The 144,179-nt window shown below is 39.9% G+C and overlaps 1 protein-coding gene across 1 annotated transcript; it reads right to left on the reverse strand.

Moving 5' to 3' along the window:
• Window positions 1-42,165: 42,165 nt before the first annotated feature.
• SLC38A4 (solute carrier family 38 member 4) lies at window positions 42,166-97,447 on the reverse strand. Its single transcript, XM_058191443.1, has 16 exons — window positions 97,276-97,447; window positions 60,870-61,139; window positions 58,937-59,027; window positions 58,729-58,844; window positions 55,825-55,898; window positions 55,058-55,150; window positions 53,852-53,933; window positions 53,678-53,760; window positions 53,514-53,572; window positions 51,146-51,427; window positions 48,754-48,833; window positions 46,713-46,813; window positions 46,136-46,260; window positions 44,789-44,933; window positions 42,626-42,723; window positions 42,166-42,537 (listed from the first exon to the last, which is right to left on the reverse strand). Exons 2-16 carry the CDS (start codon window positions 60,986-60,988, stop codon window positions 42,436-42,438), a joined length of 1,650 nt encoding a protein of 549 aa, XP_058047426.1. The 5' UTR covers window positions 60,989-61,139; window positions 97,276-97,447; the 3' UTR covers window positions 42,166-42,435.
• Between the last annotated feature and the right edge of the window lie 46,732 nt (window positions 97,448-144,179).

Raw genomic sequence — 144,179 nt, forward strand, 5'->3', positions numbered from 1 at the left:
GACACTAACCATTGTGCCACCTCGGCTCGGAAGAGAACAACATGCATCAAATATACTTTTTCAATGTTCAAAGAGCAATGACCTATTTACCTGAAGAATTCCTTGTCTTGTGATTATTATCTCACAGACAGAATTAAGAATATAACCTGTTATTACAAGTTCACAGGAATTTCTCCCTTTGATTCAAAGATGTAAAACTCACAACAGAGGAAAGAAGCCTAACAAATACATTCATGATTATGAATAAATTGGAAAAAATGTGTCAGCATTTAGCAGTTTCTGACAGTCTCTGGCAAATTAGAAAGGATTATCTATTCAAGTAATTCATAGGTGTTCTAGATGTGTGGTCCTCCTGTCACACTCATAGGATTATGTTGGAAGTTTAGATATTAATTTTCAGGTGCAACATTTTTGTGTTTTCCATCACTTGCCCGTTCCTTTTTTTCTTACTTATAACAATAATTAATGAGAAAATAGCTGCATGATGTCTTCTGTCCAGTAATCTGATGTGCTCTCTGACTAGAACCATACCATATTACATATGCTGCAAATACACAAAACTTGTCTAATTTTTCTGTACCTAAAACTACAATCATGATGTTATGTACCATATAAGGAGGCAGAAAAGTACTTGAATCTCATTGGTTAAGCTGTCTGGCAGCCCTCTATATAAGAGGACACTGCCAGACTAGCACTCTGTTGGCTTGTACTGGTCTACTAATAAAGAGCTGTTGTTACTGAAAGAGCTGTGTCTGTCTCTTCCATCATTGGATCTAACACTGGTGACGAAGGTGGGTGCTTGGCTTGGACTGGGTTCGAGGCCCTGGGCATGGGTGTGACCGGCATCAACAGCATCGCAGACAACTGCGCTGAGACCTCATGAAGGAGTTTGAGGACATATTCAGCAGCAGCCTAGGCAAGTATAAAGAAATGCCTATTTCCCTCAGCCTAGATCCCCAAGTAGCATCCATTAGGATTAAGACAAGAAACAAGAGGAACAAGAATACAATGCTGAAAAGGAAATAATTGAAGATAAAAACATAGATGATTACACTGGGATTGACAGTGATGGAATAGAAATGGAGAGGGGGAAGGATATTTCAAAAAAGAAAAGAAGGAAATGGGAAAAGATCAAGGGGAAAATTTAAATTAAATTAAATTAAAAGAGTAAAAAAAATAGATGATTACACTGGGATTGGCAGTGACAGACTAAAGAGAAGAGGAGGAAATGGGAAAAGATTGAGGGGGGGAATCAAAAGAGTGAAAATTAGAGAAAGGAGGTGGAAAGGAAGAAATAAGAAAGAGAAAAAGAAGAAGATAAGAGAATGGGAGAAAGGGAGAAGAATATTAAGAAATGGAATTTTGGAGAGATTGAAAGAAAATGGTTAAAAGGAGTAGAAAAATGAATAGCAGAAAAGAAATTAAAATAGTTGTATAAATTTTAGGCAAGATGTAATTCAGAAGAACTATATAGATTATTGTAAAAGGGAAGTAAGAAAGGTTGAAATGAAGTGAATGTAAGAAGTAAAAAAGAAGAAATATGCTGTTTAATGCAAAATGGAGAAGTAGATGAAATGTGAAAGATATAATGGGATATATGTTTTACTATCTGAGAACGCATGGAATGTGAGAGAATTATAGTGGGTGGTAAAGAAATATATTTTAAATATAGAAAAGAATAAAGAAATTGATTGAAATTAAGATATAAAACTGAGAAGAAGTAAAAAAAGAAGTATATTGTTTAAGAAAAATAGTTGAGTAGATGAAATGTGAAAGACAATATGGTGCATAAGTGAAAATAATTGAAACTGAGACGTAAAATGGAATAAAACTGAAATGTTAGTAAATGATGTATCCTATTGGAAGAGAAAAATAATTATTGAATTGTGAATAAAAATTTAAGAATAAGAGATGGAAGGTTGTACTAATTAAAAGGTTGTAAGATAAAAATGGAATAAGATGAAGACAATGTTAATAATTAAAACATATGAGGGGAATGCTGAGAAATATATTTGATAAATGGGAAAATCGGGGTTGTCTGGACACCATAGTTAAAAATATTGAAATGAAAATGAATACAGCAATAGAGAGAGAGATAAGAAGAAGGAGAGAGATGTAAAGAGGGAAAGAGGGAGAGAGAAAGAAGAAAGGGAAGAGGAGAGGAAGAAAAGGAGGGGAAATAAGAGTAGGAGAGAAGGTTAGATAGGGAGGAAGAAGGGGGAAGGGGAGAAAGGAAGGGGAAGTAGAGAAGGAGTAGGAGAGGAGAGAAGAAAGTAGAAAGGATAAAAGAAGGGAGGGAGAGGAAGGAGAAGGAGAAGAAAGATTGGTGTAAAATGGAAAATATGAAATGGAAGAAAGACAATCCCGAATATGTTTGAATATATCAGAACAAAAAATTGAAATAGCTAAAAAATAACAAAAGAGAATAAATATTAGTAAAAATGGAGAAATTAGAACTGGAGGGCGAAGGAAGATGTAATTTATATAAATGAGCATGGAAATATTAAGACATGATTAAAATATGGAAAAAGAATACTTTGGCAGAAATTGAAAGAAAGTAAAATGTATTTGGATATATTAAATTGTATAAGATATGATATGGCCAATACTCTGTTCATAAACTATGTATGTGTGTGGGGGGGACATTAAAAAATCAATAAAAACCTGTTTTAAAAAAGTATCTTCCAGGTTATCTGATTCCATTTTTTAATCTCTTAAAGTACTTTCCCCTTGATTTATTTCATCAGTCGTCATTATTTTTATCATCTTCTCCTTCTCATCTTCTTGCTTTGTTTGCTGGTTTGACTGTTCTATCTTTTCCTCCATTCCTTCTGCTTTCTCCTCTCTTTCCTGGACTCTTTAATCTTCATTCATTATCAGTTGTAGGATATTTTCTATTTTCCCATTTATGCCTTGCAATAGGTTCTTTATCTCTCTGTGATTCTTTGTCGTAGTATCACTAATGCTTTGAAACATCAACACTCATGCTTTTGAAGTCTCACTCATTTCCTTTAGATGGAACATTTTGTCTTATTTTAATAAGTCCCGCTCTTACTCAATAGTCCAAAAACAATATATTCAAGTCCAATGTTGCTCCTCAGAAAGTTCAATAAGCATAATTCTTTACATCTCAGGATTATTAATCAGTTCCATTTAAGTAGTCCAGGCAACTTCTACAAATCAAAAGTCACTTTACTTTACTTAAGAGTCTTATTCTCACAATAGAATTTCCAGTAATCATAAAGTAGATAGTTAGAGAACAGTATCACCACAGTACTCCAGATGAATGTTGTTTATTTATCTTATCAGGAATTTTCCCAGGCTTGGACTTCTGGTTGACATCACTGCATTTTCAGACACAGGGAATGGGTCTCCACATTCCCTATGCTGAGTTTTCCCTGTTTGTGGACTCTGAGAGGAGCCAAAGCCACCCTGTAGGGGTGGTGAAGCAAAGAGGCATGCCCTGTGAGGTCGAGGAGAGTTGCAGCTCTCTTGTCAGACCCAAGGTTTTTCTTTCCCTCTCAGCCATGGCAAGAAGATGGCTGCTACAAAGCTGGGACAACTGAAGAACAACAACTAAGATTGGTGCTGGAGTGAAGTAAGTGAACAGTGACTGGAACTGGGGGAAGAAGATTTCTTTTTGCCTTAAACTTACCCCAAGGAATAATTTGGAACTATTTGCTCAGAACTATTTGTTTAAGCAGTGTCTAAGCATTCTGAGAAAAACCAGACCAGAAGAGGAGGGCACAAGAGAGAAAAATAATAAAATCTGAAATGTATAGAAAATTGGACTCTTGAATTGGGAAGATGCGGTACTGGGAAGGCACTTTAAAATGCTTGAATTATTTACCTATAAAACTTATTCTGCTTTTATAATTAATTTACAACTAAAATGATAATTGCCGAGTGGTAATATTGAAATCTAAGCTGAGAATGCCATCTGCTGACAAAATGGAAAACTAAAAGCCTGGAAATACTTATGGAAACAACTGTGAAAATATCAGTTGGATCATCCCCAGCTACCCCAGGACTACTGGATTTAAATACTAAAATAAGTAAGCTACTTAATTAAAAGGACCCCTGAAAGACTTCTGATAACTACTGGGACTATTCAAATGGAACTGGCTTTGGGATATAAAGAACTGTGATTAGTTCACCCCTTGAACTTAAGGATTGAATAAATAACTCTTGGACTGTTGAATAAAAGTGGATTTTTTTCCTTAAAAACAAAATAAGTTGCTTTATAAGGAAGAAACAAATGAAACATTGAAGGAGATCATGTTATTTTTTCAAAACACAAAGGACATTATGGAGAAAGGATTTAAGGAGATTATGGAAAACATGGAAAATGCTATACAAGGGATGATGACCAAAGATCAAGACGGCCAGGAAAGGGAGGAGCTAACAATATAAATGGTGGAAAAGACTGAGACAAAGAATCAGAAAATAAAAGAAGAAGACAAAGAGGAGACAACAAAGAAAATTAGTGATTTTTTTAAATAAATTTTTTTATTTTTCCATAACAACAACAACAAAAACCACCCTCTCATCAAACAATTACAATGTGCTGAAGGGGTGTTTACATATCTTCTTGTGCAATCTCCACTTAAACATCTCTTTCATATAGATATCTTATATTGTCTTTTCTAACATATCTTTCCTTCTAACCACTGGTAAAATAAATTCCATATTTCATAATATTGCTTATCTTCTTGATCTTACAGTGATTGATGAATCAAACCAGGGGGAAAATATATTAAGGGAGTTGAAAAGAGAATTGGAGATACAGGAAAATCCCTTTGGAAGGGAGATAGAGACATGGGCAGAAATCTTGGAAACTAGGCAGTGGAGGAAGAGGGTAGAGGTGGGAAAAATACTCAGATTGAACAGCCGAGTAGCAGATGTAGAAAGAGATAAAGATCTTAGTGTCAGCGTTCCAGGAAAAAAAAACACCCCAACTCCAAGTAAAAACTCTGAAGCAAGCATCTTTCAAAGTTCTATTTACTAGGATAAGTAAACTGGCACATCTGGGAAAACCCGAATCTGAGAGGTCTGGGTTTTTCATCAGTAAATCAAGCCCCCCCAAACCATCCTCTCACTCCTCAGTTGATCACATGCTCCAATCGCCAACTGTCCCATCTCGAGACAGCACTCCAACCACTCCTTCTCCAGATGCAGGATCGGCCTGACCTTGACCGACAAAAAGAATGCTATTATATCTAAAGACAACCCCTCTACTAAATCCCCCCTCCTACTTTCCCACACATGAGAAAGTGGCAGGATGGAAGCTTCTGGCCTAATATGGCTTCCAAAGCTGACACTTAGAGGGGAATATGGAAGACAAGTCAAAAAGAAAAAAAGCATAGTGTCAGTCTCCGCTTCTTATTGATTGTTTGCTTTGCTTTGCTTGCTACAGCTGCCATTGTAATGGGGAGAGGGGGGAGTTGCCTTGGTTATGGAGAGGGGAGGAAGTGAGCTGGTGGAGATGTCTTAAAGTTGGAGGAACTTTTCTTCAGCATTTTCTCTGCAGCTAGGAGGTGTGCTGATAACCAGTCAAGGTCGACTGTCTGGGCATACCAGAAGGATGGGGCCATCTGAAGCTGCACCCCACATGACCCCATGAAGGAACGTGGATTGGATAATCCTGACTGGACCCTTGGGGGGAGGGCTTTGGGGACGTTTCATGTATGTGATTTTCCCACCTATTGCCTCAGACCTTGCTTTTCTTTGGTTGCATTCAGTTCATACTCAGTAAAAGTACCTTTCTCTATGAAAATGGAATTGGGGTTTTTCTTTCTTGTCCTTATCATCATGGGTGTTTGGAATGCTAAAGTAGGAAGCCAAAAGATAACCAGAATAATAGACAAGTTTGGCCTTGGAGTACAAAATGAACCAGGGCACATGCTGATAGAATTTTGTCAAGAGAATACGATGGTCATAGCAAGCACCCTTTTCCAACAACCCAAGAGACGACTCTACACATGGACATCACCAAACGGTCAACACAGAAATCAGATTGACTATGTGCTCTGCAGCCAAAAATGGAGAAACTCTATACAGTCAGTAAAAACAAGACCAGGAGCTGACTGGCTCAGATCATGAGCTTCTCATTGCAAAATTTAGGCTTAAATTGAAGACAGTAGGAAAAACACCCCAACTCCAAGTAAAAACTCTGAAGCAAGCATCTTTCAAAGTTCTATTTACTAGGATAAGTAAACTGGCACATCTGGGAAAACCCGAATCTGAGAGGTCTGGGTTTTTCATCAGTAAATCAAGCCCCCCCAAACCATCCTCTCACTCCTCAGTTGATCACATGCTCCAATCGCCAACTGTCCCATCTCGAGACAGCACTCCAACCACTCCTTCTCCAGATGCAGGATCGGCCTGACCTTGACCGACAAAAAGAATGCTATTATATCTAAAGACAACCCCTCTACTAAATCCCCCCTCCTACTTTCCCACACATGAGAAAGTGGCAGGATGGAAGCTTCTGGCCTAATATGGCTTCCAAAGCTGACACTTAGAGGGGAATATGGAAGACAAGTCAAAAAGAAAAAAAGCATAGTGTCAGTCTCCGCTTCTTATTGATTGTTTGCTTTGCTTTGCTTGCTACAGCTGCCATTGTAATGGGGAGAGGGGGGAGTTGCCTTGGTTATGGAGAGGGGAGGAAGTGAGCTGGTGGAGATGTCTTAAAGTTGGAGGAACTTTTCTTCAGCATTTTCTCTGCAGCTAGGAGGTGTGCTGATAACCAGTCAAGGTCGACTGTCTGGGCATACCAGAAGGATGGGGCCATCTGAAGCTGCACCCCACATGACCCCATGAAGGAACGTGGATTGGATAATCCTGACTGGACCCTTGGGGGGAGGGCTTTGGGGACGTTTCATGTATGTGATTTTCCCACCTATTGCCTCAGACCTTGCTTTTCTTTGGTTGCATTCAGTTCATACTCAGTAAAAGTACCTTTCTCTATGAAAATGGAATTGGGGTTTTTCTTTCTTGTCCTTATCATCATGGGTGTTTGGAATGCTAAAGTAGGAAGCCAAAAGATAACCAGAATAATAGACAAGTTTGGCCTTGGAGTACAAAATGAACCAGGGCACATGCTGATAGAATTTTGTCAAGAGAATACGATGGTCATAGCAAGCACCCTTTTCCAACAACCCAAGAGACGACTCTACACATGGACATCACCAAACGGTCAACACAGAAATCAGATTGACTATGTGCTCTGCAGCCAAAAATGGAGAAACTCTATACAGTCAGTAAAAACAAGACCAGGAGCTGACTGGCTCAGATCATGAGCTTCTCATTGCAAAATTTAGGCTTAAATTGAAGACAGTAGGGAAAAACACTAGGCCACTCAGGTATGAACTAAATCATATCCCTGATGAACATACAGTAGAGGTGACAAATAGATTTAAGGAATTAGATATAATAGACAGAGTGCCTGAAGAACTATGGACAGAGGTTCACAACATTGTACAAGAGGTAGCAACTAAAACCATCGCAAAGAAAAAGAAAGGCAAGAAAGCAAAATGGCTGTCTGAGGTAGCTTTGCAAATAGCTGAGGAAATAAGAGATGAGAAAGGTAAAGCAGAAAGAGAAAGATACACCCAGCTGAAATCAGAACTTCAGAGAATAGCTAGAAGAGATAAGAATACATTCTTAAATGAACAGTGCAAAAAAACAGAAGAAAACAATAGAATAGGGAGGACCAGAGATCTCTTCAAGAAAATTGATATGAAGGGAATTTTTCATGAAAAGATAGGCATGATAAAGGACCAAAATGGTAGGGACCTAACAGAGGCAGAAGAGATTGAGAAGAGGTGGCAAAATTAAACAGAAGAACTATACAAGAATGAACTTAATGTCCCTGATAACCATGATGGGATGGTCACTGACCTCGAGCCAGACATCCTAGAATGGGAAGTCAAATGGGCCTTAGAAAATCTGAGCAGCAACAAAGCTAGTGGAGGTGACAGTATTCCAGCTAAGCTATTCAAAATCTTAAAAGATGATGCAGTAAAAGTGCTACACTCAATTTGCCAGCAAATTTGGAAAACTCAACAGTGGTCACAGGATTGGAAAAGGTCAGTTTACATTCCAATTCCAAGGAAAGGCAATGCCAAAGAATGTTCAAACTATCGCACCATTGCACTCATTTCACATGCTAGTAAGGTTATGCTTAAAATCCTACAAACTATGCTCCAGCAGTATGTGGATCGAGAACTACCAGAAGTACAGGCAGGATTTCGAAGAGGCAGAGGAACTAGAGATCAAATTGCCAACATATGCTGGATCATGGAGAAAGCTAGGGAGTTCCAGAAAAACATGTACTTCTTCTTCATTGACTATGCTAAAGCCTTTGATTGTGTGGATCACAACAAATTGTGGTAAGTTCTTAAAGAGATGGGAGTACCAGACCATCTTATTTGTCTCTTAAGAAACCTATATGCGGGTCAAGAAATAACAGTGAGAACTGGACATGGAACCACTGATTAGTTCAAAATTGGGAAAGGAGTCCAGCAAGGCTGTATACTGTCCCTTGCCTATTTAACTTATATGCAGAGCACATCATGAGAAAGGCGGGGCTAGATGAATCAAAAGTTGTAATTAAGATTGCTGGGAGAAATATCAACAACCTCAGATATGCAGATGATACCACTCTAATGGCAGAAAGTGAAGAGGAACTAAAGAGCCTCTTGATGTGGGTGAAGAAGGAGAGTGCAAAAGTTGGTATGAAACTCAATATTAAGAAAACTAAGATCATGGCATCTGGCCCTCTTAATTCCTAGCAAATAGATGGGGAAGAAATGGAGGTAGTGACTGATTTTATTTTCCTGGGCTCCAAGATCACCGCAGATGGGGATTGCAGCCAAGAAATTAAAAGACACTTGCTCCTGGGAAGGAAAGCTATGGCAAATCTAGATAGCTTACTAAGAAAACAGAGACATCACCCTGCCAACAAAAGGGCATATAGTCAAGGCTATGGTTTTCCAAGTTGCAATGTATGGCTGTGAAAGTTGGACCATAAGAAAGGCTGAGCGCCAAAGAATTGAGGCCTTTGAACTCTGGTGCTGGAGAAGACTCCTGTGAGTCCCTTGCACTGCAAGGAGAACAAACAAGTCAGTCCTAGAGGAGATCAACCCTGACTGTTCTTTAGAAGGCCAGATCCTGATGATGAAACTCAAATATTTTGGCCACCTAATGAAAAGGAACGACTCACTGGAGAAGAGCCTAATGCTGGGAACGATTGAGGGCAAAAGAAGAACGGGATGACAGAGAATGAGGTGGCTGGATGGAGTCACTGAAGCAGTCACCGTGAGCTTAAATGGACTCCATAAGATGGTAGAGGACAGGAAGACCTGGAGGAATGTTGTTCATGGGGTTGCAATGGGTTAGACATGACTTTGCAACTAACAACAAAAGAATAGATATAAATAATGAACATGGTTGTAAACTTCAATTGTTATTAGACAAAATATTTGTACCCAGATTTGTATACACTGTTTAATGAAACATGAAATGTTTGTACTAAAAGAAAATTGAAAAAAAAATTGAAAAAAAAACTTTTCTTTCCTTAGTTCCTTTCTTTTGGGCTTAGGATTTTTCTCTCTATGGTTGTTCGCCGCTTTAAGAAATAGTTCTAAGAGTCTCTTTTCCTGGATTTTCTCTTTGTTTTCCTTTTAAAGTTAGAGTCTAAATAAAAAAAAGAATCTTGTCACCCAGCTCCAGTCACTGTTCATTTACACTGCTCTTGCATATTTCTTTGTGGCAGTCATGATGGCTGCCTCTTCCCCTCATGTGGAACAGAGGGAAGAAGCCCTGGATCAAGTAGGAGAGTTGCTGCTCTCTGCGCCCCTCTTTTCTTTACCACCTCTACAGGGTGGCTTTAGCTCCTTTTGGAGCCCTTCAATGGGGAGAACTCAGCAGAGGAACACGGAGACCCACTCCTCACATCCAATCTTGCCATGTCATCAGTCAGAAGTCAGAGAGCTAGCATTTTGTGTTATCGATGCATCCTGGAAAGCAGTTGATCCTGAAGAAGTAATGGCAGATAAAATGTAATGGGTGAAAACTTATTAAGGAGCAATCCAACCTAGATGTAAGAAGAAATTTTCTGATAGTGGGAACAATTAATCAGTGGAATGGCTTGCCTTCAAAAATTTTGAGTGCTCTATCATTAAGGTTTTTAAGAAAAGATTGGACAGCCACTTACCTGGAATGATATAGGGTTTTTTGCTTGAATAGGAGGTTGGACCAGAATTGCCTCCATGCTAAATGTAAAATCTTTAGGAACCTGAGGTGGCCTGCCAGTTTGACGTCATGGATCCTCTGGAAGATTAAGGTGTTTAGGGATTCTGGAACATAGAGTTTCATTCCCTTCCATGCTAGGTCATCTCTTTTTGTTAAGATGTGTTGGTTGTCTCAGAACCAGGGGTCTGCTAGAAGTTCGGTTTTGAGTTTCATGGTTAGGTCACTTGTGGGTTGGTCTTGCCAGTCACAGTGTTGTCGTCTGGTGGTCACTTGGGTGGTTGTTTGGGTAGGGGGGATGATGGCATCTACTACCTCCTCCCATTCGAATTTGTTCTGGGGCACGTGGGAGAGGGCATCAGTTAGAAAGTTCCTCCCCCTGGGATGTACTTTAGCATGAAGTCGAACCAATTGAAGTATTGAGCCCTGCGGACTTGTTGGGTGATAGTTTCTGCGGGGTCCTAAGGGCCTCCAGATTTTTGTGGTCAGTCCAGCCTTTGAATGGTCTCTGCCCCCCCTTCCAGCAGGTGGCGCAGGTTAGCTGTGCCCATCTCACCACGAAAGCTTCTTTTTCCCAAGTGGCCCATCACCTCTCTGTATCCACGAACTTGCAGGAGGTGTAGGCGCAGGGCTATATAGCCTTGGCTATATCTTTGCCATAGCACTGCTCCCACTGCCACGTCACTGGTGTCACTTGGATAATGAAGGGTTGTTTGGGGTCAGAATGTTTCAGCACTGGTTCCTTTTAGTGTTTCAAATGCCTTTTGGCAGATTAGTTCCCACTGTAGGGGTTGTCCTGGGTGGGGTTTCATCCCTGGGCCCCTTGTCTTTAGGAGGTCCATCATGGGTTTGGCAATTTTCATGAAGGAGGAATGAATTGCCTGTAGAAATTTGCAAACCTAGGAAGCTTTGCATCTGTCTGCAGGTGTGAGGGGGCTGCCAGCCTAGGACGGCTTGTATTTTGGCTGGGTCCATTTCTACGCCCTCATCTGAGATAGAATGAGATAGCCCAGGTAGTCTGGCCATGCATGGTGAAATTCACATTTTGATAGCTTGACATACAGGTTAGCTGCCAGAAGGTTTTCCAGTACCTTGCGGACTAGGGATATGTGGTCGTTCATGGTCTCAGTGTAGATGAGGATGTTGTTCAGGTAGATGAGGACCCCCTTAGGTGCTCATGCAGTACCTCGTTCATTAACTGTATGAACACTGCTGGGGCCCCCTGCAGTCCAAAAGGCATCACTTTGAATTGGAAGCTCCCTAGGGGGCAGTTAAATGCTGTTTTCCATTATCTCCCTCCCTGATGCAGACTTGTTAGTATGCTCCTTTGAGATCTAATTTGGTAAATACTTTTCCCTTAGCTAGGTGAGACAGCATGTCCTTCATGAGAGGGAGAGGGTATAGGTTGTGTACACACATGCAGTTTATTACTCTAAAATCCATGCACAATTTCATAGGTCCATCTTTTTTTTCTTTGAATAGGATTGGGGCTGTGACCCGGGGCTTGGCTGGCTCAATGAACCCACTTGCTAGGTTTTTGTCTATATATTTGCACATTTCTTGCATTTTCCCGAGGCATCATGGTGTACAGTTTAGGTTTGGGTAGTTTTGCCCCGGGGATGATTTTGATGGTGCTGTCTGTCTCATGGTGGGGTGGTAGGATGTTGCACTTAGTCTCACTGAATACTTCTGCAAGGTCCTGATATTCTCTCAGGATCTGTTCAGCCTCAGGAGTTTTGTCGGAGGTGGCTGCCAGTTGTTCTGGTGGGCCTTTTGGGAGGGTTCCCTGTATGGGTGGTGCTTCTATTTGCTGGTGTGGAGAGGGTTGGGGTCCCCTTGCTATCCCCCACGTTTAGCTTCCCCCTTGCCACCAGATGGTGGGGCCCCATTTGTCTATCTAGGAGAGTCCCAGTATGACTGCATCTGTCATTTTAGGGGCTATTACGAGTCTAATTGCTTCCCAGTGATTCTCTAGCTCTAGCTTCACTGATTCAGTCAGGTGGGTGGCATAGGCTCCCCCGACCTGGTCGAACCTGATTGGGTGGGCCAGCCTTTTTGCTCTAATCCCCAGTTTCAGGATCATGGTTAGGTTGATCAAGCATCTAGTGCAGCCTGACTTTACTAGGGTTTGAAAAGTCTCCTGGGTTCCTGTTTTTGGGGCTGTGAGGTATATTGGGAAGATGAAAAAATGGGCTGGTTCACTCACCATTGGGTTATTTTCATTCTTGTCCTCGCTGTTGTAGGGATCTGGCAACTGATCATTGTTTGCTGGAGTTCCCCCATTCAGCTGGGTGGGGAGGGGCCTCTGCAGCCTGAAGGGCTTTTGGGGATGTGTTGGTGGCATGCCTGGGGCCTCATTCTGGTTGTGCCCAGGTGGTGACTCTGGCTTTGGTTTCAGGGCTGGAGTCATGTATGCTGATGCCTTGTGAGATATCCCCTCACATCTGCAGCATTTCAACTGACTTCATGGAATAATTGGTTTTGGGGCTGGCTGTGGTGCTGTAGCTTCCAATCAGCTGGATGGTCTCTGGTCTGGTTGACCTCTTTCTTTGGTGTCCAGTTGCTTTCTCATGTTGTTGGTATGCAATCCACTGTTGAGTTTTATGGCTACTCAGAACCACTCAGAGAGTCAGTTCAGGATGTCCCGATAGGCGGTTACCTGGGCAATTTGCTTGTCCAGGCTTGTTTTGAAAAAATGAACTAAAAGCCACTCTGGCAAAGGGAGTAGCTTTCCCATGACTCTCCTGAACTCACAGATGTGTTCCTTAATGGATCGCCCCCTCTGCTTTAGGTTCCTGAGCTCATCTTCCACCTATGGATCCTCTTCTGCCTCCTCAAATCTGGCCTCTACTGTCATAGGAAGTCATCTACGTCTTGCAGTTGGGGGACTCTCATCTTGTGGAGGGCTGGTAGCCATTCCCTTGCTTCTCCCTCTAGCCCCTTGGCAATGGTACCCTGTTTCCCCGAAAATAAGACCCAATTGGAAAATAAGTCCTAGCATGATTTTTCAGGATGCTTGTAATAGAAGCCCTACCCCCAAAATAAGCCCCAGTTAAGATTGTCAGTGAGATGGATGCATTTAGTACCATATTTTCCCCAAAATAAAACCTAACCAGAAAATAAGCCCTAATGTGTCTTTTGGAGCAAAAATTAATATAAGACTCAGTCTTATTTTCGGGGAAAAACAATGTTCACCATGGCTCTGTGGGATGGGTATAGGTGTCCATAGCACTCTAGGTGGATCTCAGCTGAGTCAAGGAATAGAGCCAGCTGATCTGAGTCCCCATAAAATTTCCCCCTGAATCAGGCAGTTCATTCAATGCTGATCCTCCCTCCTCATGTCGACCCCTGTAAACCTGAGCTTGATATGGCTGGCCGTCTTCCTCGGTTCTAGTTCGTAGAGGGGGGGGCTATCTGCCCTGGGCAGCCTGCCTGTTGTGTGGAGGAGGCACTGGCTGCAGCCTTGGGCCTCTTCTCCTTCTGTTGGGTGGACAAGGGGGGCTGCATTCCCATCTGCATCTCCTCACTTCAAAGGGCTCAGCCTTAACTTCCCTCTCTTTTGGGTGGTATGAAGGGTGGCTGAGTCAAATTCCTCCCTCAGCTGCTCTATAGATCTCCCCAGGGGTTCCATCAGGGCCTTTGGGAGCCTGGCCTGTGCCCAGTCCCACATCCAATCCATTCTTCCCAGCTTGCTCAGAGGCCTTCCTCCCTTCTGGGCACTAGGCTGGGGGAACTCGACCTCAGCTGCTTTAGGGATTCTTTTCCACCAAGACTCATCCTTTTTTGCTTCGGTTGCTGGGGTGGGTGTCTTCGCTTTGTTGGTCAGGGAGGGCTGTACTCTGATTGCAATTAGGCTGTTGGATCCTGGAAGTCCCTGGTTGGAGGCAAGTTCTGCCTCTCTCTGTGTCACCTGGAGCAGGCTCTCTTTGGATAGTCCACCCTCTGCCATGGTAGCCTGAGTTTCTCTCCACGCATCCCAGGGGTCGAAGAGTGACTGGAGAGCCCAGGGCTCAAGAGTCACAGTAATTTTGATTAGTTTTGAAAGAGTTGGCTTGCTGTCAGGGTTCCAACAGATGTCCTAATTAAATCATGAACCTCGAGCCAAACTTCAAAAGAAATCCAGTTATTTATTAAGAGCTTCATGTTGGCACATTCTAAGTGAAGTCAGCTCTGACCCCACGTAATTTAGGGCCCAGACCTGACCCTGTTTCCCCCTTCCCCCTAAGGTGTATCATCATTCACATTCATCATCGGAGCAATTTCGCAGGTTGTAGAGATCACTCCCCTCTGGCCGCTGGGAGTAATCCTGGGAGACAGCCTTGAGAGAGATATGCCTGGAATATGTTTTGTTTTTGGCTGCCATGCTGCTTTGCCATTTTCCCACCCACTTGCCTATGGCAACTCAAGAGCAGGCCAGGGATGCAGGCAGCAAGACCTAGCAAGAGATGAGACATCAGAGAATCAGACCCAGCTTCTTCTCTCCACCAGAGTGCTTCCTGGATGCAACTTACAGCTCCGAGCCCAAAGTGGCAGGAGGCAACAGCTGCCTTGAGCACAAATGTACTGTGATGAAAGCAGAATGTTGTTGCTGTGCAAAGGCAAGTACAGAGGTGCTTTGCTCCCACATTAAGGTTCCGGCCATCACCACCGCCACTTTGGCCTGCCTGCACCGCCCCACCTTGCTGTGAGTGACATCGAGATGGCCATGCCCATTCATTCACAGGACCCCTCCAGTCACACTTACCCAGCTGGTCATTAGGGAGAACCGGTTGTTAAATTACTTGAATTGCATCACTGGCTTTACCTGACCAGTCCCATTGAATTATGTTTACAATGACTTCAATCTATTAAACTACTAGGACAAAGATGGTTTGAATAGGCAAACTGGAGAATATGGGCTTTAGAAGTCAATTTAACATTCTCAGGAAATAAAAAGCTATGGGCTGAACCGTCAGACAAAATTTGTTCTCTTTTCTGTCTACAGTATATAAACAAAGAGAGAAGGGCTAAACCTGCATTTTTCTCAGCACAGAAAGAGCACCAGTTCAGCCATTTGATAACATTTATCCCTCTTTGCCTGCTTAGACGCTTAAACTCACTCCTACTTTTCCAGTTATAGCACAGGGAGAGTGAGTTCAGACAAACGACTAAGTCTGTGCTCCCCTTTTATGAATCTATACAGCCATACTTTCCAGCATGTTTATGTTTCTTTGGTAAACCAGCTATGATGTCCAAAACCAGGATAGGTCTTGACAAGCCAATTTACACATAATCATAATGAATTCTGATATATTTTGCACAAATTGTAATTAGATGCATTTTTTACATTATATCTTGGTGCCTCTGACACAGTCAGTTTGAGATGTATTTCCTGTCTCAAGCTGGCAATTAATCTTGCTTTTAATACTACTACTTTCCCCTTCTGCTCTTAATTACAGGAAAGAAAGAAACCCTGCCATCTCTCTTGCCTGAATTCTCTTAGGTTATGTAGCTGATAAACTTAGTTAGAAATGGCAGAAATTGGGAAATTCCTATGCTCCAGTTTCTTCTAGTACTCTATTTAATGACAGAATTCTGAAAACATGGGAATCTTCATTTATGAATTTCAATTGCTTTGACTTAGAGAATAGAATAGAATAGAATAGAATTTTTATTGGCCAAGTGTGATTGTACACACAAGGAATTTGTCTTGGTGCATATGCTCTCAGTGTACATAAAAGAAAAGATACGTTCATCAAGGTACAACATTTACAACACAATTGATGGTCAATATATCAATATAAATCATAAGGATTGCCAGCAACAAGTTATAGTCATACAGTCATAAATGGAAAGAGCAATTTAGCAATCTACAGATCATCTTCATATTGCTCAATTTTCTTTTTTCCGTTTCAAAATTGCAATTTGAGGTATGTCAATTGTCCTGCAATTTCAATAAATCTTAGTTGATGACAATATCGCTTCTTCAGTTGAATTAAACTTCCTTAAAAAAGAGTCATATAATAATATCTCTTATCCTAGATTATTGTGTAAGTGTTCTCCGCAAAACTGGGCTCCTGCTTGGTGTTGAAGCCGATAAGTCACCAGACACAAGGTGTGATACAAAATTATACTTTTATTTTGGTACAAAGATATAAGGACCCTGGTTCGAAAAGCTAACCAAGGGCCTTGAACAAGGTCATACAATAATTCTTATAGTCGAAGGGTGGTCCCATAATCCCCTTTGCCCTTCCCCTAATAATGCATGCATAACATATAATATTGATTGGTTAATTGTTTTACAACCCCCTAAAAGTCCTACGCTTCGTATGCTAATAGGTAAATGTCAAGTCACCTGTATTTCACCCCAGGTCATGGGTATTTTGCAAAGTGTGCCAGCTGTGTGGTTTTGGGGTTTTTTCTTATAAATGAGCTATTCTTGTTTCTAATATCCTGGCTAGTGGTTTTCTAATAGGTGCTAACTTCTATGTGCAGCCCCCCCCATCCTATTGTGGAGCAGAATAAAAGAACAAACAGTATTTTCTGAGGCAGCACCCCCCCCATCTCCTTCTGCAGTTGAGAGAAGACAGGAAAAAGCAAGGCTCTTATCAGCTTGTTGTAAGGCAAAGAAATGAAGATCAGAGCAACTGTTTTATCAGAATTCATATTCCTCACTCTCATGTTCATTCCAATCCATACCTGGGTCCTATCTCCACATGTGACCCTTCCTCTGATCCCCAGGGCCTCATCTGTACACATATTTCATCATCTGATCCTTCATAAGAAACAAATGGATTGCAACTTCATTGTCTCAATGATTTCTATTTACTTGTACCAGCAGAATAGAGGTAATAAGGCAGGCCTCCTTTGAGCCTTGTAATCAGCTCTTCAAAGCAGTCTCATTGGCTCCAAACAGGTACATCTGAGTTGCACAAAAGACCTTTTGATAATGCTGCTATTACCAAGTAGACAAGGGGTCCTGCAGATATTTTATTTAGATTTTTCTTTTATCCCACTTTGGTTATTTTATAAGATTATTAATATTTATGGGTAATTTCAAGGCAGCAAACATATCTAATATTCTTTCCTCCTATTTTCCCCACAACAATCACCCTGTGAGGTGAATTTGGATGAGAGAGGGTGATTGGCCCAAGGTCACCCTGCTGACTTTCATGCCTAAGGAGGCCTAGAACTCAGTCTCCTGCTTTCTAGGCCATATTAACCATTACTGGCTCTCATTATATGATTAGATATGCTAAACAATCATCACAGTTTTGAATTCCATGTAGAAACTGATTAGAAACTAGTTAGGTTGTTTTGCAAAGGAAGCCAATATTTTCAATTGGCTGGTAATATTTTAAAAGCTTCACGACAAAACCATTACTGCCTGCATTTCTCAAGACCTTATGAACTGAACATTAAAGATATCAATGGTGATTAATACACTTTATATTTGTAGGTTTCATTAAATTTAGTTACTACAGTTGACAAAGTAATGAAGTTTGGAATTTCTGGTATCAATAATTAAATAATACAGAAAGACAATTTTATTATAGTCACCCACCTGAGGGCAGTATTGCTACAGCCAAACTGATAGTTTAAGGCTCAGAAAAGGGATATCCTGAAAGCTCTTAAGACTAAGGCTGTACATTTTGCTATGTTGATAGTCATTTACAAAGCTTTTCTCAGCTGTGTCTTCCAGAACAGGCATACCATAAATCAATAGAAATGTTGGACTTACGTGTGCCCAAGACCATGTTCAAAAGAAATTGTTTTCTGTATAATGATAATATGTACATGTTAATAGAGTGGATTTGGTGGGTCTTGCGTGATATTGATGCTGTTCCAAGATTTTACTTATATATATTTGGACACTGTATTTTTCTTATAATTTGCTTGTGAAAAATATTTAATACACTAATGATGAGCTTTTGAGCTTTGTGTTTAAGTTGCTGCAAAGACAATATATAATATAATTACATTACATTGGACTTGGAAGATGGCGGCCAGCAAGGTAGCCTCGGAGGAATGCTCTCTGTAAAAGAGCGAAAGCTCTTTAGGAGGGCAATCCCCGAAGCTCCAATTTAGCCCAAAATCAAATTTAAACAAAATTAAATTTAACCGCTGGAGCTGTTGCTGCTACCGCCGCCGGGATTCAAAAGACAGCCGCCGCTACGATCCGGGTGGCCGCGGCTTGAAAAGACCGCTGCCGCCGCGATCCGCAATCCAGAAGGCTACGGCGAGGACCCAGGAGGCTGCCGGCGATCCAAGAGGCTACCCAGGAGGACCCAGGAGGAGATTCCAGGAGACAGCCGCCGCTATGATCCGGGCGGCTGTGGAGGCTATCCGCAGAGGCTATCCGCGCTACGATCCGAGCGGCTGCAGAGACTTCGAGATCCCAGGCTTCGAGATCCCAGGATTCAAGCCGATTCCCAGGATTCAAGCCGATTCTCCACCACCACTGAATTCACGCCGCAGCCACGATCCACACCGCTCTCCAACACCACCGGGAATCAACTCCCACGTTGCCAGGATTTAAAGCCAAGCAACAACCAGGAATTAAAGCCGCCAAGCGACCGTTGGTGAGTCCCGAGGAGACTCCAGTCTCCCAGCTTCTACTGACTTTTTTGAAACTCCCGCCATTGTGTCCACCCTTAAAGAGGCTTCAATCACCCATTCTCACCATTTTAAATTTCCCGCCGAATTTCACCGTTACCATAGTGATTCCCTATTACCATAGCAATTGCCAAAGGAATTGCCATTAAAGTTAGAAAGAGAGAGATAAAACTAAGAAATATTTGATTAAGTGAGAGATACTTCTTCATTACTAAAATTGGGAAGAGTGTGAAATAAAACAAAGAAATAAGAAAGATACTACTTCAATACCAATTACATAAAAACTCAAAATATCACTATGCCAGCCAGAAAATCCAACGCTGACAAAATCTTAGAAACAAGATTAATAACTATTGAACAAAACTTAGAAAAAAGATTACTAGCTATTGAACAAAACCTAGAAAAAAAATACAAGATATTGAACAAAACTTAGAAAAAAAAATCCTTACAATTATTGAACAAATTTCACTAACTTGATAAAACAAATTTCAACACTAAAAAATGAAAACTCAAATGAACTAAATCTCTTCCCAACTCATCTATCATTACACAATTCACAACCTAATACACAACCTACAATTCAACCTAGACAACAAATAAATACAACACAACCTAAACAACAAAAAACTACTAACCAACTAATCAGAGATGCTATGGAGAGAGGACAAAAAATAAACAATGCAATATTATTTGGACTAGAAAACACTAACGAACCTGATATCAATAAGATTCAAAACACCATTGGATATAACTCATCAACCATCTTCCCAAATGAAATAATTGCTGGACCAGAATATAAAAACAGTGATGGGTCAACAGCACCAAGATTTTGTAGAGTCACATGTATAAATGAGGACAGCAAACGTAAATTCATTTATACCATAAACTCAATTGCTAAAACCAACTCCGCCTACAGTAAACTTAGATCACATCCTGATCTATCTTTTCTACAACGGATACGTTCTCGTGAACTTCGCACAGAACTTAAACGAAGACAAGACAATGGCGAATCCAACCTATACATCGACTACCGTGCAGATTGCATAAAAAATAAAACCTTCAATCAAAAAATCACCTCCAAACCCCCCATCACCCATAACAATCAACCAGTCATCCAATTATTCAACCAAGTACCCATCACCCTACCATCCATTCAACCAACCATCCAACCAGCCATCCAAACAGCCATTCAACCAGCCATCCAAACAGCCATCCAAACAGCCATCCAACAATCCACCCAACCAGCCATCCAAACAGCCATCCATCCAACCAGCCAAACTACCATCCAACCAGCCACCCAACCAACCATTCAACCAAACATTTCAATACAAAACATCCAACCACCCATCCAACCATCTATTCAACCACCTATTGTGCACAACCCCCAACCTACAAACATCCAAAACTAGGTATGCACGCCCCTTACCTCTACAACACCAATTACTACAGATCTCAAATGCAAATTGATAAATGCAAGAAGCATTGTTAACAAATTACCTGAATTTATCCTCTTGTTAAACAGTGGTACATTAGATATTATTTTTGTTTGTGAAACATGGCTGAACTCATCCCTTCCTGACTCCATTATCTCAAACAAAGAATACCAAGTTTATCGATCAGATCGTGAAAACCGAAGAGGTGGTGGAGTGGCTATCTTTTACAAAAAGTCACTGATTCTAAAAAATATCCAAGTTGCACAAAAACTTTCTCTTCCTGAAACTATTGTATGCGACCTATCCCTCAACACTACTCTTCGATTCTTACTATGCTACAGAGCCCCTGACTATGACATTACCCATGCAAACATGCTAACCTCAATGCTAACATGGGCTACCTCTTGCCCATATCCTCTCATCTTCCTGGGTGACCTAAATCTACCTCTCATAAACTGGATAACTAATGAATGTACAACCGATCCAATCCATACTACACTATACAACGCTGTTACAAACCTAGGTCTTGAACAACTTGTAACTAACAACACAAGACTCAACAACTGCCTTGATCTCATCTTCTGCAACAACTCCAACTCAATTTATGGACTACAAATTAAAGAACCTTTTTCCAACAGTGACCACTGCATGATTGATTTTCGTCTCAATATACATCCATACTTAAATCGTAATAACAATAGTATTCCCAGCTACAACTTCAAAAAAGCCAACTACGATCTTATAAACAATGATCTTTCATTTCTGGACTGGCAAAATCTGTTTGCAACCTGCACAACCGCTGAAGACCACTATAGAGTTTTCCTACTTGAAATCAATAAAGTCATTAAACTATATGTACCACAAATGACCACCATGACCAGGAAAAGCAAACTACCCATATCAATAAAAAAGCTTCAATCAAAAAAAAAAATCCCTCTGGAAAAGAAACAAAAAAGGCTGTGTAGCAAATTTCAAAAACCGCTACAAAAATATATGCAACCAAATAAAAACTGAATGCACAAATTATCACACCAAGCAAGAAGAGAACCTTTTGCGCACAAATTCCAATCGTGCCTTTTATAATTTTGTGAACAATAAACTTAAAGACTCAAGATCCATCCCACCACTAAAAGATTCTAACAACAAAGAATACAATGACAAAACAGTTAAAGCTAACCTCTTCAACAGTTTCTTTGGCTCAGTTTTTGCTAACAGCAATAACACATATCCGACATTCCATAAACGCACTAGCACTGAATATGATGACTTAACCCATATAGATTTCACAGAAGAAAACATTGAAAAAGCTCTTCATAACTTGAAACCATCGCTATCTATTGGATCTGATGGACTATGCGCATACTTCTTAAAAAAACTTTCCACTAATATAGCAGAACCCCTAAGCATAATCTTTGACAAAGCTTTCACAACCAGTTCCCTTCCCAAACTTTGGTCACTAGCCACAGTCATCCCTATCTTCAAAAAAGGAGACCCCAGCTTAGTTGAAAATTACAGACCGATCTCTCTGTGCTGCGTCAACTGCAAAGTCATGGAATCAATCATCAACCAATCCATTACCTCACACTTAGAAACTAACAACCTACTCTCCAATAAACAATTTGGTTTCAGGAAAAAATTATCATGCAACTTACTGTAAAAACTGTAAAAACATATGGACTACAAATCTCGATCAAGGCAAAACAATAGATGCAATCTACAGAGACTTCTGCAAAGCGTTTGACTCAGTAGTACACGATAAACTTCTCCTAAAACTAAAATCCTATGGCATTTCAGGACCCCTTCACAATTGGATATCTGCATTTCTGTCCAACAGACAACAAGTGGTCAAAATTGGCAATGCTCTATCAAATCCTGTTCCTGTCAAGAGTGGCATTCCTCAAGGCAGCGTCCTTGGACCAACACTCTTCATACTATACATTAATGATCTTTGTGACCATATCGCAAGTAATTGTGTTCTCTTTGCTGACGATGTCAAACTATTTAACACCACAGACAATGCATCTATCATCCAAAAAGACCTTGATCATCTAACCACTTGGTCTAAAACTTGGCAACTCCAGATCTCAACCAGCAAATGCTCAGTCTTACATATTGGAAAAAAGAACCCAAACACTAAGTACATACTTGATGGACATTACCTTACAGATGACCCCCACCCCGTTAAAGACCTTGGAGTTTTCATGTCAAATGATCTAAGTGTCAAAGCCCACTGTAACTACATAGCAAAAAAGGCTCTAAGAGTTGTAAACCTAATCCTGCGTAGCTTCTTTTCCAAAAACACTACACTACTAACCAGAGCATATAAAACATTTGCTAGACCAATTCTAGAATACAGCTCGCCTGTTTGGAACCCTCACCACATCTCTGACATCAATACAATTGAGCGAGTCCAGAAATATTTTACAAGAAGAGTTCTCCATTCCTCTGGAAACAACAAAATACCTCATCCCACCAGACTTGAAATCCTAGGCTTAGAAAACTTGGAACTCCGTTGCCTTCGACAAGACCTATGTTTAACTCATAGAATCATCTAGTGTAATGTCCTTCCTGTTAAAGACTACTTCAGCTTTAATTGGAACAATACAAGAGCAACCAACAGATTTAAACTTAATGTTAACCGCTTTAATCTAGATTGCAGAAAATATGACTTCTGTAACAGAATCATCAGTGCTTGGAATACTTTACCTGACTCTGTGGTCTCTTCCCATAATCCTAAAAGCTTCAACCAAAAACTTTCTACTATTGACCTCACCCCATTCCTAAGAGGACCATAAGGGGCATGCATAAGCGCACAAACGTGCCTACCGTTCCTGTCCTATTGTTCTTTTTTCTTTTCTTTTCTTCTTCCTATATATATATTGGTGCTTATACCTCCTAATATTTACTCATATATATGTTTATATACTATATAATCCTTTTATATGATGTTGTGACAAAAATAAATAAATAAATAAATAAATAAATAAATAATATATATAATATATATAATATATTATATATTAATATAATATATATAAGGACTGGCTTAATAGGGTTTTAAATATGGATTTTATTGGGGTTTATTTTATATTTTGTATTGTATTTTCAATTTAGGCTATTGGAATAAGTTTTTTATAATATTGTTTTTATTGAATATATTGTCTTTATTTTATCTGCCTGTTCACCGCCCTGAGTCCTCCGGGAGAAGGGCGGTATACAAATTAAATTATTATTATTATTATTATTATTATTATTATTATTATTATTATTATTATTATTATTATTATTATTAAGGGGCGTGCATAAGAGCACAAAAGTGCCTACCGTTCCTGTCCTATTGTTATCTTCATTATAGTATTATATGCATACTTTTACTTATACTTTTACTTATATATACTTTTTCTCTCACGATGAATTATTGTTTATGTTAATGATTGTATATACTGTTGTGACAAAATAAATTAAAAAAAAATTATCTGTGATATGTTATACATTTTTGTTAGAAAAAAAAATCTGGCTGATTTCAGATGTGATCTGCTCCCAATTAAGAATCATGACCTTAGCTATGTAATCTTTTACAATGGTAGATATTCCTGAGGTTGGAATAGGTTGCAGTTTAAAATCCAACATTTTAAAAATCTCAATTGCTGCTTAAAAGAACAGATCTGCCCCAACCTGAGGCAACTGGCATCTAACATGTTTTCCTATGATCTATCCTACAAGCTGAAAAACCCAAACTGTTTGTGGATAATGGGAGTTTTAATATTTAACTAATATAGAAGCTTCCTAAAAGGGTATCTATCCTTAAGATAGTTATCTTAAAGAAACAACAGGATGATTCAAAATTATAAATACAGAAGTGCCCAGATGAAATGGTTAAAAAAAGGAAATATGGCAGTTGTAATTGTGCAATTAAAGCTGCACTTGTTTATGTACAATGCCCATAAAAACAGGTAGAACTTTCAATACCATTGAAGCAATATTTCTTTTGAATCATACTCTATGGACTCCTAAAAATATCAGCATATATTCCAAAACTTTACCAGGCAAAACATGCTTCCACAATATTTCATTGTTCTGCATTTGTTTGTTCTTGTTGGGCTAATTTTATTGATGATCAAGACTTCAAACCATCTGAACAATTTAAAAAGTAGTAGCTTCTTAGCTCATCCTATGGTAGGAAGTTACAATATGAGCAGTCCCCTGCAGGAAAAGAACTGCAATTGTGGAAAAAAAAATAGAAACAAGGCATTAAACTTTTTTTAAAAGGAGGGAGGGGGGAGCTAGTTGGTAAACATCATGCCAAAATTTTGAAAAAATCAGATGTTCCAGGCCCAGCCTCCTTATGATACTTTGGAATCTCAAGGGCAACTCCAGGTCTAGAAAGTTTTGTACAGTGCTGCATTCACACATAACACTAACTAGAATATTTATCTATGCGCCAAATATTTATCTATGCGCCAAACATGCCATTAATGACCTTGTGATATTTTTTAGTGTTGTCCATATGCTGAGTGTTGATGGGCAGTTTCATGGTCTCTCCTCTGTCATCTTATATTTACCTTAAGTCATATTTGAGCAAAATTAGATGACTTTCAATAAAGGACAATATGACATCCTGCTACTGATATCTCTGGAGCAGGAACAATCCATTATTTGAGAGGTGGCCATCTATTGACTGTTTAAACACCTCCATCAGAGATTCCATCACTTTCAGAGATAGTCTGTTCCATTGTTCAACAGCTCTTATGCAGCTTTCTTGATGTCCAACTGATTTTTATTCATTGTGTTCATTCGTATCCAACTCTCAGAGGCTGCCTGGACAAGTCCCTGAAGCTTTTTTGGCAAGGTTTTTCAGAAGTGGTTTACCATTGCCACTTTCCTAGGCCTGAAATAAAGTGACTGTTCCAAGGTCACCCAGATAGCTTTGGGCCCAAGGCAGGGCTACAACTCATAGTCTCCCAGTTTCTAGCCTGAGACGTTACCCACTGCACCAAACTGGCTCACAACTGAATCTAATTTTTCATAATTTAAATCTGTTCTTTCTTCTACCAGAACAATTTTAAAGAATTTTTGCCTATTTCCCTTACATAATCTGCTCTAGTCAAAATGAATCAAAATACACTTACATGCACCTGACATAGAAAATTTGAAGAGGTGGGTGGCCACTCTTAGAAAGGGTCTTTCTGGCATTCCTACATAATGGTTAGGATTAGATGATCTTTATGAACCTTTGCAACTCTACAATTCTGTGAATTTATTACTTTTCCCACAAGAGAGGGACCCTCTCTGGTGAAAGTTAATTCTTATGTTGAAGAACAGATTCAGTCCTTTCTGATTAGTTCTGAACATGCAAAAGATAGGTTGGTAAAGCATCAGGTCAATCAAAGAGGGAGGGGTACCATCTCTCATATGCCCAGATTATGCTGCATTCCATTAACATCTGGAGGGAAGCATATGAAGCTCTCTCATCAAGATGTGTTATTCAGCCCTGCAGCTTACAAAAAATAATGATGACATCACTGACAAAGGGTGCCATTTTAATTAGTCAATAAATAGATGTTTGGGTAATGAAGTTTATGTGATGGAAATAGTATTTAGATTTTAAATAACTGGGTAATGCAGTGCTTTTAAAAGTGTTACTATGGTCACTGGAAGGCAAAAATCATAAAACTGCTTCTTATTTATTTTGGCCATGTCAGTGTGTTTCCAAATGTGTTTCCTATGTAGGACTGGCTGAAAACGTTTCAATTCTTTTAAAAGATCAGAAAAATGAATCAAATCAAACATTTATTATAGTCATAGACCAGCATAATAAAAATTATGCTTTTAATAAAATAGGCAAGCAAAGCAGAAACTTTGAACACCAAACCAAGGATCTAATCTGTAACTTTAGCATGAATGCAAAAATTTAGTACATTTGATAATCTACAACATATTGTAATATTGGCACAACTGAACATTATTACAAAATGCCTTATTTACTAGTATTTATTATAGTAAATGCCTTTTAAAATTATCATTTTCTATTAATCTGTAAAAATACAAAGAAAATATTGAAAATAATGAAGTATAATTTTTAATGTAATGGGGGGAAGAGGACATGGATGGCTGAATTATCCTCCAAAATTACCTTTGAAAGAAGCTTGTTTGCTTAAGACAAAATCATTTTTTTGGCCTTCTTCACTTTTAGAAATAATTCCTAAATCAGAACATCTTGGTTTCATTCACTTATTTATTACTGAATTTATATTCTGCCTTCCAAGGCAGCTTGCAATAATAAAAAATATGAAGAATAAACCAAAGCAAACTTAACAGTTAAAACCAAAATTAAACTCAGTTATTGAAATAATTACTTATTAAGAGAGAAGTTTTCCATCTTCCTAAACAGTGGAGATAACTCCTGAGAAGCACATTCCATGGCCTGGGAACCAACTTTGGGAAGGCAGTCTCCTGAGTATTCAAAAGTTAGTGATTAAACCTTCTTCAGAAGGGCTCCTCCTGCTGATTTAATAACTGGCAGGCTTTTTTGTGGCAGATCAACCATAAATCATTTAGGTCTTGAATGGTCAACATCAGTGAAATAAATTGGATTTGGTAAGCAATTTATAGCCCATGCTCCATTTTCTCTTGCTTGGTTTGGTCACAACTGACATTAAAGAGAAGTCATACTGTAAGAAATTAAATCCATAAACTTTTCTACAAATTCTCATCCCATGAAGCCAATAAACTGGACTGTTGACTACTCCTTTGATGAAATAATAATAATAATAATTTGAAAAATGTGCTATACTATCCATGCAGCAAGGAAAAATGGAAAAAATAGAAGGAATAGAACTGGGAAATGGAAGCATCATAAAAGCATTAGCAAAGGATGATGGCTACAAATATCTAGGCATATTGGAAGCAGATAGTATTTTGAATGGAAAAGTCAAAAAGTCAACGTGAAAGGAATACATCAGGAGGATCTGCAAAATATTAAAATCAAAACTGAATGCTGGAAACATAATTAAAGCCATTAATACATGGGCAGTTCCAGTGATATGCTACCCAGCTGGAATCATTAACTGGACTGTGGCTGAATTGGAAAACCTGGACCAGAAAATGCGTAAACTTTTGAAAATGTACCACGCTTTACATCCACGAAGTGACACCGACAGGTTGTACCTGCCAAGAAAAATAGGGCTACCGCAAATCCATCAAAAGATGGATAGAAGAAGAAAAACGAAGTTTGAATGATTATGTGAACCAAAGTATAGAAAGATTTCTGCAGGCTGTGAAAATGGAGAACATTATAAAAACAACAGAAACAAAGGCAGAATATAAGGAAAAATAGTTGGATGACAGATTAAATGGATGGAAAACCAAAGCTCTGCGTGGGCAGCACTTGAAAAACATTCAACGAAAGTGCGTTAACAACTTGGCTTAAGAGAGGAACCATCAAGAAAGAAATGGAAGGTTTAATACTTGCTGCTCAAGAACAAGCACTACAAACTAATGCCATGAAAGTGAAGATACAAAAATCCACTGACAATCCAACTGCCGACTTTGCAATGACAAAGTTGAAACTGTTTCACACTTAATATGTGAGTGCAGCAAAATCGCGCGAACTGATTACGAAGCTAGACATGACCGAATTGCTAAATTAGTCCACTGGTCATTATGTAAAAAATACGACATATGTGTATCCGAAAAGTCATGAGAGCACAAAGTGGAAAAAGTTATCCAAAATGAGACAGTGAAGATCTTGTGGGATTTTTGAATACAGATGGATCGTCATTTGGAACATAACAGACAGATATCACGGTTGTTGAGGGCTGAAGCATGCACTTTATTGATATCGCTGTAGCAGGAGACACCAGAGATGAAGAAAAAGAACTGGAAAAAAATCAGGAAATATTGCGACCTGACTATTGAAATTACATGGCTATGGATGAAACATGTAACAGTGATACCCATTGTCATTGGGGCACTTGGTACCATGTCCAAGAATTTTACAAAACACATCAAGAAATTGCAGCTTCCTGCAATAACACCAGCGGAATTGCAAAAAACTGTGCTACTCGGAACATCATATATATTTTACCTAGGATGCTGGCAGCAACCCATATCAACCATTAGCACAAATCAATCATATTTGTGACACATTTTTAAATGTTCAGTTGACTGAATTTTATATTTAATGAATAAAAGAGATCATCATCACCATCATCCAGTTAATTTGCATCTTTCATTTTAATAATGTTGGGAAAATGCTAATGTGGCCTATTATTGTGCTCTATTATGAAACTGCTCTACACTATTCAAGCTACATGTAGCAAACAGAAATACATCTTGTACATCCTGACCCTGCATGTTAATAAATCTCATATAGTTGTATGTAGAAGAAACTTCTAAGAAGCTTTGTGAAAGGAACCTTATCAGAAAAGGAATGTCCTGTAGTTAATTACAAAAGTGTTGATACATTTCACACCATCGTACTGCAGCCTTGATGTCAAACAAGTTTCTGCTTATTTCTTTTTTTTTTCTTTTTTTTTTGCATTTATATCCCGCCCTTCTCCGAAGACTCAGGGCGGCTTACACTATGTCAGGCAATAGTCTTCATCCAATTGTATACTATATACAAAGTCAACTTATCGCCCCCCAACAATCTGGGTCCTCATTTTACCTACCTTATAAAGGATGGAAGGCTGAGTCAACCTTGGGCCTGGTGGGACTTGAACCTGCAATATTGCAGGCAGTTGCTGTTAATAACAGGCTGCATTAGCCTGATGAGCCACCAGAGGCCCTTCTTTTGTACGTGATAAAATTTGCCAAAGTTACTTATGTTGATCTTTGCATATAAGCAATCTCTCAAAGGTTACTTATCTTTGCTGATCTTTGCACATAAGCAATCTCTCAAAGGAATCCATATGGCTTAATATTGCAACATCTCCTCTGTTTTTATTTTTTAGGACCAGACAATCAGTTGGTTTCATCATTGGTGTAAACACGGATATTAGCCATACTATCCTTGTCTATTTCTTATTCGTCAGCCAGGCAGAAATTGTTAGGTGCAGTTTGGGTGTAATCATCTTCGAGTTCCTCAATAGCCAGTAAAGATAAACTTTTAGAAATTGTTCTAACAAAAATAGGTAGAATACAAGGTAATGCAGTCATACCAATTACAACTCTAATAGCTTGTAAACCAGGTAATTTAGGCAACCATCTTGAAAAGGCATCTTCAAAGTTAAGTCCCTTAGTTTATTCATTGAGTCCTGTACAATGCCAGAATGATCGGCATAGAAGCAGCATTCTTCCTTTAAAGCCACACACAATCCACCTTCTTGGAGGAAGAGAAGGTCAAAGGAGCGGTAGATGTCTCTTGTAGGAAGAGAGTCAATTGCCGGTATGACTCAGTAGGGAAGTGTCAATCTTTTGATGGTAGGGACGGATATGTCGACCAGGGACCCACAAGGTCTCACCGTTGGTTTGGATGGTGCTGCTGACAGAAATCTCAAATACAATCCTTACATGAATACATAAAACAAGAAAGAACCAACTGTCTTAAAAAGTCTTTTGATCGTCACATGTTTAAAAGACATGAGAAGGGGTCCTCTCCTCCCTTTCTGAGTGAGAAAAGGCATAGTTGGAGGATTGGGGAGGGGGCCAAGGGGGAATAGATAGCTTGCAGGGAGAACTTGAAAAGAAACAACAACACATCAGCATTAAACAGATAAACTGGTACAATATATTCCCATATGAGAAAAGGTAGCTGGATTCACATGCTTCAGGAAGGAGATGAACAGGTAAAATCATTTAAACAAAAGTACAGAGAAGAAAGAAAGTTGAACTCTGTTCTTCACCCTGTCTAGGTAGCCGGTCCATCCTGGAGGAAAAGTCATTTTTCTTCTTTCCAGCATTTTTAAAATTCATACCCACACAAAAGCAGGGACAAAGAAGAGATGACACAACTTGGGGAGGTGGTTTACACACAAATCTCAGTTTTGTTTTTTAACAAAGGTACTATGTGGAAGACAGAGAAGAAGACAAACAATCAACAAAAACCCATCTCCCACCCTTTTTATTCAGGTGTGGAAGTTGTTCACTAACAAATCCATACTTATCAAAAACTTCCAAAAACAAATCACATTATATCTTAGCAAAATCACCATTTGTCTTACTTGCTCATACTTTTCTAACTCCTTACTCCTAACTTGCAAAATCACCATTTGTCTTACTTGCTCATACTTTTCTAACTCCTTACTCCTAACTTTAAGCCATTATTTCAGCTCCATTACTGCCTCAAGCTTAAAATTCACAGCTTGACTTAACAATTTAAAACCTTCTCAGCACCAGTATCTGAACATCCTCCTAAATCCCTCTTCACATCCTATAACTTTCTAACTTATCACATCCTGTAACTTTCTAACTTATCTCTGAAATAGTTCCTAAAACAGGGCACATATTGTGCTACTAAAAAATAAAAATAAACAATACAAACAGCAAATAAGGGTGCCTGCAGGGGGTTGGACTAGAAGACCTCCAAGGGTCCCTTCCAATTCTTATTATGTATGTTAACAGCTTCAAAAATACAAAGCTAAATGACACATTTTGAGTCAACTCTGTGCTTTGAAAACATTTATAAAGGTATAGGTTTAATCAGGCAGTTTAAACCTCAAAAAGTTCCAGAAAAAAGAAAAATTAAAATCAAAATCAAAATTGTATGCAGGGTTAAAAATTAAAATCAAAATTGTTTTCAGGGTGGAAAAGAAAATATATCTGCATAACTTTTATATAGCTTTTTACAAAAGCAATGCTTCCAGAGAGCCTAATTGTCCCTCCCTTCTCAGACAGGCTCAGCAAAGAAGAAAGAAGAGAGAGAAAAAAATGGAGTGGGGGTGAATGGTTCCCCCCCATCACCTACCCCCTTCCCTGGTTCAACAAGGAGTGAGGGGGGGGAGTAGTTAAGATAAGCCAGCGAGGACAGAGAATTTTTTTTTTCAAAAGTCCACCCTGAGGAGGTGTATGGCTGTATTCCAGCCCCTCCTTTCTCTCACCCCTCCCGACCTGGCTCAAACAGAGAGCGAGGGGAGGTGGAGGTTAGAATGAGTCAGTGAGGGTTAGGGGAAAAAAAATTTCAAAAGTAACTCACTGCTTGCAAAAACACTCTCATGCATATGAAGGAAAAAAAAATTTCAAAAGTAACTCACTGCTTGCAAAAACACTCTCATGCATATGAAGGAAAAAAAAATTTCAAAAGTAACTCACTGCTTGCAAAAACACTCTCATGCATATGAAGGGAAAAAAAATTTCAAAAGTAACTCACTGCTTGCAAAAAACACTCTCATGCATACAGGTACACACACACACACACACACACACACACACACACACACACACACACACACACATGCAGAGACAATTTCTCACACATGCACACATTTCTTGCAAATCCAAAAGACAACACAGAAATCTCACACCTTCTCAATGAGTTTTGCACATACACACATTCCATGCAAATCAAGCATCACAATTATCTGTACAATTCTTATGCAGGTCTGAAAATGATTACATACATACATACACACCATCAAACAACATTTACAGACCTGGGGAAGTTGTCTGAGAAAACTCAGCAGTTTAAATCACAAATGTGATTGTGGATCCTTTTGAGTCATTTTTTGATAAGGGGGAGGTCGTGACAAACTCTCTAAGTGACGTCTGCAAGTCTTTTTTCGTGTAAAATGAGGCATTCAAGGACCATGCGTGTTGTGTCTTGTCCGCTCTCACCACAGCCGGGGTCTGCTTATCTGCTCCCGAACACGGAGGAATGTATGCCTCCCGGCCCCAGTTCTGGCTCCATGCCCAGACAAGCTGCAGAGGAGGGGGCACCTCCCGGTCCCAGCCCTGGCTCCATGCCCAAGCAGGCTGCAGAGGAGGGAGCATCCCCCGGCCCCAGCCCTGGCTCCATGCCCAGGCAAACGGAGCAGCTAGACCCCTCCCCCTCCTCCACAGCATGTGAGCCTGAGGAAAGTTTACTTCCAACAACAGCTGATTGGAGTGACCCTCGCATCAGAAGATTGGATAGGCGGAGGCAACAGAAGGAAGGGAGGGGCAGGCCTTAATGAGTGCTGAGTCATGGAGCCACACCCCATGGCCTATATAAAGGATCTGCTTTCTGGCAGTCTCTGAGTCAGGCAAAGTCGAACTTATCTTGCTGAAGTCACTTACTGGTCTCCTGCCTGCTCTGAGGACTTTGCTAGGACTTTGGGCAGAGCTGCAGAGGCAAGCCTGATTCGGATTTCCCTGACCCGGCCGTCAGCGGAGGAGTGGGACACGACATCGCACCACGTGGACAGAATTTTTGCAGGGGCTCTTGGACTTTCATGGAAATAGGTTCCCAATTTTTTCCATGTAGTCACTTTGAGCAAGTCCTTTTCCAGATTGTTTCCAAATATAGGGAAGTAATTGAACCAAATCAGTTGCTGGTTAGTCTGAGCGATCGCACCCATGGGGGAAAGGGAGGGGCGCTCTGGGGGGAGGGAGGCAGGCAGGGGAAGGGAGGCAGCTTTCAAAGCAGGGATGGAAGAAGCAGGTATAGGTTTAACTTCTGTCTCAGTATGCTTTGAAAGTTCAAGGCAAGGGGCTGAAGGGACAGCAGGCACAGAGTTAATTTCTAGCTCAGTATGCTTTGAAAGTTCAGAGGGGGGGGAAAGGGAGGAGGAGGGAAAGGAAGGAGCAGGCATAGGAACTGAAGGAACAGAGAGGGGGAGTAAGTCAGTTTTTTTTCTTTCATTACCCTCCGTGAAGGTTTAATCTGCATGCAGATATGGAGGGGTGGGGGGTGACTGAGAATTTTGAGCAGAATTTATAGGTGACGTATCCGGCAGAACCTTTTCACGGATTAAAAGACATTCCATGATAAGTTGCCATGTGGACAGAATTTTGTGGGGAGGCTCTGGGAGACCCATGGAGGCATGCACCCAATCGTCTCCAAGTGCTCACTTTTAACGAGCCTCCTTCGGATAAGCCGGATATTGTTTCCAAATATATGTAACGGAGCAATTTAACAATATCTTTCCAAATATAACGGAGCAATTTAGCAATATCTTTTTTGGACAGTAATGGAAGTGTTTTTCCATTATTTTTTAAAATAAAAATATTAGTCTTGGTCAACTCCCTAAGTTCCTGCAGATGCACGGCCTGCTTCTTAGAGAGCCCTCCTCCCATACTCACAAAAGGAAAGCGTCTTCACCAACGATTCCTGAAATGCGTGCAGACCACGACCTGGTGATGAGCACAGGAGGTCCAAGAGACGTATCGCCTTAGCAGATCACATGAAGGATGTATTCTTTGCAGAATCATGTGAGGACGTATTCTTTGCAGAATCACGTGGGGACGTATTCTTTTGGCAGAATCACGTCGGGGTCACCATTTGTTGAATCATCTGGTGGGCTTCTCATGAAGGCTGCTGATGAACGATAGACTCATGGACTTCTCGGGATGAGAGCTTAGAGAATGTCTGGGATGAAAAAAGCCCAGAGCAAATTCCAGAGCCCTCTTTTATTGTGTTTAAGTAAAAATGGGTGGTTACAAAAGGTAAGCAGGGGAGGTTACATATTAGCATATAATCAACATGTGAATATGTGGCTGCACGCACATCTACAAGCGTATGATTTTGGGAGAAAGCTTGTGATTTTTGGGAGGAGTTTTGCCATGAGGTGGCTCTTTGTTCTCCACCATGAGGTGGTTGCTCTTTGTTCTCTGCTTATTGCCCACGCAGTACAGCTGCATGGCAACCTACACAGGCTTACAAGGACATCACTCCCACACATGTCTAAGGCGTTCTACAGTTACACTATTCAAGCTACACGTAGCAAACAGAAATACATCTTGTACATCCTGATCCTGCATGTTAATAAATCTCATATAGTTGTATGTAGAAGAAACGTCTAAGAAGCTTTGTGAAAGGAACCTTATCAGAAAAGGAATGTCCTGTGCTTAATCACAAAAGTGTTGATACATTTCACACCATCGTACTGCAGCCTTGATGTCAAACAAGTTTCTGCTTATTTCTTTTGTACGTGATAAAATTTGCCAAAGTTACTTATGTTGATCTTTGTACATAAGCAATCTCTCAAAGGTTACTTATGCTGATCTTTGCACATAAGCAATCTCTCAAAGGAATCCATATGGCTTAATATTGCAACACATCTTGTTTTAGTTCTCTTTCATGGACACTTTTTATCAAGTGGGATCCATTCTATGACTGCCTTGGTCCACCTGCCATCAGTTCCTCTTGCTATGTGACCATCCCATTTCCATTTCAATTCTTTTATTCTCTTGATGATATAATATACTTTCATTTGTTCTTTAACCCATGTGCAGGACTTTCTATCTTGTCTTGTAATGCAGACCATGTATCTTTCCATGGCTCTTTGCACCACTCGTAGCTTTTGTATCGGCTGTGAGATTAGTGTCCATGTTTTACTGGCATATGTTAGAGCAGATAGCACATACTGATCAAAATTTTTTCTCTTTAGGCATAGGGGGAGATTGTTCTTGATAATTACGCTTAGCTTGACAAATGCCTGCCAACCACATCTAACACACTGTTCAATTTCCTTTATTTCAGAGCACATAATCCCCTAAAGTCAAAAAAATAAAGGAAATTGAATTTAGGGAATCATTTGCTTTGAAATGTAACAAACCTTTGCCAAGAGATCAGTTTGGTCCTGAATAAGACAGTACAACATACTGGGAATGATGGAAAATAAACAATCCTAACAATATAAAAGCTCAGTAACTTATTTATTTTTTTACTACCGGTTCTGTGGGCGTGGCTTATTTGGTGGGTGTGGCTTGGTGGTCATGTGACTGAGCAGGCGTGGCCAACTTGAAGTCACTCACGGCAAGGTAGGGCAGCATCAAGTTGGCCATGCGCACTCAGCCACATGACTGATGCTGCAAAGACAGGGTGATTTCCTACGTACCTCCCCCACAATTGGGCTGACAAAATAAAAGCTTGCCTGCCAAGCAGCCCAAACTGGAAAATGGGGGTAACCCTTCACTGTTTAGAAAAACAGTCTTTCTTTTAATCACCTCATCAAACCACAAACTCCTCTGATCAGGGCTTCGGTCTCGGAATAATAGCGGGCTCCCTGCATCTGAAGGGATGCCATCCCTTGTATCTCTCGCAAGGTGGATGAAACCTCACCTTGCCCAGATGTTGCCATCTATAATTTGGGGGGCGAAGATGGCCTGAGCTTTCCCCATCACTCCCTGCAGGGGGGAAATAGAAGATCTGTGTATTGGGGGATTCTGGGGGTTAAGGGGCCTCAGCGCAGCTGTTGACAAAGGCAGAAAGGGGGTTTTCAGTCCTGGGGAGAGGCAGTGCCCCTTGGCTGCCCTTCCATGGGCTTTTTGAGAAGCAGCTGCCAGGAAAGAGGACCACCGCAGAAGGAGTGCCGAGTTGGATGAAGAGCGGGGAAGCGACTAAGAGGGGAGAGAGGGACAAAGCCCCCTTTACTTGGATGCATGTAAAAAAGGGGTGGGATTTTGACAAACTCCCCCCCCCAGGACCAAGAAGAGATTTGCTTCCCTCTCACCCTTCCACTTCCAAGAGCTTCCAATTTGCATCTGCTGCTGCTGCTGCTTCTCACCTCTCCTGTCCCGGAAGTGGAACTAGGTGCCATATCCTCCCCACCTGACAACTGCAACCTCAGAGGGAAAGAGGTGATGGCGAAGCCCTGCCACCTGGGAAAGGACTGCAGAGGGACACATCATACGTCCGTCGCCCTCGCTGCCGCTTCTTTTGCTGTCAGCTTCTCGCCATTCTTAAACTCGATCATGAAGAGCTGGAAGATGTTTCCTTAGATCTCTGATGCTCCAACGACTTGGGGAGATCTAAGGAAACGTTTTCTAGCTCTTCACAATCAACTTTAAGAGTGACGAGAAGTGGCAGCAGAGGCAACAGGAGCGTGTGTGTGTGTGTCCCTCTGCTGTCCTCTCCCAGGGGAGAGCCAGGGCTTCACCGCCTCTTTTCCTCAGAGGAGCTGCCTCCAAGTCCTTGTGACGGGACACACACACACACACACATACACAAAATGCCCTGCCCTGTCGCCTCCACTGCTGCTTCTTTTGCTGTCAGCTTCTCGCCATTCTTAAACTTGATCGTGAAGAGTTGGAAGATGTTTTCTTAGATCTCTGATGCTCCAGCAACAACTTGGGGGAGATCTAAGGAAACGTCTTCCAGCTCTTCACGATTAAGAGTGGCGAGAAGCGGCAGTGGAGGCAACAGGGGCTTGTGTGTGTGTGTGTGTGTAAGTGTGTGTGTGTGTGTGTGAGAGAGAGAGAGAGAGAGACATCTGGCCACCCTTCCCCAACACCCCTGCTGCCACTGCCCCTAACCTTTCACCTCCAGCACAGCGGCTCTGTCTCCCCAAAGGGCCGCCTGCCCACCCACTGGCCAAGCCGGAAGGCAGGCAAGCATGGCAGGGCCATGGGGAAGGGAGCTAGCTAGCCGGGCAGCCCCAACATGCTTGCCTGCCTTCCTGGTGGTCCCTGTGGTGAGGCCTGCTTGCCTGCCTTCCTCCCTCACCACCTTTTTTCCCCAGCTGCTTACCTTCCACAGCGACTGGTCCAGAGTCAGGAAGGCAAGCTGACCTGGAAAGCAGCTGGCCGGGAAGCCTCCAAAAAGCCTTTTTTGCCAGCCACTTTCTCCACAGGCTGCTGAAAATACCGGCAGAAAAAGCATCTTCTATTGTCGCCATGTTCTTTGCGCATACACATCCCATTGGACTTGCAAGGCAATGTGATGCTCATGCATAAAGAACATGGCGGTGATGAACATGGTGGCCATGGGACCGGTTCAGGGACGTGGCCAGCCAGCCATTACTACCAGTTCTCCGAATGACAGATTTTTATTACCGGTTCTTCAGAACCGGTGTGAACCAGGAGCAACCCACCACTGTTTATGTAATTCAAAATAATACAGCACTTTGTACAATAATTCAATAAAGATAAATCTTTCATCCTTTAATTTTCTTATTATTCATTGTAGTAACATTTGATGTTTCATTTTATTTAGGTATTATCCTGGGCTTTTTAGAAATTTCTAACAATGTATTGGAGAAATGAAGCTTTTAGAGCTTACTGAAACAGTGCTGCATCTAAGTAGTATCACACTTGGGAATATTAAAGCAACAACTACCCAAACTTATTGTATGTATAAAAATCAAAGCATTAAACCATACAGGAACTTTTGATAAAGAATAACATTATGTACATACATATTTACAGTATATAGAACGAATACATCAATGGTTATAATGTGCTATACTGTCTATATCATCAAATGCAACAATACTAGCTGGTGTGCTTTCACATTCTTCGTGATTGTGTTAAATCAGTTTGAACTACTGTGGAAGACAAATTACAAATCAAGTTCCAGTTTGTTAAATAATTAAGATCAAAACAAAATTACATGTGCAAGATCAGTTTGATACATGTTATATATACTTGTCATAGAAATCTCACTACAACCAGCCTCTTTCTGCATTTGAGCCCATTCCAGTTGTAATGATTAGACATCCTTATTATGCAATTATTGATATCATATTGAAGCTTAATCTATTAGTCACAAGAAACAGAGAACCTCCCTGTAAAAACTTTTAAATTTATTGGTGGGACAGAGAGTGCTCATTTTAGACAACATAATAAAAGTCATAAAAAGTATACTTTGAAAGCAGTAAACAGTTTTGGCTGGCTAAGATTTAATTTATCTTTTGAGTACAGTTCCATAAATTGGAGAATTCTGATAGTTTATTTATTTATTTATTAATCACATTTATATACCGCCCTATCTCCCGAAGGACTCAGGGCGGTTCACAGGCAAGTAAAAACATATAAATACAAATTAAAATAACAATTAAAAAACTTATTCTAAAAGGCCGAATTATTAAAAAGCAGTATAAATAATAAAACCCATTAAAAACCAATATAAATTTAAAATCTAATCCAGTCCTGCGCGGATGAATAAATGTGTTTTAAGCTCGCGACGGAAGGTTCGGAGGTCCGGAAGTTGACGGAGTCCTGGGGGGAGTTCGTTCCAGAGGGTGGGAGCCCCCACAGAGAAGGCCCTTCCCCTGGGTGTCGCCAGACGACACTGCCTAGCTGACGGCACCCTGAGGAGTCCCTCTCTGTGAGAGCGCACGGGTCGGTGAGAGGTATTCGGTAGCAGTAGGCGGTCCCGTAAGTAACCCGGCCCTATGCCATGGGGCGCTTTAAAGGTGGTTACCAAAACCTTGAAGCGCACCCGGAAGGCCACAGGTAGCCAGTGCAGTCTGCGCAGGATAGGTGTCACACGGGAGCCACGAGGGGCTCCCTCTATCACCCGCGCAGCCGCATTCTGGACTAACTGCAGCCTCCGGATGCCCTTCAAGGGGAGCCCCATGTAGAGAGCATTGCAGTAATCCAGACGAGGCGTCACGAGGGCGTGAGTGACCGTGCATAGGGCATCCCGGTCTAGAAAGGGGCGCAACTGGCGCACCAGGCGAACCTGGTAGAAAGCTCTCCTGGAGACGGCCGTCAAATGATCTTCAAAAGACAGCCGTTCATCCAGGAGGACGCCCAAGTTGCGCACCCTCTCCATCGGGGCCAATGACTCGCCCCCAACAGTCAGCCGTGGACTCAGCTGACTGTACCGGGATGCCAGCATCCACAGCCACTCTGTCTTGGAGGGATTGAGCTTGAGCCTGTTCCTCCCCATCCAGACCCGTACGGCTTCCAAACACCGGGACACCACTTCGATAGCTTCGTTGGGGTGGCCTGGTGTGGAAAAGTACAGCTGGGTGTCATCTGGGTACAGCTGGTACCTCACACCGAAGCCACTGATGATCTCACCCAGCGGCTTCATATAGATGTTGAACAGAAGGGGCGAGAGAATCGACTCCTGCGGCACCCCACAAGTGAGGCGCCTCGGAGCCGACCTCTGCCCCCCTGTCAACACCGTCTGCGACCGATCGGAGAGATAGGAGGAGAACCACCGATAAATGGTGCCTCCCACTCCCAATCCCCCCAACCGGCGCAGCAGGATACCATGGTCGATGGTATCGAAAGCCGCTGAGAGGTCTAATAGGACCAGGGCAGAGGAACAACCCCTATCCCTGGCCCTCCAGAGATCATCCACCAACGCGACCAAAGCCGTCTCAGTGCTGTAACCGGGCCGGAAGCCGGACTGGAACGGGTCTAGATAGACAGTTTCATCCAGGTGTAAGGGAAACTGATATGCCACCATACTCTCTACAACCTTCGCCGCGAAGCGAAGGTTGGAGACCGGACGATAATTACCTAAAACAGCCAGGTCCAGGGAAGGCTTCTTGAGGAGGGGTCTCACCACCGCCTCTTTCAAGGCGGCCGGGAAGACTCCCTCCACCAAAGAAGCGCTCTTAATTGCCTGGAGCCAGCCTCGTGTCACCTCCTGAGTGGCCAGCACCAACCAGGGGGGGCACGGGTCCAGTAAACACGTGGTGGCATTCAACCTACCCAACAACCTGTCCATGTCCTCGGGAGCCACAGGGTCAAACTCATCCCAAACAATGTCACCAAGACCACCCTCAGACGTCTCACCTGAGTCACCGCACTTTTGGTCCAAACTGTCCAGAAGCTGAACGATTTTATCGTATAGATAACCGTTAAACTCCTCAGCACGTCCCTGTAACGGGTCATCCCGCTCCTCCTGGTGAAGGAGGGAACGAGTCACCCGAAACAGGGCGGCTGGGCGGTTATCTGCCGACGCAATGAGGGAGGAGGCATAGCAACGCCTCGCTTCCCTCAATGCCACTAGGTAAGTCCTATTATAGGACTTCACTAGTATCCGATCAGCCTCTGAACGGCTAGACCTCCAGGAACTCTCTAGGCGTCTTCTCCAGCGCTTCATCCCCCTCAGCTCCTCGGAGAACCAAGGAGCCGGTTGGGACCTGCGCCGGGTCAGAGGCCGCAAAGGCACGACACGGTCTAAGGCCCCCGCCGCGGCCCGTTCCCAGGCCGCAACAAGTTCCTCAACCGTGCCGTGAGCCAGACCCTCAGGAAGTGGCCCAAGCTCCGTCCGGAACTTCTCCGGGTCCATCAGGCGCCTGGGACGGAACCAACGTATTGGCTCCGTCTCCCTGCGGTGTTGAATGGCGGTCAGAAAGTCCAGGTGAAGGAGAGAGTGATCTGACCATGACAAAGGTTCAATGACTATTTCCTTCAAGTCCAGATCTCTCAACCACTGACCAGAGATAAAAATCAAGTCCAGTGTGCCACCCCCAGTGTGAGTAGGGCCATCAACTACTTGAGTCAGGTCCAAGGCCGTCATGGAAGCCGTGAACTCCCGAGCTGCTGTCAATGACGAGCCGGAAGATGGCAAGTTAAAGTCCCCCATGACTAAAAGTCTGGGGGTCTCAACTGCCACCCCAGCAAGCACCTCCAGGAGCTCGGGCAGGGCAGCTGTCACGCAGCAAGGAGCCAGGTACACGACCAGCAAGCCCATCTGACACCTATGACCCCATCTCACAAAGAGGGATTCACACCCGGCAATCTGAGGTACAGTGGTCTCCCTCGGCTCCAGGCTCTCTCTAATCACAACCGCCACCCCCCCACCCCTACCCTGAGCCCTCGGCTGATGGAATGCACGGAAACCCGGCGGGCACATTTCAACAAGGGGCACGCCCCCTTCAGTGCCCAACTAGGTTTCCATAATGCCTCTAAGATCCGCGGCGCCCCCCTGAATAAGATCGTGTATTAGGGGGGCCTTATTGACCACGGACCGTGCGTTGCATAACATGAGCCGAAGGCCCAGGCTCTGAGGGTCTTGACCATCCGGGGAACGGGACAAGTCAGAGGGATCGGGGCGCGCAGTCGCCTGTAAACATTGAGCGCGCCCCCCCACAGAACGATATGATCCCCCACTTCCGCCGTATCTGCCCCTCCCACTTACTGTGCAAATAGGACCACCCTCACTAGAAGGAACACCTTCCCCCCCCCCATAACCTCCAAACCTAATAAATAACCGCCGCGAGCACACGCAGGAACTGGCTCCCCTCCCGACGGGCTACCCCCAACACCCGCCCTAACCCTCCCACCCCTTAAAAATGCCCTATCTAAAAAACCCCAAAGGCTCTTTTTCTTCTCATGCCACCTCTGTGGATCCCAAGACCCGTCATTGAGGCCGGCCCTTGATAGAGAAGCGGGCCATTCCTGCGAGGCGGGGGCACCTCGCAGGCGCAAGAGTTCCAATGCAGAATATCGCATATATAATAACTAAAGGCATAAATAGGAGATAGAGGCCGACGAGAGGTAATATTGTCTAGGATGGCAGAATGTAATGCCAACCACATTTGTAACTATCCATTGGCCTGAATATTCTCAATTCTGAATATCCACAGCTGCAGAGAAAAGGGGCGTTTTTCATCCCACAGCAGCAGTTATTTTTTGTAATAAACAATATTATTAAAAGTTAGCATAATAAAGAATTTATCACATTTGCTCACTTTCTGTAGTGGGCACTCCTATAATTAATGTAATTTATTGATGAGTAAGTGGAATACTTTCAGAAATTGATGCTGTTTTTATATCTTTTTTGAGTGTACTTATAAAAGTTATAGTTAGCCATTTAAAATAATAATAGTTTCATTTTTCTTTATGTACATACATTATATGTACTCTGTGTGTGTGTGTGTGTGTGTGTGTGTGTGTGTGTGTGTGTGTGTATATATATATATATATATATATATATATATATATATATATATATATATATAAAATCTCTACTTCTGGCCAACTTTTTTTCTAGTTTCTAGAAATAGTAGTTATCAAAACCAAAGTAACAATCTTTGTGGGTACTATATACATAATTAGATCCAGGCATCTTCACAATTCACATTTTATTATGTCCTGGTCCAAAAAAATGGGCACAGATGATAATGCATAAATAACCATCCTTCACCAAAGCTGGGATTTAATCCACCTTAGGTCCATCTAGTGATATTAACAAGTCTTTGGAATCTTGCCATTGACTAGAAGTAATGTCCGCTTCTCTAGTCAAAAGTCTTCTGTTTGTTTGCTTGCACATGGCTAATGAAATTCAACCACTTTGATGGCAAAGAAAAACAAACAATTTCCTTCCAAATTAATGCTGATTGGAATGTGAAGAGTTGTAAATCCAATCCAAGAGAATTAGAGTCATGCTCCCAAACATAAAGATTATGCCAACAATGAGGAAAATCAGGGCCTGTAATTGGGAAAATATAGCAAAAACAATTAATTAGTAGGAAGAGCGACAACCTAGCTCAATAATTGAAAAAATCTGGATGACTCACTCCAATCTTTTGAGGTGACCTCAAAGGCTCTTTCTTGACAAGCCGAAGATAAAAAGCAGCAGGCAAAATAAAAATCAGCATTGTTGCAGCAGAGGCACCTACAATAGGAAACATAGTCTTACTATTTGGGAAATGAAAGCAAGCTAAGGGGCTTAAAAGAAAAAGAGGCTTATTACTTAATTTCTCTCAAAAGCACAGTAACATTGCAATATATACACTTTCATCGAAGTTATATGTCACTGTTTTCTCTCTGCAAAGATAAGGGCTGAATCTAGCTAGGTGGCAACCAGCATTTACAAGTTAAAGTTGATTAATATATAAACATGTTTGTCATCCAACACTACCAAGCAAACCATCAATCCTTCGGGAGAGTCCTTCGGGAGATAGGGCGGTATATAAATTTGATTAAATAAATAAATCAATCAATCAATTCTCCATTGAGTCAAATATCCAAGACTTTAAAGTTTGCAGCAATGTTTTTCAATCTCAGCAACTTTAGTGCTGGCTGAAGAATTCCGGGAGTGAAATCCACATATCTTAAAGTTGCTGAAACATTGCTGTAAAGCATAGTAGTATTTAAATACTTTGTCTTATTTACATATCAGAAGATAAATTATTGTGTGCATGTCTCTTAATTCATATCTATAATAAAAGTCTAATTTATTTGATCTATCTGAATGTTTCCTGCCTATTCTCAATTAGATGGTTCATTGTTTGGAGAGGTGAGATTTATAGCTTGCCAACTTCTGGGCTGTAGCCTGATAAGATGACTACTCCAATTTTGGAGGTTCTAACATTCCCAGCTCTGTAACAAACACTTGCATCCAACCTTCCTCTATTTCACTTAAACATTTAAAATTAAAATGATACATTGAATATTTCTTCTCAAATGCTGGGTAAGAAACAATTGCTCTCTTGTAGCCCAGGAGACCTAATACTAAATTTGAATTTTCAATGTTATAGTTGTTGTTCCAGTCTGACTGAACCAAGCTAAAATTACTGTTTTCTGAACATACATATTTAATATTATAATTTAATATTACACTATATTGCCTGAAGTTAAAAATATACAATGAAAATCTTCTATTACAATACCTGACATTTCTGTGAATGTATCTATGAGTCTATTTTTCTATTAGAAATATTTCTTACAATGGAGAAAATTCTAGAATTAGACATTTTGTTATGAATTGGTATCTATTTGTTCAAAATTGTAGTCTGCTTTTCAAAAAATATTTTGAAAAATATTTGATAGGAATATGTGATAGGAAAATAACAATGCCTATAAATACCAACACCAAAACAAAATGAGGAATTAAAATACAAGAATGATATGCTAGAAAAGAATAAAGGCTCTGATAATATATTTTAAAAAGTCTTCCGGTCTTATAATCTAGAACACACTAGGAGTCTACACATTCCTCCCTCCTCCAAAATTATTCTATTATTATCCAAAAACCTGATCACTTGTGGAAATAATTGAAAGTTTTCATCCTGAAATCTAAAAATCTAGACCCAATCTTATATGAAATTTTGTGTGGAGTCTTCTCTGGATTGGCAACTGAACAAGAGGAGGATGTTTCACTTCCTCCATGCAATAATAATTATGTGAAAGGCTCATAACTGTTATAAGGAATAGAAGCATGGGTTACCATAAGGGTGGTTGGGAAAAAAATCAAGATGGCTACCTTTACTTTACAATTGAAGAACTGTTTCTTTCTAGGTGTTGCACTGTTGCACTGTGATGCATGAACAAATGGGTGGAGCTTTGGTCAAATAGTTGTGGCTGTCATTTTAACATTTTTGATTCCCATCTTACAAGTACACCAAGATAAAAAGATGGAATCTCCTCTACCTTTCTGCATTAAAAACAGCTTCCTGAGCTTGGTTGTTTTGCACTGATGATGTTATCTAATTTGGTAATGAAATGTCTGCAAGAAAACAACCAAGCTCCAACAGCACTAACAACCCCTCAGTTCAACCCCAAGCTACCAGTATTCCCTTCTATTGAAAAAAAACAACTTCTCAGAGTCCACAATAATTTGGCAGGGATTCTAGATCCAGCATATCCAGGTTAGAGAAAGGAGTTTTGCCAAAAATGAACATGTTGCTATGTTAATATTCTTTATTTAAAACAATGAGAGCAAGAGGAAGCATTCATACCTATGAATCCAAAGATGTCCTTAATAGTAGGGACAAAAATGACTAAAAGGTTATTAAATATAAGAATAACAATAGCAATGAGGAAGTGTCTTATCCAACTGAAAGGTCTTCTGGGGAACAAGAGTGTGGTAAGAGATGTACGAATCTATAAAAAAAATGGTATATTTTAGTTTTATTATGCCCTTTAAACATTTTGTAGCAAGAAATGTTTTACCTTTGCCCCTTTTTACATCTTTATAAATACGCCCTTTTTATCCTGAGGTTTTATAAATACAAAAATGTACTTTGATACAGAATATCTAATGTTAAAAATAATATAAAGATAACAAAAATAAGTTCTACTTATTACTACTACGTATCTTTATATTCACTTTATAGTTGCAGCAGTCAAATTTATAGAATTTCTTTTACTAAAACAAGGACTTTTGCTTCTTCTATATGTCTATTAAATATAATTTCACTCCATCATTCCATCTGCAAGAGACATCTTGAAAAATAAATGTGGATATATGATTCTGTTTGGCCTGCTCTGCAAATATCTCAAGCCTGGACAGCATTTCTATAGCTGCTGTGTAGATGCAGGGATACGTACTAGGTAAAAAGTTAATAGTAGCTCTAGTAGTCAACATTACGGTGAAGTCACTTGACTTGTTAAAAGGGGAAAAAAAGTCTTAAGTGCAGATGCCAAACATGAAAAAATAGCATCAGCCTGGAGTTTATAAAAACAATCAGTAGCTATTTTTTCACTGATTTTAGTACCATGGAGACTGTTCCTTTAGGTTATAAATTTTTCCACAAGCATTTCTTCTATAAGCAGCATTTAAGACTCAAGGCTGATCTTAAGTTTAGTCAAAATAGTAGCACCCATAGATAATAACAAAATATATTTCCCTAAACAGGATTTTAGAGGAAAAACACAACAATGGAAGAATTTCCCTATTTAAGAGAAGATAATATACTTATGGTCACATAATGCTTAGTATATGTTCATTTTTCAGAATGGAGTATCTTAGAAGAGGCCATAGCTGGCTATCACATTAAACTGGAACTATGAGCCTTGAGTTCTCTGGTGATTGGAGCAATTTCTTTAATAGATCAAGATCATTTATTCAATTCCTGAAGTATTTTTTTAAATCTGAAATAGCCCCCTTAAGTGCTTAAATTTACTTTTCTAGATTTTTGTCTGTAATATTCTGTAAGATTTTTAATGTCATGTCACATTGTCATTACATTTTAAAAAAAAAAACAGACCTATTTTACACTTGAATTTCTTGAAGTGGATTACAAGAGGGGGGGAAAGAGCACAATTATGGATGCACTGTTTAAAGTTTGCTTAAAATAACTTACTGGGAATAGGACTATTGGTACAGTGAGAGTCACAGCCACAAGAACTGCAAGACGAACCATCAAGAGCAGAGTGTCAAAGGTGTAAACCTTCCTATATGTATGAAGCAACTCATCTTCTACTTTACCTGATAAAAAAGAACATTCTCTATTAGTTTTCTCAAGCAACTTCATCATTATGTGTTGTACCTTCATATTGAACAGTTTGGAATTAACAAAGAGCAAAAATCCTGACATGAAGACTAATTTGCAATATGTTCATCATTAGGGCAATTGGGCAGAATTCAGTTATCTGTTCCGTGTTTTAGGGATTAACTATGGTAGAAGACAATCAAACAATACCTTGATGTTAGCATATGAAGTTGAAACCTTAAATTGCTCAGGTAAAATAACATTCCTTACTGTGCACAATGATTTTATAGATAGCAAACTAAAGCTGATTTTTTTAAAACAACAACAACCCACTGAAGGGAAATAGCTATTACAAGGATTATTCAGAATCTGTTTCCTTGCAAACAGATTCTGAATAATATGAAACCTGAACAGATATGTTGAGCATTTCAGATCAGCTTAAACTCACCATAGAAAGTAAGATAGCCAAAAAGGGCAGCGAGCAGGTACATGATGAGCATTCCCATGATGGAGACATTGGCAACATTTTGCATCCGTTTTCGAGATCGACTAAGAAGAATACAGCAATGGACAGTTAATTACTAGTAGGTTTATTTATTCATGTAGCTTTATGTGTATATGAGAAAGACTGAGAGGGAGAGGGAGAGACTGATGATTACCTTGTGGCTCTTTCACCTCTATTAAAGAAGAATATTTGTAGCTCAGGATTGAAATGAGGAGTCCTTGGTGCTCTCTGAACTTGGATGTTTTAATGCAGACATTTATTACCCAAACTAGGTAACATCATAAGTGCTACACCTAGTAGTAGCATTGATGAAGTTACCTAGTTTGGATAATGAAACATCTACAAGAAAACAACCAAGCTCAGAGAATATCAAGAACCCCTCTTTCAGCTTTCATGTATTCAGTATAGCAAATGGCTTCATTTGCTTATTAAATCTATACCAGACTTATATCATGCCTAAAGGAACTTTAGAAACTATAATGTAAAGTGGGAATGAATTCTTAAGTTTTCGCAACTTTAAATTTCCCTACATCACCATGTTTTGCTTTCTTCCTGAATCATTTAATGTATATCACTTCATTTATTCATTTTATTTAAAAATAAATACCTGGAGATTATATTTGTTCTTTTTAAGGAGGCTTGAGAAAACTCTGGTTAATGGATGATTAGAAATATTAATACTGTAATAGTATAATAAAAGGGATGCGGTGGCTCAGAGGCTAGGATGTTGAGCTTGTCAATCGAAAGGTCGGCAGCTCAGTGATTCGAATCCCTAGTGCTGCCGTGTAACGGGGTGAACTCCCGTTACTTTTCCAGCTTCTGCCAACCTAGCAGTTTCGGAAGCACATAAAAATGCAAGTAGAAAAAATAGGGACCACCTTTGGTGGGAAGGTAACAGCGTTCCGTGCGCCTTTGGCGTTGAGTCATGCCAGCCACATGAGCACGGAGACGTCTTCGGACAGCGCTGGCTCTTCGGCTTTGAAACAGAGATGAGCACTGCCCCCTAAAGTCGGCAACGACTAGCACGTATGTGCGAGGGGAACTTTACCTTTACCTTTAATAGTATAATAATTGAAATTTATTTTTCTGTTGAGATTAAGAATAAAATGGTACAATTCTTCAAGTTATTTTATACACAGAAAGCATAAGGACTATCTGTTAACTCTTACTTCATTGCTGGCAAAGGAATAATATCCTATGCCACAACTGAGAAAATAGTTTACTTAGGAAACCCAGTTGAAAAAGGAGATAAAGGTAGGTTTGTCCTCCAGTAGGAAGAAATAACTGACAAATTTGGCTGAAATGGTTGAAGGTGGGATTATGTTATTGTCATTCAAGATCTGTTGCTTCATGGTCACAATAGCTTTGAGTACATCCAAAAACAGAAGTGTTACCAGTGTCCCAAAGAAAGCTTATCGTCCCCTAATGTTATAGAGGCAATCAAAAAATGCAATATTTTCATAAATCACTGAAAATAGGATGTATATAAAAATGTGCAGCTTCTGCGGTTTATGAAAACATTGCACAGCTTCAGTGGTTTGTCAACATGAAAAAGAAGGCTGTCTGCCATTTTTAGTAATATGCAGCCTGTTCATCAATACAAATTGTCTGCAAGTTTGATCTTAACCCGCAGACTGCCTGTACACTAATCAAACAATAAATTACTATTACAGTACAAAATTTATTGAGGAAAATCTAAAATATATTGGATACTGCATTAAGAATGTGAACAGGGGTATTCTTGGTGAGGGTCAAAATGACAGTTGTGACCACAGAATTAATTTCCTGTCCATTTTGTATATTGCATTCTCAGATGTCCCTGTGTAAAATGAAAACATATAAAGAAATGAGAAATTAACAATAAACTAAAGAAAAGTGAAACAAACTTTCACTATATACCATAATAAATAGTAATATTTTGCTATACAAACATTTCAGTCTTTATGAAATAAAAAAGTCAAAGGAAATCTGTGAGTAGTCTTACTTTTTAAGTTCACTGTATATAGGTAATACTTCCGGATGGCATACAAATGCAAATGCCAGAATTGGTATTGTATAGGCAGTCTGAAACAAACAAACAAACAAACAAACAAACAAACAAACAATGATTTCAGCTCTGGTTAATGCTGGGCTTGTTTTTTCCTGGGCAACCTGAATTCAATTCGCAATTGAATTCAGGTTGCATTTGAATTCAGGTTTGAATTTTGAATTCAAAATTCAAAATTCATTTGAATTCAAATTCAAAATTCAAATTCAAAATTCATTTGAATTCAGGTTGCAATTGAATTCGCAACCTAAAACCATCATTATCTATCGGACCAGATGGACTATGTGCATACTTTTAAAAAAAACTTTCAATTAATATAGCTGAACCCCTAAGCATAATTTTTAATAAAGCCTTCAAAACGTGTTCCCTTCCAAAACTCTGGTCTCTAGCCACAGTCATCCCTATCTTCAAAAAAGGAGACCCAAGCCAAGTTGAAAATTACAGACCTATCTCTCTATGTTGTGTCTCATGCAAAGTAATGGAATCCATCATTAACCAATCCATTACACTCCATCTTGAAACAAACAACCTTCTATCTAATAAACAATTTGGTTTCAGAAAAAAATTGTCTTGTAACCTACAACTACTCCACTGCAAAAATATATGGACTACCAACCTTGATCAAGGAAAAGCAATAGATGCAATCTACATAGACTTCTGCAAAGCTTTTGATTCAGTAGTACATGATAAATTACTCCTTAAACTAAAATCCTACGGTATTTCGGGACCTCTTCACAATTGGATAAATGCCTTTCTGTCAAACAGACAACAAGAGGTCAAAATTGGCAACACTATATCAAATCCTGTTCCTGTCAAAAGTGGCGTTCCCCAAGGTAGTGTTCTTGGACCAACACTCTTCATACTATACATAAATGATCTCTGTGACTTAATCTCAAGTTATTGTGTTCTCTTTGCTGACAATGTCAAACTATTTAATACCACTAATAATACTTCTACCCTTCAAGAAAACCTCGACTTAATTTCTGATTGGTCTAAAACTTGACAACTCTAAATCTCAACCAGCAAATGCTCAGTCTTACATATTGGAAAAAAGAACCCCAACATCAAGTACAAACTTGATGGACATTACCTAACTGACGACCCCCACTCTGTCAAAGATCTTGGAGTTCTCATATCAAATGACCTTAATGCCAAAGCCCACTGCAACTACATAGCAAAAAAGGCCCTAAGAGTTGTAAACCTAATTTTACGCAGCTTCTTTTCAAAAAACTCTACACTACTAACTAGAGCATACAAAACATTTGCCAGACCTATTCTTGAATACAGCTCATCCGTCTGGAACCCATACCACATCTCTGACATAAACACAATAGAACGAGTCCAGAAATATTTTACTAGAAGAGTTCTTCACTCCTCCGAAAACAACAAAATACCTTATACCGACAGACTTGAAATCCTGGGATTAGAAAACTTACAACTCCGTCGACTTCGACATGACCTGTGTTTAACACACAAAATCATCTATTGCAATATCCTTCCTATAAAAGACTACTTCAGCTTCAATCGCAATATTACAAGAGCCAAAAATAGATTCAAGCTAAATGTCAATCACTTCAAACTTGATTGCAGAAAATATGACTTCTGTAACAGAGTTGTTAATGCTTGGAACTCATTACCTGACTCCATAGTCTCTACTCAAAATCCCAAAACCTTCAACCAAAAGCTGTCTACTATTGACCTCACCCCATTCCTGAGAGGACTATAAGGGGCGTGCATAAGAGCACAAAACCTACCGTTCCTGTCCTATTGTTCCCTTCATTCTGTCCAATTAATATAGTCGATGCTTAATTTTAATTATATATATATATATATATATATATATATATATATATATATATATATATATATATATATATATATTCTTCAAGATATGCTGTTTTATCTATGACATTTGTTTGTGTATACTGTTGTGACAAAAATAAATAAATAAATAAAAATTTCCTGAAGTTCCTAAGAGGTTTCTATGATGCAATTAGTACTGTTAAAGCTCTAAGCAAAGCAGAAGCCTCGATGAACAGAGTTAGACCAAGAAGGTGCTATCCAGAGATCTATTTTGGAAGCAAGTGACTCAAACATATCTTATGTTAAATTTGGAAAGTAGGCGAATGAGGACAATATTGGTTATGGGACTATTGCTTCTACTGTATATACTTCTAAGCATGATGCAACAAGATATTGCCACTATTCAGGTTGCAGCAGTGACCAATACAGTTTACATATTTAAAATTTCCAGAATGCACTCTTTAATGGAGAAGATCAACGTTTATAGAGGTTATTTTCTGTTGGATATATGATAACAGGCTCTTACCCGTGAGTTAAACACAAAATACTTGGCTTGGCATTTGTCATTGTCTTCTCCATGGGCTTCATATTCTACTCCACTTTGATGTAGCTTAGCTTTGGTTTCTTCAAAAACTGAAGAATATTGTTTGTTAGTGCTGTCCATCATCAAATTTAATTCCAAATCAGCAGAATCATTTGGTAACACCACTACATGTAGTGGAACGGCAGTATCATTGTAGGACCAGTTGCCAACTTTATTGTCCAAGACTGGGAGAGGACAGGCTATTTGGGATTTCTTGTAGATTACCTAAATTATTATAAATATAAACAAGAAAATACATGTACTCATTTATCACAGAAAGCACTGGATCTCATTATAAAGCATTGCAACTACTATTTTCTCAGAAGTTACATTTCAATGTTGCATTGCTAGAAAAGTAAAACAACAAGTACATTTGCATATAACATGGTGCCAGAATTTGATTTGGGCTATTATGTGGCTAGAATATCATACCACTAATATCCAATGAACAGGTTTTGAATAATACAGCCATTGGATATTTGGCAGAAATGATCTCTATTTTTAAAGTTTATGTAGTATATCTTTTAATATTTAATTTAATTTAATTTAATTTAATTTAATTTAATTTAATTTAATGCAATTTATAATTGCAGAGATACTTCAATTTTGAAAAACAATGCAATAAAGAAAAACCAGCCTGGATATCAGTAACTAAGACAAAAATAATATTTTGCATATACAAATTTCCCTGAACTTATTTGGTTTATTGTTGATAAAAACAGAAATATGTATAACATATTAAAATTTGCAACCTAGTCAATGCTCTGTTACTTCTCAAGCTATTAATAATACTGCTGCTACATAATATTCTAGGATTAGATGGTAATTGAGAGATCATGACCCCATCTTCACCTCCCAATATTCTCAGAAGATTATAAAAGATCATTTTGGCATTAGAGGAGGAGACAGGGCTAAATTTGGGGTGCTTTAATATTTGAGGACAGAAAAGATATAAATTGGATTGGGAAGATCAATGCTTCAATTATCACACTGCTGATTTTCAGTACCAAATAGCCACATTTCAGTGTGATATTGGATCATGTTTTGTGTTTGGAGAGGTTAAGAATGGTAATGAAAAGATTTGCTTCCAAAAGGATTTCCCATCCTTAATTTTGCAAAAGAAAAAACAAAAGAAAAAGAACTGCACAAGTGAAAGTTCCTCAAAGAATTCTAGCTAATTTTGCTGAATGTAGAATTGGAAAAGGTTTAACCTGTATAATATAGCTTACACCACTACTTAGTCTCTATTTATACTGCTATGGTTCATGTCATAATAGCTCTAGTTTATCTGGTGACAAATGGAGAAAATTTCACAAAAAAGATGGAGCCACTGATGTGCCCATCAACTCCTTTTTGCCATTTTAATGCATGCACCAATAATTTACAACAGAACATTCAAAGTTAGAATAGAATAGAATAGAATAGAATTTTATTGGCCAAGTGTGATTGGACACACAAGGAATTTGTCTTGGTGCATATGCTCTCAGTGTACATAAAAGAAAAGATACGTTCATCAAGGTACAACATTTACAACACAATTGATGGTCAATATATCAATATAAATCATAAGGATTGCCAGCAACAAGTTATAGTCATACAGTCATAAGTGGAAAGAGATTGGTGATGGGATTATGTCAATAGAATAGAATAGAATAGAATAGAATAGAATAGAATAGAATAGAATAGAATAGAATAGAATAGAATAGTTCTTTATTGGCCAAGTGTGATTGGACACACAAGAGATTTGTCTTCAGTGTATAAACTCCCAATGTACATAAAAGCTATAAGTGATAAATTATGATCATAGTCATCATAAAAATACATTCATCATAAATCATAAGATACAATACTTAGTGAGAGTCATAGGATACTAAATAAGCAAGCAACATAAATCATACTAGTAAACTAAATGGGATGACAGAGAACGAGGTGGCTGGATGGAGTCACTGAAGCAGTAGGCATGAGTTTAAATGGACTCCAGAGGATGGTAGAGGACAGGAAGGCCTGGAGGAATGTTGTACATGGGGTCGCGATGGGTCGGACACGACTTCGCAACTAACAACAAAGTAAACTAAATAAAAATATAAGTCGTAAAGATACAAGCAACAAAGTTATAGTTATAAGTAGAAAAGGAGACAGCTAATAGGAAAGATTAGAAGAATAATAGTAATGCAGCCTTACTAAATAGTTTGACAGTGTTGTGGGAATTAGATGTCTGGAACTTCTTGTTCCAACACCTTCTGGAGTTCAATTAGAGAATGCTGATGTAAAGATTGTGCACATTTTCTCTATATTTGGTATAAACACTTACCACACTGACAAAGAATACCATACAAGTAAGCGAAAATCCACTTGTATAACCAAGATAACCTTTAAAAATAATAAGTAAATGTATAGTTATTTGAAAAATGAAATGATAGTACAATTTACTATTAGTTAAAGATAAACTATATATTTGAATAAGTAATTGCTTACCTAAATTTTTTAGTAGCGAAAGGGGGAGAATAATTCCAATGCTCACAAATATTACAAGATAGTTGCCATTCAGATACCATTCTCTAATTTAAGGAAATAAAATATGAATTAATGAATCTCATAAATAGATGGTTTTTAATAAATATATAAAAGTAAGCATAAGCAAAAACATACCCACAATTATCTTCGAGTCCTAAAAATGCTCGGATTACTTCTGGCAGTTCATACTTAATAATAAAGAGGTAGCTTGACATTGCTGTGAATAACAAACATGTTATCTTAGTTGAATAGGATGCTTGAAAAGGGACATACAAAAGATTCAGCTGATTAAAATTTCAGTCAAATAGAAATGTTATTCATGCTAAATTTACAGTTGGGGAGGACGAACAATGCTATGAGATGTGTAACAATGTTGGGTGTTAACATACTTGTAAAGACATTGGGAAACAAGTGTGCTGTATATTGTGACATTTGTGTGATGTTGTTGCCGCCACTGAAAAGTATAGGACAGGAATCCTAAACAAGTAGGATCAAAATGGTCATATTTTTTTAAAAATGATCTCCAAAGCAGTGATGGGTTTCAAATTTTTTTACTACAGGTTCTGTGGGGTGGCTTGGTGGGCATGGTATGGCTTGGTGGGCATGGCTTGGTGGCATGGCAGGGAAAGGATACTGTAAAATCTCCATTCCTACCCCACTCCAGGGAAGGATACTGTAAAATCTCCATTCCCTCCCCAATCCAGGGGACGGTTACTGCAAAATCCCCATTTCCTCCTGATCAGCTGGGACTTGGGAGGCAGAGAATAGATGGGGGTGGGGCCAGTCAGAATTTTTACTACTGGTTCTCCGAACTACTCAAAATTTCTGCTACCAGTTCTCCAGAACTGGTCAGAACCTGCTGAAACCCACCTCTGCTCCAAAGGCATTTAAAAGCACATGCAAACGTTAGCAATTGCTTGTCATAGATTAACACTGTTCTGTAATCACACAATCCATATGACATGCTATAATTTTCTGAAAATCCAGAATTTCTTATAGCAAATGCAGACAACATACAAATATAATAAATAGTCCAAATTACAAAACAGTAATTTCAGTTAGAAAAATGCTACTTGGACAATGTAAATTATGCACCATTTTTACATTTCTAAATGTCATTTTTCAATTGTTCCATATCAAGTGTTAAGCTACTCTAAAATTAGTTTTCAGCAGCTATTCAAATTATATATATTACTTGTATACCATGTTTGGCAATACAGTTAAAAAAATAAATCTAATTCAAGATTACGATGGTATCAGTGGTAGACAACTGTTTCCAATTTTTATCATTAGACAAAACATTCTTATTTTAAACCTTCTCAACTGTCATTTCCAACTTACCTCCAATGTTCTGCATTGTGAGAGAAACAAAAGCACCAATTTTTCCAGTCCATCCGAATGCCTTTTCACCTAGTTTTTCATATATTAGCGAGCCTAGGACCAACAGGAAATGGAGCATTTTAGGTTTTGATTTGACTCTTTATGACAGCTCACTGGTTAATTTAAGATAAATACAAACATAACATTTTCCGACTAAAATTAGGAAAGGGAAAAATTTGACTAAAACGTGACTGTGCTACCATTCAATGCTGGCTCTGATTTAAGATTTAGGAAGACTTTAGGTAAAGTATCCTAAGGATGCAGTTCCATTTTGAAATGAAAGGACATAAAACCTGAACATTCTTTTGGCTGCATCTGATTCCCAAGATAAATGGTTATCAACCTATGGTCTGTGGAAACTGCGGGGACTACAATGTCATCATAGGAAGTCCATGAAGGCTTGAAGAAATGTTATGACTTAGATCTTGAGTTATGTTTTGGGGGTCTGTGGCACAAAAGACATTTAAAGGGGGTCAATGGGGAAGGAAAGGTTGAGAATCACTGCCATAATACATTTAAGAAGTTTCTGGTAAATGCTCAATGTTAATTTCTGAAGCTAGCAACACTACATATCATTTTGAGGATCTTCTTGGTAGAATGATAGCACTGATGATAATGTATAGTAAAAATAGTTGTGGTTATTGAGTGTTAGAGTAAGGAGCCTGATATTGAGTTTGAATATGCTTACTTAAAATATTTCCCCCCTCCCCACATTAAGTAAATCATACCTCCTTCTTTGGCTGTCTTCAGTAGTAGGTGTACTGAATAGAGTGACATTAGTGCTACACTGAAGAGTAAGATTCTGAAAGACATATGGAAATTGGAAATATAAATATAAATGAAAAAAACAATTATGGATAAAGGCTTTCCAGTTCTAATAAGTGAGTGAGTGAATATTTGGCCTGCCAAGTGGCCTCTTTATTCCCCCTCGCTCCCAAGGCAGCTGGGTAGCATCTGTCTCCTTGTGTGAGAAGCAACTGAAGGGCCTTCTCGCCAGGAGCGCTACCCTTGTTCAGATTCCCCACCTCCCTCTGGTGGCCCTCGGCCAAGTGTGGCTGCCCCACCAACTGACACCAGCTTTGGCGACACCACCACTACTTGTGCCCAAAATCTTTCATCTTGAAATGTTTCTTGAAAGTCACCCCAAAGGGGTGAGCAAGGTAAGGCTCCTTATCCTATGTTCTCACTAGGGGTAGTCCTCGATTTATGGCCACAAAAGAGCCAAAAGCAAGTTTGCTGAGCAAGATTTAAGTGAGTTTTGCTCCGTTTTGTGATTTTCCTTGCCATCATTAAGTGATGTTCAGTAGTAGTAAATAAATAGAGACTGTATCTTGTTGAGACCTTTGAGGTGAGCAGCTGGGAGGCGGGGCCAAGCATGGTGGGTGATGTCGAGTTGGCCATGCCCACCCAGTCACATGCCCACCCAGCCATTCCTAGTCAGCAGAGAACCGATTGTTAAATTATTTGAATTCCACCACTGAATATATAGTACTTTAGAGTTAAATTTTAACATTTTTTAAATCAAATTTGTGGATTTATTTTTTTTAAATAAAAATCTCTCTACTTTTATCATTTTTAGAAAACACTATAAGAAAAACCATCAGATTTGCTGATATGGACAGAGCGGCTCAATATGAATATTTGTTCACACTCCTGCTTAAACTTCCTGATTGTTAACTGATATTAAGTTGTAGTTGACTAGTGGAGGCATAATTGGGAATTCTTGTTTGATTTAAGTCAAAATTTTTGTGCTAAATTTTTCACAGGTTGCTGATGGTGTGAGGGAGGAAGAGTTTGATGGGAAAATGTTCATTCCAAAACTTATCTATGCTCTTCTGATTATGATACTGAATTATCATCCAAAGTAAGAACACTAACATAAATATCTTTAAGGCACATTTTTTCCTGGATAAAATTATCCTTTACTGTTACAAAACCATTGACAAACTACATCTATTTCCTTTTTTTCCTCTCATGTCTAAACCTTGTCTCAATCTAGAATCCAGTCTAGATTGAGCAACAATTTTTAATTGAGCAACAATTTTTAAATTTTTAATAAAGGATTAAACAAATATTCTATTTTTAAAAACTTCACTATCCTGTTGCTGAATATTTGTTTCATCAATTTTTTAGTCTTAAATACTGAGAGTATTGAGAGAATATTTGTTGGTAGACCAGTCATCAAATTAAACATCATGATTGAAACAATTGTAATCATTTGCTGAATGGAACAGCTTTAAAAGTTGTCTCCTGCTTTGATAGATCTAACTATAGTTAAAACTTGCTCGGAAACATCTGCTGTTGTACGTCAAAGGATACACTGTATAGATAGTGTAGGTCAGCTGTATGTCACTACTGTCAGCATTGCTAGAACATTTGGCATAGTAAGATATTAGATGACAGAAGTCTATATCTACATATTACAGTTTCAGATTGAGGGTTATACAGTTCAAGCAAAATCTCCTGCAGCCCCATCATTGGGCAAGCTATCTAATTAGTAGGATATCAATATCTGTTCTAAATCATTTACTTTTGGCTCCCTTTTTTCCATTTGAGAAAAACAGATATAGATTGTTAAGTATATAAGGTATTGTTTGGATTTGCCCCAAAGACTGAAATGATACTGGATTTTACTATTACCGTATATACTCGAATATAAGCCGATCCGAGTATAAGCCGAGGTCCCCAATTTTACCCCAAAAAACTGGGGTAAACTGGGGACTCGAGTATAAGCCGAGGGTGGGAAATGAGGCAGCTACCAGTCGGGGAAACCCTCCCTCCCTCAGCCGAGAAGGCTGGCGGCTCCCCCGCCCCGCCCTCTCACTGCACCGGCAGGGCTTCCCCGCGCTAATGCAAAAGCCCGCCAAGTTTGCGCCATCCGGTATAATGTGAAAAAAAGAAGAAGAAAAAAACTCGAGTATAAGCCGTATATACTCGAGTATAAGCCGAGGGGACGTTTTTCAGCACAAAAAACGTGCTGAAAAACTCGGCTTATACTCGAGTATATACGGTATATGTGCTGTTTGCCACAGTACCAAGTAAGTGAATTCTGCCATGTCCAGGTTTGTATACAGGAAATTACTATCTTATTGTTTCTCATATGTTAAGAATATGAGATAATTCGTAACAAGGTTATATTAGGATATATTTGGATTGCTTCTCCTGTTAGCTTTTTTTGTACTCTGTATTTGTCCTGAGCACAAAAAAGTTCTCATCAAATAAGAATGCTTCATGTTTGTATTCTCTCCCAATTCCTTTAAAAGTGGATTAGTAATACTTTAGTATTAACCAATTGCATAAGGGGTGAGTCCTAAAGGTGCTTTTTCAAGAGGCAACTGGACATTCTGCTTTTTCTTTGAACACATTTTGTTTCTCATCCTAGAAGCTACTGCAGCTCTGAAACGAAACGCCTTCAAACAAAAAGCAGAAAGTCCAGTTGCCTCTTGAAAAAGCACCTTTGGGACAACCATGACCTGGATGACTGAGAATCTCCATAGACATAAGGGGTGAGTCTTTTATCCTATGACTAGATCAGCAATAGAACGTATTGATTAAAGAACCTTATGGCACAAAATAAGATACTCCTAATTTTCCTCACCATTTTTTAAAAAAAAACATGGCTTACTACTTACATAAAAAGGACAATTCCAGTGTTGGCCATGGCATAGGATAACCCTAAGATACCACTGCCCATGATGGCGTTGCTTAAATTAAATGCCGAAATACCAAATGAAATATTTCCTGGATGCTGTGGAGGGAAAAAAAAAACAATGAAGATTTATTAATTGTACCACTGCTCCAGAAACAGGCCTACAACATAACTGTTGCCAATAAACTTACATATTCATCTGTATAACTTTCCATTTTCTTTTTACCCAGGAAGCCATTAGCAAGAAACCTTTGGCTTTCTGCATCATCACCAACAAAGTGGCTGAAAGGTGAGAAAAAGCAAATGAAGCATAAGTCTTTATAATTAAAATAAAATGAAATAACTTTACATTGTTCTGACCAACTTTAAATAACATAAAATAACATGGAAACATGACATAAATAAAACAAATGGCCAGCACAGATGTAATTTTCTTAGTGCCAGATAAACCATTTTGACTACTGAGGCTGTTAGTCTTAAGACTTAGTAAAGTGGACAATATAAATTATAACAGGAAACAGATTAGCTGTTGGGAAAGGGAAGCAATACATGTAGTTCTCAACCTATGATCACAATTGGGAACAATTTTTTATTGCTAAACCTAAACTAAACTAAAGTTTAGGTTTAAACCTAAGCAAGGTGATTGTTAAGTAAATCATGCCTGTAATTAAGTAAAGTAAAAGTAAAAATTTTACAACCTTTTTGCCACCGTTGTTAAGTGAATCTCACAGCTATTAAGCAGATTTGGCTTTGAAGGAGAAGAGCAAGTAGAGATGAGGACGTGGAGTTGAATGTGTCATCAGCTTATATTATTATTATTATTATTATTAATCACATTTATATACCGCCCTATCTCCCGAGGGACTCAGGGTGGTTCACAGGCAAGTAAAAGACATATAAATACAGACTAAAACCACAGTTAAAAAACTTATTCTACAAAGCCGAATTAAAAAGCAATATAAATAATAAAAACCATTTAAAACCAATATAAATTTAAAAACTAATCCAGTCCTGCGCAAATGAATAAGTGTGTTTTAAGCTCGCGACGGAAGGTTCGGAGGTCCGGAAGTTGACGGAGTCCTGGGGGAAGTTCGTTCCAGAGGGTGGGAGCCCCCACAGAGAAGGCCCTTCCCCTGGGTATCGCCAGACGGCACTGCCTAGCTGACGGCACCCTGAGGAGTCCCTCTCTGTGAGAGCGCACGGGTCGGTGAGAGGTATTCGGTAGCAGTAGGCGGTCCCGTAAGTAGCCCGGCCCTATGCCAGTCTATAGTCTTTAGATTGCCACCAATGATGCAAGTCCAGCTCCCCTTGAATTCCTTTAACCTTATTTAGTGCCAATTTAGTGTTGACCATTAATTGACCAGATTCTTGTGTGAAAGCTTGACTAAACATTCTGTGCTGCAACTTGATGTATAACCCTGGTCCTTTTTGCCTGACATGTTTACCCATTGACTGTTTTTTGGAAGTTGGCTGGGAAGGTTGAAATTGGTGATTATATGATTTTGGGATGCTAAGCCATTCTAAATACATGCCAGTTGCCAAATGCCCAAATTCTGATGACCAGAACATGAGGATGCTGCAACAGTCATAAGTGTGAGGATTGATCATAAGTCCCTTTTTTCAGTGCGGATTAACTTTAAACAGTTGCTAAATGATCAAGGACTACCTGTATTACACAGTTCCAGCAGCAGAGTGTTTAATAGTTTAAAATCAAATGTACTGTCCAAATCATTAAACAGGTTTCAAGGAAAGAGAGTCATCTGAAAATGAGCATTGGTTCTGGTAACTTCAAATATTAACTTATACAGTATGTGTGATCAGTTTGAGAGTAATAATGAGAATCCTCAGAGAAAACATTAATAATAAATGAAACGAAGTGTTGGGCAAAACACTAAGAATAAGTGTTAAACTGTGCAGGCAAATTTGCAGATTTCTTTTTATATATAGGTAGGAAAAATCCCATCCCAGAAATACAGGTGTTGCCTTTTACAGGAAAAGTAGAAACAGGCATTTTCATTTTCAACAATATCAATTATTTAATCATCTGACTTCCTCCAATGAAATTCTATTACTTTTCTATCATGTTTTGGTCTTGTACTTTCTGGCAACTACATTGCTTCCTACCTGCTAATAGTAGCCTTCTCTGGATCAACCATATCTGCATCATTATCTTCAGTGCTGTCTCCGCTGTTGCTCTCCTCATCAAGTTCTGTGTTGACTTTCTGCAATTCCAGGCGATCCATCTGAGCAGTCAATGATTTCCAGTAACACACACACACACACACACACACACACACACACACACACACAGAAGCAACTTCAGTGTCAACAGAACTGGGCCTTCAGTTTAAAGGTTCTGCATCCACAAGATGTTGATTCTTGGAATAATAAGTTCTATAACAGAATTAAAAAAAACCACCAATCTCAAATCAGAGAAATGGAAAGGGATGTAATCATATTTTAATATAGAAAAATGTGTATGAATTAAAATGTTATCCATAGTTTCTTTTCAAAATGAGATGTACAACCTACATATGTCTAATCTGGATCCAAGCCCACTTGAATTAAAAATTGACAATTGTATTTATGACATTAAATACAGCGTAGAGTAGTATTACTGCCCATGACATCAATCTTGTGAAAATAAAATAGAAGATCAAGGGGAGTTTAAGAAATGCCACATACAACATTAATTCACATCCTTTATTTTACAGTCTCCCTTTCTCCAACATTTATATTTGAATTCCTATCAAACTTCCAGAAGAAGCCTTGCTAATATTCCAATTCTCTCTCTATATTATTATTCTGGAAGTTATTTTAAAAAATCCAAGGGAAACATTATTTTAGTAGGTGTTATGAATAAGGGCCGTAATAGCTCGGGCTGTTAGAGCCTGTTATTAGAACACAATAGCCTGCAATTACTGCAGGTTCAAGCCCGGCCCAAGGTTGACTCAGCCTTCCATCCTTTATAAGGTAGGTAAAATGAGGACCCAGATTGTTGGGGGGGCAATAAGTTGACTTTGTAAAAAATATACAAATAGAATGAGACTATTGCCTTATACACTGTAAGCCGCCCTGAGTCTTTGGAGAAGGGCGGGATATAAATGTAAACCAAAAAAAAATTAAAAAAAATGGGTGGGAACAAATTGAAGGAATGTAGAAAAAATGATTTAGTCATTTAGAGATCCAATAATGAGTATAATGAAAGTTTGATGAGTGTAAGCATAATAAATCATGTGCACAAATGTGCACCCATATTGAAAGATTGTATTAAGATCAAAAAGTATTATTAATTTGACCTTTTATGATACAAGACTGCAAATTAGTGAAGGACTGAAGGAAGATTAAAAGTTCTAAATGTAAGATGGATCTTTTTTTTCTCTACATACATGAAAGAAAATCAAATGACTACAGGCATAAAAACTACACATCCTATATGAAAAGTTATAATCATCTCTCAATAGAATAAAAATTGGATGAAGAGAAAAGCAGTTATTGTCATAGAAATAAAATCTGTTTTAAAAATGGCTACATAGGACTAAACAAGGATATCCAATGGAACCAGTTGAATTAAAAATAAAAGCAGAGAAATGATTTGGTATAAAACAAATGAAATTATTGTTTGAAGGAATATTTTATCAATCTGTATGATAGCAATATTGACATGTCAAAAAATAAATTTGAAACAAATGTGATGTTATAGAGTTAATGAAGAACTCCCTTGCAGTAAGATGAGCAGCATATAAATTTAATCAATAAATAAAATACATAAATAAAGATGATATAAAAGATATAAGTATTATGAGAATGTTGAAGAATGGCTACTTGTATAGAAGATGTAACTGAAGAAATCTTAAGACATGAACATGACTATTATGACTGTGTGATGTCTTTAATAAATATGTAAAGATTATATCAGTGCTCACCAAGTGAAACAATGCTATTATGATTTGCTTATGCTATTAAAAGGGAAAATCGGAGAAGTGAATGTAAAGGGAGATTAAGGTTGCCTAGGAAATCACCTGACAGAATTGTTATTGAAAGGGTACAAATGGTGACAATGAGAAAAATCGTGGAGCTCAGGAAGATGTGTAGTTCAGATTTATGCTCTCCAGCAAATCATTGAATAAAGTATGAATGTGAGAAAGAAAATGTGTGGAACATTCATTGATTTTGAGACAGTGTATGATAAAACAATTGTGGAATGTTCTCTGTGAATATGGATATTGAACACAAGTACAGCATGCATGAGTGTAAGCATAGAATGCTTAATTAATGATTCAGCAGTGAAAAAAGAGTAAGACAAAAATGTGTGTTTCTTTAATGTATAAGGAATCCTTGGGGTGATGTTAGAAGTATGAAATTATTGTCTGAGCAAATGTGTTGCAGAAAAAATAGATTCCATGATGAAACAAAGATATTGAAAATTAATGTATTAAAACATGGTGACTTGTATTTGATAGGAAAAATGGAATGAACAGTTGCAAATTATACTGTCAACTTTGAACTGAATCTGGCCGCACCCATTTTTCTGTTCTTCAGTTGCCACACAGAAGGGGAAGGAGGTTGGAATGCATTACTAGACACAACAAAGAACTTTCTCCTGAGATGCAAGGTCTCTCTATTGGCAACCGGTAAGGTTGGGGAAGGAGTGCATGAAGAGCCCGCCAATTAACCCAATTAGCCAACGTGACCTGTGACACTTGGGTTATTTCCTAGTTTAATTATACTGAAACCGTGGGAAAGATTTAGATTTGGTTTTCCATTGAAGCTGTGCCAATATGTTCTCATTAAAGAAGACCTTTCAGAAAGAGCCAAGTCTCAGAGTTCTGATCTGCTTGGGTTCATTAGTTGGAGCCTTGACATTAAACCAAATTTCATAAACCTGAAATTAAGCCCCGACCAGGTCAACACCGAAGGGGTGCAATCAGGGGTGAAATGCTACCGGATCGGACTGCATCGGGCGAGTAGGTAGAGGAGATTGGTTCTGGTTCGCCAATCCGGTAGCAATCTCTGGCTGGCCACGCCCCTGAACCAGTCCACGGCCTGCATTCCAGCCTTTGCAAGCTGGACACCGGAACACCGGGAAGGCAGCTCGCCACCTGCTTGCCCTGAGGTCAGGGGCTGGGGCCCATTCCCCAAGGCCCCGGAGCCGCCGCCTGCCCCAACCAGGTCTGGGAATACACCATTCCCCGACTCTGGCCTTTTCCCGGAGCCGCTGCCTGCTCTTCCTTCGCCCACTTGCTGCCCGCTCGCCACCTGTTCGCCCTTCACCGTTCACCCAGGGCCCAGAGATACCTCATTCCCCTGAGACCCCGGAGCCACCCCCTGCTCGCCGCCTGCCTCAACCAGGTCAGGGAATGCACCATTCCCCAACACCAGCCTTGTCCTGGAGCCACTGCCCACTCTTCCTTCGCCACACGACGTATACTTACTTTCTTCCAGTGGCTGGCTGCCAGGAAAGGCAAGCGTCCAAAAATTACTGGAGTCCCCCTCCTTGAATATGCCGCCACCATTGCTGCTTGTTCCATGCACCAGCTGCGCAAGCGCACACCGTTTATTTCATTTCTTTATCAGCGGCAGGTTGGGTGTGCGCTTGTGCAGCCGGCGCATAGAACAAGGCGGCATATTCAAGGAGAACAACTCTGATAACTTTTGGACATTTGCCTTTCCTGGCAGCCAGCCGCTGGAGGAAAGTAAGTATATGCCACGTGATGAAGGAAGAGCGGGCAGCGGCTCTGGGACAAGGCTGGTGTCGGGGAATGGTGCATTTCCTGACCTGGTTGAGGAGGTGGCGAGCAGGGGGCAACTCCGGGGCCTCAGGGAATGGGGTGTTCCTGGGCCCCGGCCCCTGACCAAAGGCAAAGGGCGAGCAGGCGGCGAGTGGGCGGTGAGTGGGCGGCAGCTCCAGAGAAAGGCCGGAGTTGGGGAATGGTGCATTCCCCGACCCTGTTGAGGCAGGTGGCAGCTCCGGGGCCTAGGGGAATGGTGCATCCCGACCTAAGGAGAAGGGAAAACAGGTGGCGAGCGGGTGGCAAGCGGGCAGAGAGGCTGTAGCTGCAGGCATCTCGCCTACCCTGTTCAACATCTATATGAAGCCGCTGGGTGAGATCATCAGTGGTTTCAGGGTGAGTTATCATCTGTACGCTGATGATACTCAGCTGTACTTTTCCACCCCGGACCACCCCAATGAAGCGGTCGAAGTGCTGTCCCGGTGCCTGGAAGCTGTACGGGTCTGGATGGGGAGAAACAGACTCAAGCTCAATCCCTCCAAGACGGAGTGGCTGTGGATGCCGGCACACCGGTACAGTCAGCTGCATCCGCAGATGACTGTTGGGGGCGAGTTAGTGGCCCCAAAGGAGGTGGTTCGCAACTTGGGCGTCCTCCTGGATGGACGGCTGTCCTTTGATGAACATCTGGCGGCTGTCTCCAGGAGGGCTTTTTACCAAGTTCGCTTGGTCCGCCAGTTGCGTCCCTTCCTTGACCGGGATGCCTTATGCACGGTCACTCACGCTCTGGTTACATCTGGGTTGGATTACTGCAATGCTCTCTACATGGGGCTGCCCTTGAGGTGCACCCGGAGGCTACAGTTAGTCCAGAATGCGGCTGCGCGAGTAGTAATGGGAGCCGCTTGTGGCTCCCACGTAACACCACTACTCCGTAGCCTGCACTGGCTTCCTGTGGTTTTTCAGGTGCGCTTCAAGATTTTGGTTACCACCTTCAAAGCGCTCCATGGCTTAGGACCCGGGTACTTACGAGACCGCCTGCTGTTACCCTATGCCTCCCACTGACCCGTACGCTCTCACAGAGAGGGTCTCCTCAGGGTGCCGTCCGCCAAACAGTGTCGGCTGGCGGCCCCCAGGAGTAGGGCCTTCTCTGTGGGGGCATCGACGCTCTGGAACGAACTTCCCCCTGGCTTACGTCAAGTGCCTGATCTTCGGACCTTCCGTCGTGAGCTAAAAACACACTTATTCATTCAAGCGGGACTGGCATAATAGTGTTAAATTTTAATTCGGGGTTTTATTATATTTCTAAAATTTTAAAACTAAATTTTTTAATTTATCAGCCTTTTTGTAATTTGCTATGTTTTAAATGTTTTAATTGTATATATTTCGTGTTTTATCTTTGGCTGTACCCTGAGTCCTTTGGGAGAAGGGCGGTATAAAAATTTAATAAAATAAATAAATAAATAAATAAAATAAAAAGGGAAAAGGCAGAATAGAAATTATTTTTTTTCCCTACTGGGTTCTGTGGCCGTGGCTTGGTGGGGGGGGGTTGTGACTGAGTGGGCATGGCTGTGAATGACATTGAGTTGGCCACGCCCACTCAGTCACAGGACACACCCATCCACCAAGCCACACCCACAGAATAGGTAGCAAAAAAATTTAGATTTCACCCCGGGTGCAATAGACTCAGGAAAGCATGGAGATGGAGAAAATGGGAGAAGCAACCACTAACCCTAGTGCTGCCCCAGCTGGGATCACACTATAGGCAAGTCACTTCGGTGAGGCAGCCCTCCCACTGATGGCCAGGCCAAAGATTCATGTGGAAAGGACTGAGAAGCCAGTGACACGGGAGAAAGCCCTAGCCACCAAGGACTTTTACCAAGCGGAGGTGGGTGCTGGGTGCAAGTAGATACCAAAGACCGCTGAAGTGGAATTTCCTGAGGTCCCTTTGGTTGCCGGCTGCTCTAGTCCTGAGATGGAAAGTGAAAAGAACCACTGAGTGGGACGAGCACAGGGAATGAAAGTAACGTGGTGACAGCAGCTTGGCCAGCTGAGCCATTGCTGACTTGCCAGGGCCAGAGCTCAACCCTGATGGTATGAGCAGCCAGCCCACCTCCCCAACCATCCAGGGGCAGTGAGTCCAAGCTGAGCACTCCAAGGCAGCAGCTGGCAGCAGTTTTGATGGGGCAGCGTCAACCTCCTCCTGGATGGCACGGGTACCCACCGTTGCCTTACTATCCATGACCTGGTTGGTTCCCTGGTCTGTGGACACCCCCTCCTCCCCCACCACTGGCAGACCTGCAACCTACAAAGGCCACATTTGACAGAGACCCAGAGAAATTGGCCTTCTTCCTCAACCAGGTGTGGACCTGGACTGCTATGGCCCAGTCTACCCATCAGACGTGGCAATGGTGAATGCTGTGACCATCAACCTAGAGGGGGAAGCTGTAAAGTGGGTGATGAAAGTCTATGATGAAGACGTGCCAGAATTGGGGAGTGTTTAAGCCTTCATGGGGGAATTGATAGCCAAATTCAAGGACAAGTCTCAAGCCTTGCAAGTGGAAGCCAAAATCCAAGACCTAAAGCAGAGGGGCATACTCCGGTGAAGGAGTATGCATGGGAGTTCCACAGAGTGGTCAGCAAACTGTGAGACTGGCCAGACCAACTGTTGGTCTACTATTTTAAGGAGGGCCTGGACTGAGAACTACTATAGGTCTGTGTTTACTGAGGGATCCCCAAACAAATGGTACCGGATGGCCATAGTGATGGAATTCGAACTCAAGCAGTGCAAGAAGTGCAGTGCACCTGAATTGAAGCCCAAATGGAAGCAAAAGGGTCACTGATTTGGACACTGATCTGTCACCATCCTGCCTGCTGACCCCCTTCCTGTTCCAGCCTGAGTCCCCATCAAGTGCTTCAGATGTGGCCAGGAAGGTCATTAAACCACTGAATGTCTGGCACTAACACCCCAGCTGAATGCAACCCCAGCTGCATTGTCTAAGCCAAAAAAACCACCGCAGAAGGGTTGGAGACATCAAGCTTTGTGCAACAGGCAATCGAGGTCTCCCCCCTTCAAGTCAAGGAGAGGGAACTCCGGCCCAGAGGGACTATCAGCCTGCCCCTGTGACAGCGATGATGAGGGCAAAAATGACCCGATGGTAAGTGAAGCTATCCACCCCTTTGCCATCCCCTCAAAAATCATGGTGCCAAAGTCAGGAATCCAGAGAAAAATGGATGCAACTCAGATTGCACCAGGTGCCTAATTAGCCTACTGATGGTGCTGAAACTAGGGACCAGAGTGAGGAGACTGCCCCAATCCATGAGGTTTGAGCAAGTCGATGGATCACTGATAGGAGGGTCCTCTGCAATGCACCTCACTGAAACAGTGCCGCTAGAGATGGGCCAACATTGGAAGATCATCCAATTTGTAACTGTCCCAAAGATGACAGAGGACTGGGACTGTCCTGGATAGACAAGTGAGGCCCGATGAGCTGGTGGGAAGGGGGCGAGAGAGAAATGAAGCTAGGAAGAGGCCCTGTCCCTCCTCAAGGCAGCCAGAAGGGAGGAACTGTCCAGCACTGGGTGGCAACTGAAGGAAACAAGCTCCCTAAAGCTGTTTCAGAGCAACCACCAGGAGCCCAGCTAATCCTTAAAGAATATCGAGACCTAGTGGGGGTGATCAGCGAGAAAAAATGTGACGTGCTAACCCCCCACTGCTGCACCAGCTGTGCCATTGAGATCCTACCAGACACGAAGCTCCCTAAACCAAAAATGTACTCCATGACCCCAAAGGAAATGAAGGAGCTAAGGGAGTACTTAGACAAAAACCTAGCCAAAAGTTTCATCCAACTGGCAAAATCCCAGGTGGCCGCTCTCATGCTGTTTAAGGAGAAAAAAGATGGGACAATGAGACTGTGAGTGGACTTTAGGGGGAATAAGTGATGTGTGTGTGGAAAACATGTGCCCCTCCCCCAATGACAGACATGCTGTCCCATCTAGCAAAAGGGAAGATCTTCACCAAGCTAGACCTATAGGAGGCATACTACAGAGTGGGGATCAAAGAAGGGGATGAGTGTAAGACTGCTTTTAACTGCCCACTAGGCAGCTTCCAATTCAAATTAATGCCATTTGGGGTCCAAGGGATGCCTGCAGTCTCCATGCAACTCATAAATTAAGTGATGCATGAGCACAAAGGGGTTCTAGTGTATTTAGATGACATTCTCATCTTATTTATTTATTTATTTATTATTTAAATTTGTATACCGCCCTTCTCCCGAAGGACTCAGGGCGGTTCACAGCCAGATAAAATAGACAATAATATTACAATATAAATACTATTAAAATACAATTTAAAAACTTATTCAATTGGCCGAAATTAAAATTTAGAATAAATGATAAAAAAACCATTAAAAAACCCACAAATTAAAAAAACTAATCCAGTCCTGCACAGATAAATAAGTGTGTTTTAAGCTCGCGACGGAAGGTTCGGAGGTCCGGGAGTTGACGAAGTCCTGGGGGGAGCTCGTTCCAGAGGGTGGGAGCCCCCACAGAGAAGGCCCTTCCCCTGGGCGTCGCCAGATGACACTGTCTTGCTGACGGCACCCTGAGGAGTCCCTCTCTGTGAGAGCGCACGGGTCGGTGAGAGGTATTCGGTAGCAGTAGGCGGTCCCGTAAATAGCCCGGGACAGTTTTGGAAGCCATTTTTGTCTTTTAGCTTCCTAATTGCCACATATATTAACCTGGGAAATTGGGAGGGTTTTTTGTTGGACCGGTGGAAGAATAGACATAACAACTCTGGGAGTCAAGGACATTTGCTTGCACCTGGATGGGAGTGACTGGGGATTGTTTCCAGTTGAGCCTGAAGGATGGATTGGACCATGTGATGAACTTGTCGGTGTGGAGCAGGGTTGTGAACTTTCAACTGGGTGGGGAAAACCTGGAAGCTTTCAGATTCAGATTTTCCCAGATGTGCCAACATGACATCTCTAATAAAGTGGGACTTTGAGGAATCTATTGCCATGAAGTTTTATTTCGTTGGGGGATATTTTTTGGAACCCTGACAGTGGGTTGAATAAAAAATGAGTAACTACTAAGAATAACATTGAAGAGATTCAGTGAGGATCAAATTACAAAACACATATGAGAAGAATGAGAAATTATGGCTGGGTGATGTTGATGAGTCCCTGAAAAAGGTAAGCAAGTATAGTAAAATAACTATATGTGAAAGATAGTTTGGGAGCAGAAAAAGATATCAAGAGCTGAGGTGAATGTGTGTTGGGATAAAATAGTTGTAGTTGTTTTCTTTCTTTTTATTTCTTTTGCCTGATGCCTATAATTTCTGGCTTAATATTTCTTATTCCTTTTCTGCACTCTGCATAATATTGTCTACCGTAAACAGATATCATGATGGCTAATTAGATGAAAGTGTATTTAAGCAGAACTACAAAAATGTACCCATATTGTGACACTTCCTCATGTACATATTTATTATCCAAAACAGCTGAATAAAGCTGTTATTTTATGTTCTGTATATAAATACAATAAATATAACCATGATTTCATTTTTTCATTTTTCACCTTTTCATTTTTTGTCAATAATAGCAGCTGTTATTTGTGGTCCAAATCTAATTATTAACAGTGACTGTTATTATTAAATGAACCAGCTTTCACTGACAGGGAAGTTGGAATCTCCTAATTGTTATCTGATCAAAAGAAGAAAATTAGTTCTGTATCTAATAGAATGCACATTAAATGGACACAGAATGCCAGGCAAGTAAGCACCCCATATATATTAACATTACAGCCTTTATATGGAGTAAATTCAACTAAATCAAATTAATTTATTTACGTATAAGTACTTATTGAGTGTATAATTAATATTAAATTAGATTAAGATTAAAACATTGCAAAATTGAAAGTTAATAAGAAAAAAGGGAAGTAGCATGAATACTTCTAATTCCTGTTTTTTGTCACGTTTATTTGATGTGCCATTTGATTTATTTCCCAAGATTTTAACCTGGAATATTAGCAACTGGGAGAATTTTCAAGCCTACCTTTACTAGATTTAGATACAGTATGTTGCTCTTAAAAAATAGCTACTAAGAAGCTTAGCGTGCTGAGAAGTGAATGCACTTAAAACATTTAAATGTTTTTCAGTACCAGCAGACTGATAACAAATTAAAATAGATTCTGTATAGAAAAGTAGACATTAAATCTAGTTCCTTAAAATCGTTAATTTAATTTGTTTCAAAAGAATGTAAAGTTTCTAATTTGGTTTCCTATCTATAATAGCAGATCTGTATATTCCTTTCTATGATCAGTCTGGTAACTGACAATGATAATTTAATCAGGCATCCAGGCAGAGATATCTAGTTAGGCTTGTATTGCAGGCTTATTTTGATTCCTAAGATACATGACCTCTACACTGTCTTCCTTGCATTAGTTATATAAATAATTATTCACACTTTGCTTTCTGGCAACCAGAATGACAACATCTGTCTGTCTGTCTGACTGACTCTCTCTTTCTCTCTCTCTCTCTATCACCTCAGTATCATTCTATCATAAAAAATAAAGCTACAAATCTATTCCTACTTCCTTGATAGTAACCATAGAATTAAATAGAACTTCTAAGAAAAAATTTGAAAACAAAACAAATTCTACTTCATATTCCTTTTTCACAGATAAATAGTTTATTTATTTCATTTATGCAACTGAACTGAAATTCTAACTTAGAATTCTAGACTACACTTTCATAATACCTGTCACATATAAGCACCTGTTTTGATGCATGCCCATGTCAACTGTCTATAAACATTTATATTTCCATCTGTGTTCCAATATTTATTTCAATCACTCTTGTTTCAACATGGATAAAGATGTGCATCCTGCCTTGGGTTGTTGATTGTAACTAGTTTATTTTGCAGACTCTAGTTAATCAAGTACTTATCCCAACATGAAAAAGAATGTTAACTTGTTTTAATCTTTGTAAAATCAAATGCTTTTAAAATGCATTTTAAATGTGAATTTAAATCAGACTCTGAGGGCCTTTCTGTTATGGCTGTTTATTTATCATCTGCTTCTCACAGGTGAAATAATCCAGAAAACCATTCTCTTGACTATGGAAGAATCAAAATCCATAGAAGGTACCTGATGAACTGGTTGAACCGAATTAATGATATGAATACAGATGGAATCATGTATTTCTTCAATCTCTATTTAATCTTACTCAACTCAACAGCTTTTCTTCCAGGGAGCATTTTAAGAGATTAAATTACCACCATGGCCTATTTACCTAAAAGTCAACCTTTCTGAAATTAATTGGGACTGCTTTGTACAACATGTACACTGGGATTTCTGGTAAATCAACTCAGAATGCACAATATGTGAAATAATACTCTTGATATTGCCTATCCTGATGAAATATGTAACCCTTACTTCAAATACATCTGTATATTATCTACATCTGCACAGGGCTTTTTTTTTTTGCCATTGGTAGTATTATTGCAAAAAAACAAGCAGGCAAATGATGTAAATATGTATTATAAGCTAGTGTTATGGGGTTCTCTCAGTCTGGCAATCTCCAAGTACATTTACTTGCCAAAATCACCTTTAGACCATAACTATGCATTCTGGCTCTGAAGAGTAACAGATTGGGCATAGACTGGCATAGCTGAAGGGCAACAGGCTGGCACAGAGACATCATATTTCAATATTGATACAATATAAGGAGAGTTTTGCTTTTGGGAAGAAATCTGCTTTGAGCATCCCCATGAATTCATGGATGGTCAGTGATCTAAACTTAGGTGCTTTCAAAGAATGCAGAAAATATCAGGGTTCCAAGTAACATCCCCAATGAAAGAAGACTCCGAGGCTAGAAATTCTGGTTATATGAGCTCTCAGGCTATGAATCTACAACAGTATGATATATCTTCAGAAACCTCAAGGAAGTGGATTATATTTAGTGAAAAATGTACTTTCTACAGACACACAAATATAACAGCATGTTCATTTGCAAGTTGTAAAAACATGTGTGCCCACCTGAATGTAGATTACATTTGTATTAAATTCCATAGGTTGCAGACATAATTGAAGGCATATAATACATTTTTGTTGATATACATAAATAATGCATGGAAAGAAGACTACTTTAGAGATCTAGGCAAATTTCTTAAAGAAAACACCATTTTAATAAATTGGAATAAATCCTATTTAATTTCATTTCAGAAGAAGTTAAACCAGGCATCTATTTGCCAATTGTAGTACACATAAAATTTCAAAACATAATTATGAAGCAGTATATTTTCAAAATTAGCATGATGATACATATAATGTAATACTGCATGATAAATATCTCTTTTAGATAAATATCTCTTTTAGATAAATATCTCTTTTAGAGAAAGATAAATTGACTTACCAAATTTAGAATCAAATTTACAATGAATTCCAAGAAAAATCTAATCCTGCTGCTGAATCATATTTAGCAATGGAATAATCTTAGTAAACCTAAACATTTACTGAATATTTTCAATTTTGAAATATTAATTAGAAATTCATAATAGGTTTGAAGCTTTAATTGAAATACTGAATAATTACCTTTCTTTCTTTCTTTCTTTCTTTCTTTCTTTCTTTCTTTCTTTCTTTCTTTCTTCCTTCCTTCCTTCCTTCCTTCCTTCCTTCCTTCCTTTCTTTTCTTTCTTTTTTTTAAATGGCACCTATCTTTCAGATATTCCCTATTTAAAACCTTCCACAGTTGCACTGTGATTTAAAGGAAGATGGGAGTATATTAGATAAGCCAATCAACAAAGAAGTTAACTCAACACCTCCCTTTGTCAGATTTGCGTCACTTTAAAAAAAATGGAATAGAAAAAGTTTTAGTGCATGTTCAGGGCAAACATCACTTTCACCAGAAATATTTACTTTTCAAACTTGGCTATAGTACAAAATGCACATCTGTAGAAAGCCTGGTGTAGACTTTTATCAAGTTACCTGGACACTATTGACAACCCATTTTGTTAAATATTACTTTAAAAGAAAAGTAAATTTTCTAAATATTAAATTTTTGAGGATATTGACTAAAAACTAGATGATTTTAAGGAAGCATTCACTTAATTTTGATCTTTTAGTTTCTAGATATAAAGATAGTGCCTCTGTCTGCAAATATCTTCAAAGAACTTTTAATACAATTCAGAATGTATTAAGAAATAGTACTAAAATGTAGATTCTAATAAAATAAAATAGAAAAGAGATTAGAATAAGAAAGTTAGATCATAATAAAAAGCAACTGAATTTCTTTCTGTAAAGGCAATGAACATGGGCCTTTAGTAAGAGAGTATTAGTGAGATGTGAGTGAGAATGATTACTGTCTTCTTTTCTATTATGTGTAAATCTTCCTATTTCATTTAGGTGCTTACATGGAGAGGGCAGCTTGGTGGATTAGACCAGTCATTTATCTCTCCAAATGCAGCAATTCTTAATATCTTAATTTAAAAACAATGAAATGATTACTTGATAATATAGATGAGTTATAAAGCAATTGACTCAAGGTCAGCCAGATTGTTTTGTGCCAAAGGCAAGCCTAGAATTCTCCCTGTTTCTAGCCTGGTACCTTAACTATTACTCTTGTCCTACTGTATAAAAGATAAAGGTAAAGGTTCCCCTGCACATACATGCTAGTCGTTTCTGGCTCTAGGGGCGGTGCTCATCTCCGTTTCTAAACTGAAAAGCCAGCGCTGTCCAAACACATTTCCGTGGTCATGTGGCTACTTTCCCACCAAAGTGGTCCTTATTTTTCTACTTGCATTTTTTACTTGCTTTCAAACTGCTAGTTTGGCAGAAGCTGAGACAAGTAACAGGAGCTCACTCCATTACATGGCACTAGGGATTCGAACTGCTGACCTGCTAACTGATGAGCTCAGGGTCTTAGCCACTGAGCCACCATGTCCCTATAGCAGTGATGAAATCTGAACCGGTTTGCTACTGGTTCGGTGGCCACACATGCACACTGCACACCAAATGTGCCCTGTGTGTGCGTGTGCACCAAATGCGCGCTCTGCACGTGAATGTGCATGCGCAGTACTTGCCAAAAGGAAGCTTGGGAAGGTAAGTAGAAGTGAGGAGGGGATCAGCTGTTGCACATGATTTAGCTTCGCTAGAAAGCAGGATTTTCTGCTTTCTAGCAAAGCTAAACTGCACTGCACAGCTGATGGTCGGAAATACCGGTTCGGAGGAACCAGTAGTTTTTATCACTATCGGTTTGCCTGAACCAGAGCGGACCCATAGCATTTCACCCCTGCCCTATAGTATATCAACTACCAAATATAGTTGCCTGTTGTTAATTCTAATTTCTGTAACTTACTCACAAAGTTGTACCAATTTCAGGAAAAGTATTATAACACATTTAAGGAGAGCCAAGTAACTGAACATACCCTGAATTAAAAAAACTAAATAGGAAGGTGGTGTAAACAAAGAAGATCACTTTAAGGAAAGACATGAAAGCTACCTGCAAATATCTCCAAATTTGTAAATTTGAACCTTCTTTAATTCCTTTGGACTTGTGTTATCTCCACATATGAAAAGGAGAGGAGTGGGATCACTGTGATATATTTAATTGTGTCTTTCTTGGTTTTCTTTCATGAGCAGAAGACAATCTTGAGAGAGTCTTCTCTATCTATTGAAAATACTGATATACTTTTGATCAACTCAATCAAATGGATCTAACCATACTAACACATTCCACAGACAGAGGAAGCTGTCATACTGTACAATCAGTTTCAAAATGTAGAAGACAAAGATAAGGGTAATGGCTATATGAACACAACATGCAAAATCAAATTAATTGTTTACCATGATCTATGAAACCAATCAGTAAGTACAAATTATTGGCCTAGTTAAAAGATTAGGGGAAATTTATATAGTTAAAAAAAATCTTCAAAGTAGGTTTAAACTAGAGCCACTTTCCCTCTCTTTTAAAGGCAAAGGTAAATGATGAAGGATTCTAGACACTTCAGCATGAACTGACATGTTATATTAATGTAAAGTCTGAGAGAAAAAAGTTAATGCTTAATTTATGTCCTGACTAATGTGATCCAGGGAGTAAAATACCGTTCCTGTCCTAATGTTCCCTTTGATTGTATCCAATTTCATATAGTTATTACATACTTGTGGTTATATATATGCTTATATATCGTATAGTTATTTCATGCTTATGCTTATATATAACGTTGTGACAAATAAAATAACTAACTAACTAACTAACTAACTAACTATCTAGCCAGTTTGCATGTTGCCAAGAGACTGTGTTGATAACAAAGTTTTGATTTTCCCATCCAAAGGGTTCATGGCTAAGCAGCTGGGGATCCCATGTTCCTGAAGTCTGTGCCCAGCCCTTAAACAATATTCAGGACACAAATAATGTTCTCTCTACAGTAAATGAAGCGGGGGGGGGGGAACTAACCCATAGTGACCCAAAGTCTGGGCCAGCCTTTTAAGAAATGACATCCCAGAACAAAAAAGCATGACATGGAATGTAGGTTTTCACAGCCATAATTCATAATGAATGACCTTTGGTTTTGCCCATGAGATGGAGAAAACAATCAGTTCAAAAATCGATGTAAATTTTGTGAAGCAATACAGTGCATTTGTTAGGCAATCAACTGTAGTTTAGAGAAGCTCTAATTTGATGAGGTTCATTCTTTCTAGACAGTAGGTCAGCAATAAACTGCCTTCAGTCTAATAAATTTTAAAATGTCTAGTGAAAACTTTTGTACTGGCATACCCACATTGGAACATACTTGACATAATGACTCATTTGCAATTTCACATTTAAATATGAAATTTAAAATACCAACACTTCTGCCTCTTTCAACAACAAAATCAATTCAAAGATGCCACTAAGTGAAGCTAGAAAGAAACAGTGATGAAAAACAGAAGCCACATTCACAATGGATGAAAAGTTTTGCGGAGAAAAAGACAAATTTTAGCACAGCATGAGTTGGGGCACCATTGATTCTCCATTGTTAAACCATTTGAGACAGGCAAACTTAGGAAATAAAAATTGCTTAGAGTTCTGGAAAAAATTGACTACTTGAATGGTAATGTAACAGAATAACTGAAAGTCTACTGAAGCAGTTCTCCAGCTCAATTTATATCTTGTGCAATTAAGCTGGAGTTTCTCTATTTCTCATATTTCTATGCTAAGAATCTTTTCTGCAATTTGCCTGTTTGTTTTGGAAAGGCATTCCTATAATGGAGTAAGTGTGGAGCTTGTGTTCATGCTGCTGCCTCCGCCACCCTGATTAGCAAGCAATGACCTCTTTTGGAACAAGGCAGTAATGCCTGTTTTCCAAATCACACAGGTGCCTTCCTTTCTGCCAGCAGGTCACTCCCTTTTTGTTCTTTTGCTAAGGAAGGAAAGTGCCACCAACTTGCTGCCTCCTGCTCAGATATGCAGCTTGTGCAGTGCATAACCTGAACAACTGTTTGCGGCAGCCTGACTTCTGTGTTCCAATAATTGCAGAAAATTCTGAAATAAGTTTATGGGGAGGTGCTAATCAGACCTGCTGGATTCCATTGTTCTGCACAATCTGCTAAATTCCACAGAAGCATTATCAAGATTAAAAAGTGGAAATCTATCAAGAAGATTTGCTTGGTTACCTGAAAAAGGCAGAAGTCTGCTGATAAAGTTCATCTGTTCTTAAATATGAAATGCTAAAATGGAATATTGTGATATTACATCCCAACACAAATGTTGCCTTTTGTAAGGGATGTTTTGTTGTGGCATGAACCTACTTTTTGCAAGTTACCTTCTTGCCCTCTCCACCAATGCCTGAGATAAACACAAAGCTGCTGGAATAATGAAAAAAGGACCCTCATATGTCCACCAGGCACCTCATTAAAGAGACCCATGAGAAGATAAATTAAATCTTCTTTTGACAAATGCTTCATTAAGGGCAGAACAATTTCTGTCATACAGGGCAAAAGAAAATGCAGGGATAGGGACTGGTGATTAATCTAGTCACACAAGAAGCTTTTGCAGCATTTCAATTTCTCTGGACGTTCTGTTATTTGTTTCCAGACTGTATCGTATAGATGCAAAAAGAAAACATTGAAAAGCTCCATTACTGAAAAGTGGGAAGAACAGGTAAAAGTTCACTCAGGAATTCTGAAATGCAACTCATCAGAACATACAATATACCCAACATATTTCGAAGATAGACTTTTGAAGTCAGAATAGCATTCAATTTGTAGCTGTTATTATCAGGCTGAAACAAAAAAAGCTTTTTTTAAAAAGAGGCTATTTTTAAAATTGGCACCACATTTCCATATATCAAAATAAAGTTGCATTGATGAGCTCCCATCTTATCCATTTATTTATTTATTTATTTATTTATTTATTTATTTATTTATTTATTTATTTATTTATTTATATACCGCTCTTCTCCCGAAGGACTCAGGGCGTTTTACAGCCGAATAAAAAACAAAAATACAAAAATTAAAACATTAAAAAACTAATTCAATTTGGCTAGAAATGATTAAAACTCTAATAAAACTCTAATAAAAGCCCCCATTAAAACTATTAGGCCAGCCCTGTGCGATGAAACAGAAATGTCTTGAGCTCGCGACGAAAGGTCCGGAGGTCAGGGAGTCAACATATCCCTGGAGGTAGCTCGTTCCAGAGGGCAGGAGCCCCCACAGAGAAGGCCCTCCCCCTGGGGGTCGTCAGTCGAGATTGTCTGACCGCCGACACCCTGAGGAGACCCTCCCTATGGGAGCGCACTGGTCGATGGGAGGCAATCGGTGGCAACAGGCGGTCCTGTAAATAACCCGGTCCTATGCCATGGAGTGCTTTAAAGGTAGTAACCAGCACCTTGAATTGCACCCAGAAGACCACCGGCAACCAGTGCAGCTTGCGCAGGAGAGGTGTTACATGGGAGCCTCGAGTTGCTCCCTCTACTACCCGCGCAGCTGCATTCTGGACCAGTTGGAGCCTCCAGATGCTCCGGGTGCTCTTCACTTTGTAGAGAGCATTGCAGTAGTCCAGGCAGGAGGTGACGAGGGCATGAGTGACCGTGCATAAGGAATCCCGGTCTAGGAAAGGACGCAACTGGCGTATCAAGTGAACCTGATAAAAAGCTCCCCTGGTGATGGCCGTATGCTCTTCTAAAGACAGACGTACATCCAGGAGGACGCCTAGATTGCGGACCCTTTCCATGGGGGTCAATGACTCGCCCCCTACAGTCAGCGATGGAGTCAGCTGACTGTACCGGGACGCCGGCATCCACAGCCACTCAGTCTTGGAAGGGTTGAGTCGAAGCCTGTTTTTCCCCATCCAAACCTGCACGGCCTCCAGACACCGGGACATCACTTCAACGGCTTCGTTGGGGTGGTTAGGGGTGGAAATGTACAGCTGTGTATCATCAGCGTACAGATGACATCACACCCCAAAACCATGGATGATCTCACCTAGCGGCTTCATATAGATGTTGAACAGGAGAGGCGAGAGAACCGACCTCTGTGGCACCCCACACATGAGGCGCCTCGCGGTTGAACTCTGCCCCCCTGCCAACACCGTCTGCGAACGGTCAGAGAGGTAGGAGGAGAACCACCAAAAGACGGTGCCCCCCACTCCCAACCCCTCCAGCCGTCGCAGCAGGATACCATGGTTGATGGTATCAAAAGCCGCAGAGAGATCTAACAGGACCAGGGCAGAGGAACAACCCCTGTCCCGGGCCCTCCAGAGATCATCTACCAATGCGACCAATGCTGTCTCCATGCTGTACCAGGCCAGGGTCCAGATAGACAGTTTCATCCAGGTACTAGGGGAGCTAGTACCACCACACTCTCAACAACCTTCGCCACAAAGTGAAGGTTGGAGACAGGACGATAATTCTCTAAAGCAGCTGGATCCAGGGAGGGCTTCTTGAGGAGGGGCCTCACCACTGCCTCTTTTAAGGTGGTGGGGAAGATACCCTCCAACAAAGACATGTTGACAATTCCCTGAAGCCAGCCTCATGTAACCTCCCGGGCAGCAGTACTAACCAGGAGGGACACGGGTCCAATAAACATGCAGTCGCGTTAAGCCTCCCCAATATCCTGTCCATGTCCTCGGGAGCCACCATGTCGAACTCTTCCCAGGTAACATCATCAAGACCTACCTCCGTCGTCCCGCCTGAATCTACCCAATCCGCATCCAGACCGTCCCGGATTTGAGCGATTTTATCATGCAGATATTGTCCAAAATCCTCAGCACGTCCTTGCAAGGGGTCCTCCCGTGCTCCCTGCAGAAGGAGGGAGCGGGTCACCCTAAACAGGGCGGCTGGGCAATTATCTGCCGATGCAATAAGAGCGGAAAAATACTCCCATTTTGCCATTCTTATCGCCACTAGGTAAGTCTGAATATGAGCCCTTACTAGTGTTCGGTCCAATTCAGAACGGCTGGCCCTCCAATCACTCTCTAGGCGTCTTTTCTGGTGCTTCATCTCTCTCAGCTCCTCAGAATACCAAGGTCGAGATCGGCGCCAGGTCAGAGCCCGCAAAGGCACGATGCGATCCAAAGCCCCAGCTGCTGCCCTTTCCCAGGCAGTGACTAGTTCTTCAGATGAGCTGTGAGCTAGATCCTCAGGAAATGGCCCAAGCTCTGTCAGGAACCTCTCCGGGTCCATCAGGCGCCTGGGACGGAACCAATGAATCGGTTTCGTCTCCCTGTGGTGGGGGTTGGCGGTTCGAAAGTCAAGTCGAAGGAGTGAATGATCTGACCATGACGGGGTTTGATGACTAGCTCCCTTAATTCCAGATCATTTAACCACTGCCCAGAGACAAAAAGCCCAGAGAAAAGGGCCTCTGGTGGCTCAACAGACTAATGCAGTCTGTTATTAACAGCAGCTGCAATTACTGCAGGTTCAAGTCCCACCAGGCCCAGGTTGACTCAGCCTTTCATCCTTTATAAGGTAGGTAAAATGAGGACCCAGATTGTTGGGGGCAATAAGTTGACTTTGTATATAATATACAAATGGATGAAGACTAGAATAGAATAGAATAGAATTTTATTGGCCAAATGTGATTGGACACACAAGGAATTTGTCTTGGTGCATATGCTCTCAGTGTACATAAAAGAAAAGATACGTTCATCAAGGTACAACATTTACAACACAATTGATGGTCAATATATCAATATAAATCATAAGGATTGCCAGCAACAAGTTATAGTCATACAGTCATAAGTGGAAAGAGATTGGTGATGGGAACTATGAGACGATTAATAGTAGTGCAGATTCAGTAAATAGTCTGACAGTGTTGAGGGAATTATTTGTTTAGCAGAGTGATGGCCTTCGGGAAAAAACTGTTCTTGTGTCTAGTTGTTCTGGTGTGCAGTGCTCTATAGCGTCGTTTTGAGGGTAGGAGTTGAAACAGTTTATGTCCAGGATGCGAGGGGTCTGTAAATATTTTCACGGCCCTCTTCTTGATTCGTGCAGTATACAGGTCCTCAATGGAAGGCAGGTTGGTAGCAATTATTTTTTCTGCAGTTCTAATTATCCTCTGAAGTCTGTGTTTTTCTTGTTGGGTTGCAGAACCGAACCAGACAGTTATAGAGGTGCAAATGACAGACTCAATAATTCCTCTGTAGAACTGAATCAGCAGCTCCTTGGGCAGTTTGAGCTTACTGAGTTGTCGCAGAAAGAACATTCTTTGTTGTCCTTTTTTAATGATGTTTTTGATGTTAGCTGTCCATTTTAGATCTTGCGATATGATAGAACCTAGAAATTTGAAGGTTTCTACTGTTGATACTGTGTTGTCAAGTATTGTGAGAGGTGGAAGTATGGAAGGGTTTCTCCTAAAGTCTACCACCATTTCTACGGTTTTGAGTGTGTTCAGTTCCAGATTGTTTTGGTTGCACCACAAGGCTAGTCGTTCGACCTCTCGTCTATATGCGGATTCGTCATTGTCTCGAATGAGACCAATCACTGTTGTGTCATCTGCGAACTTCAGTAGCTTAACAGATGGATCATTGGAGATGCAGTCATTGGTATACAGAGAGAAGAGAAGTGGGGAGAGCACACAGCCTTGGGGGCCTGTGCTAATTGTACAGGTATTTGATGTGATCTTGCTTAGCTTCACCTGCTGCTTCCTGTTTGTTAGGAAGCTTGTGATCCACTTACAAGTCTGTTCCGTACCTGTAGCTGGTTTAGCTTAGTTAGAAGAATGTCTGGAATGATGGTATTGAATGCTGAACTAAAGTCTACAAAAGGACCCTTGCATAGGTCTTTGGAGACTCAAGATGTTGTAGGATGTAGTGCAGAGCCATATTAACAGCATCATCTGTTGATCTATTTGCTCGGTATGCAAATTGCAAGGGGTCTAACAGCGGATCCGTGATGGTTTTCAGGTAGGAAAGCACTAGCCTTTCAAAGGTTTTCATGACTACAGATGTTAAAGCAACTGGTCTGTAGTCATTCAGTTCCTTGATGGTGGGCTTCTTCGGCACTGGGATGATGGTAGAGCGTTTGAAGCAAGAAGGAACATAACACATCTCTAGTGATTTATTGAAAATATGGGTGAAGATGGGGGCCAATTGGTCAGCACAGACTTTTAAGCAAGAAGGAATTATCTTGTCTGGGCCTGGAGCTTTTCCTGGCTTTTGTCTGTGAAATAGGTCCTGCACTTCCTTTTCTGTGATCACTAGGGGTTGTGAACCCAATGAAATGGGGTCAGTTGTGGGAGGCTTGGCTGCTGTTGGTGTGTCTGAGATGGGGGTTGTGGAGATAGGTAGCTCTAGTTTCCTTTCAAACCTGCAGTAAAACTCATTCAGGTCATCTGCCAGTTGTTGATTACCTTCAGCCTGGGAAGGAGGTTTGCCATAGCCGGTGATATTTTTAAGAGTTTTCCACATGTTTGCTGGTTCATTTGCTGAAAACTGATTCTTTAGCTTTTCAGAGTAGCTTCTTTTCGCTGCTCTGATCTCCCTTGTTAGTGCATTTCTGGCCTGATTGTACAGCATTTTATCACCTTTTCTGTAGGCTTCCTCTTTGGAATGATGTAGCTGCTTAAGTTTAGGTGTGAACCAAGGTTTGTTGTTACTGTATATTCGCAAGTTACTTGTAGGTACACATAGGTCTTCACAGAAGCTGACATATGATGTTACAGTATCTGTGAGTTCATCCAGGTCTGCAGAGGTATCTTTAAAAATATTCCAATCAGTGCAGTCAAAACATGCCTGTAGCTTTAATTTTGATTCCTCCGTCTAGGTCTTCACTGATTTAATTATTGGTTTTGTGGCTTTAAGTCTTTGCCTATGAGCAGGTACAAGGTGAATCATGCAATGATCAGAGTGTCTTACAGCTGCACGTGGTAAAGACCGATAAGCATCTTTTAGTGTTGTGTAGCAATGGTCTAGAGTATTCTTGCCTCTGGTGGGACAATTGACATGCTGAAAGTATTTTGGTAGCTCTTTCCTTAAATTTGCCTTGTTTAGATCTCCCAAAACAATGGCCAGTGAAACAGGGTGTTTGGCTTCAGCCTCCATGATTTGGTCAGCTAAAGTTTGTAATGCCTTGTTTACACAGGCTTGTGGTGGGACATAAACAGCAATTAGAAGAAATGAGGAAAATTCACGAGGCGAATAGTAAGGTTTGCAGTTGATAATTAAAGTCTCTAAATTGTTATCACAGAATTTGTAAATTATTTTAAAATCTTGACACCAGTTTCTATTAATATATAGGCATAAGCCTCCTCCTTTCTTTTTACCAGATGTTTCTGTAATTCTGTCTGATCATTCAATCTGAAACCCTGGAATGTTCAGGCTGCTATTTTCAATTGATTCATTTAACCAGGTTTCAGAGAAGCATAGGACTGCTGAATTGCGAAAATCAGAATAGTATTTGTTTAAGAGGAGTATTTCATCCATCTTATTTGCAAGTGAGCGTATATTTGTTAGGAAAATTGAAGGCAGAGGAGTTTTAATGTTATTTCTTAGCCTGAATAAGATCCCAGATCGTTTACCTCTCTTCTTTCTCTTCCGTCATTTGGTTTTTTTAGTAGTCCATGGCTCCGTGGGAATTGCCTCCTCCTGTGTTAGAATCTCCTCTGTGTTTGTAAAGACAGGCGGGGGTGAGATCAAAGAAAGCTGCTCCTTAAAGAAATGTTCCTTAGTTTTTAGCAGATGGTCTCGTGAGTAGGAAATCCGTAGTGAGTCACAGAGAACAATTAGAAATAAAGAAACAATTAGAGAGCATTTCACCAAGGCAGCCTTCATTGGCGCCATCTTGGCTCATCGCTTCACATAGTGTAAGCCACCCTGAGTCTTCGGAGAAGGGCGGGATATAAATGCAAATAAAAAAAATAATAAAAAAAATCAGGTCCAGCGTGTTTCCCCCGATGTGAGTGGGACCCTTAACTAACTGGGTCAGGTCCAAGGCCGTCATGGAAGCCAAGAACTCCCGAGCCACCATTGATGATTCACCGACCGACGGCAGGTTGAAATCCCCCATAACCATAAGTCTAGGAGTATCAATCGCCATCCCGGCTATCACTTCCAGCAGCTCGGGCAGGGCTATTGTCACGCAGCAAGGAGCCAGGTATGTAATCAACAAGCCCACCTACATCCTCAGGCCCCACTTCACAAAGAGGGACTCACATCCGGCTATCTGTGGTACAGTGACCTCCCTCGGCTCCAGACCTTCTTTGATAATAACCGCCACCCCCCCACCCCTTCCCTGGTTCCTCGGCTGATGAAATGCACGGAAGCCCAGTGGGCACATTTCAACAAGGGGCACCCCCTCTTCTGTGCCCAACCAGGTCTCCAAAATGCCCAACAGGTCCGCACCCCCCTCTTGTATAAGATCGGAAATGGGGGGGGCTTTATTTACCATGGACCTGGCATTACATAGCATCAGTCGAAGGTCCAGGCTCTGGGGATCCAGACTACTCGGGGAACGGGGAAAGTCAGGGGGACCAGAGTGTGTGATTGCTCGCAAACAGCGAGCACACACTCCCCGAACATGATACGGGCCCCCGCTTCCACAATATCTGCCCCTCCCAGTTACCGTGCTGATGGAATAGCCCTCATAGAATCGAGCTCCAGCCACCTCCTCCGCCTCCGAACCTATGACATCCCTACCGCGAGCCCTCACAGGGTCCGGCCCTGGGCCTAATGAGTTTCCCCCAAAACCAATTCTAGCCCTCCCTCCCCTTAAAAACCCATTATTTGAATCATTTAACAAAATAATAAAAGACGATTTTAAAAAACCCCTGAGACTCTTTTTTGCAGCACTCTTTTTTGCAGCATGCCACCTCTCGGGATTCCAAAATCCGTCATCGAGGTAGGCCCTCGATATAGTGGAGGGTCACTTCTGCAAGAGGGGGGAATCTCACAGACCAAGAAGTTCCACTGGAGAATATCTCTTGGTTCCGGTAAAATGGCATAGTTTCATCCCGGTCAAACAAATGATGGTATAGCAGGTCTCTGGTTGAAATGGGACTAGGTGACAAAGTCCAGTTGGAAAATGGAAGGCAGGATGGCAGGTCCTCTGGGGTGAGCACCCTCTCAGGCAAAGTTAAAATATTGCCAATAATAATGATCTGAACTACTCTGGGCACGGGATCAGCAGCGTCCGTCGGTGACCAGATAGCCCCCTCCACCACTGTCGTCCACATCGGCTGCCGGAACCACCGTAGCTGAGCCACCCATGTCACCACCGCCGTTGTTATCACCCCCCCAACTCCACTCCAACCCACAAGGGGGGGAGCGGGGAGGTCAGGGTCAGGCTGGCCCAGGACAGCAACCAACCCTACCTGGTCCCTGCCAGATTTCCAACGACGACCCTAGGCATGACAGCCATGACCGTCCAGGCCCCTGACAAGGCTCCAGGGGAGGAAGACGCCTCCAGGACTGAACAACGCCACCGTCGACGACCAAGCGCCACCACCCAGCCTCCATGAGGGCTCCATGGAAGGTGCCACCACCGGCGCCGCTAAGAGCGCCGTCGCCATCACTGCCATCGTCCCCGATACCCAGGTCTCCGGCGGGCCCAAGGAGGAAAGAGGAGGAAAGAGGAGGAAGCCATTGTTGTCGCCGCCAGAGAAACGCTGCCGCCATCACCAAAAAGACGGCGTGGCGGCGGTGGCGTTTTTAGTGTTTTTCCATAAACACCTCTTAGCAATATTATTCTACATTGCATGCAAATTAAAGTACGTACATTGTTTCACTCCTAACACATGATAGACATCCTCATGATAGACTTTTCTTGAATGGTTAACAGAAAAGATTTTGTTTTTGAGAAATCATATTTGTTCAGTACAGGCTGTTTATCACAATCATATGGAAAAGATGGCTACGAAAATGCATTCTACAATTATTATTAACCAAACCTTCTGAAGTTATCTTAGCAATAATTATTAATATCTTTTATACTTCATTTTTTGAAGCTATATTGCATTTACATCACCATGAACCATATTCTGGTCACATGCTAGCTTTGAAGGAATCAAATGTTTCCCATTTTAGAAAGTTGTTTATGATTTTTTGTAGCAGTTTGTAAGTCTCAAAAACACAGTGTGCAAGATTATGTCCATGATCCCTTGAAAAGTATCTCAGAAAACAACCCCATTATGAGACTTTGCAGCAGATGTTTGCTTAGTCTGAATTACAAGTGCGATTCCCCACTGCTATGGTACATATTTGTTCCTGAATAATTTCTTAAAGGGACTGTTTAAATATGTTGAAGCACTAGAGTACGATTTTTACGTGTGTGTGTGTGTGTGTGTGTGTGTGTATGTAAAAGTGTATGTGTGTGGGGGCAGTGCTTGATATGCTACCCCAAATTCCTGTACTGATAAATTAACATTATCAGTAGAAAGTAAAAGACCATAGTAAGTGAATTACATTTCTCTTTAAAATTGTACTGCTGGATTCATTATCCATATGTTTTTCAATATCTCATATTTGTCTCTCGGTTTTCTGTTTAATGTTTTAATATGCTTCTGACAGAAAAATCAGCAATTTATGAAGCAAAAAAACAACCCGCTATACAAAGAGACTACTCCATTTATCTACCTGTTGAGTTGTAATAATAATTTCAGGCATGGTAAGTACTTTTATTGCCAAGAGAAATGAAATGAGAATACTGAAAAGGACTGTAGAAGGAAATATTTTCAAATTATTTAACTAGCTAGCTCATAGAGCATTGTTTCAAGTGTCTTCAATCAACAATCCATGTGTCTTCACATTCATCTCTCATCAATAAACATCTTCAAAGGAATGAAATTCCCTAGGGAAGAATAAAACAACAATACACTACCCATCCTGGTTATCCTCAGCAGTAGGACAAACAACAGAAATACAAGTCTATAGATAAACAACCACAATAACCAATCTTTGCTTCATTACCAAAGTAACAACCCAGCCTCCAAAAAGGAGAGCTGTGTAGGAACATTATTTAGATGAGTACAAATGCATTACAGCAACCCAGAATAACAAAAATTCCTGGAAGCTTGGCATTTAGAGAAATTAGCCATCAATAGGCGCAGAGATAAATCATATTTACACAATATTTAAAGGAGACAATAAAAAAAGCTAAGAAGGAAACAAAAGGATCAGAATACATCTTAACCAGCCCACACCTAAGTAAGTAGGGATTAACACCAGACAAAAAATAAAACAGAAAATAATATCCTAATCAAGAAAGTACCAATTTATATAACCATAATCTACACCAACACTGGCTTGGCAAGCTACTCTATATAAACAGGGAGTAAATCCCACAAGCAATAGCACTGATTATGTTATATTCAGGTAATGAAACATCTGCAGCAAAATACCAAAAATAGATATTACTAAGCCTAAGGACTCCATAAATTTGATACCAATTTCTATGTGGACTTAGGTAATTTACTCCATCTTCGGAAGGTCCATTTTGCATCAGTTATTTGTTGCTTTTTCCATCATTAATATTGATTCAACTTATGAATATCCTGATACAGATTCTGCAGACCTGAAATATCCCTGTGAATTTGGTAATCCAAATTTCGAATGCTATGTATTTCTAAATGTGAAGAAATGTAATGTCTATTTCATATGAGTGAAAATATAGCAATAGTTTAGTATTTTATGTGGCTTTCTTAAAAGAAGATGTGTTAACATCTTGGAACTGTACACTAGTAATTGTATTAGTGATTTATGAAGGAAAACCATGGCAACCTGAAACTTATTTTTGCTTAAGTTTGCCATATGAATATGATTATATGTTCTTAGGATGATGTCAAACGCTATAGAACGAACTTGAAAAAGGTATATCTATATATTATGGAACGCCTTATAGGGCTTCTGGTGGCTCAACAGACTAATGCAGTCTGTTATTAACACAGCTGCTTGCAATTACTGAAAGTTCAAGTCCCACCAGGCCCAAGGTTGACTCAGCCTTCCATCCTTTATAAGGTAGGTAAAATGAGGACCCAGATTGTTGGGGGCAATAAAAGTTGACTTTGTATGTAATATACAAATGGATGAGACTATTGCTTAACACAATGTAAGCCGCCCTGAGTCTTCGGAGAAGGGCGGGATATAAATTAAATTAAAAAAAAGACCATTTGTATATCATATATGAAAAATGAACATATTCTGTTATTGTCAAAGAAAAAAATGAGACATTCAGAGGTTGCTTTTAATTGGCTCAGAACATTCACAAATTCAAAAAACCCCATCTATTCCCGATCCCAACTGATCGGGAGGAAATGGGGATTTTGCAGTAACCTTCTGCTGGAGTGGGGTGGGAATGGAGATTTTACAGTATCCTTCCCCTGCCATGTCCACCAAGCCATGCCCACAGAACCAGTAATAAAAAATTTTGAATCCCATTACTGCTTTGAATGATTTGAGCTTGTTTTTCTCTTAAGATGTGTGGACTTTGATTCCCAGAATTTCCCAGCAGCATGTTGCCGAGACTGAGAAATACTGGCTTAAGTAATAGGATTAAGAGAATAACAATCCAAAAGAAAATAAAAAATGAACAACAGAATATAGCTATAGAATCAAAATCACATGTAACATTAGTACCACTTATAAATCCTTAGGAAGACCACACCTGAAATAACGCATTCAGTTTTGATCACCACATTACAAAAAAGATGTTGAGACTTTGGAAAAAGTGCAAAGAAGGGTTACATGATAGCAATCCGGTATTTGAGGGGATGCCACAAAGAAGAGGGAATCAGTTTATTTTCCAAAGCACCAGAATGCAAGACAAGAAACAATGGATGGAAACTAATCAAGGAGAGAAGCAACCTGGAATTAAGGAGAAATTTCCTAACAGTAAGAACAATTAACCAGTGGAACAGCTTGCCTTCAGAAATTGTAGGTACTTCATCACTGGAGGTTTTAAGAAAAGACTGGATAGCCACCTGTCTAAAATGGTATAGGATCTCCTGCGTGAGCAGGGGGTTGGAATAGAAGACCCTTCCAGGTGTAGTCTAATTGATTGATACATATTCATTATTAATCAGAGTTGCTGGGAAGTCAATGCTACTGCATCAAACACACACACCTTCAATTTGGGAGTAGCTCAACTTTTATTCCCACCCCAGAAGCCTTCTGAAAGAGCTGTCTTTAGAATAACCCTGTGACCTTTTGGTATAGGATGAAGATAAGTAGCTGTAGTGATCATGCTTTGCCATAACTTATTTAGATTGGTTCTGATGCAGTGCTTTTGTTTTGGAGATACTTCATAGCAGCAATAGGAAATAAGCATAGTTTTCATTTAAAAAAAAGAATCTAAGCAGCCCATCTCTTTTTCCCTTTTCCCTAATACTACTCACTTCAGTTCACTTATATAGTGAGTGGGACCTATAACAAGAGAAATAGGAGAATTGGGCTTTCTGAATGTTCCCTTGATTATGTTGATCCCCTCCCTAATATTGTTTGGAATGGGGAAGGAGGATGAAAGACATTCACATATAACAAATGAAAAAAGAGCCTGAAACACTTGAACCAAATTTCAAAAAAGTATGTACTGTAAGTACAGACACATAAAATTATAACCTACTTATTGGGCCATAGACAAGTCTCAAAATTGACTTGAAACAAGACTGAGGCTATGAACAGTATTGAGTGAACTGGTTCCACTGGAGAACCTGTTGCCCTCCAATACATGATGCTAAAACTGTTGCATAGAAATTACATCTTTGAAATAATGCCACCTAAAAACATTTTGCTTTGCTTATTTCCTATTATTGCAGCCCTCATACTTTTGCTTGGACCTTCCCAAAAGCCATGCTTCTGTCAAAACAAGGCAGGCAGTGAAATGGTGACAGGAATGATGACAGCTTTAGTGAATAACAGCAATGACTTAAGTGGCTGTTTACTTGGTACAGCATTAAATAAAGGATGTGAACTCACCATGGCAACCTTTGCATCACATAGTTGTCATGCTGCTTCTAAGAAACAGCAAACCTTCTGAAGAAACATGCTTGAATGTTTGAGGTACCTCTATCACTTTCACATTAATAATATAATAATAATAATAATAATAATAATATTTTTATTTGTATACCGCCCTTCTCCCGAAGGACTCAGGGTGGTGAACAGCCAAATAAAATACAAACAGAGACATACACAATATTAAAAACACCCTTAAAAAACTTATTGAATTAGCCAAAAAATTTAAAATAACATTACACCCTATAAAATTACAAAAATTTAAAACCCATTAAATTCAATTAAAATTTAAAATCAGGCCAGTCCAGCCATACGAAATAAATAGGTTTTAAGTTCGCGGCGAAAGGTCCTAAGGTCAGGTAATTGTCGAAGCCCAAGGGGAAGCTCGTTCCACAGGGTAGGAGCCCCCACCGAGAAGGCCCTCCCCCTGGGGGCTGCCAGTCGACACTGTTTGGCTGATGGCACCCTGAGGAGTCCCTCTCTGTGGGAACGCACCGGACGCTGGAAGATAGAAGACGGCAGTAGACGGTCCCGTAAGTAACCCGGTCCTAAGCCATGGAGTGCTTTAAAGGTGGTAACCAATATCTTGCAGCGCACCCGGAAAACAACAGGTAGCCAGTGCAGTCTGCGCAGGATAGGTGTTACGTGGGAGCTCCGAACCGCTCCCTCAATAACCCGCGCAGCCGCATTCTGGACTAGCTGAAGTCTCCGGGTGCTCTTCAAGGGGAGCCCCATGTAGAGAGCATTGCAGTAGTCCAAGCAAGAGGTAACGAGAGCATGAGTGACCGTGCATAGGGCATCCCGGTCCAGGAAGGGACGCAACTGGCGGATCAGGCGAACCTGATAAAAAGCTCTCCTAGAGACGGTCGTCAAATGTTCTTCAAAAGACAACCGCCCATCCAGGAGCACGCCCAAGTTGCGCACCCTCTCCATCAGGGCCAGCGACTCACCCCCGACAGACAGCCGCATCTGCAGCTGACTGTACCGGGGTGCCGGCATCCACAGCCACTCCGTCTTGGAGGGATTAAGTTTGAGCCTGTTCCTCCCCATCCAGACCCGTACAGCTTCCAAACACCAGGACAGCACTTCGACAGCTTCGCTGGGGTGGCCTGGGGTGGAAAAGTACAGCTGCGTGTCATTAGCATACAGTTGGTATCTCACCCCAAAACCACTGATGATCTCACCCAGCGGCTTCATATAGATGTTGAACAGGAGATGCGAGAGAATCGATCCCTGCGACACCCCACACATGAGGCACCTTGGAGTCGATCTCTGCCCCCGTCAACATCATCTGCGTCCGGTCAGAGAGGTAGGAGGAGAACCACCGATAAACGGTGCCTCCCACTCCCAACCCCTCCAATCGGCGCAGCAGGATACCATGGTCGATGGTATCAAAAGCCGCTGAAAGGTCTAATAGGAGCAGGGCAGAGGAATAACCCTTATCCCTGGCCCTCCAAAGATCATCCACCAACGCGACCAAAGCTGTCTCCGTACTGTATCCGGGCTGAAAGCCAGACTGGAACGGGTCTAGATAGGCAGTTTCATCCAGGTACTGGGGTAGCTGACATGCCACCGCACTCTCTACAACCTTCGCCGTGAAGCGAAGATTGGAGACTGGGCGGTAATTTCCTAAAACAGCTGGGTCCAGGGAAGGCTTCTTGAGGAGAGGTCTCACCACCGCCTCTTTCAAGGCAGCGGGAAAGACCCCCTCCTACAAGGAAGCATTTGTAATCCCCCGGAGCCAGCCTCGTGTCACCTCCTGTGTGGCCAGCACCAACCAGGAGGGGCACGGATCCAGTAAACATGTGGTGGCATTCAACCTACCCAGCAACCTGTCCATGTCCTCGGGAGTCACAGGGTCAAAATTATCCCAAACCACCTCAACAAGACGGGTCTCGGAACTCTCGCCTGGATCTACCCAATTTTGATCCAATCCGTCCCGAAGCTGAACGATTTTATCGTATAGATAACCATTAAACTCCTCGGCATGCCCTTGTAAGGGGTCCTCCCGCCCCTCATGTTGGAGGAGAGAGCGGGTCACCCGAAACAGGGAGGCCGGATTGCCACTCAATCTTTAATATATCATACTCAATCCTTAATATATTATAAACTGCTATAAGAAAATTACAATTTATGGCCAGCTCCCACTGCCATTCTAGGTCTGTTTCAGAAAAAAATGTTTCTGGAATTTATTCCATACATGTGTGTGTCCATATATCTACAGTTATAACTATACCTTCCATTTATTCTGATTGATCTGGTAACTGAAATCGGTGCCCTTCTGAATGGGTAGCTTACATACTGGAAGAAACCTTTCTTTCATATGCAGGTTTCATCATATGGGTTTCAAAAAATGCTAAGAGCTTTTGCCATTAATTAACTGATATGAGAGAAGATAGCACCCAGCTATCTTCCAGGCTTAGAAACTTATTATGATTAGATCTGGTTAGATGGGCCTCATTAGGAAATCCCTGAATTGAAAATAAAAACAAAACAAAGAGCTGCGTTTTGGGCAACACTGTTAGGAAAAAGTAGCATGCATATGTCAAGCCCAATCCAAGTGATACTCCAGATGTTTTGGGATTGTACCAAGGTGCCTATTTACTGTTGGTACTATATTTGATGAGCCGTGGTGGCACAGTGATTAGAATGCAGTATTGCAGGCTAATTCACTGCTCGCTGCCAGGAGTTCGATTCTGACTGGCTCAAAGTTAACTCAGCCTTCCATCCTTCCTAGGTCAGTAAAATGAGGACCCAGATTGTTGGGGATAATATGCTGACTCTGTAAACAGCTTAGAGAGGGCTATAAAGAACTATGAAGCAGTATAGAAGTCTAAGTGCTATTGCTATTTTTTGCCACAGTCATTCCATTTTTATTTGCAAGTCTTTGCATTTTATGATCTTCTGCAATTTTTTAAGGTCAGATATGGAAGAGCAATAACAGATTTGGGAGACCTAAGGAAGATTTTACCTCTGGATCCCAAGTAGACATCATACATTTGATGTATGGCTGTATAGCCATATAACTATACCAATTGTTTTTCTTTTCTTTTCTTTTCTTTGTAGGCACAACCAATTGCCCAGAAAAAGCAAAAAAAGGAATCAGGGGTGGTAGGGAGGGAGTGGCAGTAGCATTTTGGTAATCTGGTGTTTTGTAACTGGTTCTATCCCACTTGGTAGCTATTTAGTGCTTGGGTACGTTTACCCAGCAGCCATTTTGTTAGAGTGCTCACATATCCTCAAAATGGCAAGTTTGTCATCTAAGATGCCTTATGCACGGTCACTCACGCCCTCGTGACGTCTCGCCTGGATTATTGCCTGGATTATTGCAATGCTCTCTACATGGGGCTCCCCTTGAGGGGCATCCGGAGGCTCCAGTTAGTTCAGAATGCAGCTGCGCGGGTGATAGAGGGAGCCCCTCGTGGCTCCCGTGTTACACCTATCCTGCGCAGACTGCACTGGCTACCTGTGGCCTTCCGGGTGCGCTTCAAGGTGCTGGTGACAATCTTTAAAGCGCTCCATGGCATAGGGCCGGGCTATTTACGGGACCGCCTACTGCTACCAAATACCTCTCACCGACCCATGCGCTCTCACAGAGAGGGACTCCTCAGGGTGCCGTCAGCTAGGCAGTGCCGTCTGGCGACACCCAGGGGAAGGGCCTTCTCTGTGGGGGCTCCCACCCTCTGGAACGAACTCCCTCCAGGACTTCGCCAACTTCCGGACCTCCGAACTTTTCGTCGCGAGCTTAAAACACACTTATTTATCTGCGCGGGACAGGATTAGATTTTAAAGTTATGGGTTTTAAGGGGGTTTTATTATTTATACTATTTTAAATTTGGGGCAATAGAATAAGTTTTTTAATTGTTTTTTAATCTGTATTTATATGTATTTTAACTGCCTGTGAACCGCTCTGAGTCCTTAGGGAGATAGGGCGGTATATAAATTTGAAAAATAAATAAATAAATAAGATGAAAACAGTGAGATTTCTATGTTCTAAATAACAGAATTACTGCAGAATTATAGATTAGAAAATCTGTACCTCATCCTATATTCTAATTGTCAAATAGCTATATATATGCAACAATGAAGGATTTTATTCTAGTGCAGGAAACTAAAGTATAACCATCCATACTTTAAACATATGCCATCACTCAATATTCATTATCACAGAATCATGAAAAGTCAATTTAATATGCTTTTCACGAACCCATTATTTTTGCAATTCTATGACAGAAAGGGAAATCAACAAAGGCAAGACTAAATAGTGGGAAATACTTTGGTCCTCAGCAGTTTGTTCTGCAAATATTAATATGGCTACGACTAGTGGTGTTTAGGCTTAGCCTTGGCAAGTATTGTTTGGATAGAGATCCAAAATGCAACTGTAAAAAGCTTCAGTGGTGTCTCTTTGAAGCTACTCCATGAAGCAATATGATCCCCAGTTCTAAAGGTCAAAGCACTCCTTCAAGACTGTTCCAGAAAGCAGTGTGATTACAGTATTTTTTGGAGTACAAGACACACTTCCCCTCCCACACAAAAGAGGCTGAAAATTTGGGTGCATATTATACTCCGAATGTAGCTTTTTCGAAGCTTTTTTTCAGCCCTAAAGAGGCTAGGGAACTTTGCCTGTTCCCTCCGACTCTCAGTTGTGTTTTAGAAGCTTCTTTTCAGCCCTAATGAGGTGCTAGTGAGTGAGGCAATATCCATGATTTGCCTGCTTTTCTCATTGCTACTCCCTCTCAGCTTTGCTTTAGAAGCTGTTTTTTATCCCCAAGCAGTGTGCATGCTCAAAACCAGCAAACTAATGAAGCTGACCAGACTAAGGCCGCTAGATGAATACTTGGTAGGCAGATTTCCACCCTCCCTATTTTCCTCCCCAAAAACTAAGCTGCGTCTTATACTCCGGTGTGTCTTATGCTCCAAAAAATACAGTACATACTTTGTTTCACTCTGACCTTACCCAGGACTCTGTGTATTTGCTGCACATCTGCACAACTCCTGACATTTCTAGAAGAGCTAGAAGTTATCATAGCTTCAGTGACACAAACTGTGTGACAAGGTGAACAGCACTGCCTCCATAATCTAATGTTTCTCTGAGATGGACTTGCAACTGCCTTGAAGAAGTCTAATATCTACAAAGCTGTTACTTACTGGGTATTAGACAAATAACTTGCAGGTGTGTGGATGTTTTTAAGGCAACTACAAGGAAAGATCAAGAAATGGTGTCCAACTGTCACAATTCATAAATAATTTTAAGATTCATTTTGAGTGTATCCCACTAGTCTTGCATAAAACTATACCATTAGACTGGCTGAATTCTCTTGAAAGGTAGAACATTTAAGAAATAATTTCCTATTATTGGAGTGTTGTTATATTCTGCATAACAATGTCTTGGCCAGGTATTCTTGGACTGTGGATCATGACCATCCCTGGGGACACAAGAAAATTTGAAAAGATTACATTTGGGGATATCTTGCTCTCACAAAGCAGGATCACTTCTAGAACTTGTTTCCTCACTCCTTGGGCAAATGGACAGTTTGGATTATTGTCCAAAGTTCACAGCAAGTTCTAGCAAGACTCCTACTTTCCATGCATAAGGCTCACAAGGCTACTTTCCATGCATAAAGCTTTTGCAAACCTAGACTGCTCTCAGAACCTAGTTCTGCTCAGCCTAGTGAGAAGGATAGCAGTTAGGATTTCTAGGAGTTCCAGCTATAAAGAACAAAGATAATGCCAAAACAAATGAGGAAGTTATAGATGTCTCAAAAATAAAAATTGGATTATAAGAACTATGCAGGAGTAAGCAAACTCATCCTTCCTATTAAAAGGTAGTTTTGTAGTTTAAATCTAAAAAGTGTGTGTGTGTGTGTGTGTGTGTGTGTGTGTGTATGTGTGTGTGTTATATGAACTATATTTTCCCAATTCAGACTCCAATGAAAACGGGGTGGTGGTGGTACACAAATCTATTTATTCACATTTGGAGGTCATGGCAACTCAAGGTTTAAGACCTAATGCCTTGTTTTCCAGCCACCCTTCCTCAAGCTGAGAAGCAACCCATCTATACTGAATCCAAGAATGGCCACCGATGATGATGAAGAGCAGAAGACACATTGCTCCCTAGCGCTCTCTCCCTAAAGGGAGAAGCTCTCTCAGGCAACGGGTTTGGCCGAGCTCAGGAGGAGAGCCCCACTCCTCCAACCGACCCCAGCGTTCCCGCGCCCGACCCTATCGCAGTCTCAAGGCGGGACACATCGACACACCCCTTGTAGCCGCGCGCCGAGGAAGGTACTTCTGACAGCTGCCCTCTGCCCAATCAGCCTGAGAGCCCTTTCCTGACGGAAACGAGGAAGAGGCGAGGGTAGCCCGCTGGCCTGCCCAGTCGCTGCCACGAGCCAAGGTGTTCCTTAATACAGAGTCGTTCGCCCAGTCTGGCTTGGAGCGCTGTGGCGCCCGTGGCGTATCCGCCATCCCTGGAACCGTTCGGCAACCCCTCCTTATAAGCTTTGCAGATGTGTTCGGCTCGCAGAATATCCAGCCGTGCCTACGATTCTGAGGCTTGGTCCAAGCACGTCTGAAAGGCAGCGGCTTGACGAGGAAACTGACTCAGTCACGCCTGCTGAATGGCACCTGCCTTTGGGCCTTCTCGCTTCGGGGGAAAAAAATTAAAAAGCGGCGCGGGTTTGTTTTCCTGCGGGTCAGACCGCTGCAACCAGCTCCTCGAGATTGAACTCGGGTTGTTGCTCACCCGTTGCTCACACTTAAGCCACGAGCGAGATTTGAAGGAAGTTTTCTAGCTTTAGTCGGAGCTGCAAGGGACTGTATCCAGCCGAGCCTTAGAGCTGTTAAATGCACTATGTAGAAATAGATACGTTTAATCATAAACCTTCTGAATTTCTTTTCTTGATACAAATCAGCCCCGAGTTGCCCGTTGCCGTGGCGTCGTTCCTTGCTTTGGCCTTCCTGCACGTTGTTCTGTCACTCTGCCCCTCTCTCACTGTATTGTTTTACCCTCCACCCCATTTCAATGTCCCCCCATTTTCTTTCCACCCGCCCGGTCTGCCTTTCCAAATCGGCTGCAACGCTTCGCCGGAACGAAAGCTCGGCTTAATCGCTCCGACGGCGTCCAGCCGGGTGTGTGGGGAGGGGGGTGATAGGGTAGGGGGCAGTGAGGGAGCTGGATATATCCGAAGCACCTTTTCCTCTCCCACGCGTCACCACCTCCCCCTGTTTGCTATCGACGTAGCTGCCATCCGCTTCAGCCACCCTCCCTGGCGGGACGATTTGAAAAGGAAAAGCCAGCGTGGTGTTCTCCCAATGACGCGCAGCTGCAGGTGGCCCAATACGCCGGAAGGGAATACCTGCCGCTCGAGAAGTTCGCTTTTCCTACCTGGAATTCTGGTGGCAAAAGGCAGCGGCTTTGGAGTGAGTTTCAAGGCCCCCTTCAGGAGAGCTTTCCGGATACTTGCCGAGATACTGTCAGGCGCGTCTGGTTACGGGAGACCCTTCGGACAAGAAGTTGCTACTGCTCCGGAGAAGGAAGTGTGGACAGACACCCTCCACCTCGCCCTCCTTTCTTTTCGTTCCTCCTTTTGACAAAGAGTCAAAGAGTGGAAATTTCCATCATGTGACAGGGGGTAGCATCCCTAGCCGCTCCTTCCAGACAGAACCCTCCCTTTCGGAAAATGCCCACCAATAGCAGCCGGCAAGCAACTTGAGAGGTTAAACAAAACATTTCTTTTTTAAAAAGTGTTAATCGTTCCAAGCTCAGGTAGCGATTTAAGGGGCTATTCTGAAAGGTGAAAGTGCAACATACCCTCGTTAGACATGTTGAAGAGTTGTTTTTGTTTAATTTTCGGTTTTGCCAATCCTCCAGGTATGCTCTGCAAGATCCATTCCAAAGAAAACAACTGGAAAGATTCCATTCTGGGGCTCGTGACTTGTGTAGATTACAACCTTTTTCTTCATCTATGAGATTTTATAGCTCCCATTCTCCCATCTAAATTTTAGTCAAGGCAGACTATCCAAACTGGAGATTACAAAAATGTTTTTTTCCCTTCTTATAAAGCTAGTCCTCAACTTACAACAGTTCATTTACAATGTATAAGTTACAATGGCACTGAAAAAAATGATTTAGGACTATTTTTCACATTTACGATTGTTGCAGAATTTCCATGACCATGTGATCAAAATTCAGACACTTGGCAACTGTCTCATATTTATGATGGTTGCAATGTCCTGGGGTTATGTGATCAACTTTTTCCAATCTTGTGACAATCAAAATCAGTGGTGAAGCCTCATTTAACAACTATGTCAATAACTTTATAACTGGAATGATTCATTTATCAACTGTGGCAAGAAAGATCATAAAATGGAGCAAAATTCACTTAGCAACTGTCTTGCTTAGCACCATAAATTTTGGGTTAAATTGTGGTCAGAAGTCAAGGATTACCTGTAATGGCAGCTGCCAAATTCAATGCCTCCATAATACATAATGGACCGAAGAAGAGAGTTACTATCTAGTTTCCATTTCTTTCAGTTTCTGACATGCTAAGGCAAGCTTTCGCAATTTGCACTGTGAAGCGGTATATAAGTCTAAATGCTATTGCTATTGCAGTCATTATAAAAGGGGAAAACCACTAGCTACTAAATAACTTAAAAGACATTAAATGTCTGAATGACCAAGCACATTTTGTATTCTTCATACCAAAGGACTTTATCAATTATTGTAATTGCGTGAAACAGTTGGTGGATATAAACTAAGTGATGGACTTATAGATTTTGACGGTTGGATTCAAATGCCTGACAGAATTACTGAATATCAAAAGAATAAACATGCTAATTTGTTGACTTTGATTCTATGGAACACATTTGAGTTATAATACTAGATGGAAAAATTTATCCCTTTCCCCACATTCAATGTTTTGCTAAATATTTCCCTATCTTCTTTCCCTCCGCCTCAGGTAGATCCAAGATTTGTTTTTTTCCACCATGAGTGGAGTTCCACTAGTAGGTAGGTAATTGAACAGGATGATTCACCTTGCTGCCTTTGCATCCGGAAATTAGGCTTGCACAATCTTGCATGTAATTCATGTTTGTTTGCAAGGGCCCCTTGAGATGAGTAAAACTGAAAAGATTTGGAAGTCTAAATTCTTTTGAATGTTTTCTAGTATTAATGTACATTATAACCCTTATTCTGTGTGGATAGAAGTTTTTTTTTTTCCTAGTCAGTTTCCATAAGACATCCTCAGAATATACAAATAGCATTTAAATACTTTTTCTCTTAAAAAATACCACTACCATCACTATCAGCTGAAATTAGGGAGCTACTTTAATTCCCCACACACTTCATATTCCACAATATGATCTATTATCTATAACATTGTGAATAACCTTAGCTTTTCTATTTTTAAAATGAATATTCTACCAGTGTACACACACTAGAAATAGTACAAAAACCATTCAATTGCTTTGAATAGTTTCTTGATGGTTCTTAAGCAGGTCAGCTAATAACTTATCATGTATTTATTTATTTATGTGTCTGATTCAGAAGTAAGTTGTATAGAGTCTATCCACATAAGTGACTATATTTTCACTATTTATGTAGTACTTTTAGAACAAAGAAATTCAGGTTATCACAATACTTGTTATATAATCCTGTGAAGAGAATTTACGTTTTAATGCCCAGAGTTCATTGCAAGATTGAACTTGAACTTTTGAATTTTGACTTCTTATTAAGAGGACTTAATTTGTGAGAAATGTTAATAACTTCAGTTGATAGATCTTTTATTCCTATTGTATTTACTGGTTACTTTTGTGTGCTTTCTCTTAATTTTTTATTAATGTTATTTTTACTTCAGTTGAACCTTTTTAGAAGGTAGACACAGACATCCTAAATGTAAATAAAACCTGGAACTTCCCAATCATAGTTTATGTTGTTGGTTGATAAAGTTTAAGGAGGTCTTAAGTAAATTGGCTTCTTCATTGGAAATGGGCAAGGGATGAACCATGACTTCAATGTATTTGCTTGAAGTTGAGATGCAAGTACATCATTGTTGTGTCACAATGGCGAATGCTCTGTAGCTCTTAACTATATTGCTGCAATTCTTCCAGGTTTTCTTTTTTCTTTTTTATAAAAAAGTTTTATTTTTACATTCATATCCAACAACTCATCCAATGTACAGTCATATACAATTAGTCGGGCTTGCCCAGTCACCACCCCCTCCTTTTAACTCTCTTCCCTCTTCTACCTTCTGCTACTTTCCAGGCCTTCCTCCCCTTCTCTTATCTACATTGTTTGTTGTTGTTTCTGCATTATATCTAGCTAATTGGCTAACACAATAGGAAATATCAGGTCTAGACCAATTACTAATGTAAGATAAAGTACCTATCAAGGATTGATAAATCTCCCTGCTGAATACAGGACTTTGTATATCACCGTGTTTAAAATCCTGACTAATAGGTGTTTTTGCTGGTTTACACAGTTTCATATTGTAACGTTTCAGTAATTGGCTAATTTTACTAGATTGGGACAGTTTGTATCCTCTAGTTGTTTTCTCAATATCAAGACCTAAATAGTGTTTAATATTGCCAAGATTTCATATTTTGAATTTCTTCTGCAACAAAACAACAAGTTCTCTTGCTTCTTTTTCAGTTTTAGTTATAATGGCAATATCTTCTGTAAACAAGAGTAAAAATGAAACCAAACCACCTTTCTCTCGTTTAAAGAGACATTTATCGGCTATACTTGCTCTAAAACCTATGGCATTTAATTCTTTCACTATACATGTATTCCATTCAAACCCTGATTGCTTCAGACCATAAAGACCCTTTTTTAATTTCCAGAATCAGTTCGCCCATCCATTCTAATACCTAATGGTTTTTTCATATAGATATCATGATGCATGTAAATATGCTGTCTCAACAGCTATATGAGTGATCTGATATTCATTTTTTGCTGCCCACACAAACATTGCTCTCAATGTGGTTGCTCTTAAACTGGGAGCAAAAACTTCATCATAATCTTTATCAGACTGAGCAAAACCTTGAGCAACTAATCGCGCTTTATGGGTTACAGTTCCATCAGCACCGGTCTTTAACTTATAAATCCATCTACAACCAATTAACTGTTCTCCTGGTGGTAACTTAACATTTTCATACACGCCTAACTCAGGTGAATTCAGTTCTTTATCCATAGCTTCCTTCCAAGCTAAATGGTCTTTTTCAGGATACATCCTAATATCATCATAGTTAGAAGGTTCTATGTTTACTTGACAAACAATATTCGCCTGATACCTATCGGGTGGACGCCGTGCCCTTGTAGATCTTCTAGGTAATACAGGACACATAGCTGGTCTTTCATCTAATTCCTCCCCTAAACCTTCTTCTTCTTTTATAATAGATTCTACTTCATCTATTTCATCTTCAGGGGTATTATTGAATATTTGGTCATCAATAATAACTTTATCCTCTTTTCTGTAATTAGATTGCTCAAGCTTATCCCAACCTTCATGCTCCAGGAATTTTGCACTAGCACTACAATAAATACTAGTGGTACCTGGCGCCCAAAATCTAAATGACCTATGATTAAATTCATACCCAACAAAAAACATTTTCCTAGCTCTTGGTTGTCCCTTTCGCCTTAATTGCGATGGTGTATGAATCCAAGCAGGAGTACTAAATGTATGTAGGTAGCTTAAATTTGGTTTTCTACCATGCCAAAGTGTAAACAGTAATTCACCAGTAGATGAAATTACTACATTGTTTAACACATGGTTAGCACACATTATGGCTTCACCCCAAAGTGATTCAGTAGACTAGAATCTGTTAACATAGATCTAGCCATGGCTTGCAGTGTTTGACCTCTGCGCTCTACATAAACGTTACATTGTGGTCTATAAGGGGCAGAACATTTATGTTCAATACCTGCCTCCTGCAACATTTTCTCTAATCTAAGATTAGTAAACTCGGTACCATTGTCTGTTACCAAGGAAACTACCATATGTTTCTGTTTCCTCTCAACAAATTTCAGCCAGTTGGCCATATGCTGAAATGTTTCAGACTTTGTTTTCATTAAGTAACAGAAACCATACTTAGAGAAATGATCAACTAAGCTCAGTATATAGCAGGCTCCCCCTAAACTGGTTTTTTTAGGTCCAATTAGGTCTGAAATACTACCTCTAGTGGTCGTTTAGTTTTTAATCCGTTCATTCGGTTTGCTGGGGTTACTTTGCTTTTTTCTTGATTGCAATTGAGGTACTTAGTACATGGTTTCAACCTTATTCCCTCAGATAATGCTACTGTTTTTTTCAATGCTTTAAAATTTGTATGGCCTAAGCGTCGAAGTAGAAGAATACATTCATCATGTGGCTTCTTATTATCGTAAACTGAGTTAGCATTAGCCACTACAGCTGGATTCTCCTTCAGTATGAATAAATCCTTTTCTAATTTTGCGGTAACACATTTACCTTCCTTTTCTATTAGGCATTTATCTCCCCTAAAGGTTACTACAAAGCCAACTTGTACTAAAGCTTTAACAGATAATAGGTTGTATTTTAGTTTCGGTATATATAACATTGGCAACTGCTCATTGATAAATCGACAATGTGCAATACCTTTACCAGCCACTTTCATTTTCCACCCATTTGCTAATGTAATGTATTTGAATTTTGGAGGGAAATTTGGGCGGGAAAATACATGTTCCCGATTGGCTGGTGCCTCAGCCAAAACACTATATAAAGAGAGATGTTGCCTATTGTTTTTGCTGGGTTCTCACAATAAACCAAAGAGCTGTTGTCATTCACATGGTCTCCTGCCTCATCATTGCCCAGACTTAACAGCTAATGTTATGTATTGTTTGCTATTATTCAGTTTCACAAACTTTTCTTTTCTCCTAGTAATTGATTGGGATGCTCCACTATCAACTACCCATAAACCATTGTTTCAAGGAGTAGACCCTAATATAGCTAGAGTAACGTCATTTTAGACCTTCTTTGGGTACGAGTAGGCATTTTCTTACCCCTATGACAGTATTTGGCTATATGACCCTTAGCCCCACATGAAAAACATTTTCTAACAATATAAACAGATGAAGACAGTTTTTCTTCCTGTGGTTGTTTCTCTCTTAATTGTTCTCTTTCCTGCCTTCTTCTGGACTCTTCCAGCAATCTTCCAGTTATGGCAGACAATGTTAGTTCATCTCTGGTCAGAACCTCCAGTGAAGAAACATAGTTGTCATAACTGTCATCCAAAGAGGAAAGAATAATGTACACCTGTTGTAATTCAGAAAAAATGAGTTCCTTTTCCTGTAGCTCTTGGAAGGTTTTTGTCATAAACTCCAAATGAGCCAACATATCTCCACCTTTCAGAAGCCGAGTTTGAAACAGTTTACGTGTAAGGTGTATGTGTGCACCTACACTATCTCGAACATAAATCCTCTTCAAATTGTTCAACACCTAGCAACAGACTCTTCACCACGAATATGGACAAGCTGCTGGTCATTCAGTGTCAGCCCAATTATGCAAAGAGCCCGTTCATTATCCCTGTTGAATTTGGCTATTTTCTTTTCGTCTTCCTCATTGTTTGGATCCCATGCATTTACATCAGGTGGATTATTAACCACGCCCCATAGTCCTTCCTTGCGTAGAAGTAGGTTACACTTCACAGACCAGGATGCATAGTTTGATCCATCCAACCGGGTTATCATGGATATGCTGGACAACTGTTCTTGTGCCATCTTCACCTGGACTATTTGTATCAAACACAGCTGTCTGAATTATATTACTGTATAGTCACAGCTACTCTCAGTGTTCTGGGCCCATAACCAATGTTAAGGGTAATCTGGGTTCACAACCAAGGTTGTGGACTGTTGAGTAGAGTACCCTATGCATGAAAACGACTGAGACTGGTTGTATACAATAACAGTCACTTGCAGACAAATGAGGGTTTGATATTCCTTTACTTTTAGGGAAAAGGCAAAGTCATAGTCCAAAAACAATTCCAGGTCATACACATATGAAGCCAGTCAGGGATGTTACAAATATCAGGTCTTCTTACCAACATAGACTTGCACTACAAACAAGATCTTCTTTCAGTTTGGCAAAACACAGTTCAATTCACAACAGTCAGTATCTTGAGGAATCAGTAACTAGCCATAATCAAGCAATGATCATAAAGCTCATATATACAGTTGCAGCATATCATCAAGTTACAATGCTGTAGTGTCCCTGTAGATTCCCCACAAGCCATAATTTAGTAGTCCTTTTATACATTGGCTACAGAGCTTAGCCAATCAGGATGCTTGCATGATGCAGCACAGCCTTAAAGCAATGTCATGCCTTTCTAGAAACATACATAGTTAGTTTATATATTGCCTGGCCAACTAGTTAGGCAAATAACAATTTCCTGACATTCCTGATGATCCTGCGGCTCAGCTGAGATCGTTAGAACCTTTTAAACTCTTTTTTTTACAACCTCGTCGGCCGAAGAGGTTGTAAAAAAAAGGTTTTAAAAGGCTCCTCTGGCGATCCCAGCTGGGTTCCTCATCACCAGAACCTTAAAAAACATGTTTTCTACAAGCTCTTCAGCTGAAGAGCTTGTTAAAACAATTATTTTAAGAGATTCTGGGCTGCTATGAGGCAATTTCAGCTGGGATCGTCAGAGGAGCCTTTTAAAATCTTTTTTTCCTCTGGTGATCCCAGATGAGTTGCCTCATCATCACAAGCTTTTAAAATAATTTTTAACAACCTCTTACAACAGTCCCCACCCATGCTCACCCAATCGCTCCCTCCTCACTTACCTTATCGCTACTTCTTTCAGACTTGCAAAGCCATGCTTTACATCAGTTGCATCAGCTAGCAACTGAATCTACCTGCCTGCAATCCGTTTCCTCAGTGAGCAACTAATGCTGGCTGGCTTTGCTGGCTGAGGAACTCTGGGAATTGAAGTCCACAAACCTTAAAGTTACTAAGGTTGGGGACCCCTGATCTAAAAAATATAAATAAAATAAAATAATAAAATAAAATATTTGTGCAGCTGAGATTTGGAGTGTTTCTGTAGTGTTTCACTCTAACTACACAAACACATAAAATCTCACAAAGCTGTATGTGGCATTTTGTGTGTGTGTGTGAGTCAATTGTGTTGTGTGTGTGTAAAATGTGAAAGTTGTTTTTTGAGCTTTTTGTGGCTGTGTGAGGTTCCTGCATCTTGCAGGGGGCATTTTGGGTGAAGTGCAGCTGCTTTTACATTGTGTGTGAGTCAGTTGTGTTGTGTGGTTTTGTGTGTGTGTGTAAAGTGTGAAAATTGGTTTTTGAGCTCTTTGTGGTTATGTGAGGTTCCTGCTTGTTGTAGGGGCCATTTTGGGTGAAGTGCAGTTGCTTTTACATTGTGTGTGAGTCAGTTGTGTTGTATTGTGTGTGTGTAAAGTGTGAAAGTTGGTTTTTGGTACCTCTTATTGTTTTGTGTACTTTGTTTATTATTTTTATTATTTATTGTTATTGGCCACGACCACCCAGTCATCTGACCACCAAGCCACACCCACCAATTAAGCCACGCTCACTAGAACAGGTAGGGAAAATTTTAGATTTCACCCCTGCTTTAAAAGCATGTTTTCTACAAGCTCTTCGGACGAAGAGGTTGTAAAAAAATTCTTCTAAAAAGTTCTGGTGATCAGGCAACTCAGCTGGATTGTCAGAACCCTTTAAAAGCTTTTTTTCCTTTGGCAATCTCAGCTGAGTTGCCTGATCATCACAGGCTTTTAAAAGCATTTTTTTTACAACCTCTTCGGCTGAAAGAGGAAAGAAAAAGAAAAAATGCTTTTAAAAGTGAAAAAAAAAGTTGGCCATGCCCACCCAGTCACATTACCACCACCACCACCAAGCTACGCCCACAGAACCGGTAGTAACATATTTTACATTTCACCCCTGCTATCTACCCCTCATCTAAATCATTGATGAAGATGTTGAAGAGTACTGGGACTAAAACAGAGCGTTGGGGCACCCCACTGCATACTTCCCTCCATGTAGATGCAGCTCCATTGAGGACTACACACTGAGTGCTGTTGGTCAGTGAGTTACAAATCCATCTGCTGGTGATGCTGTCTAACCGACCTTTATCTATTTTATCAGGTAGTAGGTTATGGTCTACTTTATCAAACGTCTTACTGAAATCCAAGTAAATTATATTGCAACATTACTCTGGTCCACTAATTTTGTCACTTTGTTAAAGAATTCAATATTTCTGTTCCAGCCTTTTGCTGTTTCCCAGCAACAATTCTGTCTCCATGACTTATAGCCTGAGTTCTGAAAGTCAAGTGTGTTGTGTGTGCATGTTTTTACTTATGCCAGAAAAAATATGTCATGGAGAATCATTCCCAAGTCAGTGCCAATGAACTGTGTTGTTTCTGTAGGATTAAGCAGTAAAAACATCTCTTGCCCTTGTCGAAATAAGCAAGCACATTTCTGAGTCTAAATGAATTCTATACTCAGTAAGGAGGCTTATTAATACAGTATACAATGCAAAATCATATACAGACACATGTTAGAAATACAATTACAAAGTAATATGCAGTTGTTTACTGGTGTGGTTTTTTTTTGAACTTTAGAAATGTGATCCAGAAAAATTGAACTATGGCACTAATTCTGATCAAAGTAAATTAAGCTACATGTAATCCTTGAGACCATTGGTTCATAGTATACAATTTTGGCTGGAGGTATTATGTCATGTTGTCTCTCTTGAGGCCTTCTCTATCCACCACTACGATAAGTCAGTACTGTCTCCCCAAGTATCATTGTTCCTATAGGGCTAGTTTAATATTTATTTTCTAAATGATATTTATACTTCTAAAATCCTCAGTCTACTGCTAGACTGCTGAATTTTCTCTACTGTATAAAATATATAATGGAAATAAAGAAGAAAGACACAGTTTTTGCCAAGAATAGGACATGGATCTGAAAATCCTACCCCTATACAGCAATTAAATAACAAGGTCAAATTAAACTGGAATATACATACTTATACAAGATTGTTCCAAAAGAAAAGGGAATAGGCACCTGTTGCCCTCTAGATATTACTGAGATACAATCCCCAGAAGTTGTAACCAAAGTGTGCAACTTGAACTTCACTGCTCTGACCAAAGCATCACATTGTTATTTCTTTTTATGGAGAAAGCCTGGGTTGCAATGAAATAAATGGACCTTATATCCAAAGTGGGGCAGAAGAGTGCATTGTTTGAGCTTTGCTTTCCAGTTGTACAATGCAAAAAAAAAAAAAGGCTCATGGCCCATTTATAGTGGTTTCAATTCAACTCCTTTACTGCCCATTAAGAATAGTGGTTGTTTGACAATACCACAGGGCTAGACTTGCTGGAAACTGAGAACAGTAGCTGTTAGAATCAGTGCTGTAGGTTGCAATATTTCTTACATTTAACATGAAGCATTTCTTCTGAAATAGGTGCTTGGAGGCTTGTCACTTATATATGGCACATCACATTGTTCATGACTGAGATTAGGTCACTGAAGTCTATGCAATAGAGCCATAATATTTTTTGAAGTCTTTTTTCAAAATGATGGAAGAAATGAATTTAAAGGATGTGTGGAGAGAAAGGAATCAACAAAATAGACAATACACTTTTTATTCAAATAGTCACCTGTCATGGTCCAGAATAGATACGATATGGATGACAACAGAAATGAGTCTCAACATAAGAAAAATTGATCTAGAAGCCAATACCTGGGCAGACCATAACTGGATGATGTTGACATGGAAAGGCCACAGGAAAAGATCCAGATAGACCTTAAATACTATGATTTTAAAAGATAAAGAACTTATACAAAGAATAGAGAAGGAATTGACCTTTTTCTTTAAAGAAAACAAAAAGGAAGACACCTCAATATAAAACCGATGGGATGCAATGAAAGCTTATGCAAGAGGTCTGTTCCTAGAATATACAGGGAAAAGGAATCGTGAGAATTTTTTTTTTAATGTTAGAAAATGATTATAGGAAATGGGAGCAAGAACTACAAAGATTTCCAGAGAGGAAAGATATTAAATTGAGATTGGACTTAATTAAATATAAAATGGCCCTGATTGAAAGGGAAGAGTTTATTTTATTTATTTATTTAGAGTTAGCACAAAAAATCGAAGGGGCAAAACAGAATTATTTTGAAAATGCTAATAAACCAGGAAGATGGTTAGCCTACAAACTTAAAAAAGAGAAAGAAAATCATAGAATTGTACAACTAGAGGATAATACAGGCCAGATCCAATTTATGAATGAAGAGAAGAAAAGAATTGTTTAGAATTTTTATACACAACTATATGGAAAAGAGGAAATTGACAAGGAAAATGTGAAACAATATTTGTGCAAAGCAGATTTACCTCAGATTCCTAAAGATATGGAAATGATGTTGGAGGGAAATATAACAATGATGGAATTAATGCAAGTGCTCAAAAAAAAAAAAAAAGGAAAGCTCCAGGCCTAGACGGACTGCCAGTTGAATATTACGTCACTTTTCAAGAACAATTGGGTCTTCCACTTTTAGAGGTTATGAATGAAGTGATGCAAAAGGGGAAAATTCCTGAGACCTGGACAGATGCCTACCTTACTCTCATTCTGAAAGAGGATTCTGACTTGAAACAAATTAAAAACTATAGACCCATATCCCTGTTAAACTCAGACTATAAAATCTTTGCTTTAATACTAGCAGAACGACTTAAACAATATTTGAATGAATTTATACATTCTGATCAAAATGGATTTCTACCTAAAAGACAAATTAAAAAGAATATGATAATAGTCTTGGATATTTTAGAATATTATGAGGCCCATCCTGAAAAACAGATGGCATTGATTTTCCTGGATGCACAAAAAGCTTTTAATAACGTTAATTGGCATTTTATCTTCTTACAACTGAAGCAAATGGGTTTTGGTGAAAGGTTTATTAAAGCAATAGAAACCATATATCATAAACAATCAGCTAAGATAATGATAAATGGTGAATTGACTGATCTGATTCGAATTGAAAAAGGTACAAGACAAGGTTGCCCACTGTCTCTGCTTCTGTTTGTATTGACCCTGGAAGTACTAAATAAAAATATTAGAGAGGAAAGGGAAATAAAAGGTTTGAAAATTCAGAAGGAAGAATATAAACTTCAAGCGTTTGCTGATGATTTGGTTTTTATTATTGATGACCCATTAGAATCTATAACTAGCTTGATAAAAAAAAGATGAATATGGGGAAATGGCAGGATTGAAAATTAATAGGGATAAAATGAAAATTTTGACAAAAAATATGTTGATAAAACAAAAAAGTGAGTTGGTAGACTGTTCAGGGATGCAGGTTGCAAATAAAGTTAAATATCTGGGGATATATCTCACTGCAAGATGTAGTACATTGAAAGAGAATAATTATGGTAAACTCAAACAGCAGATTGTGACAGTTTTGGCTAAATGGGAACATTTACAATTGTCTTTACTGGGAAGAAAATCAACAATTAAGATGAATATATTACCTAGAATTTTGTATCTGTTCCAGACTATACCAATTAAGTTGAAGAGAGTATACTTTGTGGAGCTGAACAAAATGATGCTGAAATATATTTGGCAAGGGAAAAAGGCAAGGATAAAAATAAAACTACTACAAGATAAGAGAGTTAGAGGCAGCTTTGGGTTACCTAATTGGGAATTGTATTATCAAGCAGCAAATTTGATGTGGATCAAAAAATGGATAACCCTAAGAAATAACAGAATATTGACTTTGGAAGGTCATGACTTGCTGTTGGGATGGCATGCTTTTTTATGGTATGGACAAGCTAAAACACAGGGATATTTTATTTATTTTTTTATTTTAAAAAAATTAATTTCCATTTTCCAACATTATATTTATGTACAAACTGCTATCCATCATTAATCATTAATTTTTATTTATTGCTGATTTGGGCCTGCTCGACTACCACTTCCTTTCTTCACAACCTCCCTCTACCCTCTACTACTTTCCCCTCCTTCATCTCCTTCACTTTATTACTTCCTCTCCTCCTTCTCCACTCCTCCCTCCTTCCACCCTTTCTAACCTTCTTATTCCCCTCCTCCTTCTCAACTCTTTCCTACCTACTTTCTTCCCTCCTTCTACTCCTCTCTCCCTTTCTTTCTGAAATGGCAGTCGGGCAGCCCCAATATCATTTCAAATTTTAATTTCATATCTTCAATCATTACTGTACATTAATAACCAATCCATGTATCATTTCCCCTTTCCCCCCATCCCCTCCTCCCTTCCCCCAGACTTCCCAGAGCAAATACCAGGTATTATGACCAACAATCACAAACTAAAGTATACAAAATATACATAAACTCCCACTTCTCTCTAAAACTTTAAATCCCCTCACAATAAAAATAAAGAGATAAGAAAGAATAATAAAAAAGAAAAAAGAAAAGGAACAATACCAATACAATCTTCCCTTCACATATTACTTCTTCTTACAGTCCATTTTTAAAATTAGTCCATCTTCTCAAATTCAAATTTTCTCCACTTGTATATTCCTTCAAATTTCATAAGTCCATTTCTTAAATTAAAATCCATCTTCTCGAGCTCAAATTTTCATCACTTATATATTTCTTCAATTGTCATAACATTTAATGTCCGATCTGTCAATATTACTCCATCAGTCAAATATCATTACGAATAAAGTCTCTCAGATACAATATTTCCAACTTAACTTCATAACTTTTACTGTCTATAAACGTATCAATTAAAACGAATAATCATTTGTTACATCCACAATATAACAGTAAACAATTAAAATCATTACATCCACATTATCTAAATTCATAAATTTTACTTCCCATCCTTCACAATTAAATATCATCCCATAGGTTTATACCTTACAAATAACAAATAACAAAAATCCTATAATTTATATCCTAAACAAATCAATTCTAGAAATTAACCATAATCATCATATTCACATCTTAAACATTCCTCCCCTCTCCTATTCTATTTTCCATCATCTCCAAACCAGTTAACTTAGCATCTAACAACAAAGGATTCCCACTCTTTAAAACATTAATATAGAAGTGTCTTGCTTTCATAACTGTATTAAGAAAATACTTTCTACCTCTAAAATTCACTAACAAACCCATTGGAACTTCCCATCTAAAATATATCTGATGTTTCTTAAACTCATCCACTAAAAAAGCAAATTCTCTTCTCTTTCTTAACATTTTAGGAGGAATTTCCTTCATCATTTTTATATCTTGTCCCAATATTTTAAATTTATTTTTATAAAAGGCTTGCAAGATTTCATACCTAACCTTTTTAGTTGTAAAATAAATAACCACATCCCTTGGTAATCTATTTTGTCTTGCCCACCAAGAATTAACACAATAAATTCTTTCAATATTAATTTCAAAGGCTTCTGGCTCCACACCCTTTATCTGAGCAAAGGCTTGCGTAAAAATCTCTTTTAAATTTTCCTTCCTACTTTCCCTCAACCCCCTCACCCTTATAGCATATTCCATTAATCTATATTGTAATATTACTCTTTCTTCATCTGCCCTATCTACCTTTGCCTGTATATCTTCCATCTTATTATCTAAGTTCCAATTGTTTTGATTCTTTTGAATTTCCTCTATTTTCCTTTGCAACTCTAAATTAACTTTATTAACTTCTGCCAAACTATCCTCATCTGAATACAAGACCTTAATATTTGCGAAATTGCATCCTTTACCATTTTCATTTCCCTCTTCTGCTCTTCCACCACTTCCTTAAAATCCAACATCTCTTTCTCTATTTCATCAAATTTTTGATCTATTTCTGAAAAATGAATCTCCAGAAACTCCTGTAAAAAAATTCTTAATTCCTCTTTGATTTCTTCTTTTAATTTTCGTATCTGAACTGAAGAAATTTCAAAGTTTTTAGTGGCTTTTGGTACTATTTGCTTAGAAGCCATTTTTTAAAATATAACCTACCCAGTAACAGAGGACAAAAAGAGGTTAAAAAGGAAAGATTCAAAAAACTTTTCTTCTAAATCACTATAATCCCAAAGAAGAAGAAAAAATATAAATCATAAAATTCTCATTTCTTCCATTTAGTCAGTATCTTCTTGTATATCTCCTAGTTCCACACTAGCTGTTAATAAGCATTTCCTTAAATTTCATTTCCAATACACAAATCACCATTTGCTTACATTCCACAAAATGCCATTTGCTTTCTTCTCTCCTATCTTCGCAACAAATGTATCCTCTATTAGGGGCTTGCAGTCTTCTTACAAACAAATGCTAGAACTCCAGTTTCTGCTCTGTCCACATTACAATCCATCACAAATCAATTTCTGCTGCGGAGATTGGATGCTACGTTTTTTCCTGCCAAAAGGCAGATGCTCTCTGAGTCTGGAGCTTTTCTGGCTTTGGAAGGAGGACTCCCCTCAAGCCTCCAGAAACTTTTCTGTGGCTTTTCTGGGTGGCTCAATTTCAGCCTGAATGGTCATCTCTCCCTCTTTGCCTGAGGGGGAGATTTACAAGCTGCCGGACAACTGATTTACGGTGTCCTGGCAGCTCTACAGTCTATGGGGTTAGCAGTCTAAAAAAGACTGCCATCAACGAAGCGGAGCCAAACCGGAAATGGAGCCAAACCGGAAGAACACAGGGATATTTTAGAAGACATATAGTAAGAGAAGCGTTGTTGTCAAACTGGGAGAAGATAAAGAAAAGTCACTTTTTAAAGATTCCAACTTGGGTATCACCTATAGAGGCATTCTCATATCCAATAACATTTAAAAAGGAACATATTGTTAGATATAATGAATTGGTGAACGAAAAGGGTGAGTTAAAATCTAAATTAGAACTAGAGGCAGATGGTATAATAATGAATTGGTTTCCATATTGCAAATACAATCCAGATATAATAAAGATGTAAAAACAGAAGGCTTTTATAATAATATAACCAGTTTTGATGAGATCTTAACAGGCTCTGATGACAATTTCATTAAGAAATTGTATGGATACTTATTAGAGGTGAAATTGGAGGAAGAACAAATAAAAGAGACAATGATTGCTTGAGGGAAGAATTTTGGTCATGGGATAGATTTAGAGGCTTGGCAGAAATTGTGGATGTGTAATTATAAAATGAAAATGTCTACAGCATTTAAAGAGAATTTGTATAAGATGTTTTACAGGTGGCATTTACCCCCAACAAGAATTGCTAGAATGTTCAAGGACAAATCTGAAAAATATTGGAAGTGCCATCAGACGCCTGGATCATACTACCACATGTGGTGGATATGCGTTGAAGCGAAAAGATACTGAACTAAAATATACATGTGGCTGGAAAAAATGATAAAAAAACATATTGACTTTAAGCAAAAAGTCTTTCTGTTGGGAATTATACCTGAGATATACACTAGAGACATAAAATATTTGATTGTGAATATTACAGCAGCTAGGATTGTGTTTGCTAAAAACTGGAAAAATGAGGTTACCTTTGCAAGATGAAATAATTAGAAAAATAATGGAATGTGCGGAGATGAGTAACTTAACATTTGAAATTAGAGAGCAAGAAGATAAGCAATACTATAAAATATGGGATTTATTTTATCATTGGTTAGATGGAAAGATATGTTAGAAAAGATAATATAAGATATATTATCTTATAATTATATTTAATTTAAATTAAATAAAGAGATGTTTATTTTGTGAATGCACAAGAAGATATGTTAACATCCATGCAGCACTGTTTTTTTCTGTTAAATTAAATAAAAAAAAATTTTCAAAAAAAAAAAATTCCTCGGTCCTTAGAAGCTTCCAGGCCAGATGACATAGCCAAATCTTGAGGGACACCCAGAAAGTAAGTAAGGATGGAAATGGGAGATGTGTCAACTCTGAAGTTGGCTGAACTGTGGCTATTTTTTTTTTGTAGTTTTCTCTAGGGAGGTTTCTCTTCTCACTGCTTCAGGGCTGACACAGCCTGGAGCGAAAGGGCCAGGAAGGGGGAGAGGTGTAGGGATAGCTGGGGTATTGTAGCCTAATTTTTTTTTTCATCTGGGAATCAAGGATGTTGGTGCAGGTGTTTGAAAGGTCAAGACTGAGGTCACCTAGCACCTGGCTGTATGCTGATTGGACTAAGTAATTGATGACTTTGGGGGCGGGAAGTGACAAAGTTTTACTTTTAATTGGGTGTAAAACTGGCAGGAACTTAGAGCCAGTTTTCCACCAAGAGCGTGCCAATTTGATACATCCCAATAAAACGTTCTTTGAGGAATTTGCCTGCCTCTGAGTTCTTATTGAATGGGATGTATTACTTGAAACCTTGACAAGGTATGCGTGCAGGAATGCTCCATAAACATGAACAACATATAGCTTGGATAAGTTTTTATCCCCTTTACTCTGATGCCATTACCAAAATAACATTTTGTGCATCCAAGGAAATACCGGTAGTTCTCAACTAACAACAGTCCACTTAGCAACCATTCAAATTACAATAACACTGAAAAAAGTGACTTTAGACCATTTTTCACATTTATGACCATTACAGCATCTCTTTGGTTACATAATCAAAATGCAATTGCTTTGCATCTGGTTCATATTTATGAAAGTCGCAGTGCCCTGGGGTCATATGATCAACTTTTGTGATCTTCTGCAAGCAAAGTCAATGGGGAAGCCAGACTCACTTAACAACCATGTTACTAACTTAATAGTGATTCACTTAATAATTGTGACAAGAAAGGTTGTAAAGGAGAAAATGTTCCACTTAGGAACATAAATTTTGGGCTGAATTGTGGTCATAAATCATAAGTCAAGAATTACTGTAGTTGCCCTGTAAGCTGTAATTACCTGTAGTTTAGAAATTGTATTTTATTTGTAATTGAAGAAACATGAAGCCACAAATAGTAATTATTAAAAATATGGGGAACTATAATACTGTATATTCTCAACTACATGACTGATGGAGGGAAGGTGGAGTACCACAAGACATGAAGGATGCAAATATCATCACACTGTACAAGAACAAAGGTGACAGGGCTGATCGTAAAAACTACCAAGGCATCTCTCTTCTTAGTGTTGTAGGAAAGCTGCTTGCCCGTGTCGTACTGAATGGGCTGCAGGTGCTTGCAGAGAGAATCTATCCAAAATCACAGTGTGGCTTTCGAGTCAACAGGTCCACTACTCACATGGTATTTTCCCTTAGACAATTGCAGGAGAAATGCAGGGAACAAGGACAGCCACTTTTTTTAGCCTTCATAGATCTTACGAAGGCTTTTGTAAGAAGGCTTATGAAGGCTTATGAAGACTTGGTTAGCAGGGACGGCCTGTATAAAATTCTCCCCAAGATTGGATGTCCACTTCAGCTCCTTAACATCATTAGGTCCTTTCATGAGGAAATGAAGGACACTGTAGTTTTTGATGGTTTAACATCAGATTCCTTTGATATTTGAAGTGGAGTGAAGCAGGACTGTGTCCACGCGCCAACTTTATTCAAGATTTTTTTTGCCGTCATGGTGGAACATGCTTTTGGAACTGCAACAGAGGGTATTTACCTCCAGAAAAGATCAGACAGAAAACCCTTTAATCTCTCTAGATTGAGAGCAAAGTCTAAAGTCCAGCTGAAATGCTTACGGGATTTCCTCTTCGTTGACGATGCTGCCATCACTGCTCACTCTGCTGAAGACCTTCAACAATTTATGGACAGTTTTAGCAAGGCCTGCCAAGACTTTGGACTAACAATCAGCCTGAAAAAACCACAAGTCATGGTTCAGGACATGGATTCACCTCCCCGTATCTCTGCACAAGAACTGGAGGTCATCTATGACTTTGCGTACCTCGGCTCAATTATCTCCGACACTCTCTCTTTAGATACTGAGCTGAATAAACATATTGGTAAAGTGGCCACCACATTTTACAGAGAGTATGCCTTAATAAGAAGCTCATGGAACATACAAAGATCCAGGTCTCTAGAGCCTGCATCCTGAGCACACTCTTATACTGCAGTGAGTCTTGGACCCTTTACGCACAGCAGGAGAGAAAATTGAACATCTTTCATATGCGCTGTCTCTGACATATTTTTGGCATCACCTGGCAGGGCAAAGTTCCAAATAGCGCAGTCTTGGAATGTGCTGGAATTTCTAGCATGTATACACTACTGAAACAGCGATGTCTACTGTTGTGGCTCCAGCCACCCCAGGCCTGGCCCCCTGCCAGAGAGTGACTCAGAGAGTGAGGGGGAAGGGCCGTCAAGGCTCCCTTCTGCAGGGCCAACTTCCCTGGCTCAGCTCCAGGAGCCAGAGGCAGGCCAGGTGGAAGAAATAACAAGGCCTCTGTTTCCTGTATCTCCCCCCGCCCAGGCAATGCTCCCAGACCCAGTTGAGGGCAATCAGCCCTGGTTGGACCCTAGGTTTCATAGACAGGAGAGGCGGGAACAACAGAAGCAGGGGTGGGGCAGGCCTAGGAAGTGCTGAGTCACAGAGCCACACCCCACAGGGTATAAAAGCAGCAGGGGCTGCTATACTACTCCGTGGCGAACAAATCAATTGCTTAGAGAGAAGTTGAGCTGAAGTACTGTTTGTTCCTGGTTTCCTGGTTGACTTGCCGGCATCAAGAAAAGATAACAGAGAAACTTGACAGACGCTCGCTAGTTTGCTGCCAGAGCTGATAGCTGCCATGGACTGAATTGCTGGCTAATTAAGTCATCGCTCGTGCCTCCCGGACTGAGGGGGGGGGCAGAACAGTCTACGCTGGCTTGGGTATGTCGTGAGAATGGCTGATGGTCGGATTCCAAAAGATCTCCTGTATGGAGAATTAGTGCAGGGAAAGCACCTCAGAGGGAGACCACAGCTGCAATATAAGAATATCTGCAAGAAGGACCTCAAGGCCCTGGGAATGGACATTAACAACTGGGAAACCTTGACCTCCGATTGTTCAGCTTGGAGGCTAAAGACGCAGCATGGCCTTCTCCAATTCGAAGAGACATTTGTTCAGCAGGCTGAGGCAAAGATGCACTCCCGGAACCAGCAAAATCTGGGGGCTGGGCAGGAGACAGAATGTATCTGCCCTCAGTGTGGAAGGGAGTGCCACTCTCAAATTGGCCTTTTCAGCCACACTAGATGCTGTTTCCAGAGCACACTACCATAATCTTTTGAGACTGAAGGATGCCAATAGAATAGAATAGACTGATACAAGAGAGAACTATCTTCATTTTTGGGGATGGGAGCCATAATTCTTCCCTTTAAACACAAAAGGGCACAAAGCACTTCTAAGAAAACACTTAGGGAATAAAATTTAAAATAATACCATTTCATATTTTTATATTCAGAACTTTCTGTCCTGTTGCTAAAGTGAAACAGCTGCCTAGGAGGTAAATTCTTATGGAGAAATAGAGTTGAGGTAATGACTTATTGGAAGGAAAAAATAGTGCTATAAATCCCATTTCTGCCCACCTGTGGACTTCCGAATAGAAATGTTCTCCCTTGTTATGATAAAGTATGTCATTTGCATGTGGATACCATCTTGACCATTACTATATAATATTATAAAACGGAATGTCATGAACTAACGTTCTGACTTCTGCAAAAGGCAGGAGGTTATTCCAGTTATCTTGTTGATAGTTAATAAATCATCTTAAATATTGTTCCAGAACTGAGTTCAATCCCTCTGTCGATCCATTAGTCTGAGGATGATGACTAGAACTTAGGCCCTGGCCAGTTCCGAGAAGGTCCAAAATGTCAGCTTTGGAAGCCATATTAACACCAGAAACTTCCATGCTGCCAACTTCTTGCGCTTGGGAAAGTAGGAGGGGGGATTCAGGAGAGTGATTGTAGTTAGACATAATAGCATTCTTCCCTTCGGTCAAGGTCATGGTGTTTCTGCATCTGGAGGAGGAGTGGTTGCAGTGATGGCTCAAGTTGGGGCAGATGATGACTGGGCCATGTGACAGACTGATGGGTGCAGGGGCTGGATTTGGGGTTTTGATTTACTGAGGGAAAACCCAGAACGCTCAGATTCGGGTTCTCCCAGTTGTGCCAATATACCTATTCTAATAAATGGAACTTTGAGAAATGCTTGCCTTGGAGTTTATAATTGGAGTTGGGGCTTTCTGGAACGCTGACACAAAAAGGCCTTCCAGAACTTTGATGTGAATTTGACCCCCCAATCAGATATTATCCTTTGTGGGGGCCCATGTAGTTGATAAATATGCTGCAGGAACAGTTTAGCGAGTGCCTTAGCAGTGGGGATTTTTTGGCAGGGAATGAAGTGGGCCTGTTTGGAGAAAAGGTCTGTTATGAGATAACAGTATTCCCCCCACTTTCAGGTAACTCTACAATAAAATCCATAGAGATCTCTACCCAGGGTGCTCGGCTACTTTCTGTAAAAGACTGTTTTTTTTTCCTTGTCTTCTCTTTGCTGCTGCACAGATAGGGCAACTGTCAACATGGCTTTCAATATCTTTCTTACGAGATGGCCACCAGAATTGCCTTTTGATAAGGTGTAGGGTTTTCATGAAGCCAAAGTGACCAGTTTGGAGTCATGGCATGTTTGCATGAGAGAAATTCTCTGACTAGCTGGGATGTATAATTTTCCTCCCATCCAAGCTAAGTCATCTTTAATTAAACAGCTTTTTTATGGGCTAGGAACCAGTCATTGGTTTGTAGGGCTTTTTTAAATGCCTGAGTGGTAGCATTGTCCATTAGCAGTTCTTCTTTAGTTTGCACCCTAGTCATCACTTTGGCTGCCAGTTGAGAGGCTGGGAGCAGGGGTTTGATCACTTCAGGTTTCCCACTGTTAAACTGAGACTTTATGGATAATGTGTCTGCTAAAAAGTTTTTTTCCCCAGGGAAGTATTTTAGGTTGAAATTGAAACATTTGAAGTGTTGAGCCCAGCGAACTTGTTTTGGGGAGAGTTTCCAGGGATTTTTTAGAGCCTCTAGGTTTTTATGATCAGTCCAGACTTCGAAAGGGATTTTATTCTCCTCTAGGAAATGTCCCAAATAAAGAGAGCCCACCGTACTGCAAAAGCCTCCTTCTCCCAGATAGCCCATCTCTGTTCAGTGTCAGTTAGTTTCTTAGAGTTGTTTTCTTGGAGTAGAACAGCTCTGACTGGTATGTCACTGGCGTCTGCCTATATGATGAATGGCTGTTCTGGATCTGGGTGTTTTAGGACTGGTTCGTCTGCTTTGATTTCGGTTTGTGTGTCCCCCCACCCCCCTTTGCTTTTGGTAGATTAGTGATTGAGAGCACAGTTTGTGCAAATGCTGGGATAAATTGCCGGTAAAAATTTGTGAACCCCTGGAAGCTTTGTAGTTGTTTGCAGGTGCGAGTGGGAGCCCAGTCAATTAGTGCTTGCACTTTCCCTGGGTCCATTTCCATGCCCTCATGGGAAATCCTATATCCCAGTAGTCAATTCTATCTTTGTGGAATTCACATTTGGAAAGTTTTGGGTAAAGTTTCACAGTGCAGAGTTTGTTTAGGACTGCTCAGACAAGCTTTACATGCTCGGCTTTTGTCTCTGTGTATATTAGAATGTTTGTTTTGACCTAGGCTTACTGAGTCATTACAAGTCACAATTAGTCCCAAACAAACCTATTTTATTGTAACAGCTGAGAATTACGTTCATTCCCAGCTGAGTCCCAATTAGTTGCAGTCCCTTTGGAAGAAGTCTTTCAAAATAATCACCAACCTTCTGTTTCTCTTTTAAGCCTTATGGGAGGGGCCAATTATATCCTGGCCTTACTCCTGAGTCACCCCTTTTGCTTTAGCTTCTTTTGCCTTCTGGTAGCTTGCACATGCATGCACTAGGAACAGGCTCCTCCTGTTCCTCTGCCTCTCTACTGTCCAAATCTGGGGGTTCCAGAGTCCATGCATCACTGCCAGATGGCTCTGGCCCCATCTTTGCCTCCGATGCAGAGCCCTCATTGAGGCCTTCCCCAGACTCCAGGACTGGCCCATGTTCCTCCCCAGCCTCCTCACTGTCCAACTCCACTGGCGGCTCTGCTGGCTGCTGGTGGACCACAACACTATCATCTAAGTACACAAGAAACCCTTTGTACAGGTGCTTATGGAGCACCTCATTTATCAGTTGCATAAACACAGCAGGGGCACTTTGTAATCCAAATGGGAACACTTTGAATTGGTAACACCCAAAGGAGTGTTAAAAGCTGTTTTCCATTCATCCCCTTCCCTAATCCTGATCTGGTAGTAAGCCTCTCTTAAATCCAGTTTTGAAAAAAAAAATTCTTTTGGAGAGGTGGGCTAACGTCTTTCATGAGGAGGAGGGGGTACACATTCTCCACACTCACAGTGTTCAAATTTCTATAATCTACACAAAGGAGCAAAGACCCATCTTTCTTCTTTTAGAATAATACTGGGGCAGCAATTTTTGGTCACAGGTTCAATGAAACCTCTCACCAGGTTTTTATCTATGAAGGCTCTCAATTCCTCAAGTTCCCTGTGGGACATGCTATACATTTTTGGTTTTGGTAGTTTGCCTCATGGGAGGATCTCGGTAGCGCAGTCTATGGGGCAGTGGGGGGGGGGTGACTCATCAGATCCTTCTTCGCTGAACACTTCAGCTAGGTCCTTGTACCAGGGGATGCCCTGGTCTGGCACGGCCTTTCCCACTACCGCTGCTTCTTTGTTTGGGTCTTCCCCCAATCTCTCCCCCACTTTGGCTATTGGGTTCAGTCACTCCCCATTGAAATTTTAGAGTTCCCTGCTTCCAGTTCACTCTGGGGTTCCACTTCCTCAACCAGATGAGCCCTAGAACTAGTGGCCATTCCATTCCAGGTGCCACAATGAAAGTGAATCTCTCATAATGAGTCCCCATTGTTATGTCCAGGGGTTCTGTGGCAAAAATGGCTGGTTCCCCTCCATGACTGACCCACCTAACTGGCAGAATGCGATGGGTGTGTTTTTTTTTTGCCAATTTTTTTTTACAAGCATAATAAAAAAAACATTGTGAACAAATTATTGGTCAGGTACATCTTTAAACATATCAAGTTTCATCTACGTTATAATCTAATACAATATATTTCCCTTCTTTTTCTTTAAATTCAATTATTTATTTGCACACAATCTGATTATAGAAGTAAATCAAATTCAACCCATTCAGGAGAATATTTAAATGAAATCTAGTTCCCATGTTTAATTCCCTTCAACATCATTAATAAATTCTATTTATGTTTTATAATTTCACCACTCTCTGCTTTATATCTACATTACTAATGAGAGGTCATCCTATCTAAAATCTCTTTCTTAAAACTGCCCAGAGATCACATAGACAATTTCATTCTTCCCTTTGTCTTCCTCTGCCTCTAAATCAATAACATATATTTAAAGTTTTCCATCTAATCCATTTTAATGGATTAGTAAAACATTTAACATTTGCAAGGGTGATCATTAATTCTTTTCCCGTTATTCTCCCAAAATATTAACTGTTTCCTTAGAAGTTTTATCAAATCCTTTCATTACCATACTTATTTGTAAAAACAAAACAAAAAAAGAAAAATTCTTCCTCAGTATAATAACACTCATTTCCCTCCTATTTCAATTTATTCTAGTATTTTTCTCTCCATTTCCCAAAACCTTAATTATTTTTATCATAGTTGTCACTCATATTTTAATATAAATATTAATGTTTTCTAAAATGAATCTCTTAACATAACTCTAAAAGCAGCCATTAGTTCCTTTCAAAAAAATGTTGTGCGTCTACATCAGCAGCGCCTTCTCCGTGGGAATAGTCCACTATTCCATTTTTACTTTCCTTCTTTGCCTCTGAGTTCTTCTTAAATAAGAATCTCCACTTAAATCAATAATCCAAAGACCCCTAAGAAACGCCAGATTCAATTTAGATGGGAGGTTCCAGCTGGTCTCACAGTGTTTTTTCAAGGAAGGAGATATCGTATTGAAACTGTGTTGAAAGCAAAAGACTTCCTCCTTAATGTGCTGAAAGTTGATCCAGAAGCAACAGATAAAAGCCCAAAAGAGAGGCAAATGAGTGTGGAAGCTGACTTGGCCCCTTTGATGTTATTATCCCAAGAACAGCCACAAGAACAAAGGATGACAAGGGGGGCTATTAAGCGTAAAGAAAAGGAGGAACAACTTCAAAGTAAAAGTCAGGATTCTACTACAGAAGCAGTGGGAGGAGCGAGGCCAAAGACAAGGGGGAGTGAGGATCTTCAGCTGATTGCTCAAAAGATTCGTGAGGCCAGTGATGGCAAATAAATTCTTGACTTGGAATCTTAATGGTTTGAATTCAGCACAGAAAAGAAGAAAAATATTTCATTACTTGAGACAATTTAAAAATGATGTGATTTGTTTACAAAAGACACATATTAAACTATCAGACCAAAAATACCTAATAAACTCAAAACTAGGTAAACACTTTGTTGCTTCAGCTTTGGATAAGAAAAATGGTATAGTGGTATATTTGAGAAAAGATATACCAGCTAAATTAATTGAAGCAGATATCCAAGGGATATTGGTATTGCTATTGAACTTGTATTAGAGGGAAAAAAGACACTCTTGATTGGTATATATGTACCTAACCAGCAACAAGAAAAATTCTATAGAATGCTGCATGATAAACTGATCCTTTGGGATTATAAATCGTTTATTATACTAGGGGATTGGAATGGTGTAATAGACACCCGAAAGGATAAGAGAATTCTTTCTAAGAAGATCCCTACACATGCTAAGTTGCCCAAATCTTTTTTTGACATGATGGAAGATTTTGAATTGAGAGATGTATGGAGAATGCGGAATCTTGAAGATAGAGATTATACCTTTTTTTCTGATAGGCATCAATCTTTTTCACGTATTGACTTTATATTAACCACTAATGATTTGCTTTCTAGGGTGAAGAAAACGAAGATATTTCCAAGGTGCTTATCTGACCATAGTCCAGTATGATTGGAATTGCAGCAAGAAAAAGGTGGCAGAAGAACATGGAGAATAAATGAAAATTTGTTTAGATATGAAGATAATGTAAATCAATGTAAAAAACAAATGAAAATTTTTTTTGATGATAATTTGAATAGGGGAACATCGATAGAAATGGTTTGGGACGCGAGTAAGGCTTTTATTAGAGGAGTTTTAATATATATGAATAATAAACAGAGGCGTAAACAATAAAAACAGCGTAGGTATTTAGAAGAAATTCAAAAGAAGCAATAATTAGTAATACATAGTCCACATGATCAAAAACTTAAAGATGCAATAAAGATATTACAGAGTCAATTTAATATGATAATGGCAGACCAGGTGGCAACAAATATACAGTATGCTAAACATAATACCTTTTGTAATGCAAATAGACCTGGTAGGTGGTTAGCATATATGTTAAGGAAAAAGAACAAAAAAAAATTCTTCCTCAATATAATTACACTCATTTCTCTCTTATTTCAATTTTTCCCTCCATTTCCCAAAACCTCAATTATTTTTATCATAGTTGTCACTCATATTTTAATATAAATATTAACATTTTCTAAAATGAATCTCTCAATATAACTCTAAAAGCAGCCATTAGTTCCTTTCAAAAAAATGTCATGCATCTACATCAGCAGCGCCTTCTCCGTGGGAATAGTCCACTATTCCATTCTTACTTTCCTCCTTTGCTTCTGAGTTCTTCTTAAATAAGAATCTTCGCTTAAATCAATAATCCAAAGACCCCTAAGAAACGCCAGATTCAATTTAGATGGGAGGTTCCAGCTGGTCTCATGGTGTTTTTTCAAGGAAGGAGATATCGTATTGAAACTATGTTGAAAGCAAAAGACTTCCTCTTTAATGTGCTGAAAGTTGATCCAGAAGCAACAGATAAAAGCCCACAAGAGAGGCAAATGAGTGTGGAATCTGACTTGGCCCCTTTGATGTTATTATCCCAAGAACAGCCACAAGAACAAAGGATGACAAGGGTGGCTATTAAGCATAAAGAAAAGGAGGATCAACTTCAAAGTAAAAGTCACGATTCTACTACAGAAGCAGTGGGAGGAGCGAGGCCGAAGACAAAGGGGAGTGAGGATCTTCAGCTGATTGCTCAAAAGCTTCGTGAGGCCAGTGATGGCAAATAAATTCCTGATTTGGAATGTTAATGGTTTGAATTCAGCGCAGAAAAGAAGAAAAATATTTCATTATTTGAGACAATTTAAAAATGATGTGATTTGTTTATAAGAGACACATATTAAACTACCAGATCAAAAATACCTAATAAACTCAAAATTAGGTAAACACTTTGTTGCTTCAGCTTTGGATAAGAAAAATGGTATAGTGGTATATTTGAGAAAAGATATACCAGCTAAATTAATTGAAGCAGATATCCAAGGGATATTGGTATTGCTATTGAACTTGTATTAGAGGGAAAAAGACACTCTTGATTGGTATATATGCACCTAACCAGCAACAAGAAAAATTTATAGAATGCTGCATGATAAACTGATCCTTTGGGATTATAAATCGTTTATTATACTAGGGATTGGAATGGTGTAATAGACACCGAAAGGATAAGAGAATTCTTCTAAGAAGATCCCTACACATGCTAAGTTGCCCAAATCTTTTTGAGATGATGGAAGATTTTGAATTGAGAGATGTATGGAGAATGCGGAATCTTGAAGATAGAGATTATACCTTTTTTTCTGATAGGCATCAATCTTTTTCACGTATTGACTTTATATTAACCACTAATGATTTGCTTTCTAGGGTGAAGAAAACGAAGATATTTCCAAGGTGCTTATCTGACCATAGTCCAGTACGATTGGAATTGCAGCAAGAAAAAGGTGGCAGAAGAACATGGAGAATAAATGAAAATTTGTTTAGATATGAAGATAATGTAAATCAATGTAAAAAACAAATGAATTTTTTTTTTGATGATAATTTGAATAGGGGAACATCGATAGAAATGGTTTGGGACGCGAGTAAGGCTTTTATTAGAGGAGTTTTAATATATATGAATAATAAACAGAGGCGTAAACAATAAAAACAGCGTAGGTATTTAGAAGAAATTCAAAAGAAGCAATAATTAGTAATACATAGTCCACATGATCAAAAACTTAAAGATGCAATAAAGATATTACAGAGTCAATTTAATATGATAATGGCAGACCAGGTGGCAACAAATATACAGTATGCTAAACATAATACCTTTTGTAATGCAAATAGACCTGGTAGGTGGTTAGCATATATGTTAAGGAAAAAACAAAAAGCACGTATTATAGAAAAAATAGAATATAAAGGTAAAGAGAGATATCAACAGGATAAAATTAAAAAAGCTTTTTTAGAATATTATACAAATTTATATGCTAAAGATACAATCTTGAACATGGATGTAGATAATTATTTGAAACAGTATAAGGCTAAAGGTTTAACCTTAGAACAAAGGGAAGAACTGAATCGGCCTATAACTTCTGAAGAAATTATTTTGGCAATAAAACAATTAAAAATGGGGAAAAAACCCGGTACGGATGGACTTAGAGCAATTTATTATAAAAATTTACAGAATGAGATAGTAGGTCCACTTAAGGAATTATTGAATCAGATACAATTAGGAGGGGGAATACCCCCATCATGGAGAACTATTTTTATCTCATTGATACTAAAAGAAGAACAGGATTGCTCTAAACCTGGGAATTATAGGCCGATCTCACTTTTGAATAATGATTATAAGATTTTTGCTAAAATAATAGCGAATAGATTAATGTTAGTTCTGCAACAAAGAATTCATACTGATCAATCGGGATTTATAAAGGGGAGACAGATGTGGAATAATGTTAGACAGATTGTAAATTTATTGGAATATTATTTAGAAAAGAAAAATCAGACTTCAGCAGCATTTATTTTTTGGGATGCAGAGAAAGCCTTTGATCGATTGCACTGGGAATTTTTATTTAAATTAATAGACAAAATGCAATTTGGAGATTGTTTTATGAGAATAATTAGGGTGATTTATGGAGAGCAAACAGCCCAGATAATAGTTAATGGTAGTTTGACAGAAGTTTTTAAGATTGCGAAAGGAACAAGACAGAGGTATCCCTTATCACCATTATTGTTTATTCTAACTTTGGAGCCATTACTGGATAAAATAAGAGAGGTAAAGGAGATAGAGGGAATTAAAATTAGACAACATGAGTATAAAGTGAGAGCGTTTGCAGATGATTTGGTGATTATTTTGTCAAATCCTATAAACTCAAGTGTATGTTTGTTGGAAATAATTGATCAATATGGAAAAGTTTCAGGGTTTAAAGTAAATCAGAAGTGATAACAAAAAATATGTCTAGACTACAGAAAGAAAAATTAGAGGAAACGACAGGATTTGAAATTGTAAAAAAGGTTAAATACCTAGGGGTTTATATTACTTCATCAAATGTGAAATTGTATAAGAATAATTTTGAGGTATTATGGCAAAAAGTTCAGAAGGAAATGCTCAGTTTGAAAAAATTACAATTATCATTATTGGGGAGAATAGCAGCCATTAAAATGAATGTTTTACCTAGTTTTTTATTTTTGTTTCAGATGATACCAATAATTAAGAAAGATAAAAATTTGGAAGAATGGCAGATTGGAATTAATAAATTTATATGGGAAGGTAAAAAAGCGAGAGTTAAAATGAAAATAATTCAAGACATACGGGAAAGAGGAGGTTTAAAAATGCCCAACTTTAAATTATATTATGAAACAGCTGCTCTTTCGGTAATAAGTGATTGGTTTAATTTAATGGAGGAAAGGATTTTGAATATAGAAGGTTATGATTTATTATATGGATGGCATGCATATTTATTGTATGATAAAAAAGTGGATAGAGCCTTTAAGAACCACGTGTTAGGAATTGCTCTTCTGCGTGTCTGGAAGTAATACTATTATAAGTTAAATTACAAAATTCCTATTTGGTCAAACCCCAGGCATGCAATAGAGAATATAAATATAGAACAGAAACAGGAAATGATTATTTATAAAGATCTTTTATATTTTGAGAGAGGTAATTTACAATTAAAATCCTTGCATACATTAAAAGAAGAAGGGAGAAATTATACTTGGTTTCAATATGGGCAATTACGAGCTAGGTGGAAAGAAGATCAGAAAATATCATGCAGAATGAAGAAAACTTGGTAAAACAAATTATAAATCAAACCCAGGCGCATATAAAGAGATTGTATAATGTGTTGATAGAAATAGATTCTGAAAGGGATTTAGTAAAGAATTGTATGATAAAATGGGCACAAAATATTCAGGAACCAATATTTTTGGAAACTTGGGGAAAAATTGGGTTAGAAATGTTAAATTTACGCAGGCACAGAACTTAAGGGAAAATTTTTATAAAATGTTTTATAGATGGCACTTAGACCCTAAGAAATTATCATCTATGTATCCAGATATGCAAGTGAAATGTTGGAGATGTAATTGTGATGATGCTACATATTTTCATATTTGGTGGACTTGTAAGAAGATTAAGGCTTTTTGGATAAGGATCTGGTGGATTATACAAAATGTTTTGAAAAAGAAGATAAAGTTCCTACCGCAATTTTTCTTATTGGGAATTATTACGGACTGTACAGTAATTGAGACTAAGCTGATTTTAAACTTAATAACAGCGGCAAGACTATTGATATGACAATACTGGAAGAAAAGAGTTACCTACAATAGAAGAATGGATATTGAAAGTTGCTAATTTGGCTGAGATGGCTAAAATCTTAGCCTTTTTGAAAGACACTACACAAGAAAAATATCTAACTGAATGGAAAAAATGGATTGAATATACACAAAATAGATATCAGATTAAGAGATATCAGATTGCCTTTGAATGATTAGGATGTATTTATCTCTGATTTGTATGGGGGAAGTTAGGATTTGAGAAGAAGGGGAGGATTATAATTTGTGTTAGGGGAAATTTAGCGTATGATTGTTTTTTCTTTTGAACTATAGCTTGTGTTTGTTCTGGGAAGTCGGGGGGGAGGGAGGGGGGTGGTTTTGGAGGGAGGGAGGAGGGGATGGAATGGGCAGGAGGGGGAAAAAGAGGGGTGAAAATTTTTGTAAAAACTTTTTCAATAAAAAAATAATAATAATAATCCAAAGACACCTTCTAGATGTCTAGATAAAACTGTTGTGTGGTCCCAATGACATCAATCCTCATGGGAATAGTCACAAGAAAGCTATTCGACTCTTGCTATTTTCCTCTGCCTCTAATTATAAAGGCAGCCATAAGTTCCTTCCAAAAAAATGTCGTGTGCCCACACCCACAGAACTTTCTCCATGGGGAATAGTCTGCTATTCCATTCTTACAACTTCCTTTGCCTCTGGATTCTTGTTTAAATAGAGAATTCAATTTCCATAATTCAAAGACACACCATCTGAAACTCTCTTCTAAAACTGTTGTGTAGTCCCAGCAACCAATCCTGTAGCTGTCTTTCTCTGCCTCTAGATATCTTTTTGAAACAGTTACTGCTCACAGATGATAAGTAGCCATTTTGGTGACAAACATCCTTTGTTCTCAAATGCTTTGGTCTGTGGAGGTCAGTTTTCCAGGATTTTCCCTTAGTTATATTTATATCTTCCAGATTCTTATGTCCTATTGATATCTTTAGTATTCCATAAATTTAAAACAGAGGGATTTGAGATATTCACATAAAAAACTATTCAATAGCTTCTTTTACTTTTTTCTCCTATTTCTTTAATTTCCAATATAATCCATTAAAACTTCCAAGAGTCTCCAAACTATTATTTAGTTGGAAAAAGTTTATTTTTCTTTTCTTTATTTAAATAGGGCTCTGCTTCCATCCAAGCCCTATCTTCTCTCTTTCACTTCCTGAGTGTGTATTTTCCAAATTGACTTTCATTTTCACTTGTTATTCAATTAGCCGCCAATCTACAAGTTCCCCGCAAGGCTTGTGCCTCTTTTGAATTCTTATTGTTCCTTCATGAGATCATCACTCACCTGACTTCAACAATTTTTTCTTGATGGTTCTTCCTCCTGCCCACTCTTGTAGCCACCGCGGCTTTGGTGCAGCTGCCATGATGGACTATGGTGCTGCATTCCTCCCTGCTGGGTTGGGGGAAAAGATCCGGAGCTATGGGGAGTTTGCCAACTCCCCGTTCACTCCGGCAGCTCCCCCACTCTTCACTGCCCCTTTGAGGCAGCTATGGTCTGATCGGAAGTTTGGACGGACCCCCCTGGATGGGGGAATATCGGCGCAAAGCCGGAGACATTAGGATTTGCGACCGTCTCACCCGTGACACTGGCCATGCCTCGCAATGGGTTTTTTAAGCTTCTAAAGCATATGCCCAATTTTCCCACCAGGGTTGGGCTAATCAAACACCAGGTAAACCCTGAGTCCAAGAGGGCTGAGATTTTCAGTCTTTTCCCCTGACTGGGGACAAATAAACTTAGGGGCAGTGTGATAGACTGAATTGGTTTGCTTACTAACTTGTCATCTTCAGGGCCACTCTTGGAAGGGCCCGATTCCTCCCCAGGTGATGCCAGAGTTCCTTCCTCCAATTTTGTGAGGGGGCAAAACTCCACGGCCTCTCCACTTCTCAGTGTCTTTTCCTCAGGGGGTTGTTTTCTTGGGCTTTCCTCCTGACAGGCATTCTGGCTTCTCAGTGGGAGTTTTTGAATGACACTCAGCTGCACTGTGCCCCTCCTTCCCACATTTGAAGCTGGCAGATGATCTCAGTGCCAGGGGGGTTTGCGGCCAGGATGTACCAGTCATGCAGGCAGTCTGTGGCTCCTTGAGCCAGGCAGGCATGGTAAATGTCGTAATTCAGACCATCTTTGAACCAGCTCATTAGGATGCCCTCCAGCCAGTTCACTCTGCAGGCAAGGTCTCGGAACTCTTCAGTGTATTCAGTTACTGGCTGGCACCCCTGATTCACATTCGTTCTGATATGATAACGAGCTTGTGATCTGCCATCTGTCTTCAAATCATGAATCAGTCAAAGTTCCACAGTTCAGGGGGAACTGTGTTATGGAGGGTCACCATCCAATGGGCAGCTGCCTCTTCCAGGCCAAGGTGATGACACAGACCCGAGCGCCCTGGGTCTGAAAATCCCTCCCATACTCCTGCATGTACGTTCCAGGAAAAATCCCAGCTGCTGCGGGTTGCCATTGTACTTCACTCCCAAGGGGGGTGTCTTCCTCTCCAGTTGTGGTGCTCTGGGTTGGCTGGTGCTGCATGGGGTAGGTTCACATGGATGGCTGTTGCCCCCACTCCCCATTGCATGTGCTTGGCGTGCTGCTGCTGGATCTGGAGCGGTGGCCCCGGCCTCATTGGCTGCTGCTGCTGCCTCACGCCCTCTCTGGTGTCGATCTAATTCCTCCCTGGTTCTGAGGTTTTCAAAAGCCTCCATCACGAACTGTATAACGTTTCTCTTGAGGCCAGTTCTTCAACCGGCTCTTCCTGGTCAGGCAGAGCTTCCAGCTCACATTTCCAGCCCTGTTGTTGACTGCCCCAGATGAGGGTGACTCCTCAGGTTCTTCTGTCCTAGTAGTAGTAGTAGTAGTAGTAGTAGTAGTAGTAGTAGTAATAATAATAATAATAATAATAATAATAATAATAATAATAATAATAATAATAATAATAATAATAATAATAATAGTCTTCTAGTCCAACCCCCTGCCCAGGCAGGAAACCCTACACCATTTCAGACAAATGGCTATCCAACATTTTCTTAAAAATTTCCAGTGTTCGAGCATTTACAACTTCTGCAGGCAAGTTGTTCCACTGATTAATTGTTCTAACTGTCAGGAAATTTCTCCTTAGTTCTAGGTTGGTTCTCTCCTTGATTAGTTTCCACCCATTGCTTCTTGTTCTACCCTCAGGTGCTTTGGAGAATAGTTTGACTCCCTCTTCTTTGTGGCAACCCCTGAGATATTGGAACACTGCTATCATGTCTCCCCTAGTCCTTCTTTTCATTAAACTAGGCATACCAAGTTCCTGCTCGGTATGCCTATCTTTCTTCCCCACTCCAATCAACCATCTGGGCTTCATGAGGGCCTCCAAACCGACTTCGATGTCTTCGATGAGGCAGAAGGAACTGGCTTCTGGCTGGGTGGTGGTGGTGGTCACACCCCAACATTCTCCCTTTCCTTGCTTGCTGCTTTGATCAGACATAATGTGCAGGGTCTCCTTGGTAGAGTGAGTTTTCTTCTCTGGGTTGACCCCTTTTTCAGACCCTGCTTTATGTAAGGTCCTGCCTCTCCCTGCTGTTCAAGAAAGCATGGACTCTTGAAACTTTAGCATTTCAAAAGGAAACTTTTATTGACAGGAAGTGAATGCAAGACAATTCAAAGCAGGGTCTGAATTCCCCCAAGGCAATTCCATTAGGATAAAGTGGTTAGAAATCCCTCCTCTCAGTTTGATGTTGAAGGAGCCAATCCCCAAGTGCGAAGATGTTGTGAAAATGGTCATCCTGAGAAAGCAATAAGGATTCGTTCCTATGCACTTTTTCTGTGAGGCTTCCAAACTGAGAGAAAACAGATGGCCCGCCCCCCCTTGTACATCCCCCAAGGTAAATCAAAGCACAGGGCAGAAAAGGTGACAGGGTAAAAGTTATAAATTAGGAAATTACAGGATACATAGGAAAACAGGATTAGAGCAATAAGTGAGTAAAAGAATCAGGGTACCCTCCCCACTTGAATGGCAGTATCACAATCGGGATCTGACACATAAAATAGAAAAGGAACGAAACAGATTGGTCTCCCATTTTGCCTACAACTCTCTTGAATTCATTCCAGAACAATCATTATCACATTATTCTGCTCCCTGTAGTGGCCTTCTCTTCCTCTCCAGATAATGAAAGGTTATTCAACACAATGATTCTATGATTTGTCCTTGCTCAAAAAATCTCATCCTTAGAACAAAATTTACATGAGGCCAAAAATTTCAAGATTGTGAGAATAGAATAGAATAGAATAGAATTTTGTCAGCTCTTCAATATATGCCAAGTCAAGAAATAGGCATGGCAAGGATTCCAGAAATTCTCTTTATTGTAATAAGGTAGAATAACAGAATCTTGAAAGCATGCCCAAGTTTCTCTTTGTCCTGTCTTATACCAAACAAAGTAAATGTGGAATTATTTTGAGTTTCTTTCTTATACTCTCCTTTTTCTTAGGACCCACTAAGCTTTTCTGCCAGTTCCACCTTAATGGCTTTCTCATACTATTCCTAAGATCAATTCTAAATTTCTTTATAAAGTCAATTTTTACTGCCTAATAAAAAACCCCGCCACCAAAATTCCTATAACTGCTAAGGTAGAAAATACATTTAAAAGATCTTTTTTTATATAAAAAGTTTTTTTTTATTTTTTACGACAAACAAACATAAAAAAATCTTCAATCCAGTTACAGTGTCCTGATGGGGTGGTTACACATCTCTTGTACAATTTCAAAATAAACATATCTTTCATTCATCTAATCTTACATTACTTCCATCTAATATCTATCCAAATCTCTTACTCAATCAGTTTTTGATTAACCAGTGGCTATAACATTTCATGTTCTCATTTCATGTTATTTTCGCCAAATTAGTATTTTATCTAATAACATTATTCATTCCATCATCCTAATCAATTTAATTCAATTATTTCTCTTGATAGCAACCTTTCTCAAATCTTTTCTAGCATATCCTTCCTTCTAAATCCCATATCTTATAGTATTGCTTATCTTTTTGTTCTCTAATTTCGAATATCAATTTACTCATTTCTGCACATTCCATTATCTTCCTAATAATTTCATCTTGCAAAGGTAATTTCTCATTTTTCCAATTTATCCAGCATTTCCAATGCTGTTATACCATTCACCATCAAATATTTCAATTCTCTACTATATGCTTCAGATATAACCCCAACAGAAAAACTTCTGGCTTAAAGTGAAATACATTTAAAAGATCTTTGACAAAGACATGAAAATCCTCTGCTTGAAGATGACCAGCAACATAATAATAAAATTTATTACTTCTCCCATAGTGGATACAGTTGTACATATAAACTTGTATATATCTTTACAAATTGTTAAGGATTCAATTCAAGAAAAAAGAGGGAACATGTGGATAGGTAGAGAGATGTCATCTGACAAAAGACTTATACCAGTTTTATCTGACCCAGTACCCTCCAGCCTACAGAATACTCATGATGCTGAAGAATTCTAGGAGTTGTAGTTTAAAATTGTAATCAACTAGCCAATAGATGGTCAGTAGATGTCAGCTTCAAGATTGCCAATAAATATTGTAGAATATTTGTTCACCGTGATTTCTGCTGAAAATATAATTTTAAACCTGAAGCAACTAAAGTAATTATCCCACTGTAGAAATTTATTTATTTTTTTGGAAAATTTATATTGCAGCCTACTCACTCATGGCGACTCAAGGTGGTTTACAGGAAATAAAAACACAATATAAAAAAGTTTAAAATAATAATAATAATAAAATAATAATAATAACCCCCCCCCTCCGACAACACCACACATTCACACAAACCATTTAATGGACTCCATCCCTCTCAGGCCCACTGGCAAAATCAGATTTTCAGGGCCTTCCAAAAGAGTGTCAGAGTGAGGGCCAGTCTAATTCACAAAGAGATGATGTTCCAGAAAGTGGGAGCCACCATGGAGAAGACCCTTCTTGCCTCCCTGCTCTAGTGGGTTGAGTGGATGTGACCGGCAAGAGACAGACCCTCAAATAACCTGGTATCAAGCCATGAAGGTCTTTAAAGGTGACAATCAGCACCTGGAATTGCACCTGGAAGCAAATCGGTAACCATGCAGCTCCTGCAGGAGAGGTGACACAGGCGGACACTGAGGTCTGTACAAAACCATGCAATGCCCGTGAAACCCTCTATCCTTCCACTGAAAGCATACAGTCCCGCTTCTCATGTCCATTTATTGTAACTCCTCCCTTGATGTTCTTTCCAAGGCCACTGGTTACACCTTCAAGATCATCTCAATGGTCCGGAACCACCCCTCCCTACTTGCTCTTTCCAAGGCCTTTGGTCGCACCCATTATATTGGTACATTCACCCTCATGTTCTTATCACATATGCTCGATCCACCCCTGGTAGTCTTTTTTCTCTCTACCTTTCACCTGACACCCATATATGCTCGTTACCGTTCCTCTCACCGGGGTAGACCATCTAGCCTGGGTGGAACCCTATTCTTGGCTTTACATATTCCCTGCATTTTGCACCAACTGGAACTTCCAAATGATTTTCAAGGGCAGCCCCATGTAGAGTGTGTTACAATAGTCAAGACGGAAGGTGACTAGGGCATGAGTAACTGTGAGTAAGGATTGTTTCTTCCAAATTAGTGGAAGAATATTGACTATCACTTATTAACATATATTTACATTTCTTCCCAATTTCTATGAATGATATAGTCTAATGATATAGTCGCCAGTTACGCCCCTTTCTGGATCGGGCTTCCTTATGCACGGTCGCTCATACCCTTGTTACATCCCGCCTGGACTACTGTAATGCTCTCTACATGGGGCTCCCCTTGAAGGGTACCCGGAGACTCCAACTGGTCCAGAATGCGGCTGCGCGGGTGATAGAAGGAGCACCTTGTGGCTCCCGTGTAACACCCCTCCTGCGTAGTCTGCACTGGCTCCCAGTGGTCTTCCGGGTTCACTTCAAGGTACTTGTTATCACCTTTAAAGCGCTCCATGGCCTAGGGCCGGGATATTTACGGGACCGCCTACTGCCACCATTAACCTCTCACCGACCAGTGCGCTCTCACAGAGAGGGCCTCCTCCGGATACCGTCAGCTAAACAATGTTGGCTGGCAACCTCTAGGGGGAGGGCCTTCTCTGTGGGGGCCCCTACCCTCTGGAACGAGCTCCCTCTGGGGCTTCGTCAACTCCCCGATCTCAGGTCCTTCCGCCGCGAGCTGAAGACGTTGCTGTTTCGAAGAGCAGGACTAGCTTGAACGTAGTTTTTAAATTGGGATTTTTAAAAAAGGGGTTTAATTGAGGTTTTAAATTTGTATTTAAAAGTTTTAGGGCATCAATTGAATTTAACTGTCTATTCTTTTAGCTGTTTATATGTATTATATGTTTTCTGTTGTTTTTTGGCTGTGAACCGCCCTGAGTCTTTCGGGAGATGGGCGGTATACAAATATAATAAATAAATAAATAAATAAATAAATAAATAATGAGCCAATGAAAAACTTGGAAATAGCTTCTTTTAAAAAATCACCATCACCACTGTGGTAGAAAAGTAGAATTCAAATGGAAGTTTAACAGTTATTCAGAAAGGGGACTAAATTCTCTGATTGCACTTTGCAAGGGCAATGCATAATCCCTCCAGTGACAGTGGAACTGAATACATGTGAGCAAGCCCATCAGTAAGTGATTCTGGCCTTTAAAGAACAAAATGTAACTCTGCTTCACAAGGCGAGAACGTGCACTCTTTTGAGAGGAACAGCTGTCATAACTTCAAACTGTATTTAATGCAGAGCGCACAGCCAGCAGAATTACTGGATATTTATTTTTAATAAGGGACTTCTTGAAAACAACAGACCCTCCTGTTTATATAATCCGCAAAATTGACCTTTTGTTTGGACATTCAGGATAAGAAGATATGCAAGCTGTCACTTCTCGGATCTGAAGCATTAATGTGATGGGTGATAATTGGAAAGGTTACTGCTCCCTGGAAACCACTTCCCATGTTGACATGACAGAGCAAGAATGGATAGGCCAGATTGGAGGCATTCTCCATTATAATTGATAGGATTTGATATTAAAGGCAATGGAGTGGTTTCATCTCTTGCAGTGTTCTCCGGAATTGGCATTATTTTCTATATCAGGTTTAATGTGAGTGTCATAATACTCATACTTCATTATCCTGCTTCACCAGGATCAAATGTTATAAAAAAATTCACTTGATTTCCAGTATTTTATAATCAGACTGCTTTATCTCTGATTTATCTTCCATATTGTAGTTAATAGGAACTGACAAATCTCCAGGGAGCCACATGGAATATCAAATCAAAATACCTATGTATTACTTCTGGGTGGCAATTCTATACTCCAGGCTTCCTTAAATTGGGGTTCTCCAGACAAATTTATTTATTTATTTATTTATTTATTTATTTATTTATTTATTTATTTATTTATTTTGTCACAACAATATATGTAGGTATCATACAAAAAAGATTATATAGTATATAAACACATATATGAGTAAATATAAGGAGTTATAAGCATGCATATATATATATATATATATATATATATATATATATATATATATATATATATATATGAAGAAGAAAAGAAAAACAATAGGACAGGAACAGTAGGCACGTTTGTGCGCTTATGCACGCCCCTTATGGTCCTCTTAGGAATGGGGTGAGGTCAATAGTAGAAAGTTTTTGGTTAAAGCTTTTAGGATTATGAGAAGAGACCACAGAGTCAGGTAAAGTATTCCAAGCACTGATGACTCTGTTACAGAAGTCATATTTTCTGCAATCTAGATTAAAGCGGTTGACATTAAGTTTAAATCTATTGGTTGCTCTAGTATTATTGCAATTAAAGCTGAAGTAGTCTTTAACAGGAAGGACATGAAATGAAAGGACAAGTCTCAGACTCCTCTCAGTATGACTTTGGTTAGTTGGAATTCCAGATTCCAACTCATCTGCATAACTTGCTACCCTGTTTTCCCGAAAATAAGACATCCCCTGATAATAAGCCCAATTGGGCTTTTGAGTTCATGTGCTAGAATAATCCCCCCTGAAAATAATCCCTCCCCAAAAATAATCCCTCCCCAAAAATATTTAACTGCATGTGCAGCCTGTCCCCACCATTTCCTCTGGTTAGCATTAGGGAGACAGAGTTGGAAATCTGGTAAGTTGGCAAGAGGAGCCCCATCTTGCTCCATGCGCTCCAAAATAATAAGACCTCCCTGAAAATAAGGCCAAATGCTTATTTCAGGGTTCAAAAAATATAAGACAGGGTCTCATTTTCAGGGAAACATGGTATATGTTCTTATTTGCAGTGAGAAGGCAGTTAAATTTAGTATCTTAAATAGTCCCTTCCAATTCTATAATTCTATTATTCACAGTAAGGGAAGTTAAGGGAATTTTATTCTGAGTTGAGATACAGTGTTACATTTTCTAGATTCAATTTCTGGCAGGGAATATCAATAATTTAGGGGTTAATAAAAAGTTTGTGTGTAAAACATAATAAAAGTTTTTCCATATGCGTCATTGCTAGTTTTTCTGTTGTTTTCAGCAATTTAAATTAAAATTCATTTGGACTGATTCATAAATGAGGACACATCCTTTGACTACCCAACACTTATTGATCTGCAGTTGAAAGTTGCATTGATCCATCTGAAAAACATTATTGAAACTCTGATAACTCATTCATATGTGTAAATCAATCAGTGATCAAGCAAAGAATTCAACCTGGGAACAAAACATCAACTTTATCAAATTGAGGTGCCAATCAGCATTGCTATTACCAAATACCCAAACTAGCTTACACTTGGCTCTTTATTTTACAAGTTATATGAAAGCCTATATCCATAATGAATGTAATCCATGATGAGGTTATTATAAGCAAATAATATAGACACTCCTCTTTCCCCATTCCAAATAGACTAAGAAGGCCACCTTGTATCACCTGTTTTGCCAGTTGTGAAGAAGAGATATGGAATACTAGCTGAAAATCCAAATTTGTTTTCGAGACACCTGTAAAATAGATGGAGACAGTCAGTTTAAAATATGCTTGTTCACAAAGTACCTCAAAGTTCATTTTATTTTTGTTTTATTCTACATAGGAAATCTGGGAATTCATAAGAATCAGTTTGCCACTAATCTAGCTCCAAAAGAGCAAAGCAAAATCATGTATTAAACACTGTTGCTTTGTACAGTATTTAATAGTGGCTGAGCAGAAACCAAGCAATTTTAATGTCTATGGAGCTTCTCAGTCATCCAGGTTATGGTTGTCCCAAAGGTGCTTTTTCAAGAGGCAACTGGACTTTCTGGTTTTTCTTTGAAGACATTTCACTTCTCATCCAAGAAGCTTCTTCAGCTCTGACTGGATGGTGGAGAATGGAAGAATTTATACACCTTGCAGACAGCTGGTCATTTGCATTCTTTTAGTGAGTCGTTAAGGTCATCTGGAGGTTTATCTGAGTCATTAAGGTCACCTGAGTGGTACAAATGAGTGTGGAGCTTTCTTGGATCTGTCAAAAGGATTGTAGATTTGAGATAGATGATGTCATATCCCTCCTCCTCTGTTGAGGGAGGGCTGTTTAATTTTGATATTGAATTTTCTTTGTAAAATACCTAAAGACTCTGAAACATTCTACATACAAATTGTGCTTTCTGATCAAAGACACTATATCTCTGGATGTTGGAAAATTCTGTTATGATGCTAGTAAGACAAGGTTTAAGCTGACCAATTCCCATCTAATATAATACAGATAGTCTTTAACTTACAACAGTTCATTTCATTCAAAGTTACAACGGCATTGAAAAAAGTGATTTATGACGGTTTTTCACATTTATAACCTTTGTAGTAGGCAACTAGTTCATACTTATGACTGTTGCCATGTCCCATGGTCATGTGATAAAAAAAAATGATATTGCTATAGGTATGTACTATAGGCCACCCAACCAAACAGAGGAAGTAGATGTAGAAGTAGATGAACTTTTTGCTAGTCAGCTAACTAAGGTATGTAGGAAGCACATCACAGTAGTAATGGGGGATTTTAACTACCCTGACATCAACTGGGAGACAAACTCTGCACCAAGTGGAAAATCCAACAGGTTCCTAACAAACCAAAAAGTTTGTTTCCCAAAAAGTAGAGAAGGGAACAAGAGGATTAGCCATATTGGACTTAATTCTCACTAACAGAGATGAAATGATAGAAGGTGTTGAAGTTATAGGAATCTTGGCAAGTGATCACGCAATATTGGAATTCAACATTATGCAAACACAAGTAGTAGAACAAAGTCAATCTAGAGTCTTGGACTTCAAGAGAGCTAATTTCAATAAACTCAGAGAGAGCTTGAGAAGGATTCCATGGATGAGAATCCTCAAGGGGAAAACAACTCAAGAAGCTTGGGAAATTTTGAAAAGTGAGATTATAAAAACCCAGCCTAGCACAATACCAATGAGGAAGAAAAATAATAGATCTCAAAAGCCGTACGGGTCTGGATGGGGAGAAACAGGCTCAAGCTCAATCCCTCCAAGACAGAGTGGCTGTGGATGCCAGCATCCCGGTACAGTCAGCTGAGTCCACGGCTGACTGTTGGAGGCGAGTCATTGGCCCCGATGGAGAGGGTGCGCAACTTGGGCGTCCTCCTGGATGAACAGCTGTCTCTGGAAGATCATTTGACGGCTGTCTCCAGGAGAGCTTTCTACCAGGTTTGCCTGGTGCGCCAGTTGCGCCCCTTTCTAGACCGGGATACCCTATGCACGGTCACTCATGCCCTCGTGACGTCTCGCCTGGATTACTGCAATGCTCTCTACATGGGGCTCCCCTTGAAGGGTATCCGGAGGCTGCAGTTAGTCCAGAATGCGGCTGCGCGGGTGATAGAGGGAGCCCCTCGTGGCTCCCGTATGACACCTATCCTGCGCAGACTGCACTGGCTACCTGTGGCCTTCCGGGTGCGCTTCAAGGTCTTGGTAACCACCTTTAAAGTGCTCCATGGCATAGGGCCGGGTTATTTACGGGACCGCCCACTGCTACCGAATACCTCTCACCGACCCGTGCGCTCTCACAGAGAGGGACTCCTCAGGGTGCCGTCAGCGAGGCAATATCATCTGGCGACGCCCAGGGGAAGGGCCTTTTCTGTGGGGGCTCCCACCCTCTGGAACGAACTACCCCCAGGACTTCGTCAACTTCCGGACCTCCGAACCTTCCGTCGCGAGCTTAAAACACACTTATTCATCTGCGCAGGACTGGATTAGATTTTAAATTTATTGGTTTTAAATGGGTTTTATTATTTATATTGTTTTTAATAATTCGGCCTTTTAGAATAAGTTTTTTAATTGTTATTTTAATTGTATTTATATGTTTTTTATTTGCCTGTGAACCGCCCTGAGTCCTTCGGGAGATAGGGCGGTATATAAATGTGATTAATAAATAAATAAATAATAAATAAAAGAAACCAGCATGGATGCATAAAGAATTATCTGACAAATTGAAAGACAAAAAGGACAAGTATAAAAAGTGGAAACAGGGGCAAATAACTAAGCCAGAATGTCAGCAAATAGCCCGAGCCTGTAAAGTTGAAGTGAGGAAAGCTAAGACTCACAATGAACAAAGGCTAGTGACAAAAGTAAAAAATAATAAAAAAAAAACTTCTTCCAACATGTTAAAAACAAGAAAAAAGTCAAGAAAACAATTGGCCCATTGCTGGGAGAAAGTGGCATGAAGGTGACAAGCAACAGTGAGAAAGCAGATCTACTTAACTCATTTTTTGCATCTGTCTTTACACAAAAGGAAAAAACAATCCAACCTATCAAAAACAGCACCACAAAAAACAGATTAGGAACAGAAGTTAAAATAGGGGAAAAAATGGTAAGTGAACACCTGTCTACCCTAGACGAGTTCAAATCACCAGGACCGGATGGATTACAGCCCAGGGTTCTGAAAGAACTGGCAGACGAAATCTCAGAACCACTGAACTATATCTTTCAAAGATCCTGGAGCACAGGGGAACTGCCAGAGGACTGGAAAAGAGCTGATGTAGTTCCCATCTTCAAAAAAGGGAAAAAAAACAGATCCAGGAAACTACAGACCTATCAGCTTAACCTCAATACCAGGGAAGATTCTGGAAAAGATAATCAAGCAACGAATCACCAAACACCTAGAAGCCAGCAAAGTAATAACCAAAAGCCAACATGGGTTTGTCAAAAACAGATACTATGGACTCCCCAAAAATCAAAGAAACTGGGTTCTAAATATGTGGGCCCATTCCCAATTGTCAAAGTAATCAACCCAGTTACCATATAGTTGGGCCTATTAATATTATTACAATATTATTAATTGTAAACTTTATGTATATTAAATTAATATACATATTAATTATATTAATTATATTAATATTAATATTAATATTAAACTGTAATATTAAAGGGCTGTGATGGCTCAGGCTGTAAGAAGCCTGTTATTAAAACACAGCAGCCTGCAATTACTGCAGGTTCAAGCCCCACCAGGCCCAAGGTTCACTCAGCCTTCCATCCTTTATAAGGTAGGTAAAATGAGGACCCAGATTGTTGGGGGGGCAATAAGTTGACATTCTATATACAAATAGAATGAGACTATTGCCTTACACACTGTAAGCCGCCCTGAGTCTACGGAGAAGGGCGGGATATAAATGTAAATTAAAAAAAAAAAAGCTTTTTCTGGAACCTTGACAGACTATAAATAAAAGAACTCTTTTCCAACAGTGACCAAACCATGATATACTTTTGTCTCAATATGCACCCTTATAAAAATCACCATAATCACCCAACTACAACTTCAAAAAAGCCAACTATGATCTCATAGACACTGACCTCTCATCTCTTGATTGGAAAATTCTATTCTCTAACTGTAACACTGCCGAAGACCATTACAATATTTTCTTGCTTGAAGTCAATAGAGTTATTAAACTATTTGTACCACTAATCACCACCAAAACCAGAAAAAACAAATTACCCATATCAATAAACAAATTACCCAGTCCCCCAAAAAATCCCTCTGGCGAAAAAACAAAACCGGCTATGTAGCTAACTTTAAAAAACGCTACAAAAATATATGCCACCAAATAAAGACTGAATGCACCAATTACCACATCAAACAAGAAGAAGACCTTCTGTGCACGAAATCTAATTGCTTTTGCGGCTTTTGCTTTTGCATCCAAAATTCTATAATTTTGTAAACCACAAACTTAAATCCATCCCAACCCTAAGAGGACCTAACAGTAAAGAATACAATGGTAAAGCAAACTTCTTTAACACATTCTTCATCTCAGTCTTTGTAAACAGCAATGGCTCATGCCCAACATTCCCTAGTCATACCACTAATGTCTACAATGATCTAACACAAATAGATTTCACAGAAGATAATGTTGAAAAGGCACTACGTAGACTGCAACCAACTCTATCTATTAGACCTGATGGACTATGTGCATACTTCTTAAAAATGCTTTCCACTGTTATAGCAGAACCCCTAAGCATAATCTTTGAAAAATACGGCGCCAACGGAAGTCCTGATTCTATATTGATTTTCTTTGTAAGCAGTAGATTTGGTTAATTTTAAATTTTTATTCCAGAGTAATTCCCAAATATCGTAATCTATATTGTGACCTATATTCTTTGTCCATGCAATCATTGGTTCTTTCACCACCTCTTCCATTCTATCAAACTCTAGTAGGTATTTGTATAATTTAGATATTAATTTTCCTTCTGGGCCTATCAATAATTTGTCTAGTTGATTTGGTTCCAAATCAATTCCAAATTCTTCCATGTCTTTCTTATATCTGGATTGCAATTGTAAATAAGGCCACCAGTCTATCGATATTCCCTGTTCCTTTAATGTCTGAATGTTTTTAAGTTTTCCCTGTTTGTCTTATATTTCCGAATATCTTGGCATCTTACTTATGTCTAGTGTATTGGGGTGGATCATCACCTCCATAGTGAATAACCAGCCAGGAATTTTCATATAGTGTTTTTTCCTTGTCTTGCCAATTCCATACCAATGCGTCTCTTATTCTATGTCTGTAAAAATATGAATGTGTCTTACTTCCTTTATCCCACATGAAGACGTGCCACCCCTTTTGTAAGTCATGGCCTTTCAATGCTATGGTTCTTCTATTATTTAAATTGACCCATTCCCTTATCCAAACCAAAGATGCTGCCTTGTGGTAAAGTTCCTGTTAAGTTCGGGCAATGAAGAGGCAGGAGACGATACAAGTGACAACAGCTCTTTGGTTTATTGTGATCCCAGCAAAAGCCAACAGGCAAAAACCCCTCTTTAAATAGGATTTTGGCTGAGACATCAGCCAATCAGCAACGTGCATTTTCCTGCCCAAATTTCCCTCCTGAAATTCAAATACATTACACTCCTCCCCTCCCAGAACACATTTCACCATATTTACATAGTAGTTTTGCATATTATTTTTCCACGTAGTCATGCAGGTAGACAGGGCGTCTTCTAACTCTTTCTGACCTGCGCAATTCATTCCCTGGGAGTGAGTCGAGCTGGTCGGAGGGACTGTTTGTTCCTCCCAGCTCCTCCTCTGGGCCATCTGGCCCTGGATTATTGGCAGAGTCGTCCCTGCTGTCCTCTGGAGGAGGCGGTTGGCGTCGCTGGACTTCTTCAGACTCAGCTAAATCCTCCGATCGCCTCGGGGTTGAGTTAGCTGTTGGTTCAAATATTGGGTAGTCAGGGTCTGGCTGTTTGGTTTCTGGATTGTTTTGTATTCTTTTTCGTAATTGATCTATGTGGCGTCTCCACACTTGGCCATCCCCCATGTCCACTATGTATGACTTTGGGCCCGTCACTCTTACAATTGTTCCCTTAAGCCATGCTGGGCCCTCACTATAGTTATGTGCCAATACCGGTTCACCTGTTGTCATTGTTCTGGTTCTTCCCTTTGTGAAGGGGAGTATGTTGGGTTTAACCGATCTAGGGGGCACCGGAGTCTTCTACCCATTAATAACTCCGATGGGCTGCGGCCGATGGTCACACAGGGAGTTCTATGTTGAACTGCCAGGAAGGTATCAATTTTGGATTGCCAATCTCCTGGGCTAATTCTAGATAGCGCTTCCTTGGCACTGCGTACGAAACGTTCTGCAAGTCCGTTCGTCACCGGGTGGAAAGGTGCCGAGAGGACATGTCGGATGCCCTCTTCTGCCAAGTACCCCTCAAACTGGGTGGCCATGAACTGTGGGCCGTTATCAGACACTAGAGTGTCGGGCAACCCGTGTGTCACAAATAGTTGCCTCAAGACTGTGATTACCGCTTCCGCTGTTGTGGTTTTCATGAGTAAAATTTTTAATAGGGCGGTATATAAATATAAACAATAATAATAATAATAACCACTTCGAGTAGGCATCTACCACAATTAAGAAGGTCTGCCCATGGAACGGCCCGGCAAAATCTATGTGGATCCTGGACCAAGGACCCTGGGGTTTCTCCCAATCCCTAATGGGGGCTGTTGGGGGTAGTGGCCTTGATTCTTGACATGCTTGGCATTTCCCTACCCGGTCGCTAATGTCTTTATCCATTTGTGGCCACCACAAGTAACTTATCGCTAGGCTTTTCATCCTCACAATCCCCGGGTGGCCCACATGCAATAGTTCCAACACATGCCCTCGTAATTTCTCTGGAATAACCACTCTATC

The sequence above is a fragment of the Ahaetulla prasina genome, chromosome 7 (assembly GCF_028640845.1).
Source record: "Ahaetulla prasina isolate Xishuangbanna chromosome 7, ASM2864084v1, whole genome shotgun sequence".
Taxonomy (NCBI): domain Eukaryota; kingdom Metazoa; phylum Chordata; class Lepidosauria; order Squamata; family Colubridae; genus Ahaetulla; species Ahaetulla prasina.

Coding starts and splice junctions, on each gene's coding strand:
- SLC38A4 (XM_058191443.1), bottom strand. CDS start 60,988: ATGGATCGCCTGGAATTGCAGAAAGTCAACACAGAACTTGATGAGGAG. Junction 46,814..48,753: donor ATATACAGTGAACTTAAAAA/GTAAGACTACTC, acceptor TATTCTTCTTAG/TCGATCTCGAAAACGGATGC. Junction 46,261..46,712: donor TGGCTATCTTACTTTCTATG/GTGAGTTTAAGC, acceptor CTTTTTTATCAG/GTAAAGTAGAAGATGAGTTG.